Source organism: Anolis carolinensis, unplaced genomic scaffold (assembly GCF_035594765.1).
Source record: "Anolis carolinensis isolate JA03-04 unplaced genomic scaffold, rAnoCar3.1.pri scaffold_10, whole genome shotgun sequence".
NCBI classification, from domain to species: Eukaryota; Metazoa; Chordata; class Lepidosauria; order Squamata; family Dactyloidae; genus Anolis; species Anolis carolinensis.
In genome coordinates, this window is record NW_026943821.1 from 2,331,378 (window position 1) to 2,453,581 (window position 122,204).

Genomic DNA, 122,204 nt, shown 5'->3' on the forward strand with positions numbered 1-122,204 from the left:
GTGTTGTGTTCCAGAACTTTGTCAGTCTGGATTCGGAAGTCCCACAGTATCTTTGCATGCTCATTTTCCAAGACTTTTGCAGGTTTGTGATCCCACCAGTTCTTTGCTGCTGGGAGGTGGTACTTGAGGCATAAGTTCCAATGAATCATTTGGGCCACATAGTTGTGCCTCTGTTTGTAGTCTGTCTGTGCAATTTTCTTACAGCAGCTCAGGATATGATCAATGGTTTCGTCGGTTTCCTTGCACAGTCTGCATTTTGGGTCTTCAGCTGATTTTTCGATCTTGGCCTTAATTGCCTTTGTCCTGATGTCTTGCTCCTGGGCTGCAAGGATCAGGCCTTCTGTCTCCTTCTTCAGGGTCCCATTCGTGAGCCACAGCCAGGTCTTCTCCTTGTCAGCTTTTCCTTCAATCTTGTCAAGGAACTTTCCATGCAATGTTTTGTTGTTCCAGCTGTCAGCTCTAGTTTGTAGTGTGGCTTTCTTGTACTGGATTTTTTGTCTGATGTGCTTTGAGGAGTTTCTGATTTTTGACTTCAGTCAAAGCAGGTTCTTCACTTTGCTTTCCATCTTCTGCCAGGGCATGTTCTTCTTCTTTGACTGCTTGTTTGACTTGCAAGAGTCCTCTGCCCCCCTGATCTTCTCGGCAGATATAGCCGGTCGACATCACTGCGAGGGTGTAGTGAATGATGAATGGTCATGAGTTTTCTTGTTTTTCTGTCCAAATTGTCCAGTTCCGCCTGTGTCCAGTTTATGATGCCAGCAGTATATCTTATGACAGGTATGGCCCAGGTGTTTATGGCCTTGATGGTGTTGCCTCCATTGAGCTTGCTTTTGAGAATTTTTCTGACCCTTTGTGTGTATTCTTTGCCGACCACAGTTTTCACATGTTCATGCTTGATGTTGTCCAGCTGTAGTATGCCCAGATATTTATCATTATTAATTATTGTTGTTGTTGTTGTTGTTGTTGTTGTTGTTATTATTATTATTATTATTGACCAATGGACACATTGCATATAATAATAATAATAATAATAATAATAATAATAATAATAATAATAATAATAGTGTTGTCGGCTTTCATGACCGGAATCACTGGGTTGCTGTGAGTTTTCCAGGCTGTCTGAATCAAGGTGGCCAATGGCTACATTCACACTTGCCTCCAACAGACAAGAGTTCTTTCTTTCTCCCACCCTGAACTTTATTCCACAGATACATAAACCCCACTTGCCTAGTTTCCAACAGACCTCACAACCTCTGAGGATGCCTGCCATAGATGTGGGCGAAACGTCAGGAGAGAATGCTTCTGGAGCCTGGCCATAGAGCCCTGAAAACTTAGAGCCACCCAGTGACTCTGGCCACGAAAGCCTTCAACAACATAATAATAACAACAACAAAAACAACAACAGCAACAACGTTGCCCCTCTTTGCAGTTCAAAGCAGGGTACAACAGGATAATGCCTCTAATTCCCAGTAAAAATTAGATTCTGGAAGTTAAAGCCCCAAATAAACTTGGTAATAGATCATAATGATTATAAATGGTTAGGAGAGCTGGGTTTGTAGGACAGTATCTTGTTCGGATTGCATGTCCCATGATTCCCAGTGCTGGCAGTCTAAATTGTAGTCCATAAAATGGACATTATGGGAGTTGCATTCCGAGGAACTCGTATTATTTGTGGCATGAAACCATCTCAAACCTATCCAAAATCCAACATCCTCAATGGCTTTCCAGCCCTAGATGTCTCCTGCCACCCTGTGGTCATCAATAAAAGAAATCTACAATGTCTCTCCATACTATGGGATACTGGGAGTTGTTGGAATGCAACTCCCATAAATGCTGAAAATAAATAAATAAATGGTAGTTTTCCAAGGCCAAAGAAGGACTGGTGCCTAAACCATACTACAGCTCCCGGGATCCCGTAGCATTGAGCCTTGGCCCTGAAAGTGATGCCAAGCTGCATTCATTCTGCAGCAGAGCTGCGCCCTTCGTAAAACTACAACTCCTAGAATTCTATGGTAATAGTTACTGTAAGCTGCATTTGTTCCGCAGCATAGATGCACTCTTAGTAAAACTACAACTCTCTGAGATTCCATGACAATTAAGTTGCATTCATTCTGTAGCGTAGATGCACCCTTAGTAAAACTACAACTCCTAGAATTCTATGGTAATAGTTACTGTAAGCTGCATTTGTTCCTCAGCATGGACACACCCTTAGTAAAACGACAACTCTCTGAGATTCCATGACAATTAAACTGCATTCATTCTGCAGCGCAGATGCACCCTTAGTAAAACTACAACTCCTAGAATTCTATGGTAATAGTTACCGTAAGCTGCATTTGTTCCGCAGCATAGATGCACTCTTAGTAAAACGACAACTCTCTGAGATTCCATGACAATTAAACTGCATTCATTCTGCAGCGCAGATGCACCCTTAGTAAAACTACAACTCCTAGAATTCTATGGTAATAGTTACTGTAAGCTGCATTTGTTCCTCAGCATGGACGCACCCTTAGTAAAACGACAACTCTCTGAGATTCCATGACAATTAAACTGCATTCATTCTGCAGCGCAGATGCACCCTTAGTAAAACTACAACTCCTAGAATTCTATGGTAATAGTTACCGTAAGCTGCATTTGTTCCGCAGCATAGATGCACTCTTAGTAAAACTACAACTCTCTGAGATTCCACGGCAATTAAGCTGCATTCATTCTGCAGCGCAGGTGCACCCTTAGTAAAACTACAACTCTTAGAATTCTATGGTAATAGTTACCGTAAGCTGAATTTGTTCCCCAGCATAGACGCACCCTTAGCAAAACTACAACTCCCAGGATTCCATGGCAATTAAGCTTCATGCATTCTGCAGCGTAGATGCACCCTTATTAAAACTACAACTCCTGGAATTCCATTGACTTTAAGATGCATTCATTCTGCAGCATGCATGCACCCTTAGAAAAACGACAACTCTCTCAGATTCCATGGCAATTAAGCTTCATGCATTCTGCAGCGTAGATGCACCCATAGTAAAACTACAACTCCTAGAATTCTATGGTAATCGTTACCGTAAGCTGCATTTGTTCTGCAGCATAGATGCACCCTTAGTAAAACCACAACTCTCTGAGACTCCATGGCAATTAAGCTGCATTCATTCTGTAGCGCAGATACACCCTTAGTAAAACTACAACTTCTAGAATTCTATGGTAATAGTTACCATAAGCTGCTTTTGTTCTGCAGCATAGATGCACCCTTAGTAAAACTACAACTCCTAGAATTTTGTGATAATAGTTACCGTAAACTGCATTTGTTCCACGGCATAGATGCACCCTTAGTAAAACTACAACTCCTAGAATTATATGATAATAGTTACCGTAAGCTGCATTTGTTCCACGGCATAGATGTAAACCTTAGTAAAACTACAACTCCTAGAATTCTATGATAATAGTTACCGTAAGTTGCATTTGTTCCACGGCATAGATGCACCCTTAGTAAAACTACAACTCCTAGAATTCTATGATAATAGTTACCGTAAGCTGCATTTGTTCCACGGCATAGATGTACCCTTAGTAAAACTACAACTCCTAGAATTCTATGATAATAGTTACCGTAAGCTGCATTTGTTCCACGGCATAGATGTACCCTTAGTAAAACTACAACTCCTAGAATTCTATGATAATAGTTACCGTAAGCTGCATTTGTTCCACGGCATAGATGTACCCTTAGTAAAACTACAACTCCTAGAATTCTATGATAATAGTTACCGTAAGGTGCATTTGTTCCACGGCATAGATGTACCCTTAGTAAAACTACAACTCCTAGAATTCTATGATAATAGTTACCGTAAGGTGCATTTGTTCCACGGCATAGATGTACCCTTAGTAAAACTACAACCCCTAGAATTCTATGATAATAGTTACCGTAAGCTGCATTTGTTCCACGGCATAGATGCAGCCTTAGTAAAACTACAAATCTCTGAGATTCCATGCAATTAAGCTTCATGCATTCTGCAGCATAGAGGCACTCTTAGTAAAGCTATAACCCCTGAGCACGTGCAGAGTGCACTTATATCTCTTAATGGTCTGGAAGCAAATAATGAGCTAGGGATTCATTTGTGAGTGTGGGTTTTAATTGCTTCCCCGAGGATCACGCAGGCACCTGCTTTGTTTCATCTTTTCGGGATTAACAGACTGGAAACGTGACCCGCTTTTCATTCAGTCGACTAATTGGGGAAAAAAGAATGAGGAATTAATGTCTGGCCGTCTGGCAGGAGGTTTCTTCCGGCCGAACGTCTGACCTACAATGTTGGGAAACAAAGAAAGATGAAAGAAGCTGAGAAAGCATCGACATTTCCTGGGATCCTGGGAGTTGTCCTTTGCACTCTTTGTCACGTTAGCCTTGGAAAACTACAACTCCTAGGATTCCATAGCATAGAGCCATGGCAGGTGGTTCAAGTGGGGCCAAACTGCATTAATTCTATAGTTTGGGTGCAACCTATGACATAGGATGCTTTATGCCACAAGGAGAAGCAGGAAAATTAATGTAATAATAATAACAATAATAATAATAATAATTACAAATTATTATTAACAAATGCAATTAAGGCCAAGATTGAAAAATCAGCTGTTGACCCAAAATGCAGACTCTGCAAGGAAACCGACGAAACCATGGATCATATCCTCAGCTGCTGTAAGAAAATTGCACAGACAGACTACAAACAGAGGCACAACTATGTGGCCCAAATGATTCATTGGAACTTATGCCTCAAGTACCACCTCCCAGCAGCAAAGAACTGGTGGGATCACAAACCTGCAAAAGTACTGGAAAATGAGCACGCAAAGATACTGTGGGACTTCCGAATCCAGACTGACAAAGTTCTAGAACACAACACACCAGACATCACAGTTGTGGAAAAGAAAAAGGTTTGGATCATTGATGTCGCCATCCCAGGTGACAGTCGCATTGACATAAAAACAACAGGAAAAACTCAGCCGCTATCAGGACCTCAAGATTGAACTGCAAAGACTCTGGCAGAAACCAGTGCAGGTGGTCCCGGTGGTGATGGGCACACTGGGTGCCATGCCAAAAGATCTCAGCCGGCATTTGGAAACAATAGACATTGACAAAATTACGATCTGCCAGCTGCAAAAGGCCATCCGACTGGGATCTGCGCGCATCATCCGAAAATACATCACACAGTCCTAGACACTTGGGAAGTGTTCGACTTGTGATTTTGTGAAACGAAATCCAGCATATCTATCTTGTTTGCTGTGTCATAATAATAATAATAATAATAATAATAATAATAATAATAATAATAATAATAATAATAATGGATATGCTGGATTTCGTATCACAAAATCACAGGTCAGAATTATCTTGTTTGCTGTGTCATACAACGTCGTTGTGTCAATAATAATAATAATACAGTAGAGTCTCACTTATCCAACATAAACGGGCCGGCAGAACGTTGGATAAGCGAATATTGGATAATAAAGAGAGATTAAGAAAAAGCCTATTAAACATCAAAATAGGTTATGATTTTACAAATTAAGCACCAAAAAACATCATGTCATACAACAAATTTGACAGAAAAAGTAGTTCATTACACATTAATGCTAGGTAGGAATTACTGTATTTACGAATTTAGCACCAAAATGTCACGATGTATTGAAAACATTGACTACAAAAATGCGTTGGATAATCCAGAAGGTTGGATAAGTGGGACTCTACTGTAACAATAATAATAATAATAATAATAGATACTTGGACCGAATGTGCACGTGTGTGGTTATGTACATGTAAAATAATAATAATAATAATAATAATAATAATAATAATAATAATAATAATAATGCTATTATTTCTCTTCAACTTTCCTGCAAATTGGAAGAATATTTCCAGGCGAACAGCAGGTGGCACCTGAGATTCGCACATTTTTCCAAAGTTATTTTTCTTCTATGGCCATCAAAAACTCCATCTTTGGAGGCTTTTAAACCGAGGCTGTCTGTCGGGAGGGCTTTGATAGTGCTTTTCCTTCCTGAAAGCAGAAAAGGGTTAGACTGGATGACCTTTGGGTGCCCCCTCCAACTCTATTTTTTTTAATTGTGTCAGAAGCGACTTGAGAACATACTGTAGAATTGGCTGTCTACAGAGACGTTGTCCAGGGAATGCCTGAATGTGTTACCATCCTGCTGGGAGGCTTCTCGCATGTCCCCGTAAGCTAGAGCTGACAGACGGGAGCTCACCCCATCTCGCAGATTCGAACTGGCAACCTTCGGGTCAGTAACCCAACCTTCAGGTCAGCAGTCCAGCCAGCACAAGGGTTTAACCCATTGCGCCATCACTGTTCCTTCCAACTCTATGATCTGCAGAAATGTAATTTGGGATGAACATTTCAACAACAACAACAACACAATGTGCCTGCCTGAGCTAAAAGCTGGGCAATATTTATTTATTTATTAGCTACATTTATATCCCGCCCTTCTCACCCCGAACGGGACTCAGAGCGGCTTACAAATTAAATTTACACACAATATATATTATTAGCATAGTACAAGACTGGTAATAAATTACTATTATTGTACTGTATCAATATATTGTAATATTATTAGTAATATTACATGTAAAATTTAATATATAATTAATAATATATTAATAACAACAACAACAATAACCACAGTGCAATGTGCTCATCTACCTGCCTGACCTAAACACTATAATAATAATAATAATAATAATAATAATAATAATAATAATAATAATAATAATAATAATATTTTTTACTCGTCTCTCATTACGGCTTGATAATTTCAAAATATCACATTGCTGTGTCATAATAAAATAATAGTAATGATAATAATAGGGTTGTTGTGTGTCTTTCGGGCTGTGTGGCCATGTTCCAGAAGCATTCTCTCCTGACGTTTCACCCACATCTATGGCAGGCATCCTCAGAGGTTGTGAGGTATGGAGAAAACTAAGCAAAGAGGTTAATATATATCTGTGGAAAGTCTAGGGTGAGAGAGGTCAGTGTGAATGTTGTGTAGTTAATCACTTTAATTAGCATTGAAAAGCTTATCTGCTGTCTTCTTCCTGCCTCTGGGGCATCCTTTGTTTAGAGTCGTTAACTGCCCTAGGTTGATTCATGTCTGGAAATCCTCTGTTTTCAGAGTATTGCTTTTTATTTACTGTTCTGATTTTTGAGTTTTTTAATACTGGTAGCCAGATTTTGTTCATTTTCATGGTTTCTTCCTTTCTGTTGAAGTTGTCCACATGCTTGTGGATTTCAATGGCTTCTCTGTGTAGTCTGACATGATAGTTGTTGGAGTGGTCCAGCATTTTTGTGTTCTCAAATAGTATTCTGTGTCCAGGCTGGTTCATCAAATGCTCTGCTATGGCTGATTTCTCTGGTTGAATTAGTCTGCAGTGCCTTTCATGTTCTTTGACTCTTGTTTGGGCAATGCTGCGTTTGGTGGTCCCTATGTAGACTTGTCCACAGCTGCATGGTATCCGGTAGACTCCTGCAGAAGAGAGAGGATCCCTCTTGTCCTTCGCTGACCGTAGCATTTGTTGGATTTTCTTCGTGGGTTTGTAGATAGTTTGTAGGTTGTGCTTCTTCATCAGCTTCCCTATGCGGTCAGTAGTTCCCTTGATGTCTGGTAAGGACACCTTTCCTCTGGGTGGATCTTTGTCTTGACTCTCATGGCTTGTTCTTGGCCTTGCAGCTCTTCTGATGTCTGTGGTGGAGTCTCCATTGGCCTGTAGAGCCCAGTTTAGGTGGTTGAGTTCACCTTGGAGGAGGTGAGGTTCGCAGATTCTTTGTGCACCGTCTGTCAGGGCTTTGATTGTGCTCCTTTTTTGACTTGGGTGATGGTTGGAGTTTTTATGAAGGTATCTATCTGTATGTGTAGGTTTTCTGTAAACTGTGTGGCCCAATTGTTGATTGGGTTTGCGGATGACCAGAACATCTAGAAATGGCAGTTTTCCTTCCGTTTCTTTTTCCATGGTGAATTGGATGTTTGGGTGGATGCTGTTAAGATGGTCCAGGAACTTGCTGAGTTCTTCCTCTCCATGGCTCCAAATTGTGAAGGTGTCATCTACGTATCTGAACCAAACAGTTGGCTTTTATGGTGCTGTTTCTAGGGCCTGTTTTTCAAAGTATTCCATATAGAAATTTGCTACTACTGGGCTGAGAGGGCTCCCCATGGCCACTCCATCCTTCTGTTCATAGAATCCAGTGTCCCACTGAAAGTAGCTAGTGGTGAGGCAATGGTGAAACAGGGCTGTGATGTCTTCTGGGAAGTTTTGTTTGATTAGTGTGAGGGTGTCAGCTACTGGAAGGTGTCATTCTAATAACTATCATGTCAGACTACACAGAGAAGCCATTGAAATCCACAAGCATGTGGACAACTTCAACAGAAAGGAAGAAACCATGAAAATGAACAAAATCTGGCTACCAGTATTAAAAAACTCAAAAATCAGAACAGTAAATAAAAAGCAATACTCTGAAAACAGAGGATTTCCAGACATGAATCAACCTAGGGCAGTTAACGATTCTAAACAAAGGATGCCCCAGAGGCAGGAAGAAGACAGCAGATAAGCTTTTCAATGCTAATTAAAGTGATTAATTACACAACATTCACACTGACCTCTCTCACCCTAGACTTTCCACAGATATATATTAACCTCTTTGCTTAGTTTTCTCCATACCTCACAACCTCTGAGGATGCCTGCCATAGATGTGGGTGAAACGTCAGGAGAGAATGCTTCTGGAACATGGCCACACAGCCCGAAAGACACACAACAACCCTGTGATCCTGGCCATGAAAGCCTTCGACAACACAATGATAATAATAATAATAATGTCTATCTTGTTTGCTGTGTCATACAATAAAATAAAATAAAATAATAATAAATAATAAAAATAATAAATAATAAAATAAAATAACAATAAATAATAATAAATAATATAAATAATAAATAATAAAATAAAATAATAATAAATAATAATAAATAATATAAATAATAAATAATAAAATAAAATAATAAAACACTTGGGAAGTGTTCGACTTGTGATATGAAATCCAGCATATCTATCTTGTTTGCTGTGTCATAATAAAATAATAGTAATGATAATAATAATAAAGTCTATCTTGTTTGCTGTGTCAAACAATAAAATAAAATAATAAAATAAATTAATAAATAAAATAATAATAAATAATAAAAATAATAAAATAAAATAATAAAACACTTGGAAAGTGTTCGACTTGTGATTTTGTGATATGAAATCCAGCATATCTATCTTGTTTGCTGTGTCATAATAATAATAATAATAATAATAATAATAATAATAATAATAATAAGCCATGTGTCCCTGCCTGCCCACACTGGCATGCAAGGGTTAACGCTCGATTGCTGGGCGACAGAGATTGGCTGCGGTGTCAGCCAATGGGGATGGAGCATTGAGTCTTGAGAGCCCGCCCTCCCTCTCTCTCTCTCCCTTTGGCAAGGATTTGGGTGACGGACAGGCCGGCCTTGTCTCCATGCTCCCGCGCAGCCAATCAGAGGAGACTCCTCGCCCTGCGGCGGCTTCCCATTGGCTGTCCCGGCTGCCAGGGCGGGCGCCAACCCAGGAGTGCCCTGATGCTGCTGATGCTGGAGCTGCTTCTGCCCTCTTGGCGCACTGAGAGTGTGTGTGTGTGTGTTTGTGCAATGGGAAGCAGCATTGCAATGCAGAGAGAGGGGGATGCAGGCATGATTTGGCAAAGCCACATGGATGGGAGCATGGCCTGCAAAAGAAACTGGGAAAACATTGACTCCAGTATAAGCCCAGAGTGGTAAATTTCAGAAATAAAAACAGATACCAATAAAATTACATTCATTGAGGCATCAGTAGGTTAAATGTTTTTGAATATTTACATCAAGCTCAAATTTAAGATAAGATTGTCCAACTCTGATCCAATCATTATTCTCACCTTCAATGTCAATGTGCTTAGGTATCCTTTTAATAATAATAGAGTAAAATAATACATGTAATAATAATAAATACAGGAAAATAATACACGTACTAATAAATAGAGTAAAATAACAAATGCAATAATAATAATAAGATCAGAGTGAAATAATAAATGTATTAATAATCATAATAAAAATAGAGTAAAATAAATGTAATAGTTGCAACAATGATAGGAAAAAAATAAATGTAATAATATCAAAAATAATAGAGAAAAATAATAAATGTAATAATACCAAAAATAATAGAGAAAAATAATAAATGTACCATATATTCTCGAGTATAAGCTGACCCAAATATAAGCCAGCCTACTGAGCCTCTTGCTGTGACTAACCGGTTTACTGCTATGCCGTTTGCTGTGTCTACACTGCGAAATTAATGCAGTTTTGAGCCCACTTCCATGGCTCGTTGCTATGGAATCCTGGGAGTTGTAGTTTGACAAGGTCCTTAGCTTTCTCTGCCGCTCCAAACTACAACTTCAATAGTGGATTTTTAAAATACAGTAGAGTTTCACTTATCCAACGTTCTGGATCATCCAATGCATTTTTGAAGTCAGTGTTTTCAATATATTGTGATATTTTGGTTCTAAATTCGTAATTACTACATAGCATTACTGCGTATTGAACTACTTTTTCTGTCAAATTTGTTGTATAACATGATGTTTTGGTGCTTCATTTGTAAAATCATAACCTAATTTCATGTTTAATAGGCTTCTCCTTAATCTCTCCTTATTATCCAACATATTCGCTTATCCAATTTTCTGCCAGCCCGTTTATGTTGGATAAGTAAGACTCTACTGTATTAATAATAATAAAAATAGAGTAAAATAAATGTAATAGTAACAACAATAATAGAGAAAAATAATAAATGTAATAATACTAATAATAATAGAGAAAAATAATAAATGTAATAATACCAAAAATAATAGAGAAAAATAATAAATGTAATAATACCAAAAATAATAGAGAAAAATAATAAATGTACCATATATTTTCGAGTATAAGCTGACCCAAATATAAACCAACCTACTGATGCGTCAGTTAATGTAATTTTATTGGTATTTATTTTTATTTCTGAAATTTACCACCCTCGGTTTATACTGGAGTCAATGTTTTCCCAGTTGTTTTGGTGGTAAAATTAGGTGCCTCGGCTTATATTTATGTCGGCCTATACTCGAGTATATACGGTAATTAAAAATGGACTTTTTCAAATAACATGGGCAATGCTGGGCACCCAAACTAGTAATAAATATAAACAAAATAATATAAAATGAAATGAAATACTGTACAGTCTTCAGGGGCTGGCCAGGCAGGAGGCAGAATGGCTGTCCATTCATAAGAATAACAAATAATAAAAATAAAAATTATCTCCAAAATATTAATCATAGCCTTCTCTGTCAACGAGTGCAAACTACAGCAGGCAGGATCCCATCGCATTGAGCCATGGCCATCAAAGTGGGGTCAAACTGCATTATTATTATTATTATTATTATTATTATTATTATTATTATTATTATTTGCAATGTAGACGCACCCAAAGAGCATATGCAGAGTGCTATGGCATAATTGCAAGAATCTGGGTTGAAGGGACTTCCGTTCCAAAGGCGCGTATTGGATTCCGGGCAGGTCTGAGCGTAGGATGCGATTAGGCCTTGTTTCTTCCCTAAGGGCTCGTCTCGGAAATATTTCCAAATAATTGCATTGCCTTTAACAAGACAGTGCAAGTTTCCCCACGTCACCTTTGCATGCCCTGCAAACACTGCAATTCCCATAGAACCCAGTCCTGCCATACGGGAAGGCACAATCAAAGGCCTCTTGACAGATGGCCATCCAGCTTTGGCTTATAACTCAGAAAGCTTCTTGCTGTGACTAACCAGTTTACTGCTGTGCTATTTGCCAATCATTGGCTGCGTCTACACTGCGGAATTAATGCAGTTTTGAGCCCACTTCCATGGCTCGTTGCTATGGAATCCTGGGAGTTGTAGTTTGACAAGGTCCTTAGCTTTCTCTGCCTCTCCAAACTACAACTTCAATGGTGGATTTTTAAAATACAGTAGAGTCTCACTTATCCAACATTTTGGATTATCCAATGCATTTTTGTAGTCAATGTTTTCAATACATTGTGATATTTTGGTACTAAATCCGTAAATACAGCAATTACTACATAACATTATTGTGTATTGAACTGCTTTTTCTGTCAATTTGTTGTAAAACGTGATGTTTGGATGCTTAATTTATAGTATCGTAACGTAATTTGATGTTTAGTAGGCTTTTCCTTAATCTCTCCTTATTATCCAACATTTTTGCTTATTCAACATTCTGCCGGCTTGTTTTTGTTGGATAAGTGAGACTCTACTGTAATAATAATAATAGATAGATAGTGATACAAAGCTGCTTTGATTGTCCTGTAGGAGAGATAAAACATTTTATTATTATTATTATTATTATTATTATTAATAATAATAATACAGTAGAGTCTCACTTATCCAACGTAAACAGGCCAGCAGAACGTTGGATAAGCAAATATGTTGGATAATAAGGAGAGATTAAGGCGAAGCCTATTAAACATCAAATTAGGTTATGATTTTACAAATTAAGCACCAAAACATCATGTTATGCAACAAATTTGACAGAAAAAGTAGTTCAGTATGCAGTAATGCTATGTAGTAATTACTGTATTTACGAATTTAGCACCAAATATCATGATATATTGAAAACATTGACTACAAAAATGCCTTGGATAATCCAGAACTTTGGATAAGCGAGGCTTGGATAAGTGAGACTCTACTGTAATACAGTAGAATCTCACTTATCCAACACTCGCTTATCCAACGTTCTGGATTATCCAACACATTTTTGTAGTCAATGTTTTCAATACATTGTGATATTTGGTGCTAAATTCATAATTACTACATAGCATTACTGTGTATTGAACTACTTTTTCTGCCAAATTTGTTGTCTAACATAATGTTTTGGTGCTTCATTTGTAAAATCATAACCTAATTTGATGTTTAATAGGCTTTTCCTTAATGCCTCCTTATTATCCAACATATTCGCTTATCCAACATTCTGCCGGCCCGTTTATGTTGGATAAGTGAGACTCTACTATATTAAAAAATAAAATATATGCTTATGTTCATTGTGAGGAGGAGTTGTTTAAAGCTACGGACAATGCGATTGCTGTTGCCCGCTTTTGGTCCAAAACTATTTAGCTGTTTGTGATTCCTTTATTTTATCACTTTTAAACTTATTTATTATGCAATGCTTTTGACACGAAATAAAATAAATAAATCACTGTGAGTGGCACTTTTGTAACTTCACCGTGTCTGTCCGTTTGCAACCAATAATAAAGTCAAAATAAACATTATTTAATAATAGAAATAAATAATAACAAAAATAACAACATATCTTTTGATGTGTTAGCCTTCTCCACTTACCCAAACTACAAGTCCCATGCAAGAGCACCTCTTTCACTGGGTCCGTTTGTAACCAATAATAAAATCAAAATAAATACTATTTAATAATAGAAACAAATAATAACAAAAATAACAACATATCTTTTGATATTTTAGCCTTCTCCACTTACCCAAACTACAAGTCCCATACAAGAGCATTGAGCCCTGGAAGTGAAAGAGGTGTCAAACTGCATTTATTTTGCAATGTAAATATTTAATTTACATTTACATTTAATGCTGTTGGGCGGAGATGAATCAATCAATGCAGAATTTCATCACATCACATCTTGGAATGTTTTTCTTAATTACAGTTGTATATATCTGCATGAAATCCTTGAGGACTAGCCCAATAACAGGAAAGATATGTATATATATGTGTGTGTATTTGCCACTGGCAAGCCTTCGGAAAGCATTCCAGAGCTACACTGCTCTCTGCCCATGCTCAGGGGCAATCTTCTCATGCTTTCCCACACCGAGGCTGGAAAGAAATGAAAAAGGATATTAAATCAAGAGCAGTTTGCCACTGCAATGCCTCCCAAAGCATGCTCTAAGGCCAAGCTACTTTCATCAACTAGATAGTCTGCCCATGCTCAGGGGCACTCTTGACCTGCTAGGGCTGGAAAGAAAGGGAGAGAGAGAGCAAGGAAATTAAGAAAGTCTGGGGAAGAGTTGCTTTCTCCCACCAAATGCTCTCTAGTCATGCTCAGGGGTGAAAGAAAAGAAGAAAGGAAGGAAGGAAGGAAGGAAGGAAGGAAGGAAGGAAGGAAGGAAGGAAGGAACAAGGAGGAAAGAAAGAAAGAATAGAGAAGGAAGGAAAGCCCATTTCATTGCCTCATCGCTTTCTCCCAAGGCTGGATAGAAAGAAGGAAGGAGAGAAGGAAGGAAGGAGAGAAGGAAGGAAGGAAAAAGGAAGGAAAGAAAAAAGAAAGCACAGCCCCACTTCTTCCCAAGGCCGCCCTCTGCTCATGCTCAGGGGAGCTCTTGCAGGCCCTCTTCCCAGCCAGGGTCTCATAGGAAGAGAGTCAAGGGAGCCCCGCTTTTCCCCCATTCCTTCCTTTTTTCCTTCCTTTTTCCTTTCCTTCCTTCTTTCCTCCCTGCCTCCCTTCCTTCCTTTTTTCCTTCCTTTTTCCTTTCCTTCCTTCTTTTTTCCTTCCTCCCTTCCTTTTTTTCTTCCTTCCTCCCTTCCTTCTTTCCTTCCTCATTCCTTCCTTTTTCCTTCCTTCCTTTCCTCCCTCTCTCTTTCCTTCCTCCCTCCCTTCCTTCTTTTTTTCCTTCTTTTTTTCCTTCCTTCCTTTCCTCCCTCCCTCCCTCTTTCCTTCCTTCCTTTTTGCCTTATTTCCTTCCTTCCTTTCCTCCCTCTCTCTTTCCTTTCTTCCTTTTTCCTTCCTCCTTCCCTCCCTCCCTCCCTTCCTTTTTTCTTTCCTTCTTTTCCTCCCTCCCTCTTTTCCTTCCTTCCTCCCTTCCTTCTTTTTTCCTTCCTTCCTTTCCTCCCTCTCTTTTTCCTTTCTTCCTTCCTTCCTTTTTCCTTCCTCCCTTCCTTCCTCCTTCCCTCCCTCCCTTCCTTTTTTCTTTCCTTCCTTCCTTCCTCCCTCCCTCCCTCCCTTCCTTCCTTCCTCCCTTCCTTCCTCCTTCCCTCCCTCCCTTCCTTTTTTCTTTCCTTCCTTCCTTCCTCCCTCCCTCCCTCCCTCCCTTCCTTCCTTCCTCCCTTCCTTCCTCCTTCCCTCCCTCCCTTCCTTTTTTCTTTCCTTCCTTCCTTCCTCCCTCCCTCCCTCCCTCCCTTCCTTCCTTCCTCCCTTCTTTCCTCCTTCCCTCCCTTCCTTCCTTTTTTCTTTCCTTCTTTTCTCCCTCCCTCCCTCCCTCCCTGGGTCTCTTTTGACCCAAGAGGCGAAGCGGCGCCTTTAAGGGCCGGTCGGGCGGGGCGTGGCGGGGCTCAGCTTGGCTCCCCCTCCCCCTCCGTGCTCGTGGCCCCGCCCCCCCCCCCCTCCCTCCCTCCTTCTCCGCGTCCAGCCTTGGGAGAGGCCGGGCGGGGGGCACCGGAAAGAAGCCTCTCCGGCTCCGAGACCTGTCCTCCGGGGGGGCGCTGCCATGGACCCCCCGCTCCGCAACCGCTTCCTGGGCCGGACCCTTATCCTCGTGTGACCCCCGGTTGGGACGCCCCTTGATCCGGCGCGACAAGGAACGCGGCCTTGGGGATTGTTTTGGGGAGGGGGATTTGGGGGGTCCCATTGGGGGCGGGGTGGGCTCCCCACTCTTTGAGGATCTCTCTCGCCTTGTATCGGCCTAATTCCCCCCACCGTTGCCTTTCTTTTGCCCCCCCAAATCGGACAGAGCCTTATGTGGAGGCAACAGCGAGAAGCGCCTTTGCCTTTCTCTGCGGGAAGAGAAAGGAGACAAAACCGCCTGGAAAGAAGGCAAGAAAAAACCCCATTTCCCGGCCATCGGGAGCCCCCCTCTCTCCCAGCACCCCCTCTTTTTGTGCCCCTTTTTGGAAGGAAGAGAGGAAGGACAAGAGGAGGAGGAAGAAGAAGAGAAGAAGAAGAAGATGTCTTTGCGAACCGGCAATGAGCGCAATGCCGACACCGTGAGTCTCTCTCGATCTCTCTGTCTCGCTTTCCTCTCCTGAGATGTTTGTTTACTTCTTTGTTGATTTCTAGGGGTTTGGTGCCATGTTTAGGCCCCTTTCTCCATATCAGCCCCACCCCAAAGAGGCAAGAATGCGGAATGAATGACACTGCGCTCCATCCCGAGGATTTAAGGATCCAGAGGAAGGAGGATTGGCAGGTCTTGGGCAGGAAAGGATCCAAGATCCTGGGCTATTTCTCTTGCTCTTTCCCATCCGTTGGTTCAATGGAGCTGAGCCTCAAAACAGAGGCCTATTGGAGCCAATGGCACCCCATGTTTCCATGTTTGTACATTTTATTAAAATAATATTATCTTGCTCTTCTCCATCCATTGATGCAATGGAGCTGAGCCTCAAAACAGAGGCCTTTTGGAGCCAATGGCACCCCATGTTTCCATGTTTGTACATTTTATTAAAATAATATTATCTTGCTCTTCTCCATCCATTGATGCAATGGAGCTGAGCCTCAAAACAGAGGCCTTTTGGAGCCAATGGCACCCCATGTTTCCATGTTTGTACATTTTATTAAAATAATATTATCTTGCTCTTCTCCATCTATTGATTCAATGGAGCTGAGCCTCAAAAGAGAGGCCTTTTGGAGCCAATGGCACCCCATGTTTCCATGTTTCTACCTTTTATTAAAATGATATTATCTTGCTCTTCTCCATCCATTGATTCAATGGAGCTGAGCCTCAAAAGAGAGGCCTTTTGGAGCCAATGGCACCCCATGTTTCCATGTTTGTACATTTTATTAAAATGATACCAAAAGGCTTTTAATGGAAGCCACTTTGGGTCTCTCTGTGCAGAGAAAAAGGGGGTATAAACAATATTATTAATTAACATTATTAACATTATTAATTATTAAACATGTTTCCATGTTTGTATGTTTGATTAAAATGATAAAATGAAAGGCTTTTAATGGAAGCCACTTTGGGTCTCTCTGTGGAGAGAAAAAGGGGGTATAAACACCATAATAATAATAATATATTAAAATGCTATTATCTTGCTCTTTCCCATCCGTTGATTCAATGGAGCTGAGCCTCAAAAGAGAGGCCTTTTGGAGCCAATGGCATTCCATGTTTCTACCTTTTATTAAAATGATATTATCTTGCTCTTCTCCATCCATTGATTCAATGGAGCTGAGCCTCAAAAGAGAGGCCTTTTGGAGCCAATGGCATTTCATGTTTCAATGTTTGTACATTGATATCGAAAGGTCTACGTTTTATTAAAATGATATTATCTTGCTCTTCTCCATCCATTGATTGAATGGAGCTGAGTCTCAAAAGAGGCCTTTTGGAGCCAATGGCATCCCATGTTTCAATGTTTGTACGTTTGATTAAAATGATATCGAAATGGAAGCCACTTTGGGTCTCTCTGTGGAGAGAAAAAGGGGGTATAAACACCATAATAATAATAATAATAATAATAATAATAATAATAATAATAATAATAATAATAAATTAAAATAATATTATCTTGCTCTTCTCCATCCATTGATTCAATGGAGCTGAGCCTTAAAAGAGAGGCCTTTTGGAGCCAATGGCATTTTATGTTTGTACATTGATATCAAAAGGCTTTGAATGGAAACCACTTTGGGTCTCTCTGTGGAGAGAAAAAGGGGGTATAAACACCATAATAATAATAATAATAATAATAATAATAATAATAATAATAATAATAATAATAATAATAATACTTTATATTCTGCCCTATCTCCTCAGAGGGACCCAGGGCGGATTCCAAACATAAAACACAGACATTCAATGACTAATAATAATAATAATAATAATAATAATAATATATTAAAATGATATTATCTTGCTCTTTCCCATCCATTGATTCAATGGACCTGAGCCTCAAAAGAGAGGCCTTTCGGAGCCAATGGCACCCCATGTTTCCATGTTTGTACATTGATATCTTTTAATGGAAGCCACTTTGGGTCTCTGTGGAGAGAAAAAGGAGGAATAATAATAATAATAATAATAATAATAATAATAATAATAATACTTTATTTATATTCTGCCCTGTCTCCTCAGAGGGACCCAGGGAGGATTCCAAACATAAAACACAGACATTCAATGAATAATAATAATAATAATAATAATAATAATAATAATATATTAAAATGATATTATCTTGCTCTTTCCCACCATCATAATAATAATAATAATACTTTATATTCTGCCCTATCTCCTCAGAGGGACCCAGGGCGGATTCCAAACATAAAACGCAGACATTCAACAAATAATAATAATAATAATAATAGTAATTTATTTATATTCTGCTCTATCTCCTCGGAGGGACCCAGGCAGATTCCAAAAATAAAATACAGACATTCAATGAATAATAATATTAATCATCATCATCATTATTATTATTATACTTTATTTATATTCTGCCATATCTCCTCAGAGGGACCCAGGGCGGATTCCAAACATAAAACACAGACATTCAATGAATAATAATAATAATAATAATAATATATTAAAATGATATTATCTTGCTCTTTCCCACCATAATAATAATAATAATACTTTATATTCTGCCCTATCTCCTCAGAGGGACCCAGGGCGGATTCCAAACATAAAACGAAGACATTCAACGAATAATAATAATAATAATAATAATAATAATAATAGTAATTTATTTATATTCTGCTCTATCTCCTCGGAGGGACCCAGGCAGATTCCAAAAATAAAATACAGACATTCAATGAATAATAATATTAATCATCATCATTATTATTATTATACTTTATTTATATTCTGCCATATCTCCTCAGAGGGGCCCAGGGCGGATTCCAAACATAAAAAACAGACATTCAATGAATAATAATAATAATAGCATGAAGTAATGGAGCGGACATGATTTAAATGCCACAGAAGCCTTGCTTTTTTCTGCCTCCATTCCCAAACTGCCATAATAATAAGAATAATAAGAATAATAAGAATAATAAGAATAATAATATTTCTCGGTCTATTTCTTGGATGCCTCCTTTCTGCCCTTCCCCATTCATTGGTTCAATGGAGCTGAGCCTCAAAAGAGAGGCCTTTTGGAGATAATGGCACCCCATGTTTCCATGTTTCTATGTTTTATTAAAATGATATTATCTTGCTCTTTCCCATCCGTTGATTCAATGGAGCTGAGCCTCAAAAGAGAGGCCTTTTCGAGCCAATGGCATTTCATGTTTCAGTGTTTGTACATTGATATTGAAAGGTTTTTAATGGAAGCCACTTTGGGTCTCTCTGTGGAGAGAAAAAGGGAGAATAATAATAATAATAATAATAATAATAATAATAATAATAATAATAATAATAATAATTTCTTTATATTCTGCCCTATCTCCTCGGAGGGACCCAGGTCGGATTCCAAACATAAAACACAGGCATTCAATTAATAATAATAATAATAATAATAATAATGGCATGAACTAATGGAGCGGGCATGATTTAAATGCCATAGAAGCCTTGCTTTTCTCCGCCTCCATTCCCAAACCGGCATAATAATAATAATAATAATAATAATAATAATAATAATAATAATAATAATAATAATAATATAATAATGGCATGAACTAATGGAGCGGGCATGATTTAAATGTCACAGAAGCCTTGCTTTTCTCCGCCTCCATTCCCAAACCGGCATAATAATAATAATAATAATAATAATAATAATAATAATAATAATATAATAATAATAGCATGAACTAATGGAGCGGGCATGATTTAAATGTCACAGAAGCCTTGCTTTTCTCCGCCTCCATTCCCAAACCGGCATAATAATAATAATAATAATAATAATAATAATAATAATAATAATAATAATAATAATAGCATGAACTAATGGAGCGGGCATGATTTAAATGTCACAGAAGCCTTGCTTTTCTCCGCCTCCATTCCCAAACCAGCATAATAATAATAATAATAATATTAATAATAATAATGGCATGAACTAATGGAGCGGGCATGATTTAAATGCCATAGAAGCCTTGCTTTTCTCCGCCTCCATTCCCAAACCGGCATAATAATAATAATAATAATAATAATAATAATAATAATAATATAATAATGGCATGAACTAATGGAGCGGGCATGATTTAAATGTCACAGAAGCCTTGCTTTTCTCCGCCTCCATTCCCAAACCGGCATAATAATAATAATAATAATAATAATAATAATAATAATAATAATAATAATAATATAATAATAATAATAATAATAGCATGAACTAATGGAGCGGGCATGATTTAAATGTCACAGAAGCCTTGCTTTTCTCCGCCTCCATTCCCAAACCGGCATAATAATAATAATAATAATAATAATAATAATAATAATAATAATAATAATGGCATGAACTCATGGAGCGGGCATGATTTAAATGTCACAGAAGCCTTGCTTTTCTCCGCCTCCATTCCCAAACCAGCATAATAATAATAATATTAATAATAATAATGGCATGAACTAATGGAGCGGGCATGATTTAAATGTCACAGAAGCCTTGCTTTTCTCCGCCTCCATTCCCAAACCGGCATAATAATAATAATAATAATAATAATAATAATAATAATAATAATAATAATAATAATAATATAATAATGGCATGAACTAATGGAGCGGGCATGATTTAAATGTCACAGAAGCCTTGCTTTTCTCCGCCTCCATTCCCAAACCGGCATAATAATAATAATAATAATAATAATAATAATAATAATAATAATAATAATAATATAATAATAATAGCATGAACTAATGGAGCGGGCATGATTTAAATGTCACAGAAGCCTTGCTTTTCTCCGCCTCCATTCCCAAACCGGCATAATAATAATAATAATAATAATAATATTAATAATAATAATAGCATGAACTAATGGAGCGGGCATGATTTAAATGTCACAGAAGCCTTGCTTTTCTCCGCCTCCATTCCCAAACCGGCATAATAATAATAATAATAATAATAATAATAATAATAATAATAATATAATAATGGCATGAACTAATGGAGCGGGCATGATTTAAATGTCACAGAAGCCTTGCTTTTCTCCGCCTCCATTCCCAAACCGGCATAATAATAATAATAATAATAATAATAATAATAATAATAATAATAATATAATAATAATAATAGCATGAACTAATGGAGCGGGCATGATTTAAATGTCACAGAAGCCTTGCTTTTCTCCGCCTCCATTCCCAAACCAGCATAATAATAATAATATTAATAATAATAATGGCATGAACTAATGGAGCGGGCATGATTTAAATGTCACAGAAGCCTTGCTTTTCTCCGCCTCCATTCCCAAACCGGCATAATAATAATAATAATAATAATAATAATAATAATAATAATAATATAATAATGGCATGAACTAATGGAGCGGGCATGATTTAAATGTCACAGAAGCCTTGCTTTTCTCCGCCTCCATTCCCAAACCGGCATAATAATAATAATAATAATAATAATAATAATAATAATATAATAATAATAGCATGAACTAATGGAGCGGGCATGATTTAAATGTCACAGAAGCCTTGCTTTTCTCCGCCTCCATTCCCAAACCGGCATAATAATAATAATAATAATAATAATATTAATAATAATAATAGCATGAACTAATGGAGCGGGCATGATTTAAATGTCACAGAAGCCTTGCTTTTCTCCGCCTCCATTCCCAAACCAGCATAATAATAATAATATTAATAATAATAATAGCATGAACTAATGGAGCGGGCATGATTTAAATGTCACAGAAGCCTTGCTTTTCTCCGCCTCCATTCCCAAACCAGCATAATAATAATAATATTAATAATAATAATGGCATGAACTAATGGAGCGGGCATGATTTAAATGTCACAGAAGCCTTGCTTTTCTCCGCCTCCATTCCCAAACCAGCATAATAATAATAATATTAATAATAATAATAGCATGAACTAATGGAGCGGGCATGATTTAAATGTCACAGAAGCCTTGCTTTTCTCCGCCTCCATTCCCAAACCAGCATAATAATAATAATATTAATAATAATAATAGCATGAACTAATGGAGCGGGCATGATTTAAATGTCACAGAAGCCTTGCTTTTCTCCGCCTCCATTCCCAAACCAGCATAATAATAATAATATTAATAATAATAATGGCATGAACTCATGGAGCGGGCATGATTTAAATGTCACAGAAGCCTTGCTTTTCTCCGCCTCCATTCCCAAACCAGCATAATAATAATAATATTAATAATAATAATAATAATAGCATGAACTAATGGAGCGGGCATGATTTAAATGTCACAGAAGCCTTGCTTTTCTCCGCCTCCATTCCCAAACCGGCATAATAATAATAATAATAATAATAATAATAATAATAATAATAATAATAATAATAATAATGGCATGAACTAATGGAGCGGGCATGATTTAAATGTCACAGAAGCCTTGCTTTTCTCCGCCTCCATTCCCAAACTGGAATAATAATAATAATAATAATAATAATAATAATAATAATAATAATAATGGCATGAACTAATGGAGCGGGCATGATTTAAATGTCACAGAAGCCTTGCTTTTCTCCGCCTCCAGTCCCAAACAGCCATAATAATAATAATAACAATAGTGATAATAATACTAATGATGATGATGACTGGCATGAACTAAATGGAGACATCATTTAAATGCCACCAATGCCATGTTTTTCACTGCCTCCATCCCCAAACAGTCATAATAATTATGATAATGATGGCTGGCATGAGCTAAAGGGGGGCATCAGTGAAATCCCATCCCCAAACAGCCATAATAATAATAATAATAATAATAATAATAATAATGATGGTGATAGGCATGAACTAAAGGGAGGCATGATTTAAATGCCACAAATGCCTTGCTTTTCACTGCCTCCATTTCCAAACAGTCATGATGATGATGATGATGATGATGATGACTGGCATGAACTAGAGGAAGACATCATTTAAATGCCACCAATCCCTAGCTTTTCTCTTTCTCTATTATGTCACCGATGCCTTGCTTTTCTCTGCCTCCATCCCCAAACAGTATTTTTTATATATATATATATATATATGTGTGTGTGTGTGTGTGTGTGTGTGTGTGTGTGTGTGTGTATATATGTATATTCCTTTTGTAAAGGGACAGGGTCCCTATTAGTCTAGAGAATGGGGTCTTGCATCCTTTCTCTCTTATAATAATAATAATAATAATAATAATAATAATAATAATAATAATAATAATCCTTTCTCTCTTCCCTATTTGTTAAATGCCCCTAAAAGAGGCCTTCGATTCGACTGAAATGGCTGGCATGAACTGGAGGGAGACATCATTACAATAACACCAAAACTCCATTTTTTTTCTCTTTCTCACATTATATTATATTGTTACATTACATTCCTTTTGAAAATAAGAGACATTGCTATAAAGAAGAAAGGGCCACTTATATCCTTTCTCTCTTCCCCCAAAAGTGACCCTAAAAAGATTCTTTTGGATGTGGCTGAAATGCCAATGACCAATATATTATATTATATTCCTTTTGGAAATAAAAGATGTGGCTGAAATGTGGCTGAAATGACCAAGAGGTCTTTGGATGTGGCTGAAATGCCAATGACCAATATATTATATTATATTATATTATATTATATTATATTATATTATATTATATTATATTCCTTTTGGCAATAAGAGATGTGGCTGAAATGTGGCTGAAATGACCAAGAGGCCTTTGGATGTGGTTGAAATGCCAATGACCAATACATTATATTATATGCCTTTTGGAAATAAGTGATGTGGCGAAATGATCAAGAGGCCTTTGGATGTGGATGAAATCCCAGTGACCAATATATTATATTATATTATATTATATTATATTATATTATATTATATTCCTTTTGGCAATAAGAGATGTGGCTGAAATGTGGCTGAAATGACCAAGAGGCCTTTGGATGTGGTTGAAATGCCAATGACCAATACATTATATTATATGCCTTTTGGAAATAAGTGATGTGGCGAAATGATCAAGAGGCCTTTGGATGTGGATGAAATCCCAGTGACCAATATATTATATTATATTATATTATATTATATTATATTATATTATATTATATTATATTATATTCCTTTTGGCAATAAGAGATGTGGCTGAAATGTGGCTGAAATGACCAAGAGGCCTTTGGATGTGGCTGAAATGCCAATGACCAATATATTATATTATACTAGCTGTGCCCGGCCATGCGTTGCTGTGGCGAAGTAAAATGCACACTGAAGTGGATTATATGGCAGTGTGGAGTCAAGATAATCCAGTGCAAAGCAGATAATATAAGATTATAACTGGGTTATATAGCTGTGTGGAAGGGCCTTGAGTCTACACTGCCATATAATCCAGTGCAAATTAGTTTTGCACTGGATTATAATAATCTGTGGAAGAAGCCTAAGTGAGGCCTAAGTCTGCCTGTCCCCTGGGCTGAGTTGGTTGCTAGGAGACCAAGTGGGCAGAGATTAGCCCTCTAAACTGGCAGCAATTGGATAAAAACAATTATTCCTTTCCCTCTAATTAGGACTTTATTTTTCTTTTCTTTTTGTTGTATCAACCTAGAGGCGTGGATTATGGGTTGTGTTGTCAAATTTCGAGGTTGGGGGGCCTGTAGTTTTGTTGTTTTGTGGGTCGCCGTAATGGCATCACTCTTTTATATATATAGATTATACTAGCTGTGCCCAGCCACGCGTTGCTGTGGCGAAGTCTGGTGGTATGGGAAATAAAGTATTGAGGAATTGGTAGTAGTTAAGGTCAAGGGTAAAGGTTTTTCCCTGACATTAAGTCCATTATAAATGGGTTATATAGCTGTGTGGAAGGGCCTTGAGTCTACACTGCCATATAATCCAGTTAAAATCAGATAATCTGTATTTTATAGGCAGTGTGGAAGAGGCCTAAGTGAGGCCTAACTCTGCCTGTCCCCTGGGCTGAGTGGGTTGCTAGGAGACCAAGTGGCCGGAGCTTAGCCTTCTAACTGGCAGCAATTGGATAAAAACGATGATTCCTCTCCCTCTAATTAGGACTTTATTTTTCTTTTCTTTTTGTTGTATGAACGTAGAGGCATGGATGAGGGGTTGTGCTGCCAAGTTTAGTGTTTCTGGGATGTGTAGATTTGTTGTTTTGTCCTAGGCCGAAATTTCATTACCCTTTTATATATATAGATTATATTCCTTTTGGAAATAAGAGATGTGGCTGAAATGACCAAGAGGCCTTTGGATGTGGATGGAATGCCAGTGGCTGGCAGGAACTAAATGTCGCCAAATCCCTAGCCTTTCCTCTATTCTATTCTATTTTAATATTATATTATGGTATATTTCTTTTGGAAAGGAGGGACATTGCTATGAGGAAGGGCTATTTGCATCTTTTCTCTTTTCCCCTGAAACTGACCCTCAAAAGAGGCCTTTGGATGCGGCTAAAAATGCACAAACCGGAGAGAAAACATGACTCGGATGCTGCCGTTGCCTTGCTTTCCTTCCTCGTCCGAGATAAGAAAGAAGGATATAAATATCATCACCATCATCGTAATCATAATATGAAATGTCCCTCCAAACCCCTTGGTTTCGTGAGAAAGGCCCGAGGCATGGTTGGTGGCTGTTGGCACGGTGCCATCCCCAAAGTGCCCAGTTTAGGCCGGCTTGGAAGAACCGGAATCGAGGGATATTTGGGCAAAAAGGAAAAAGAGAACGGTTGGAGATGGGTGAATGGATTTCCTTCTGGGTGGAGCCATAGGGAGGTGGGCAGGATGCCAGGGCTGTGCAGCAAGGAAATGAGGCATGTTCCCCCCCCCCCCCCTGGCCTTGTTTCGGGCACATCCAGAGGGGAAAGGGGCCAATTTAGGGTCATCCGGATGGAAAAGAGGGCACAGAGACCCCCAAAAAGATTTTGTCTTGCCTTTTCACGATACTCGAAGCATTTGGTATTGCCACCGACCAGGATCGGAGGGCAGTAATGTGCTCAAAAGGAGAGTTTTAAGAGGGAAGTGTTATGTGCATGATGGGCTGCCGCTGGCCTTCCATATTGAAGTGGTTCCATTATTATTATTATTATTATTATTATTATTATTATTATTATTATTATTATTATTATTTTATTATGACACAGCAAACAAGAGAGATATGCTGGATTTCGTATCACAAAATCACAAGTCGATTTATTATTATTACTATTTTATTACGACACAGCAAACAAAATAGACATGCTGGATTTCTTATCACAAAATCACAAGTCGAACACTTCCCAAGTGTCTAGGGCTCTGTGATGTATTATTATTATTATTATTATTATTATTATTATTATTATTATTATTATTATTATTATTTTATTATGACACAGCAAACAAGATAGATATGCTGGATTTTGTATCACAAAATCACAAGTCGATTTATTATTATTATTATTACTATTTTAATATGACACAGCAAACAAGATAGACATGCTGGATTTCTTATCACAAAATCACAAGTCGAACACTTCCCAAGTGTCTAGGGCTCTGTGATGTATTATTATTATTATTATTATTACTATTTTATTATGACACAGCAAACAAGATAGATATGCTGGATTTCGTTTCACAAAATCACAAGTCGAACACTTCCCAAGTGTCTAGGGCTCTGTGATGTATTATTATTATTATTATTATTATTATTATTATTATTATTATTATTATTATTATTTTATGACACACCAAACAAGATAGACATGCTGGATTTCGTATCGCAAAATCACAAGTCAAACACTTCCCAAGTGTCTAGGGCTGTGTGATGTATTATTATTATTATTATTATTATTATTATTATTATCATTGCATTTATTATTTCACTCTATTATTATTATTATTATTATTATTTTATGACACAGCAAACAAGATAGATATGCTGGATTTCGTATCACAAAATCACAAGTCAAACACTTCCCAAGTGTCTAGGGCTGTGTGATGTATTATTATTATTATTATTATTGCATTTATTATTTCACTCTATTATTATTATTATTATTATTATTATTATTATTATTATTATTATTATTTTATGACACACCAAACAAGATAGACATGCTGGATTTCGTATCACAAAATCACAAGTCGAACACTTCCCAAGAGTCTAGGACTGTGTGATGTATTTTCGGATGATGTGCACAGATCCCAGTAGGGTGGCCTTTTGCAGTTGGCAGATCGTGATTTTGTCAATGTCTATTGTTTCCAAATGCTGGCTGAGATCTTTTGGCACGGCACCCAGTGTGCCCATCACCACCGGGACCACCTGCACTGGTTTCTTCAATCTTGAGGTCCTGATAGCGGCTGAGTTTTTCCTGTTGTTTTTTGTCAATGCGAGTGTCCCCTGGGATGGCGACATCAATAATCCAAACTTTTTTCTTTTCCACAACTGTGATGTCTGGTGTGTTGTGTTCCAGAACTTTGTCAGTCTGGATTCGGAAGTCCCACAGTATCTTTGCATGCTCATTTTCCAATACTTTTGCAGGTTTGTGATCCCACCAGTTCTTTGCTGCTGGCAGGTGGTACTTGAGGCATAAGTTCCAATGAATCCTTTGGGCCACATAGTTGTGCCTCTGTTTGTAGTCTGTCTGTGCAATTTTCTTACAGCAGCTGAGGATATGATCCATGGTTTCATCAACTTCTTTGCGTTGTTGTTGTTGTTGTTGTTATTATTATTTGAGTTCTCCTTCATACAGAAGGCGAGGCTCTCCAAAATGATCCAAGGGAGTGACACCTTTGCCAATGTACACAACTACAACAGGATTGGATATATATGGTGTATAATATAAAATGACCTGACTGTCTGTCTATGAAACCTCAGTGTAATTCGGTGTTTGGACTTGGATCGCATCTCTCCATGATATCTCATGATTGGTTCCAGGCACAAAATGATTGAAAATGGCCTATGTGTCTATGAGAAATCAATGGATTTAGTGTTTGGGTCTTGTTACCAAGATATCTCATGATGTGTATGCAAATACTCCAAAAAATCCAAAATGCTTCTGGTCTCAGCATTTCTAATAAGGGAGACTCAACCCAGTATTATGATTATTATCATTATGAGTATCATTATTATTATTATGTCTTTTTCTAGGGGTGTTTTGGGCTATTATTACTGTGTCCAAATGGGCACAATGCTCCAAAATCCAACATGCTCCTAGTCTCAGCATTTCTAACAAGGCAGATACAACCCAGTATCATCATCATGATGATGATTATTATCATTATTATTATTACTATTATTTGTATTGTTTTGGGCTGTTATTGCTCAGTTTCCCAATGGGCACAATACTCCAAAATCCAAAATGTTTCTGGTCTCAGCATTTCTAATAAGGGAGACTCAACCCAGTATTATCATCACCATGATGATTATTATTATCATTATTATTACTACTATTATTTGTATTGTATTGTTATTATTACTATTATTTGTATTGTTTTGGGCTATTCTTGCTCAGTTTCCCAATGGGCACAATACTCCAAAATCCAAAACATTTCTGGTCTCAGCATTTCTAACAAAGGAGATTCAACCTAGTATCATTATAATCATGATTATTATTATTATTACTATTATTTGTATTGTTTTGGGCTATTATTGCTCAGTTTCCCAATGGGCACAATACTCCACAATCCAAAATGTTTCTGGTCTCAGCAACAGTTGCATGCTTGCTGTTTGTTTAGGAAACCATTCTTTGTGGATACAATTGTCGGTTCTGTCATAAGGGGATTGTTTTTAAATAAATGCAGTCAGGTGTTAGTCCTTATGAAAGTGCACCTAAGTTTTTCAAGATTGCATCAACAGGAATTAGTGTTTAGATAGAGGGAAGCCATAGTCCCACTCTCTTCTGTTTTGGTCAGGCCTCGTTTTCTGAGTCTCCTTCTCTGGAGGTTTTGAACTAGAGTCTGGATGGCCATCTGTCAGGAGGGATCTAACGGTGTCTTCCTTGATGGCACAAAGAGGGTGGGCTGAATGACCATTGGGGTCCCTTCCAACACTTTGAGTATAAATAATAGTAATAATAATAATAGATAATAATGGATAATAGTATAGTAGTAATTCTATCTTTCTGCCAAGCAGAAGGGGGTTGGACTGGATGACCTTTTGGGGTCCCTTCCAACACTGTGAGTATTAATAATAATAATGGATAATAATGGATAATAATATAGTAGTAATTCTATCTTCCTGCCTGGCAGAAGGGGGTTGGACTGGATGACCTTTGGGGTTCCTTCCAACACTGTGAGTATTATTATTATTATTATTATTATTATTATTATTATTATTATTATTAATAATAATAATAATAATGGATAATAACGGATAATAATATAGTAATAATTCTATCTTCCTGCCTGGCAGAAGGGGGTTGGACTGGATGACCTTTGGGGTTCCTTCCAACACTGTGAGTATTATTATTATTATTATTATTATTATTATTATTAATAATAATAATAATGGATAATAACGGATAATAATATAGTAATAATTCTATCTTCCTGCCTGGCAGAAGGGGGTTGGACTGGATGACCTTTGGGGTTCCTTCCAACACTGTGAGTATTATTATTATTATTATTAATAATAATAATGGATAATAACGGATAATAATATAGTAATAATTCTATCCTGCCTGGCAGAAGGGGGTTGGACTGGATGACCTTTGGGGGTCCCTTCCAACACTGAGTATAAATAATAATAATAATGGATAATATTGAGTATTAATAATAATGTGATAATGTTAATAATGTGAGTATTATTATTAATAATAATAATGGATAATAATATAGTAGTAATTCAATCTTCCTGCCCGGCAGAAGGGGGCTGGACTGGATGACCTTTGGGGTCCCGTCCATCACTGTGAGTAATAATAATAATAATAATAATAATGGATAATAATATAGTAGTAATTCTATCTTCCTACCCGGCAGAAGGGGGTTGGACTGGGGTCCCTTCCAACACTGTAAGTATTAATAATAATAATACTGATGATAATAATAACAATGGATAATAATATAGTAGTAATTCTATCTTCCTGCCTGGCAGAAGGGGGTTGGACTGGATAACCTTTTGGGGTCCCTTCCATCACTGTGAGTATAAATAATAATAATAATAATAATAATAATAATGGATAATATCGAGTATTAATAATAATGTGATAATGTTAATAATGTGAGTATAAATAATAATAATAATAATAATAATAATAATAATAATAATAATAATAATAGATAACAATGGATAATACTATAGTATATTATAGTATAGTATAATACTATGAAATTACTATAGTAGTAATTCTATCTTTCTGCCTGGCAGAAGGGGGGTTGGACTGGATGACCTTTGGGGTCCCTTCCAAATCTAGCATCTTATGGAAGTCTTCAAGCAGAGGCTGGACGGCTATCTGTCAGGAGGGATCAAATGGTGCCTTCCTTTATGGCAGAAGAGGACAGTCTGGATGGCCTTTGGGGTTCCTCCCAACTCTAGCATCCTATGCTTTCAGCATGGCATTTTCCCTGGCAGGTGAGGCTTGTTGTTTCCAGTCTAACTAGCATAAACCCACGCTCCAGCTGTTGGCGTTGGCCATTTCCAGATTTGTGGCCCAACCTGTTGTTGCTGTTGTTGTTGTTGTTTCTGGGGCTGTTGTCAACTGTTGTCATCGGCTGACATGTCTTCCTTGGGAGAGGTTGTGTGTTTCCAACCACAGTGTTGGTTCCCATGGAAGCGATGTGTCGAAAGGATGTCTCTGAGCATAGAATGAATGCTTATGGAGCCAGGGCTGCTCAAGGGATCGCAAGACCTTATAGAACTATAACTCCCAAGACTCTTGTCGTGTGGAGCCATTGCTGTTCAAGGGGTTTCAAGGCCTTGGAAAAATTACAACACCCAGGTCTCTGGTCATATGGAGAACTACATCTCCCAAGACTCCATAGCATGGAGCCATGGCACTTCGAGGGATCTCAAGACCTTATAGAACTACAACTCCCATCACATGGAGCATGGGAATTTCAGAGGGCCTAGAGACCTCATAGAACTACAACTGCCAGGGCTCAGTCGCATGGAGCTATAGCATTTTAAGAGATCCCAAGATCTTGTTGAACTACAACTCCCAACACATGGAGACTGGAAATTTCAGAGGGCTTAGAGATTTGATAGAACTACAACTGCCAGGGCTCAGTCGCATGGAGCTATGGCATTTTAAGAGATCCCAAGATCTTGTTGAACTACAACTCCCAGCACATGGAGACTGGGCAGTTCAAGGGATCTCGAGACCTTCTAGAACTACAACTCCCATCACATGGAGCCTGACAGTTCAGGAGGCTTAGAGACCTTATAGAACTACAACTCCCAGGACTCAGTGAGATGAAGCCGTGTCATTTCAAGGGATCTCAAGACCTTATAGAACTACTACTCCCTGGACTCAATTACATGGAGCCGGGGCATTTCAAGGGATCTCAGAACTACAACTCCTAGGACTCTAGTCACATGGAGAACTACAACTCCCAAGACTCCATAGCATGGAGCCATGGTATTTCGAGGGATCTCAAGACCTTATAGAACTATAACTCCCATCACACGGAGACTGGAAATTTCAGAGGGCTTACGAGATTTCATAGAACTACAACTGCCAGGGCTCAGTCGCATGGAGCTATGGCATTTTAAGAGATCCCAAGATCTTGTTGAACTACAACTCCCAGCACATAGAGACTGGGAATTTCAGAGGGCTTAGAGATTTCATAGAACTACAACTGCCAGGGCTCAGTTGCATGGAGCTATGGCATTTTAAGAGATCCCAAGATCTTGTTGAACTACAACTCCCATCACACGGAGACTGGAAATTTCAGAGGGCTTAAGAGATTTCATAGAACTACAACTGCCAGGGCTCAGTTGCATGGAGCTATAGCATTTTAAGAGATCCCAAGATCTTGTTGAACTACAACTCCCAGCACATGGAGACTGGGAATTTCAGAGGGCTTAGAGATTTGATAGAACTACAACTGCTAGGGCTCAGTCGCATGGAGCTATGGCATTTTAAGAGATCCCAAGATCTTGTTGAACTACAACTCCCAGCACATAGAGACTGGGAATTTCAGAGGGCTTAGAGATTTCATAGAACTACAACTGCCAGGGCTCAGTTGCATGGAGCTATGGCATTTTAAGAGATCCCAAGATCTTGTTGAACTACAACTCCTAACACATGGAGACTGGAAATTTCAGAGGGCTTAGAGATTTGATAGAACTACAACTGCCAGGGCTCAGTTGCATGGAGCTATGGCATTTTAAGAGATCCCAAGATCTTGTTGAACTACAACTCCCAGCACATGGAGACTGGGCAGTTCAAGGGATCTCGAGACCTTCTAGAACTACAACTCCCATCACATGGAGCCTGACAGTTCAGGAGGCTTAGAGACCTTATAGAACTACAACTCCCAGGACTCAGTGAGATGAAGCCGTGTCATTTCAAGGGATCTCAAGACCTTATAGAACTACTACTCCCTGGACTCAATTACATGGAGCCGGGGCATTTCAAGGGATCTCAGAACTACAACTCCCAGGACTCAGTGAGATGAAGCCGTGTCATTTCAAGGGATCTCAAGACCTTATAGAACTACTACTCCTTGGACTCAATCACATGGAGCCAGGGCATTTCAAGGGATCCCAGAACTACAACTCCGAGGACTCAGTGAGATGAAGCTATGTCATTTCAAGGGTTCTCAAGACCTTATAGAACTACTACTCCTTGGACTCAATCACACGGAGCCAGGGCATTTCAAGGGATCCCAGAACTACAACTCCCAGGACTCAGTGAGATGAAGCCGTGTCATTTCAAGGGATCTCAAGACCTTATAGAACTACTACTCCTTGGACTCAATCACACGGAGCCAGGGCATTTCAAGGGATCCCAGAACTACAACTCCGAGGACTCAGTGAGATGAAGCTATGTCATTTCAAGGGATCTCAAGACCTTATAGAACTACTACTCCTTGGACTCAATCACATGGAGCCAGGGCATTTCAAGGGATCCCAGAACTACAACTCCGAGGACTCAGTGAGATGAAGCTATGTCATTTCAAGGGATCTCAAGACCTTATAGAACTACTACTCCTTGGACTCAATCACATGGAGCCAGGGCATTTCAAGGGATCCCAGAACTACAACTCCGAGGACTCAGTGAGATGAAGCCGTGTCATTTCAAGGGATCTCAAGACCTTATAGAACTACTACTCCTTGGACTCAATCACACGGAGCCAGGGCATTTCAAGGGATCCCAGAACTACAACTCCGAGGACTCAGTGAGATGAAGCCGTGTCATTTCAAGGGATCTCAAGACCTTATAGAACTACTACTCCTTGGACTCAATCACATGGAGCCAGGGCATTTCAAGGGATCCCAGAACTACAACTCCGAGGACTCAGTGAGATGAAGCCGTGTCATTTCAAGGGATCTCAAGACCTTATAGAACTACTACTCCTTGGACTCAATCACATGGAGCCAGGGCATTTCAAGGGATCCCAGAACTACAACTCCGAGGACTCAGTGAGATGAAGCCGTGTCATTTCAAGGGATCTCAAGACCTTATAGAACTACTACTCCCTGGACGCAATCACACGGAGCCAGGGCATTTCAAGGGATCCCAGAACTACAACTCCGAGGACTCAGTGAGATGAAGCTATGTCATTTCAAGGGATCTCAAGACCTTATAGAACTACTACTCCTTGGACTCAATCACATGGAGCCAGGGCATTTCAAGGGATCCCAGAACTACAACTCCCAGGACTCAGTGAGATGAAGCTATGTCATTTCAAGGGATCTCAAGACCTTATAGAACTACTACTCCTTGGACTCAATCACACGGAGCCAGGGCATTTCAAGGGATCCCAGAACTACAACTCCGAGGACTCAGTGAGATGAAGCTATGTCATTTCAAGGGATCTCAAGACCTTATAGAACTACTACTCCTTGGACTCAATCACACGGAGCCAGGGCATTTCAAGGGATCCCAGAACTACAACTCCCAGGACTCAGTGAGATGAAGCTATGTCATTTCAAGGGATCTCAAGACCTTATAGAACTACTACTCCTTGGACTCAATCACATGGAGCCAGGGCATTTCAAGGGATCCCAGAACTACAACTCCGAGGACTCAGTGAGATGAAGCCGTGTCATTTCAAGGGATCTCAAGACCTTATAGAACTACTACTCCTTGGACTCAATCACACGGAGCCAGGGCATTTCAAGGGATCCCAGAACTACAACTCCGAGGACTCAGTGAGATGAAGCCGTGTCATTTCAAGGGATCTCAAGACCTTATATAACTACTACTCCTTGGACTCAATCACACGGAGCCAGGGCATTTCAAGGGATCCCAGAACTACAACTCCCAGGACTCAGTGAGATGAAGCCGTGTCATTTCAAGGGATCTCAAGACCTTATAGAACTACTACTCCTTGGACTCAATCACACGGAGCCAGGGCATTTCAAGGGATCCCAGAACTACAACTCCCAGGACTCAGTGAGATGAAGCCATGTCATTTCAAGGGATCTCAAGACCTTATAGAACTACTACTCCTTGGACTCAATCACACGGAGCCAGGGCATTTCAAGGGATCCCAGAACTACAACTCCCAGGACTCAGTGAGATGAAGCCGTGTCATTTCAAGGGATCTCAAGACCTTATAGAACTACTACTCCCTGGACGCAATCACACGGAGCCAGGGCATTTCAAGGGATCTCAGAACTACAACTCCCAGGACTCAGTGAGATGAAGCCGTGTCATTTCAAGGGATCTCAAGACCTTATAGAACTACTACTCCTTGGACTCAATCACACGGAGCCAGGGCATTTCAAGGGATCCCAGAACTACAACTCCCAGGACTCAGTGAGATGAAGCCGTGTCATTTCAAGGGATCTCAAGACCTTATAGAACTACTACTCCTTGGACTCAATCACATGGAGCCAGGGCATTTCAAGGGATCCCAGAACTACAACTCCGAGGACTCAGTGAGATGAAGCCGTGTCATTTCAAGGGATCTCAAGACCTTATAGAACTACTACTCCTTGGACTCAATCACACGGAGCCAGGGCATTTCAAGGGATCCCAGAACTACAACTCCGAGGACTCAGTGAGATGAAGCCGTGTCATTTCAAGGGATCTCAAGACCTTATAGAACTACTACTCCTTGGACTCAATCACACGGAGCCAGGGCATTTCAAGGGATCCCAGAACTACAACTCCCAGGACTCAGTGAGATGAAGCCGTGTCATTTCAAGGGATCTCAAGACCTTATAGAACTACTACTCCTTGGACTCAATCACACGGAGCCAGGGCATTTCAAGGGATCCCAGAACTACAACTCCCAGGACTCAGTGAGATGAAGCCGTGTCATTTCAAGGGATCTCAAGACCTTATAGAACTACTACTCCTTGGACTCAATCACACGGAGCCAGGGCATTTCAAGGGATCCCAGAACTACAACTCCCAGGACTCAGTGAGATGAAGCCGTGTCATTTCAAGGGATCTCAAGACCTTATAGAACTACTACTCCTTGGACTCAATCACACGGAGCCAGGGCATTTCAAGGGATCCCAGAACTACAACTCCCAGGACTCAGTGAGATGAAGCCGTGTCATTTCAAGGGATCTCAAGACCTTATAGAACTACTACTCCTTGGACTCAATCACACGGAGCCAGGGCATTTCAAGGGATCCCAGAACTACAACTCCCAGGACTCAGTGAGATGAAGCCGTGTCATTTCAAGGGATCTCAAGACCTTATAGAACTACTACTCCCTGGACGCAATCACACGGAGCCAGGGCATTTCAAGGGATCTCAGAACTACAACTCCCAGGACTCAGTGAGATGAAGCCGTGTCATTTCAAGGGATCTCAAGACCTTATAGAACTACTACTCCCTGGACGCAATCACACGGAGCCAGGGCATTTCAAGGGATCCCAGAACTACAACTCCCAGGACTCAGTGAGATGAAGCCGTGTCATTTCAAGGGATCTCAAGACCTTATAGAACTACTACTCCCTGGACGCAATCACACGGAGCCAGGGCATTTCAAGGGATCTCAGAACTACAACTCCCAGGACTCAGTGAGATGAAGCCGTGTCATTTCAAGGGATCTCAAGACCTTATAGAACTACTACTCCTTGGACTCAATCACACGGAGCCAGGGCATTTCAAGGGATCCCAGAACTACAACTCCCAGGACTCAGTGAGATGAAGCCGTGTCATTTCAAGGGATCTCAAGACCTTATAGAACTACTACTCCTTGGACTCAATCACATGGAGCCAGGGCATTTCAAGGGATCCCAGAACTACAACTCCGAGGACTCAGTGAGATGAAGCCGTGTCATTTCAAGGGATCTCAAGACCTTATAGAACTACTACTCCTTGGACTCAATCACACGGAGCCAGGGCATTTCAAGGGATCCCAGAACTACAACTCCGAGGACTCAGTGAGATGAAGCCGTGTCATTTCAAGGGATCTCAAGACCTTATAGAACTACTACTCCTTGGACTCAATCACACGGAGCCAGGGCATTTCAAGGGATCCCAGAACTACAACTCCCAGGACTCAGTGAGATGAAGCCGTGTCATTTCAAGGGATCTCAAGACCTTATAGAACTACTACTCCTTGGACTCAATCACACGGAGCCAGGGCATTTCAAGGGATCCCAGAACTACAACTCCCAGGACTCAGTGAGATGAAGCCGTGTCATTTCAAGGGATCTCAAGACCTTATAGAACTACTACTCCTTGGACTCAATCACACGGAGCCAGGGCATTTCAAGGGATCCCAGAACTACAACTCCCAGGACTCAGTGAGATGAAGCCGTGTCATTTCAAGGGATCTCAAGACCTTATAGAACTACTACTCCTTGGACTCAATCACACGGAGCCAGGGCATTTCAAGGGATCCCAGAACTACAACTCCCAGGACTCAGTGAGATGAAGCCGTGTCATTTCAAGGGATCTCAAGACCTTATAGAACTACTACTCCTTGGACTCAATCACACGGAGCCAGGGCATTTCAAGGGATCCCAGAACTACAACTCCCAGGACTCAGTGAGATGAAGCCGTGTCATTTCAAGGGATCTCAAGACCTTATAGAACTACTACTCCCTGGACGCAATCACACGGAGCCAGGGCATTTCAAGGGATCTCAGAACTACAACTCCCAGGACTCAGTGAGATGAAGCCGTGTCATTTCAAGGGATCTCAAGACCTTATAGAACTACTACTCCCTGGACGCAATCACACGGAGCCAGGGCATTTCAAGGGATCTCAGAACTACAACTCCCAGGACTCAGTGAGATGAAGCCGTGTCATTTCAAGGGATCTCAAGACCTTATAGAACTACTACTCCTTGGACTCAATCACACGGAGCCAGGGCATTTCAAGGGATCCCAGAACTACAACTCCCAGGACTCAGTGAGATGAAGCCATGTCATTTCAAGGGATCTCAAGACCTTATAGAACTACTACTCCTTGGACTCAATCACACGGAGCCAGGGCATTTCAAGGGATCCCAGAACTACAACTCCGAGGACTCAGTGAGATGAAGCCGTGTCATTTCAAGGGATCTCAAGACCTTATAGAACTACTACTCCTTGGACTCAATCACACGGAGCCAGGGCATTTCAAGGGATCCCAGAACTACAACTCCGAGGACTCAGTGAGATGAAGCCATGTCATTTCAAGGGATCTCAAGACCTTATAGAACTACTACTCCTTGGACTCAATCACACGGAGCCAGGGCATTTCAAGGGATCCCAGAACTACAACTCCCAGGACTCAGTGAGATGAAGCCGTGTCATTTCAAGGGATCTCAAGACCTTATAGAACTACTACTCCTTGGACTCAATCACACGGAGCCAGGGCATTTCAAGGGATCCCAGAACTACAACTCCCAGGACTCAGTGAGATGAAGCCGTGTCATTTCAAGGGATCTCAAGACCTTATAGAACTACTACTCCTTGGACTCAATCACACGGAGCCAGGGCATTTCAAGGGATCCCAGAACTACAACTCCCAGGACTCAGTGAGATGAAGCCGTGTCATTTCAAGGGATCTCAAGACCTTATAGAACTACTACTCCTTGGACTCAATCACACGGAGCCAGGGCATTTCAAGGGATCCCAGAACTACAACTCCCAGGACTCAGTGAGATGAAGCCGTGTCATTTCAAGGGATCTCAAGACCTTATAGAACTACTACTCCCTGGACGCAATCACACGGAGCCAGGGCATTTCAAGGGATCTCAGAACTACAACTCCCAGGACTCAGTGAGATGAAGCCGTGTCATTTCAAGGGATCTCAAGACCTTATAGAACTACTACTCCTTGGACTCAATCACACGGAGCCAGGGCATTTCAAGGGATCCCAGAACTACAACTCCGAGGACTCAGTGAGATGAAGCCATGTCATTTCAAGGGATCTCAAGACCTTATAGAACTACTACTCCTTGGACTCAATCACACGGAGCCAGGGCATTTCAAGGGATCCCAGAACTACAACTCCCAGGACTCAGTGAGATGAAGCCGTGTCATTTCAAGGGATCTCAAGACCTTATAGAACTACTACTCCTTGGACTCAATCACACGGAGCCAGGGCATTTCAAGGGATCCCAGAACTACAACTCCCAGGACTCAGTGAGATGAAGCCGTGTCATTTCAAGGGATCTCAAGACCTTATAGAACTACTACTCCTTGGACTCAATCACACGGAGCCAGGGCATTTCAAGGGATCCCAGAACTACAACTCCGAGGACTCAGTGAGATGAAGCCGTGTCATTTCAAGGGATCTCAAGACCTTATAGAACTACTACTCCTTGGACTCAATCACACGGAGCCAGGGCATTTCAAGGGATCCCAGAACTACAACTCCGAGGACTCAGTGAGATGAAGCCGTGTCATTTCAAGGGATCTCAAGACCTTATATAACTACTACTCCTTGGACTCAATCACACGGAGCCAGGGCATTTCAAGGGATCCCAGAACTACAACTCCCAGGACTCAGTGAGATGAAGCCGTGTCATTTCAAGGGATCTCAAGACCTTATAGAACTACTACTCCTTGGACTCAATCACACGGAGCCAGGGCATTTCAAGGGATCCCAGAACTACAACTCCCAGGACTCAGTGAGATGAAGCCATGTCATTTCAAGGGATCTCAAGACCTTATAGAACTACTACTCCTTGGACTCAATCACACGGAGCCAGGGCATTTCAAGGGATCCCAGAACTACAACTCCCAGGACTCAGTGAGATGAAGCCGTGTCATTTCAAGGGATCTCAAGACCTTATAGAACTACTACTCCCTGGACGCAATCACACGGAGCCAGGGCATTTCAAGGGATCTCAGAACTACAACTCCCAGGACTCAGTGAGATGAAGCCGTGTCATTTCAAGGGATCTCAAGACCTTATAGAACTACTACTCCTTGGACTCAATCACACGGAGCCAGGGCATTTCAAGGGATCCCAGAACTACAACTCCCAGGACTCAGTGAGATGAAGCCGTGTCATTTCAAGGGATCTCAAGACCTTATAGAACTACTACTCCTTGGACTCAATCACATGGAGCCAGGGCATTTCAAGGGATCCCAGAACTACAACTCCGAGGACTCAGTGAGATGAAGCCGTGTCATTTCAAGGGATCTCAAGACCTTATAGAACTACTACTCCTTGGACTCAATCACACGGAGCCAGGGCATTTCAAGGGATCCCAGAACTACAACTCCGAGGACTCAGTGAGATGAAGCCGTGTCATTTCAAGGGATCTCAAGACCTTATAGAACTACTACTCCTTGGACTCAATCACACGGAGCCAGGGCATTTCAAGGGATCCCAGAACTACAACTCCCAGGACTCAGTGAGATGAAGCCGTGTCATTTCAAGGGATCTCAAGACCTTATAGAACTACTACTCCTTGGACTCAATCACACGGAGCCAGGGCATTTCAAGGGATCCCAGAACTACAACTCCCAGGACTCAGTGAGATGAAGCCGTGTCATTTCAAGGGATCTCAAGACCTTATAGAACTACTACTCCTTGGACTCAATCACACGGAGCCAGGGCATTTCAAGGGATCCCAGAACTACAACTCCCAGGACTCAGTGAGATGAAGCCGTGTCATTTCAAGGGATCTCAAGACCTTATAGAACTACTACTCCTTGGACTCAATCACACGGAGCCAGGGCATTTCAAGGGATCCCAGAACTACAACTCCCAGGACTCAGTGAGATGAAGCCGTGTCATTTCAAGGGATCTCAAGACCTTATAGAACTACTACTCCTTGGACTCAATCACACGGAGCCAGGGCATTTCAAGGGATCCCAGAACTACAACTCCCAGGACTCAGTGAGATGAAGCCGTGTCATTTCAAGGGATCTCAAGACCTTATAGAACTACTACTCCCTGGACGCAATCACACGGAGCCAGGGCATTTCAAGGGATCTCAGAACTACAACTCCCAGGACTCAGTGAGATGAAGCCGTGTCATTTCAAGGGATCTCAAGACCTTATAGAACTACTACTCCCTGGACGCAATCACACGGAGCCAGGGCATTTCAAGGGATCCCAGAACTACAACTCCCAGGACTCAGTGAGATGAAGCCGTGTCATTTCAAGGGATCTCAAGACCTTATAGAACTACTACTCCCTGGACGCAATCACACGGAGCCAGGGCATTTCAAGGGATCTCAGAACTACAACTCCCAGGACTCAGTGAGATGAAGCCGTGTCATTTCAAGGGATCTCAAGACCTTATAGAACTACTACTCCTTGGACTCAATCACACGGAGCCAGGGCATTTCAAGGGATCCCAGAACTACAACTCCCAGGACTCAGTGAGATGAAGCCGTGTCATTTCAAGGGATCTCAAGACCTTATAGAACTACTACTCCTTGGACTCAATCACATGGAGCCAGGGCATTTCAAGGGATCCCAGAACTACAACTCCGAGGACTCAGTGAGATGAAGCCGTGTCATTTCAAGGGATCTCAAGACCTTATAGAACTACTACTCCTTGGACTCAATCACACGGAGCCAGGGCATTTCAAGGGATCCCAGAACTACAACTCCGAGGACTCAGTGAGATGAAGCCGTGTCATTTCAAGGGATCTCAAGACCTTATAGAACTACTACTCCTTGGACTCAATCACACGGAGCCAGGGCATTTCAAGGGATCCCAGAACTACAACTCCCAGGACTCAGTGAGATGAAGCCGTGTCATTTCAAGGGATCTCAAGACCTTATAGAACTACTACTCCTTGGACTCAATCACACGGAGCCAGGGCATTTCAAGGGATCCCAGAACTACAACTCCCAGGACTCAGTGAGATGAAGCCGTGTCATTTCAAGGGATCTCAAGACCTTATAGAACTACTACTCCTTGGACTCAATCACACGGAGCCAGGGCATTTCAAGGGATCCCAGAACTACAACTCCCAGGACTCAGTGAGATGAAGCCGTGTCATTTCAAGGGATCTCAAGACCTTATAGAACTACTACTCCTTGGACTCAATCACACGGAGCCAGGGCATTTCAAGGGATCCCAGAACTACAACTCCCAGGACTCAGTGAGATGAAGCCGTGTCATTTCAAGGGATCTCAAGAGCTTATAGAACTACTACTCCTTGGACTCAATCACACGGAGCCAGGGCATTTCAAGGGATCCCAGAACTACAACTCCCAGGACTCAGTGAGATGAAGCCGTGTCATTTCAAGGGATCTCAAGACCTTATAGAACTACTACTCCCTGGACGCAATCACACGGAGCCAGGGCATTTCAAGGGATCTCAGAACTACAACTCCCAGGACTCAGTGAGATGAAGCCGTGTCATTTCAAGGGATCTCAAGACCTTATAGAACTACTACTCCCTGGACGCAATCACACGGAGCCAGGGCATTTCAAGGGATCTCAGAACTACAACTCCCAGGACTCAGTGAGATGAAGCCGTGTCATTTCAAGGGATCTCAAGACCTTATAGAACTACTACTCCTTGGACTCAATCACACGGAGCCAGGGCATTTCAAGGGATCCCAGAACTACAACTCCCAGGACTCAGTGAGATGAAGCCATGTCATTTCAAGGGATCTCAAGACCTTATAGAACTACTACTCCTTGGACTCAATCACACGGAGCCAGGGCATTTCAAGGGATCCCAGAACTACAACTCCGAGGACTCAGTGAGATGAAGCCGTGTCATTTCAAGGGATCTCAAGACCTTATAGAACTACTACTCCTTGGACTCAATCACACGGAGCCAGGGCATTTCAAGGGATCCCAGAACTACAACTCCGAGGACTCAGTGAGATGAAGCCATGTCATTTCAAGGGATCTCAAGACCTTATAGAACTACTACTCCTTGGACTCAATCACACGGAGCCAGGGCATTTCAAGGGATCCCAGAACTACAACTCCCAGGACTCAGTGTGATGAAGCCGTGTCATTTCAAGGGATCTCAAGACCTTATAGAACTACTACTCCTTGGACTCAATCACACGGAGCCAGGGCATTTCAAGGGATCCCAGAACTACAACTCCCAGGACTCAGTGAGATGAAGCCGTGTCATTTCAAGGGATCTCAAGACCTTATAGAACTACTACTCCTTGGACTCAATCACACGGAGCCAGGGCATTTCAAGGGATCCCAGAACTACAACTCCCAGGACTCAGTGAGATGAAGCCGTGTCATTTCAAGGGATCTCAAGACCTTATAGAACTACTACTCCTTGGACTCAATCACACGGAGCCAGGGCATTTCAAGGGATCCCAGAACTACAACTCCCAGGACTCAGTGAGATGAAGCCGTGTCATTTCAAGGGATCTCAAGACCTTATAGAACTACTACTCCCTGGACGCAATCACACGGAGCCAGGGCATTTCAAGGGATCTCAGAACTACAACTCCCAGGACTCAGTGAGATGAAGCCGTGTCATTTCAAGGGATCTCAAGACCTTATAGAACTACTACTCCTTGGACTCAATCACACGGAGCCAGGGCATTTCAAGGGATCCCAGAACTACAACTCCGAGGACTCAGTGAGATGAAGCCATGTCATTTCAAGGGATCTCAAGACCTTATAGAACTACTACTCCTTGGACTCAATCACACGGAGCCAGGGCATTTCAAGGGATCCCAGAACTACAACTCCCAGGACTCAGTGAGATGAAGCCGTGTCATTTCAAGGGATCTCAAGACCTTATAGAACTACTACTCCTTGGACTCAATCACACGGAGCCAGGGCATTTCAAGGGATCCCAGAACTACAACTCCCAGGACTCAGTGAGATGAAGCCGTGTCATTTCAAGGGATCTCAAGACCTTATAGAACTACTACTCCTTGGACTCAATCACACGGAGCCAGGGCATTTCAAGGGATCCCAGAACTACAACTCCCAGGACTCAGTGAGATGAAGCCGTGTCATTTCAAGGGATCTCAAGACCTTATAGAACTACTACTCCCTGGACGCAATCACACGGAGCCAGGGCATTTCAAGGGATCTCAGAACTACAACTCCCAGGACTCAGTGAGATGAAGCCGTGTCATTTCAAGGGATCTCAAGACCTTATAGAACTACTACTCCCTGGACGCAATCACACGGAGCCAGGGCATTTCAAGGGATCTCAGAACTACAACTCCCAGGACTCAGTGAGATGAAGCCGTGTCATTTCAAGGGATCTCAAGACCTTATAGAACTACTACTCCTTGGACTCAATCACACGGAGCCAGGGCATTTCAAGGGATCCCAGAACTACAACTCCGAGGACTCAGTGAGATGAAGCCATGTCATTTCAAGGGATCTCAAGACCTTATAGAACTACTACTCCTTGGACTCAATCACACGGAGCCAGGGCATTTCAAGGGATCCCAGAACTACAACTCCCAGGACTCAGTGAGATGAAGCCGTGTCATTTCAAGGGATCTCAAGACCTTATAGAACTACTACTCCTTGGACTCAATCACACGGAGCCAGGGCATTTCAAGGGATCCCAGAACTACAACTCCCAGGACTCAGTGAGATGAAGCCGTGTCATTTCAAGGGATCTCAAGACCTTATAGAACTACTACTCCTTGGACTCAATCACACGGAGCCAGGGCATTTCAAGGGATCCCAGAACTACAACTCCCAGGACTCAGTGAGATGAAGCCGTGTCATTTCAAGGGATCTCAAGACCTTATAGAACTACTACTCCCTGGACGCAATCACACGGAGCCAGGGCATTTCAAGGGATCCCAGAACTACAACTCCCAGGACTCAGTGAGATGAAGCCATGTCATTTCAAGGGATCTCAAGACCTTATAGAACTACTACTCCTTGGACTCAATCACACGGAGCCAGGGCATTTCAAGGGATCCCAGAACTACAACTCCGAGGACTCAGTGAGATGAAGCCGTGTCATTTCAAGGGATCTCAAGACCTTATAGAACTACTACTCCTTGGACTCAATCACATGGAGCCAGGGCATTTCAAGGGATCTCAGAACTACAACTCCCAGGACTCAGTGAGATGAAGCCGTGTCATTTCAAGGGATCTCAAGACCTTATAGAACTACTACTCCTTGGACTCAATCACACGGAGCCAGGGCATTTCAAGGGATCCCAGAACTACAACTCCCAGGACTCAGTGAGATGAAGCCGTGTCATTTCAAGGGATCTCAAGACCTTATAGAACTACTACTCCTTGGACTCAATCACACGGAGCCAGGGCATTTCAAGGGATCCCAGAACTACAACTCCCAGGACTCAGTGAGATGAAACTATGTCATTTCAAGGGATCTCAAGACCTTATAGAACTACTACTCCTTGGACTCAATCACACGGAGCCAGGGCATTTCAAGGGATCTCAGAACTACAACTCCCAGGACTCAGTGAGATGAAGCCGTGTCATTTCAAGGGATCTCAAGACCTTATAGAACTACTACTCCCTGGACACAATCACACGGAGCCAGGGCATTTCAAGGGATCCCAGAACTACAACTCCCAGGACTCAGTGAGATGAAGCCGTGTCATTTCAAGGGATCTCAAGACCTTATAGAACTACTACTCCCTGGACACAATCACACGGAGCCAGGGCATTTCAAGGGATCCCAGAACTACAACTCCCAGGACTCAGTGTCACGACCCAGGCAGCAGAGGCACCAATAACCATACACAGAGGCCAGAATCTAACTAATATCTTTATTGAAGGAATATATAAAGTTAATAAAAACAAGTATAGAAAATAGTCCAGAATTAGACCCTTCAGGAAAGGTCAGAATTAGTCCAAAAAAGCAATGTCCAATAAGAAATATTAAGGTCCAAAGTTGTAATCCAATAACCGAAACACTCACTTTGCCAAGCAAAGTGAGGGGAGATGACAAGGTCCTTAGTCCATAAAACTTGAGCGTGGCTAGGAAATAACTTGATACTTGAAACAAGGCTTGAACGTGGAACAAGGTAACTAAGAACAAGAACAAGGTCCGTGGAATAACTTGGTAAAATCCGTGAAACAAGGCAAGGATTAGTCCTGGGAAACAAGGCAAGGTCCGTAGGTAAACAAAGGCTGGGAAGCAAGGCGAAGGCTGGATAGCAAGGCAAGGCTTGAGCTGAAGCGAGGCTTGAATCGGAGCGCGCTGTCCAGACACAACTCGCTCCGTAGGCTGACGAATTGACTCCGCGAAGTTGCTACGCGGGCAAAACACCTATATAGAGTCCAACTTTCTCACCAAAGCGGTTCTCTGGGAATCAGAAACGAAAGCTAAACTCTGAGACCAGATGTTAAACTCCTTAAAGATTCTCACGAGAACCAATGTTAATTGGCAACATTCTTAGCTGCTATCCTCGCACTCCTGCGCGAAGCTGAATCCAAACTTCTCTGTTGTTTACAAAACTCCCGGCGCAAGAACACGGGAGAAGTAGGCTCTGGGGTTGTTTGACATACTTCTGGGGCACAACTTTCTTGCAGGTGCAAGGTTTCCAGATCTGCCTGGGAAAGATCTGGCTGAGAGGAATCCAGTTCAGACTGGGAAGGTAAAAAACCCAAGTTTTCATCTTCATCAGGGATTACAATGTCCTGAGCAGGACTACAAGGCCCATGGTTCATCACACTATCCCCCTCCTCAGGGCCCCTCCCAAACTGGGGTCCTCTCCCCGAGGCGCGAGGTCGCGGTTTGGTGGGATAGGTCAGATGGAAGCGACGGGTTAGATCAGGAGCATGGACTGTGGAGGCGTCTTCCCAAGAGCGTTCCTCAGGCCCAAAACCCACCCAGTCAATGAGATATTGTAGGCGGCGGCGATGAAAGCGAGAATCCAAAATGTCCTCAACCTCGAACTCCTCCTCCCCATTCATCAAAACAGGAGGGGGGGCCGGTTGGTCTGTATCAGGACGCACACCATCCGCCGGAAGGAGCAGGGAACGGTGAAACACTGGGTGAATGCGCATTGAACGCGGAAGTTGGAGTTTGAAAGTCACGGGGTTTAATTGCGCCACCACTGGATAGGGGCCAATGAAGCGGGCATCTAACTTCCGGCAAGGGCGGTGGGAGGGCAGAAAGCGAGTGGACAGGAAAACCCGATCTCCTACCTTGATTTCGGGGCCCGGCTGGCGGTGTTTGTCAGCGTGGCGTTTATAGTCCTCCTTGGCTTGGTCCAGTTGCTGGAGCAAAAGTTGTTGCACCGCTGTGAGTTCCTGCAGCCAATCCTCTGCTGCGGGAACTTCTGAAGTTTCAATGACAGGGGGAAAGAAACGTGGATGGAAACCGTAGTTTGCAAAGAACGGCGTTTCTTTTGTAGAAGCTTGAACTCCATTATTGTAGGCAAACTCAGACAGTGGTAACAGAGAAGCCCAATTGTCCTGTTGGTAGTTTACATAACAGCGAAGATACTGCTCCAAAGTGGCATTGGTGCGTTCCGTTTGCCCATCTGTTTGGGGATGATGAGCTGAAGATAAGCGAGAGTCTATGCCCAGTAGTTTTTGTAGTGCCTTCCAAAAACGAGAGGTGAATTGAGATCCACGGTCTGTGACTAAACTCTTGGGCAATCCATGTAGTCTGAAAACATGCTGAAGAAATAGATCCGCAGTTTCTTTGGCCGTGGGGAGGCCTTCGCAGGGAATGAAATGGGCTAACTTGGTGAATAGGTCCACCACCACTAAGATCGTGGTGAATCCACAGGAAGGTGGTAGGTCAGTGATGAAATCCGCGGAAATTATTTCCCATGGGCGAGATGGGGTAGGAAGGGGGTGCAAAAGCCCTGAGGGCTTCTCCCTTCGTATCTTGGAGCGCTGGCATACTGGGCAGGTGTTGACATATTTTTCTACATCCTTGCGGATCTTGGGCCACCAAAAATCTCTTAGGATCAAATGCATGGTTTTAAATAGTCCGAAGTGTCCTGCTGGTTTGCAGTCATGACACAGACGAAGCGCTTTTTCCCTGCCCGGTCCGGGTGGGATATAAACATGATTTCTATAGCAGAGCAGCCCATCTTTAAGCGAAAAGGGAAAATGCAGACCTTGGCGAAGTTGGTCCTGCGCCCAGGCATCTGCTTGCTGACTAGCCCTGATTTCTTGAGCACAGATGGGTCCTGGAGTAGGGGAAGTTGAACCAATGGGACTGGATTTGGTGTTCCCCACTGTGAGCGTGGCAAAGTTCTCAGGTTGTAGCAGTTGGGATTCAAAGGTCTCCTTGCGTCCTGCAGCGTATTCCGGTTTACGTGACAGGGCGTCTGCTTGCTTGGTTTGAGCTGGGGTCACATAATGAATCTGGAAGTTGAAACGTTCAAAGAATAAAGCCCAACGTTGCTGCCTCTGATTTAGTTTGCGGGCAGTTCTTAGATGTTCTAGATTACGATGATCAGTGTGGACTTCAATGGGGAATTTGGCCCCTTCTAGCCAATGTCTCCAAGTTTCAAAGGCTGCCTTTATGGCCAGTAGTTCTTTTTCCCAAATGGTGTAATTCCTCTCTGGTGTGGTTAGTTGACGAGAATAAAAGGCACAGGGGTGGAGGTGATCTCCCACCGGTTGTAAGAGTACAGCCCCAATTGCCACATCAGAGGCGTCCGCTTGCACCACAAAAGGGGTTCCAGGATTTGGGTGCTGTAGAATTGGCTGGGAGGTGAATAGTTTCTTCAGTTGCTGGAACCCTTTCTCTGCTTGATCAGTCCAGCGGAAAGGCTGCTTTCCACGGATGCAGCTAGTGATGGGGTCGGACCAGCGGGCAAAATCTGGAATGAACTTGCGGTAGTAGTTCGCGAACCCCAAGAAACGCTGCACCTCTTTCTTGTTAGTTGGCGCCCGCCATTCCAATACTGCTGAAACTTTGGCTGGATCCATGGAAAGCCCTAGAGGCGAGATGCGGTAGCCAAGGAAATCTACCTCTTGTAGATCAAAAGCGCATTTTTCTAGCTTGGCATAAAGTCCATGATCCCGCAGTCGTTGCAACACCATTTTGACGTGGTTCTCATGTTCTGATTGTGATCTGGAAAACACCAAAAAATCGTCCAAGTAGATTATCAAGAATCTGTCTAGATAGTCCTGAAAAATATCGTTGACAAAATGCTGGAACGTTGCGGGAGCTCCGCATAAACCGAAATTCATAACTCGGGACTCGAATAATCCGAATTTAGTCTGGAAGGCGGTCTTCCACTCGTCCCCTTCTCTGATGCGAACTAGATTATAAGCCCCCCGAAGATCCAGCTTGGTGTAGACCTTGGCTCCTCGAAGTCGGTCCAGTAGATCCGAGATTAAGGGCAGGGGATAGCTGTTCCGCTTGGTGATATTGTTCAATGCTCTGTAGTCCACCACCAAGCGTAATTCCCCTGACTTCTTCTTCACAAACATCACTGGGGAGGCGGCTGGGGATTGAGAGGGTCTGATGAACCCCTTGCGAAGGTTTGTCTCTAAGAATTCCCTGAGAGCTTCTTGCTCTGGTTCAGTCAGGGAGTAGAGATGCCCTCGCGGGATCGGGGCCCCCTCCACCAAGTCAATGGCACAGTCATAAGGTCTATGTGGGGGTAATTTTTCGGCTTCTTTCTCATTGAATACATCCCAATACTCGGAGTACTTCTTTGGCAAGGTGATGATGGGCTCGGAGTCTGTGGCATGGCATACCTTGGCTACGAGGCAATGGTTTTGGCAGTACGGTGAAGCAAACTGCAGTTCTCTGTTGGACCAGGAGATGTTAGGGTCGTGGAGTGTCAGCCATGGAATTCCCAAAATCACAGGGAAATGGGGAACCTCGGTAACAAAGAAGGAAATCTCTTCCATATGTTCCCTTATCCACATCCTGGTGGGTTCCGACCACTGGCTTACGGGGCCCGTCTTGAGGGGACGGCCGTCTATGGCTTGCACCACACGGGCATTCTTGAAATCATGATATTGTAATCCCAGAGAGTCGGCATACTCTCTATCGATGAAATTGTTGGTAGCTCCAGAGTCTATCATGGCGTGGATCATGACGGGTCCCCTTTTTGCTGACCATAATGTGACCACGAGAAGGAACAGGACCCCGGTTGGCGGCTCTTGGATGGATTTTTTGACCGGGTTGGCGAGCCTCTCTACACCCGGTCGTTGGCTTCCCCCGCCGGCTGTGTGCCAGTCGGCTCAGACGCCTTCGACTCCGTGGAGGACGCCGCCGCAAGACGGGCGGCAGGCTTCCCTTTGGCTGGGCACTCTCTGGCGAAGTGGCCCCCGTTCCCGCAGTACCAGCAGAGGTTCAAGCGTTGACGACGGGCCTTCTCGGCGGCATCTAGTCTGGGACGCACATTGCCCAACTGCATCGGCACCTCCTCGCCTCCTCTAGGGTATGGGGTTGGCGGCGGGGGTCTCCACACCGGACGTGGCTGAACACTGGCGGGAGCGGGGGGTTTTGCCCCGGCTCTACCGCCCTGGCCTCGAACCCATTGTTTCCTGTTGGCAATCATGACTTCAGCCCGTAAACATTGATCAATGAGTGCCTCGAGGGTCTGGGGAGGATCCACCTTGGAGATTTCTTCCAGCATTTCAATGTTGAGACCCTCCCGAAATTGTCCTCTGAGGGCTACATCGTTCCAGCCGGTGTTGTGGGCCAGCACGCGGAACTCGGCTATGTACTGAGACATGGGTCTGTCTCCTTGAAGGAGGCGCCGGAGTTTGTGACCGGCTGCCTCCAAATTGTCCTCGATTCCCCAGGTCTCCTTAAGGTGATCCAAGAAGCGTTGTGCTGAACTTAGGTGGGGGGAGGCTTGATCAAACAGGGCCGTCGCCCAGCTAGCCGCTGGTCCGTCTAGAAGACTGTAGACCCACGCCACCTTGATGTCTTCTTGGGGAAACTCGGCATCACGGGCCTCTAGATAAGCTTGACATTGGCGGCGGAAAACATGAACCTTAGCAGCTTCTCCAGAAAACTTGGTAGGCAACGCCATGGCCGGGAGGCGAACTCCGCGCTCCCTCAACCCTTTTATTTCTCCATCCTGCGCGTTGAGTCTGTCACGGATGCGGTCCACTTCGTCCTTGCTGATGGTGTAGCTGAGCGGCTGTCCAGCCGGCGCGGCTCCGGTAGACATCCTGGCCTCGGTTAGTTGGTGCTTATGGGCGGCGGAGTCAAACTGTCACGACCCAGGCAGCAGAGGCACCAATAACCATACACAGAGGCCAGAATCTAACTAATATCTTTATTGAAGGAATATATAAAGTTAATAAAAACAAGTATAGAAAATAGTCCAGAATTAGACCCTTCAGGAAAGGTCAGAATTAGTCCAAAAAAGCAATGTCCAATAAGAAATATTAAGGTCCAAAGTTGTAATCCAATAACCGAAACACTCACTTTGCCAAGCAAAGTGAGGGGAGATGACAAGGTCCTTAGTCCATAAAACTTGAGCGTGGCTAGGAAATAACTTGATACTTGAAACAAGGCTTGAACGTGGAACAAGGTAACTAAGAACAAGAACAAGGTCCGTGGAATAACTTGGTAAAATCCGTGAAACAAGGCAAGGATTAGTCCTGGGAAACAAGGCAAGGTCCGTAGGTAAACAAAGGCTGGGAAGCAAGGCGAAGGCTGGATAGCAAGGCAAGGCTTGAGCTGAAGCGAGGCTTGAATCGGAGCGCGCTGTCCAGACACAACTCGCTCCGTAGGCTGACGAATTGACTCCGCGAAGTTGCTACGCGGGCAAAACACCTATATAGAGTCCAACTTTCTCACCAAAGCGGTTCTCTGGGAATCAGAAACGAAAGCTAAACTCTGAGACCAGATGTTAAACTCCTTAAAGATTCTCACGAGAACCAATGTTAATTGGCAACATTCTTAGCTGCTATCCTCGCACTCCTGCGCGAAGCTGAATCCAAACTTCTCTGTTGTTTACAAAACTCCCGGCGCAAGAACACGGGAGAAGTAGGCTCTGGGGTTGTTTGACATACTTCTGGGGCACAACTTTCTTGCAGGTGCAAGGTTTCCAGATCTGCCTGGGAAAGATCTGGCTGAGAGGAATCCAGTTCAGACTGGGAAGGTAAAAAACCCAAGTTTTCATCTTCATCAGGGATTACAATGTCCTGAGCAGGACTACAAGGCCCATGGTTCATCACACTCAGTGAGATGAAGCCGTGTCATTTCAAGGGATCTCAAGACCTTATAGAACTACTACTCCCTGGACACAATCACACGGAGCCAGGGCATTTCAAGGGATCCCAGAACTACAACTCCCAGGACTCAGTGAGATGAAGCCGTGTCATTTCAAGGGATCTCAAGACCTTATAGAACTACTACTCCCTGGACACAATCACATGGAGCCAGGGCATTTCAAGGGATCCCAGAACTACAACTCCCAGGACTCAGTGAGATGAAGCCGTATCATTTCAAGGGATTTCAAGACCTTATAGAACTACTACTCCTTGGACTCAATTACATGGAGCCAGGGCATTTCAAGGGATCTGAGAACTACAACTCCCAGGACTCAGTGAGATGAAGCCGTGTCATTTCAAGGGATCCCAGAACTACAACTCCCAGGACTCAGTGAGATGAAGCCGTGTCATTTCAAGGGATCTCAAGACCTTATAGAACTACTACTCCTTGGACACAATCACATGGAGCCAGGGCATTTCAAGGGATCCCAGAACTACAACTCCCAGGACTCAGTGAGATGAAGCCGTGTCATTTCAAGGGATCTCAAGACCTTATAGAACTACTACTCCTTGGACACAATCACATGGAGCCAGGGCATTTCAAGGGATCCCAGAACTACAACTCCCAGGACTCAGTGAGATGAAGCCGTGTCATTTCAAGGGATCTCAGAACTACAACTCCTAGGACTCCATCACATGTTGTAAAAGGGCAGTTCAAGACCTTATAGAACTACTACTCCTTTGACTCAATCACACGGAGCCAGGGCATTTCAAGGGATCCCAGAACTACAACTCCCAGGACTCAGTGAGATGAAGCCGTGTCATTTCAAGGGATCTCAGAACTACAACTCCTAGGACTCAGTGAGATGAAGCCGTGTCATTTCAAGGGATCTCAGAACTACAACTCCTAGGACTCAGTGAGATGAAGCCGTGTCATTTCAAGGGATCTCAGAACTACAACTCCTAGGACTCAGTGAGATGAAGCCGTGTCATTTCAAGGGATCCCAGAACTACAACTCCCAGGACTCAGTGAGATGAAGCCGTGTCATTTCAAGGGATCTCAGAACTACAACTCCTAGGACTCAGTGAGATGAAGCCGTGTCATTTCAAGGGATCTCAGAACTACAACTCCTAGGACTCAGTGAGATGAAGCCGTGTCATTTCAAGGGATCTCAGAACTACAACTCCTAGGACTCAGTGAGATGAAGCCGTGTCATTTCAAGGGATCCCAGAACTACAACTCCTAGGACTCAGTGAGATGAAGCCGTGTCATTTCAAGGGATCTCAGAACTACAACTCCTAGGACTCAGTGAGATGAAGCCGTGTCATTTCAAGGGATCTCAGAACTACAACTCCTAGGACTCAGTGAGATGAAGCCGTGTCATTTCAAGGGATCTCAGAACTACAACTCCTAGGACTCAGTGAGATGAAGCCGTGTCATTTCAAGGGATCTCAGAACTACAACTCCTAGGACTCAGTGAGATGAAGCCGTGTCATTTCAAGGGATCCCAGAACTACAACTCCCAGGACTCAGTGAGATGAAGCCGTGTCATTTCAAGGGATCCCAGAACTACAACTCCCAGGACTCAGTGAGATGAAGCCGTGTCATTTCAAGGGATCCCAGAACTACAACTCCCAGGACTCAGTGAGATGAAGCCGTGTCATTTCAAGGGATCCCAGAACTACAACTCCCAGGACTCAGTGAGATGAAGCCGTGTCATTTCAAGGGATCTCAGAACTACAACTCCTAGGACTCCATCACATGGTGTAAAAGGGCAGTTCAAGACCTTCTAGAACTACACCTCACAGGACTCCTGTCACATGGAGAACTACAACTCCCAAGACTATGGCACTGCAAGAGACCGCAAGACCTTGTAGAACTATAACTCCCAGCACCCCGTCCCATAGAGCAAGGTCAGTTCAAGGGACCTCAAGGCCTTACAGAACAACAACTCCCGGGACCTTGCATGGAGGACCTGGAGACCTTGTAGAACTATATTTCCCAACCTGCACTCACTCTACGGAAGGTAACCGACCAGCACACCTGTGCGCACACCTCCTCCCCGGCACACAAAGCGGCCTTGTTTGGGCGTGTGGCGTCCCTTGTGCGTCTATGGAGTGACTGGCCCGCTTGACCGGTTTCCCTTGAAATGGGAGCCGCCGGCTTTTTGGGGAGGAATCGGGATCCAGAGACGCACCTGTCCATTGGGATCTTCTACGTCAGGGGTCCTCAAACTTTTTAAGCCGAGGGCCGGTTCACAATCCTTCAGACTGTTGAGGGGCCAGATTATCATTAGAAAAAAAAAAATACAAACAAATTCCGATGCACACTGCACATGTCTTATCTGTAGTGCAAAAACAACAACAACAAAAGAAAAATACAATATTTAAAAATGAAAATAATTTTAACCCACATACATTTATCAGGATTTCAATGGGAAGTGTGCTCCTGCTTCTGTCCAATGAGATAGTCAAGTTAATTAGGGTTGTTGTTGTTGTTGTTGTTGTGGTTGGTGTGTGCCTTCAAGTCATTTCAGACTTTGGGCGAGCCTAAGTCTAAAATGTATTTATTTATTTATTATTTATTTATTTACTGCATTTGTATCACACCCTTCTCACCCCAAAGGGGACTCAGAGTGGCTTACAAATTATATGTACATACAATATATTATATTATTAGCATAGCACAATATTAGCATTAGATATTACTTTACTGAACTATACCACTATACTAAAATATTATTAGTAATATTATATGTAATATAGAATATATAATTAATATTATTATATGGTATTATTATTAGTGTTATATTGTATTACATTATAATATTATTATCAATATTATATGTATATACAATATATTATATTATTAGCATAGCACAATATTAGCATTATATATTACTTTACTGAACTATACCACTATACTAAAATATTATTAGTACTATTATATGTAATATAGAATATATAATTAATATTATTATATGGTATTATTATTAGTGTTATATTGTATTACATTATAATATTATTAGCAATATTATATGTATATACAATATATTATATTATTAGCATAGCACAATATTAGCATTAGATATTACTTTACTGAACTATACCACTATACTAAAATATTATTAGTAATATTATATGTAATATAGAATATATAATTAATATTATTATATGGTATTATTATTAGTGTTATATTGTATTACATTATAATATTATTATCAATATTATATGTACATACAATATATTATATTATTAGCATAGCACAATATTAGCATTAGATATTACTTTACTGAACTATACCACTATACTAAAATATTATTAGTAATATTATATGTAATATAGAATATATAATTAATATTATTATATGGTATTATTATTAGTGTTATATTGTATTACATTATAATATTATTATCAATATTATATGTATATACAATATATTATATTATTAGCATAGCACAATATTAGCATTATATATTACTTTACTGAACTATACCACTATACTAAAATATTATTAGTACTATTATATGTAATATAGAATATATAATTAATATTATTATATGGTATTATTATTAGTGTTATATTGTATTACATTATAATATTATTAGCAATATTATATGTATATACAATATATTATATTATTAGCATAGCACAATATTAGCATTAGATATTACTTTACTGAACTATACCACTATACTAAAATATTATTAGTAATATTATATGTAATATAGAATATATAATTAATATTATTAGATGGTATTATTATTAGTGTTATATTGTATTACATTATAATATTATTATCAATATTATATGTATATACAATATATTATATTATTAGCATAGCACAATATTAGCATTAGATATTACTTTACTGAACTATACCACTATACTAAAATATTATTAGTAATATTATATGTAATATAGAATATATAATTAATATTATTAGATGGTATTATTATTAGTGTTATATTGTATTACATTATAATATTATTATCAATATTATATGTATATACAATATATTATATTATTAGCATAGCACAATATTAGCATTAGATATTACTTTACTGAACTATACCACTATACTAAAATATTATTAGTAATATTATATGTAATATAGAATATATAATTAATATTATTAGATGGTATTATTATTAGTGTTATATTGTATTACATTATAATATTATTATCAATATTATATGTATATGCAATATATTATATTATAAAACTGAGGGCGGGGGCCAGGTCAATGACCTCGGAGGGCCGCATTCGGCCCCCGGGCCTTAGTTTGGGGACCCCTGTTCTACGTCATCCAGCATGGCTCTATGGCAGGCATGGGCCAACTTCGGCCCTCCAGCTGTTAGGAATTGTGGGAGTTGCAGTCCAAAACACCTGGAGGGCCGAAGTTGGCCCATACCCGTCCTATCGGCTTCCATTTCCTCGGTGGTCTTCTTTGGGTGGAGATCCTTCATTTCAATAGGACTTGCTGTTGGATTCATTGATCAAGATCCAACGAAGGATGGGCTCCCGACAAAGTACAGTAGAGTCTCACTTATCCAACGTAAACGGGCCGGCAGAACGTTGGATAAGCGAATATGTTGGATAATAAGGAGAGATTAAGAAAAAGCCTATTAAACATCAAAATAGGTTATCTATATATATAAAAGAGTGATGGCATCAGGGCAGCGGACAAAACAACAAAACTACAGGCCCCCAACCTCGAAATTTGACAACACAACCCATCATTCACGGCTCTAGGTTGATACAACAAAAAGAAAGGAAAAATAAAGTCCTAATTACAGGGAGAAGAATAATAGTTTTTATCCAATTGCTGCCAGTTTGAAGGCTAAGCTCCGCCCACTTGGTCTCCTAGCAACCTACTCAGCCCAGGGAACAGGCACAGTTAGGCCTCACTTAGGCCTCTTCCACAGATTTTAACTGGATTATATGGCAGTGTAGACTCAAGGCCCTTCCACACAGCTATATAACCCATTTAGAATCTTATATTATCTACTTTGAACTGGATTATCTTGACTCCACACTGCCATATAATCCATTTCAGTGTGCATACTAAACATAAAGACAACCATACAACAGACATTCAATGCCACCACTACCTCAACAATTTCTCACCAACACCACCAGAAAATGCCACAGCAACGCGTGGCCGGGCACAGCTAGTGATTTTATAAATGAAGCACCAAAACATCATGTTATACAACTAATTTGACAGAAAAAGTAGTTCAATAAGCAGTAATGTTATGTTGTAATTACTGTATTTATGAATTTAGCACCAAAATATCATGATATATTGAAAACATTGACTACAAAAAATGCGTTGGATAATCCAGAACGTTGGATAAGCGAGTGTTGGATAAGTGAGACTCTACTGTATGCCCTTTCTAGGCATTTTCTAGGTCATCGTCGAAGGCTTTCATGACTGGAATCACTGGGTTGCTGTGAGTTTTTCGGACCGTCTGTCCATGTTTCAGCTGCATTCTCTCCTGATGTTTCGTTTGCATCTGTGGCGAGTGGCATCCTCAGAGGATCTGCTGGCAGTGAAGCAAGTGGAATATATATGTGTGTGTGTGTGTGTGTGTGTGTGTGTGGAATATCTGGAACTAGCTGTGCCCGGCCAGGCGTTGCTGTGGCTTAGTCCTAAGTGGGTCTTCTTCGTGGCATTCAAGGTGGCCTAGAAAGGATTCCCCTAGGTATGAAGCAGCCAGGCTTTGAAGCTGCAAGGGTAGTCAGTGGTATGCAAGTTGGCCAACAATGGAGTCCCCTAAGTATGAAGCAGCCAGGCTTTGAAGCTGTGAGGCTATTCAATAGTATTCAAGTTGGGTAATAATGGAATTCCCTAAGTATGAAGCAGCCAGGCTTTGAAGCTGTGAGGCTATTCAATAGTATTCAAGTTGGGCAATAATGGAATTCCCTAAGTATGAAGCAGCCAGGCTTTGAAGCTGTGAGGCTATTCAATAGTATTCAAGTTGGGTAATAATGGAATTCCCCAAGTATGAAGCAGCCAGGCTTTGAAGCTGTGAGGCTATTCAATAGTATTCAAGTTGGGTAATAATGGAATTCCCTAAGTATGAAGCAGCCAGGCTTTGAAGCTGTCAGGCTATTCAATAGTATTCAAGTTGGGTAATAATGGAATTCCCTAAGTATGAAGCAGCCAAGCTTTGAAGCTGTGAGGCTATTCAATAGTATTCAAGTTGGGTAATAATGGAATTCCCTAAGTATGAAGCAGCCAGGCTTTGAAGCTGTGAGGCTATTCAATAGTATTCAAGTTGGGTAATAATGGAATTCCCTAAGTATGAAGCAGCCAAGCGTTGAAGCTGTGAGGCTATTCAATAGTATTCAAGTTGGGTAATAATGGAATTCCCTAAGTATGAAGCAGCCAGGCTTTGAAGCTGTGAGGCTATTCAATAGTATTCAAGTTGGGTAATAATGGAATTCCCTAAGTATGAAGCAGCCAAGCTTTGAAGCTGTGAGGCTATTCAATAGTATTCAAGTTGGGTAATAATGGAATTCCCCAAGTAGGAAGCAGCCAAGCTTTGAAGCTGTGAGGCTATTCAATAGTATTCAAGTTGGGTAATAATGGAATTCCCTAAGTATGAAGCAGCCAGGCTTTGAAGCTGTGAGGCTATTCAATAGTATTCAAGTTGGGTAATAATGGAATTCCCTAAGTATGAAGCAGCCAAGCTTTGAAGCTGTGAGGCTATTCAATAGTATTCAAGTTGGGTAATAATGGAATTCCCTAAGTATGAAGCAGCCAGGCTTTGAAGCTGTGAGGCTATTCAATAGTATTCAAGTTGGGTAATAATGGAATTCCCTAAGTATGAAGCAGCCAGGCTTTGAAGCTGTGAGGCTATTCAATAGTATTCAAGTTGGGTAATAATGGAATTCCCTAAGTATGAAGCAGCCAGGCTTTGAAGCTGTGAGGCTATTCAATAGTATTCAAGTTGGGTAATAATGGAATTCCCTAAGTATGAAGCAGCCAGGCTTTGAAGCTGTGAGGCTATTCAATAGTATTCAAGTTGGGTAATAATGGAATTCCCTAAGTATGAAGCAGCCAGGCTTTGAAGCTGTGAGGCTATTCAATAGTATTCAAGTTGGGTAATAATGGAATTCCCTAAGTATGAAGCAGCCAAGCTTTGAAGCTGTGAGGCTATTCAATAGTATTCAAGTTGGGTAATAATGGAATTCCCTAAGTATGAAGCAGCCAAGCTTTGAAGCTGTGAGGCTATTCAATAGTATTCAAGTTGGGTAATAATGGAATTCCCTAAGTATGAAGCAGCCAAGCTTTGAAGCTGTGAGGCTATTCAATAGTATTCAAGTTGGGTAATAATGGAATTCCCCAAGTATGAAGCAGCCAAGCTTTGAAGCTGTGAGGCTATTCAATAGTATTCAAGTTGGGTAATAATGGAATTCCCTAAGTATGAAGCAGCCAAGCTTTGAAGCTGTGAGGCTATTCAATAGTATTCAAGTTGGGTAATAATGGAATTCCCTAAGTATGAAGCAGCCAGGCTTTGAAGCTGTGAGGCTATTCAATAGTATTCAAGTTGGGTAATAATGGAATTCCCTAAGTATGAAGCAGCCAGGCTTTGAAGCTGTGAGGCTATTCAATAGTATTCAAGTTGGGTAATAATGGAATTCCCTAAGTATGAAGCAGCCAGGCTTTGAAGCTGTGAGGCTATTCAATAGTATTCAAGTTGGGTAATAATGGAATTCCCTAAGTATGAAGCAGCCAGGCTTTGAAGCTGTGAGGCTATTCAATAGTATTCAAGTTGGGTAATAATGGAATTCCCTAAGTATGAAGCAGCCAGGCTTTGAAGCTGTGAGGCTATTCAATAGTATTCAAGTTGGGTAATAATGGAATTCCCTAAGTATGAAGCAGCCAAGCTTTGAAGCTGTGAGGCTATTCAATAGTATTCAAGTTGGGTAATAATGGAATTCCCTAAGTATGAAGCAGCCAAGCTTTGAAGCTGTGAGGCTATTCAATAGTATTCAAGTTGGGTAATAATGGAATTCCCTAAGTATGAAGCAGCCAAGCTTTGAAGCTGTGAGGCTATTCAATAGTATTCAAGTTGGGTAATAATGGAATTCCCCAAGTATGAAGCAGCCAAGCTTTGAAGCTGTGAGGCTATTCAATAGTATTCAAGTTGGGTAATAATGGAATTCCCTAAGTATGAAGCAGCCAAGCTTTGAAGCTGTGAGGCTATTCAATAGTATTCAAGTTGGGTAATAATGGAATTCCCTAAGTATGAAGCAGCCAGGCTTTGAAGCTGTGAGGCTATTCAATAGTATTCAAGTTGGGTAATAATGGAATTCCCTAAGTATGAAGCAGCCAGGCTTTGAAGCTGTGAGGCTATTCAATAGTATTCAAGTTGGGTAATAATGGAATTCCCTAAGTATGAAGCAGCCAGGCTTTGAAGCTGTGAGGCTATTCAATAGTATTCAAGTTGGGTAATAATGGAATTCCCTAAGTATGAAGCAGCCAGGCTTTGAAGCTGTGAGGCTATTCAATAGTATTCAAGTTGGGTAATAATGGAATTCCCTAAGTATGAAGCAGCCAGGCTTTGAAGCTGTGAGGCTATTCAATAGTATTCAAGTTGGGTAATAATGGAATTCCCTAAGTATGAAGCAGCCAAGCTTTGAAGCTGTGAGGCTATTCAATAGTATTCAAGTTGGGTAATAATGGAATTCCCTAAGTATGAAGCAGCCAAGCTTTGAAGCTGTGAGGCTATTCAATAGTATTCAAGTTGGGTAATAATGGAATTCCCTAAGTATGAAGCAGCCAAGCTTTGAAGCTGTGAGGCTATTCAATAGTATTCAAGTTGGGTAATAATGGAATTCCCCAAGTATGAAGCAGCCAAGCTTTGAAGCTGTGAGGCTATTCAATAGTATTCAAGTTGGGTAATAATGGAATTCCCTAAGTATGAAGCAGCCAAGCTTTGAAGCTGTGAGGCTATTCAATAGTATTCAAGTTGGGTAATAATGGAATTCCCTAAGTATGAAGCAGCCAGGCTTTGAAGCTGTGAGGCTATTCAATAGTATTCAAGTTGGGTAATAATGGAATTCCCTAAGTATGAAGCAGCCAGGCTTTGAAGCTGTGAGGCTATTCAATGGTATTCAAGTTTGGTAACAATGGAGTCCCTAGGTATGAGTCAGCCAGGCTCTGAAGATGCAAGGCTGTTCAATTGTATTCAAGTTGGGAAATAATAGGATTTTTTTAACCTTGTCTTTGTTTTCTTTCTTCTTTCTTTCTTTCTTTCTTTCTTTCTTTCTTTCTTTCTTTCTTTCTTTCTTTCTTTTTGATGGTCACTCCTTGGAACGTGATGAGTATTGTGGCCAAATTGGGTGTGATTTGGCCAGTGGTTTTGTTGTTACCTCAGTCCTAATTATGCACATCACACACATATATATATACACACACACACACACACACATACATACACATACACATATACACACACACACAAGCTGTGCCCGGCCATGTGTTGCTGTGGCATCCTAAGTGGGGAGATGGGAGCGGGATATAAAAATAAAGTTGTTGTTGTTGTTATTATTATTATTATTCATTTCCAACAGCTGTCTGAAGATATCATTAGCCACAGATGCAGGTGAAACGTCAGGAGAGAATGCTACTGGAACATGGCCATACAGCCTGGAAAACTCACAGCAACCCAGTGATTCCAGCCAGGAAAGCCTTTGACAAGACATTTTATATCCTGCCCGTTTCTCCTTTCCAGATGCATCCCATGTAAATATACCCAGGCAGATCCTTTTTGCCTCCTTTCATGCAAACCTGGGTTTGCTTTTTCATCCTCCGAAGGAGACAAAAAATATCGGCTGCAATTGCAAAGTGGAATTTGAATTGCATGAAGAAAAACCAACGCTTCCCCAAAAACGTGGAGGAAAAGCGATTCGGAAGCCAACTCTCGGCACATGTGGCATTTCGCTCCGCACTTCACGAACATCACCTTTATTATTTTCCATCTTCAAATTTTAAAAAAGGCCAGCCCCGTTCTTCCGTTTTGCAAAATCTAATCGGGAAAAGGCTCGACCCGGAGAATGAATGGAAGCCGTTGGAACATCCTGGTTCGACTCCCACATTCCTGGCTGACTCCGAAGAGCAGTTTGCAATGTTCCGACCCGCTTCGGAGACAGAAATAATCCCGCTCTCTATTTCGGGATTTTGCCAAGACAACCCTTATTTTTTTCCTCTTCAATGCAAAGGAAAAGTCTGTTGAACAAAAGGTTTCTTAGGGTCCCTTCTCAGTACGAACATCATATTCTCGGGAGGGTATGTCCCCAAATGACACAAAGCCGTGAACCCAATTGAAATAAAGGACACCATGCGCAAGGATGCCTACGGTCGCATGGGAGGACCTAGAACATGCCTAAAGCGGGCACGCTTTAACATACATGGAGAAATACAACCGTGGGAAATGGGGAAATCCTACTGAAATGGAGGACCTAGAAAATGGGTTGCTGTGAGTTCTTCAGGCTCTCTGGCCATGTTCCAGCAGCATTCTCTCCTGACGTTTCCCCTGCATCTGTGGCTAATGTTATCCTCAGAGGTTCTGTGAGAAGTGAGACAAGTGGAGTGCATATATATCTGTGGAATAGTGTTCCACAGATCAATCTTGAGGTCCTGATAGCGGCTGAGTTTTTCCTATTGTTTTTCGTCAATGCAACTGTCACCTGGCATGGCGACATCAATGATCCAAACCTTTTTCTTCTCCACAACTGTGATGTCTGGTGTGTTGTGTTCCAGAACTTTGTCAGTTTGGATTCGGAAGTCCCACAGTATCTTTGCGTTCTCATTTTCCAATACTTTTGCAGGTTTGTGATCCCACCAGTTCATTTCTGCTGGGAGGTGGTACTTGAGGCATAAGTTCCAATGAATCATTTGGGCCACATACTTGTGCCTCTGTTTGTAGTCTGTCTGTGTGATTTTCTTACAGCAGCTCAGGATATGATCCATGGTATCTTCGGTTTCCTTGCACAGTCTGCATTTTGGGTCAACAGCTGATTTTTCGATCTTGACCTTAATTGCCTTTGTCCTGATGTCTTGCTCCTGGGCTGCAAGGATCAGGCCTTCTGTCTCCTTCTTCAGGGTCCCATTTGTGAGCCAGAGCCAGGTCTTCTCTTTATCAGCTTTTCCTTCAATTTTGTCAAGGAACTTTCCATGCAATGTTTTGTTGTGCAGCTGTCAGCTCTAGTTTGTAGTGCGGTTTTCTTTTACTGATTCTTTGTCTGCTGTGCTTTGAGGAGTTTCTGATTTTTGACTTCAATCAAAGCAGGTTCTTCACTTTGCTTTACATATTCTGCCAGGGCATGTTCTTCTTCTTTGACTGCTTGTTTGACTTGTAAGAGTCCTCTGCCCCCTGATCTTCGAGGCAGATAGAGCCGGTCAACATCACTGTGAGGGTGCAGTGAATGATGAATGGTCATGAGTTTTCTTGTTTTTCTGTCCAAATTGTCCAGTTCCGCCTGTGTCCAGTTTATGATGCCAGCAGTATATCTTATGACAGGTATGGCCCAGGTGTTTATGGCCTTGATGGTGTTGTCTCCATTGAGCTTGCTTTTGAGAATTTTCTGACCCTTTGTGTGTATTCTTTGCTGACTACAGTTTTCACAAGTTCATGCTTGATGTTGTGCAGCTGTAGTATGGCCAGATATTTATAGACATACTACATAATAATAATAATAATAATAATAATAATAATAATAATAATAATAATAATAATGCATAACAAAACATTGCATGGAAAGTTCCTTGACAAAATTGAAGGAAAAGCTGATAAGGAGAAGACCTGGCTCTGGCTCACGAATGGGACCCTGAAGAAGGAGACAGAAGGCCTGATCCTTGCAGCCCAGGAGCAAGACATCAGGACAAAGGCAATTAAGGCCAAGATCGAAAAATCAGCTGATGACCCAAAATGCAGACTGTGCAAGGAAGCTGACGAAACCATGGATCATATCCTGAGCTGCTGTAAGAAAATCGCACAGACAGACTACAAACAGAGGCACAACTCTGTGGCCCAAATGATTCATTGGAACTTATGCCTCAAGTACCACCTCCCAGCAGCAAAGAACTGGTGGGATCACAAACCTGCAAAAGTCTTGGAAAATGAGCACGCAAAGATACTGTGGGACTTCCGAATCCAGACTGACAAAGTTCTGGAACACAACACACCAGACATCACAGTTGTGGAAAAGAAAAAGGTTTGGATCATTGATGTCGCCATCCCAGGTGACAGTCGCATTGACGAAAAACAACAGGAAAAACTCAGCCGCTCTCAGGACCTCAAGATTGAACTTCAAAGACTCTGGCAGAAACCAGTGCAGGTGGTCCCAGTGGTGATGGGCACACTGGGTGCCGTGCCAAAAGATCTCAGCCGGCATTTTGAAACAATAGGCATTGACAAAATTACGATCTGCCAACTGCAAAAGGCCACCCGACTGGGATCTGCGCGCATCATCCGAAAATACATCACACAGTCCTAGACACTTGGGAAGTGTTCGACCTGTGATTTTGTGAAAGAAATCCAGCATATCTATCTTGTTTGCTGTGTCATAATAAAATAATAATAATAATAATAATACATCACACAGTCCTAGACACTTGGGAAGTGTTCGACTTGTGGTTTTGTGATATGAAATCCATCATGTCTATCTTGTTTGCTGTGTCAAATAATAATAATAATAATAATAATAATAATAATAATAATAATAATAATAATAATACATCACACAGTCCTAGACACTTGGGAAGTGTTTGACTTGTGGTTTTGTGATATGAAATGCAGCATATCTATCTTGTTTGCTGTTTCATAATAAAATAATAATAATAATATGGATGTTGCCTTTCTGCCTGGCAGAATGGGGTTGGACTGGATGGCCTTTGGGGTTCCCTTCCAGCCATAGGATTGTATGGCTCTTCACCCTGGAAGGAAGGGAAAGAAAGCATCGCCGGCCTTTGTGGGTTTCCGGCCTCTTTGGGAAAGGGAAGCAATGCGCTGGTTGGGAGCCAGGCCTGGCCTTTGCCTTTGATGTTTCCACGGGAGGCGGCTGAGGAATGCTTCCCTCCCTCGGTGCATTGTGGGAGTGTGCCGGCTGTCAGACTGGCGCATCATGGGGGGATGCAAGGGAGGAAGGGCATTGCGCCATGCGCAGGCTCTCCGCCTCTCCAAAGCGCATCAATAATGCCCTGGAGAGGAGCCATGGGGGGTTATGCGCCATTGGTGTGCTGCACCATGACATGCCCGAGAAGAGAGGAAGGATCCTGTTAGGAGACAGAATGATGATGATAATAAGAATGTGTCAATACATCTGCCAATCATCTATATATATAAAAGAGTGATGGCATCACGGCGACCCACAAAACAACAAAACTACAGGCCCCCCAACCTCGAAATTTGACAACACAACCCATCATCCACGGCTCTAGGTTGATACAACAAAAAGAAAAGAAAAATAAAGTCCTAATTAGAGGGAGAGAAATAATTGCTTTTATCCAATTGCTGCCAGTTAGAAGGCTAAGCTCCTCCAACTTGGTCTCCTAGCAACCCAATAAAAAATAATAAAAACACTAAAAAATTAATACAATAAAATACTATAATAACAGAAAATAACTAAAAATAATACAAGAAAATAATAAAATATAATAAATAAAAATATAACTTACAATAAAATTAATTAAAAAATGCAAATAAAGTAAAATAAAAATTACATAACAATTTTTAACCAATACCACCACCACTTTGCCACAGCAACGCGTGGCCGGGCACAGCTAGTTTACTCTATATATGTATGCATTTTATATCAGGGTTGCTCTTTGTATTATAAAGTTTCAATTCATCTGCCAATCAATTAATCTCCGCCCTCTCTCTGTGTATACACAGTCTCACTTATCCAACACTCGCTTATCCAACGTTCTGGATTATCCAACGCATTTTTGTAGTCAATGTTTTCAATATATCGTGATATTTTGGTGCTAAATTCATAAATACAGTAATTACAGTAGAGTCTCACTTATCCAACATTCGCTTATCCAACGTTCTGGATTATCCAACGCATTTCTGTAGTCAATGTTTTCAATATATCGTGATATTTTGGTGCTAAATTCATAAATACAGTAATTACAGTAGAGTCTCACTTATCCAACATTCGCTTATCCAACGTTCTGGATTATCCAACGCATTTTTGTAGTCAATGTTTTCAATATATCATGATATTTTGGTGCTAAATTCATAAATACAGTAATTACAGTAGAGTCTCACTTATCCAACATTCGCTTATCCAACATTCTGGATTATCCAACGCATTTTTGTAGTCAATGTTTTCAATATATTGTGATATTTTGGTGCTAAATTCATAAATACAGTAATTACTACATAGCATTACTGCGTATTAAACTACTTTTTCTGTCAAATTTGTTGTCTAACATGATGTTTGGTGCTTAATTTGTAAAATCATAACCTAATTTGATGTTTAATAGGCTTTTCCTTAATCCCTCCTTATTATCCAACATATTCGCTTATCCAACATTCTGCCAGCCCGTTTATGTTGGATAAGTGAGACTCTACTGGATTTAGATTTGTATGCACATAAAGAGATTAATATATGTACACATATGTATAGAAAGAGATATTGATCAATAGATTGGCATTAAAAAGTTTCAATACATCTGCCAATCAATTAATCTCCCCTCCTCTCTCTGTGTTTGTATGTGTATGTTTGTGTGCATATAAAGAAATTAATATATGTATACATATATTTAGATTTATATGCACATAAAGAGATTAATATATGTACACATATGTATAGAAAGAGATATTGATTAATTGATTGGCATGACAAAGTTTCAATACATCTGCCAATCAATTAATCCCCCCTCTATATATATGCATATAAAGAGATTGATTAATATACAGTACTTATGCATATATATAAAAAGAGAAATTGATTGATTGGCATGATAAAGTTTCAATAGATCTGCCAATCAATTAATCTCTCTCTCTGTGTGTGTATGATGTTTTGGAGCTTAATTTGTAAAATCATAACCTAATTTGATGTTTAATAGGCTTTTCCTTAATCCCTCTTTATTATCCAACATATTCACTTATCCAAGGTTCTGCCGACCCGTTTAGCTTGGATAAGTGAGACTCTACTGTAGTAGGTAAATACAATTAAATAAGAGTAAGTAAAAGTAAATAAAATAAATAAAACTGAATAAATAAATGAATGTTAATAAATAAATCCCTAAACAGACAAATAACGGAGTCCAAATTCCACTAGGGATGGAAGGGGTCCCCAAAGGTCATCTAGACTGACCTCCGTGCTGCCAGGCAGGAATGCGCAACTAAAGCACTCCTTAAAGATGCTCATCCGGCCGCTGTTTAAAGGAGAGCAATCTATTCTGCTCTTATGGTTGGAAAAGTCCTTCTAGTCCTTATCATTCAAATGCAGTTATGTTCCAATAACGTAAACAGCTCGGTCTGTTGAGCGTATTGAAGATTGTGGTTGAAGCAGAAAGCGATAGTCCCCAAAGGACCGAGCTCAGGGTCAGGCTGGATCTGATCTCCAAAGGCACAGCGAGTTCTGCTTCTGCAGAAAAGTTGCCATCTTATCGGACGTTTTGAGCCAAATGTCCAGCAAACAATAAGTCCCTTGGAGTCCCTTTGGGTTTGTTCTCTTTGGAAACAAGTAACGGAAGATTTGGACGGAGCAGCCTTCACCCTTTGAACCAACCTCCTGTCCATTCTCTTAATGCCAAAGGAGAGGAGGGACATAAATATTATCATTATCATCATCATTGTGTTATTGTTGTTATTATTATATTCATTATTATTATTATTTTAAAAAGGGCTGAAAAACCCAGCTTATACTCGAGTATATACAGTATGTATAAGAAGTGCAAAGGAAACATGTCCAAACCTCATTTATACAGCAAAGATCATATGAAACACACACACACACACACACACACATATATATATATATTACACTATTTAAAATTTGGGAACATCCCGGTATACTGTTCCTGGTTTGAAAGTATTATTTCCTGTTTAATTGTGCGGTCCTTCCTTTGAAATGGGTTGTTCTGCTCCAGAAACTTTGCTTTCGTGGCACAAACTAGGTTGAATAGGCTGAGACTCGAGGAGATATTCATTGGAAAAATAATGCAAAATGTGCTGTAGGATATGTGTGTGTGTATCCCCCCCCCCCACAAGAACAAGGTTTTTGCAGTTTAATAAACTTTTCCCATGTTTTTTTTTAATGATAGAACCAATTAGGAAATGACATTGATAGCCAGCCCAGGAACAAAAATATATATTCCCAAAGCCAGGGCTTGAATGGCAAGGCACGGCTTGTTCCCTCTGGCCATTCATTTGCCTTGCAACAGGCCGGTGCTAGCGAATGGGGCCGTTTTCTTCGCTGCGCAAGGAGAAAGCGGCTTCTGAGGCAGAAAAATGCACCTCCCGGCTTTGGCAAAGCAAAGAAATGGGGCAGAAAAGGGCCCTTTTGTGGCAGAGATTGATTGACAATAGCCTTTTCAATGCCCAGGGAAGCACTGTGCCTTTCTGAGTTAGAACAGGAGCAGTCAGGCTTTCAAAAGTAATAATAATAATAATAATAGTAGTAATACGAAAATACATCACACAGTCCTAGACACTTGGGAAGAGTTCGACTTGTGATTTTGTGAAACGAAATCCAGCATATCTTTCTTGTTTGCTGTGTCATACAATAAAATAATAATATGCAATGTGTCCATCAGCCTGCCTGACCTAATGGCAATAATAATAATAATAATAATAATAATAATAATAATAATAATAATATGTAAAGCAAGGTGAAGAACCTGCTTTGATTGAAGTCAAAAATCAGAAACTCCTCAAAACACAGCAAATAATCAGTACAAGAAAACCGCACTACAAACTAGAGCTGACAGCTGGCACAACAAAACATTGCATGGAAAGTTCCTTGACAAAATTGAAGGAAAAGCTGAGAAGGAGAAAACCTGGCTCTGGCTCACGAATGGGACCCTGAAGAAGGAGACAGAAGGCCTGACCCTTGCAGCCCAGGAGCAAGACATCAGGACAAAGGCAATTAATAATAATAATAATAATAATAATAATAATAATAATAATAATAATAGAAGACCTGGCTCTGGCTCATAAATGGGACCCTGAAGAAGGAGACAGAAGGCCTGACCCTTGCAGCCCAGGAGCAAGACATCAGGACAAAGGCAATTAATAATAATAATAATAATAATAATAATAATAATAATAATAATAATAGAAGACCTGGCTCTGGCTCATAAATGGGACCCTGAAGAAGGAGACAGAAGGCCTGATCCTTGCAGCCCAGGAGCAAGACATCAGGACAAATGCAATTAAGGCCAAGATCGAAAAATCAGCTGATGACCCAAAATGCAGACTGTGCAAGGAAGCTGACGAAACCATGGATCATATCCTCAGCTGCTGTAAGAAAATGGCACAGACAGACTACAAACAGAGGCACAACTATGTGGCCCAAATGACTCATTGGAACTTATGCCTCGAGTACCACCTCCCTGCAGCAAAGAACTGGTGGGATCACAAACCTGCAAAAGTATTGGAAAATGAGCACGCAAAGATACTGTGGGACTTCCGAATCCAGACTGACAAAGTTCTGGAACACAACACACCAGACATCACAGTTGTGGAAAAGAACAAGGTTTGGATCATTGATGTTGCCATCCCAGGTGACAGTCGCATTGACGAAAAACAACAGGAAAAACTCAGCCGCTATCAGGACCTCAAGATTGAACTGCAAAGACTCTGGCAGAAACCAGTGCAGGTGGTCCCAGTGGTGATGGGCACACTGGGTACCGTGCCAAAAGATCTCAGCCGGCATTTGGAAACAATAAGACAGTGACAAAATTACGATCTGCCAACTGCAAAAGGCCACCCGACTGGGATCTGGGCGCATCATCCGAAAATACATCACACAGTCCTAGACACTTGGGAAGTGTTCGACTTGTGATTTTGTGATATGAAATACAGCATGTCTATCTTGTTTGCTGTGTCATACAATAATAATAATAATAATAATCCATTATTATTAATATTATTATTAATATTATTAATAATAATATGCAATGTGTCCATCAGCCTGTCTAACCTAATGGCAATAATAATAATAATAATAATAATAATAATAATAATAATAATAATAATATGCAATGTGTCCATCAGCCAGACTGACCTAATGGCAATAATAATAATAATAATAATAATAATAATAATAATAATAATAGTATGCAATGCTTCTGGAACATGGCCATAAAGCCTGAAAAACTCTTGGGAAGTGTCCGATGTGTGATCCAATAAAACTACCAGCATAGTGATCTTGTTAGCTGTGTACTCATCTTATGTATATAATAATAATAATATAATAATAATAATACAAATTATGATCTTCTTGGGTAGGAGACCTTCATTTCAATAGGGTTGGCTGAATCTTCCAGTTTATGCTATTCCTGAGCTGGGAGTCCTTTGTCTCAACAGGGATGATGATGATGATGATGATGATGATAATGATAATAATTGGTGGATTGGGCAGATGGATTGAAGGTTTATATAATGTAGGTGAAGCACCTGAAATCCTCGAATGCTCCCCTCTTGTCTACATGATAGTGCGATGTAGACAATAGTAAAATGCAACTTAATGCATATTATTAATACATATACATCAAATGTATTAATAATATGCATTGTTGCATTTGAAATTCCATAGGTACATTTCCTGTTTTGACTCAGGGGCCGTATTGCCAAGATATCCCGTTCTGCAGATGCCGTATTCCAAGGGATTTGCCTCAGGGACACCCAACCTATAATATAATATAATCGAGTGGACTTTCAGGTTGGTTTTCATGCCCAACCTACTCTTTTCCCTTTTAGGATTAATCCGTCCCGTCAACTGACCAACCGGTTCTTTGAGATTTGCTTTCTCTTCCTAGAACGAGTCCAAAGATGCCCGGCTCAGGGTGCATCTACACTGTAGAATTAATGCAGTTCAAACATCACTTGCCTCAAGCCGATGGGATCCTGGCAGTTGTAGTTTGCACACTTTTTGGCAGAGAATTCTATGGACCTTGTAAAATTACAACTTCCAGAATTTCATAGCATTGAGAAATGATAGTGTTGCCAAGCATTATTTTTATCTGGGTCACTCTTGAGACTGCCATAGCTGTCATAGGGGAGGCAGGTTAATAATAATAATAATAATAATAATAATAATAATAATAATAATAATAATAATAATACTGTATATTGAAAACATTGACTACAAAAATGGCTTGGATAAGTGAGACTCTACTGTATCTATTTTTATTTCTGAAATTTACCACCCTCGGTTTATACTGGATTCAATGTTTTCCTAGTTTTTTTGTGGTAAAATTAGGTGCCTCGGCTTATATTCGGGTCAGCTTATACTCGAGTATATACGGTATTTTTCTCCCTTTTTTCTCTTCTCTTTTTGCTTGTCTCTGTTTTGACTTTTTGCACCTTTTCTCTTTTTTTCTTTTTCTTTTAGTCTTATCTTTTCACCCTTCTTTCCTATAAACAATTTTGTTCTCACACTGTCACTGTATAGTAAAGGTAAAGGTTTTCTCCTGACGTTAAGTCCAGTCATGTCTGACTCTGGGGGTTGGTGCTCATCTCCATTTCTAAGCCGAAGAGCTGGTGTTGTCCGTAGACACCTCCAAGGTCATGTGGCCGGCATGACTGCATGGAGCGCCGTTACCTTTCCGCTGGAGCGGTACCTATTGATCTACTCACATTGGCATGTTTTCGAACTGCTAGGTTGGCAGAAGCTGGGGTTAACAGCGGGCGGTCACTCTGCTCCTGGGGTTTGAGCCTGGGACCTTTCAGTCTCCAGCTCAGTTCTTTAAAACACTTTGCCACCGGGGCTCCTTATCACTGTATATACTATCTGAAATTTTTAATAAAAATTTATTATGATAAACATTGTGGTGGCCGCAAAAATGAAGTTTCTGGAGCAGAACAACTCCTTTCTAAGTAAGGGCCGCGCAATGAAACAGGAAATCTCACTTTGGAACCAGGATCAGGGCTGTTTTGGGCCATGCCTCTGGCCTATGTATAGGTTGTCTCGTTGAACTAACTCCTTTTGCTTTGCTCCCTCCGGCACAGGCTCATCCTCGCTGCCCGGTGGTGACGCTGGAGGCGGCCCCGCTCCCGGCGACCCCTCCGCCCCCGCCGCTGTCCCCGCAGCCGCCCTCGGGCCCGGCGCTATCCGGCAGCCGCTCGGAGAAGGGCTCCTCCTCGTCCTGGTCCAGCCGCTCGCTGGGCGCCCGCTGCCGCAACTCCATCGCCTCCTGTGCCGACGAGCAGCCCCACATCGGGAACTACCGCCTGCTCAAGACCATCGGGAAGGGCAACTTCGCCAAGGTCAAGCTGGCCAGGCACATCCTCACCGGCAGAGAGGTCAGCACGGGACCCGAGTGGGGGGAGGGACACTCATTAGCTTTGGGTTGCTGTGCATTTGCCATCTGGACATGCTCCAGCACCATTCTCTCCTGACGTTTCGCCTGCATTTCGCCGACACAAAACTGGGAGGGACGACACAAAACTGGGAGGGATAGCTAACACTCCAGAAGACAGGAGCAGAATTCAAAACGATCTTGACAGACTAGAGAGATGATTGGCCAAAACTAACAAAATGAAGTTCAACAGGGACAAATGCAAGATACTTCACTTCGGCAGAAAAAATGGAAATCAAAGATACAGAATGGGGGACGATGCCTGGCTTGACAGCAGTGTGTGCGAAAAAGACCTTGGAGTCCTCGTGGGGAGGAAGTTAAACATGAGCCAACAATGTGATGCGGCTGCTAAAAAAGCCAATGGGATTCTGTCCTGCATCAATAGGGGAATAGCGTCTAGATCCAGGGAAGTTATGCTCCCCTCTATTCTGCCTTGGTCAGACCACACCTGGAATACTGTGTCCAATTCTGGGCACCACAGTTGAAGGGAGATGTTGACAAGCTGGAAAGCGTCCAGAGGAGGGCGACTAAAATGATGAAGGGTCTGGAGAACAAGCCCTATGAGGAGCGGCTTAAAGAGCTGGGCATGTTTAGCCTGCAGAAGAGAAGGCTGAGAGGAGACATGATAGCCATGGACAAATACGTGAAGGGAAGAGGGAGAAAGCTTGTTTTCTGCTGCCCTGGAGACTAGGACACGGAACAATGGCTTCAAACTACAGGAAAGGAGATTCCACCTGAACATCAGGAAGAACTTCCTCACTGTGAGAAAGGCTGTTCGACAGTGGAACTCTCTCCCCGGGGCCGTGGTGGAGGCTCCTTCCTTGGAGGCTTTTAAGCAGAGGCTGGATGGCCATCTGTCGGGGGTGCTTTGAATGCGATTTCCTGCTTCTTAGCAGGGGGTTGGACTAGATGGCCCATGTGGTCTCTTCCAACTCTACTATTCTATGATTCTATGATTCTATGATCTATGGCTCATGGCATCTTCAGAGGTCTGTGGAAGTGAGGCCTGTGGAATAATGTTGCAATGAGCAAGCTTGAACAGCATTGAGTAGCTGTGCTGCTGTAAAGTCAATCAGTGAGGTGACGGAAGTTTATATATATACCCTGTTTCCCCGAAAATAAGACATCCCCAGAAAATAAGACCTAGTAGAGGTTTTGCTGAATTGCTAAATATAAGGCCTCCCCCGAAAGTAAGACCTAGCAAAGTTTTTGTTTGGAAGCATGCCCAACGAACAGAACACCAGAGCATGCAGTAAATGTACGTACCATAGAGTGTTGTACATAGAAAAATTGGTAGCAATAAGAAATTCTTGGTAGGATTCACAGTTTGTCTGGTTATGCTGATTTGTGATGACAACTACTGTACAGTATATAACGAATGTTCATTTTTTTGTTCAACAATAAATGTGAATTCTTCTTCATGGAAAAATAAGACATCCTCTGAAAATAAGATCTAGAGCATCTTTGGGAGCAAAAATTAATATAAGACACTGTCTTATTTTCAGGGAAACACGGTATCCCTGTGGAATAATGTCCGGTCTGGGAGAAAGAACCCTTGTCTGTTTCAAGCAAGTGTGAATGTTGCAATGAGCAAGCTTGAATAGCATTGAGTAGCCGTGTAGCTGCAAGGTCAATCAGTGAGGGTCTCTGCATAGAAGTAGCCAGGCGTCTGTTGCCTGGAGGCACCCTCTCTTTGGAAAGTGTTCACTATCCCTTGATTGACTGCTATCTGGAGTTTCACTGTTCCAACATCATTAATAATAATAATAATAATAATAATAATAATAATAATAATAATAATGTATTATTACATTATATTATTATATTATTATGCATTTCTGAGTTGGCACAGGAGTAGACATTATTATTATTATACTATATTATCATATTTTAATTTTACTTTCCAATAATATATTTTTATTTCATTTTACTTAGTAGTTTATTTGAATTTTTTCATTATTTCATTACAGTATATCATAATTTTAGCATAATATTATATTGTATTTTTATATTATATTGAATTCAATTTGAGTGTTGTATTATTATGCATTTCTGAGTTGTCAGAGGAGCAGGCAGGGCTTAAGACATTATTATTATGATTATACTATATCATTATATTTTATTACATTTTATTATGATGGTAGGTATATTATTTTTATTATCTTTCATCATTTTATTATGTCATTATTATCCTTGATAAGGCCAACTGGCTAAGCAATAAACTGTTGTTGTTGTTGTATGTAATTATTATTGCATCATCATCATCATTATTATAATATTACACTATTTTTATGAATTTCTGAGTTGACGTAGGATCAGGCAGGGCTTAATATGCGATGGTGATGGTGATACAGGAGTAGATACAGGAGTAAGCTTAGGACATCATCATCATCATCATCATCATCATTATTATTTACACTAAGATTTATAGTTCATAACTTTGACCATATTCTTATTTGTTTACTTTCTGTAGGTGGCAATCAAAATAATCGACAAAACCCAGCTGAACCCAACAAGCCTCCAAAAGGTGAGAATCTGGAGTAAATAGGCATTTGTTCGGACTTAAATCCGGACACAACAAAGGATTTTCTTTGTGCACTGAATTGGAAATGTTGGCCCCATTTTAGGAGGCAACCCCTGACAATGAGGGATTATGGGATTCAGGTTCAAAATCAGGTTCAAAATGTCCCTGTTGTAGAAGATGAGGAACAAAGAGTGCAAGTTCATTTTCCCACAGCAAGGAATGATGTTGCTGATACTGAAACTAGCCAGGTGCAAATTGACTTAGAAAAGGAGGACAGTTCTCAGTCTGATAGCAAGCAGGCTGATGCTAACAAGCAGTCTGACCTTGATGAAATGGAATCTTGGTCAGAGGCCAAAGAAATGCTTTCATGCTTTGCAAAGGGTATTAAAGCAATGTGTTTGGAGACAAACCTTTGTCAAAGCAACTTTTTGTTCTACCAAGAAGCCAGCTCTCGTTTTCCCGAATTACCTTGCAGCCTTTGTGTTCACGTTATTGGGACTTTTGCCCTGTTCTAATGGGACTTCATTATTCCTTGTGATTTCTTGATTTATCCTCGAAGGCTTTATTTTGTGATGATCTTTTGGAACTTTACTTTGGCTTTTAAAGAACTTTGTATCTTCTATTTTCTAATAAATTAAAAAGACATCAGCTTATGTGCAGTTTGGTGTATTCAGCAAGGTGAAGAGGTGCGACACATGGCCCATTAAGAGGGCTGGGCTGGCGATTCCAGATCCCAGAGAAACAAAACATCATGTATTAATACAATCATGCAAAAATGACAGAGGATGGGTTTGACTGTAGACATGCAGATTTCCTTCCGATGCGAGAGGTCCCGTTCATCAAAGGTGCAGGTAGTGAAATTGGTTCTTCCCCAAGGGGCAAGGGAGATGAGTCGCAATGTCCAGGTAAAGTCCAGCAATATAGGTGAAACTGGGAACTTGATGACGAAGTTCCCAGCTTAGTTTCTTTCCCCCAGGATATACAATTGTGTGGGATGCAAGACATCTTTGGGTTCAGGAACACGGAAGGAATGGGGATCTCAGGAGCATAAAACATTAGGTTAACACAACATATAGGTGAAATAGGATCACAAAGGAAAAAAACATGGAGCGTTTGGGGCAAATTATATACATGAGAGACACGGTTTTCCAAAGTACCTTTAACAAGCCAGGCTTCCCAGAGGAAAAAGGGGAAGAAAGGCAGACAGAGTGGAAGAAAAAGCGAAAGAAAGGAAAAGAGGAAGGAAAGGACGGGGAAGGAGGAAGAAAACAGAGAAAAAGAGACTTCAGTGAGTGGGGACCTCGCCCAGGTAAACTAGACATCCCAAGGACCCGGGGCTGGTTTTCTCATGCAACACATCTGCACTGTTGAATTAATGCAGTTTGAAACCACTTGGTAACGGTTGTGTTCTCAGTGCAATGGGATCTTTGCAGAGAAGGAATGCTGCAACTTCCATAGCATGGATTTCATAGCATTGCACCATTGCAGTCAAAGTGGGGCTAAACCACATTAATTCCACAGTGTAGATGCACCTTAACATGGAGGAAGATATGCCGTTCCTTAATTAGCAATTCCTGGAGTCTTTGTTGGTTGCCATGGCATTTTTGCTAATTAATGGCAAGTTTAGCGAAGAATTGCTTGTTTGTATGGTTGCCCTTTTTCGCTTCCTTGGATGATTATAGGCTTTATTATCTTGCTTTATTTGCAGCTTTTCCGTGAAGTCAGGATCATGAAGGGCCTCAACCACCCCAATATTGGTATGTTGGCTTGTGGATGATGGGAGTTGTCATGCAAATCATTTGGAAGCAGGCAAAAGGTGTAATTGCACCAACATGACATTCTGGAGAACAGCCAAAAACTCACAAATCCGTTGCAATATAATATACTGTGTTCCAACTCATGCTTCTTTGGGCTGGTGGATGATGGGGTTTGTAGTCCATGCCCCTGAAAAGGCACCAGATTTGGGAAAGAAGGATATATTTGCACTAAGGAGGCATACATTGTGATAAAATTTACTCCAGTCCAATGAATATAGGATTAAATTGGTGGGTGATGGGAGTTGTATTCCATACAGTAGCCCAATCAATATAGAATTAGGTTGGTGGATGATGGGAGTTGTACTTCATACTGTAGCCCAGTGAATGCAGAATTAAGTTGGTGGATGATGGGGTTTGTAGTCCATTCTGTAGCCCAATGACTCTAGGATTAGGTTGCTAGATGATGGGAGTTGTAACCATACAGCTGGAAAGACACCAGATTTGGGAAAGAAGGGCATAGTTGCACCGATGAGAAATTCTGGTTATTGTTGTCACAATATAATTTACAGCTTTATATTAGTGGATGATGGGAGTTGTTATACAACATATTTGAAAGTAGCCAGATTTGGGAATAAAGGGATATACTTGCACCAAGGAGACATTCTGGTTATTATTGTGATGTAATGTACCATGGTCCTATGCCGTCACACCCAGGCACCTTTTAGAGCTTTAAGATGTGCTTCTTTCTTTGCCCGGGTGAACTGCGGTGGCCTTACTTTGAAGCTCAGGAATCCCAGTAACCAGAGTCACTTCAAGTTGAACAATCAAACAAGATTTTATTTTCTCAAAGTCCTTGGCAGACTTGGTACACGTAGTTAAGGTTACAAATACAAATAGTCAACTTATAAAACCTTGGAGATGTTCCTTTCTTGCCTTTCCCCTTAGTTGCTGGGTTAACTTCCTCCAAAGGTGAAGAGATCCTGGGATCCTCTCTACCCTAGGCCTGAGCTGCTATACTTAGAAAGAGCAGATCTTTCCCTATCTAAGCTCAGAGCTAGCTTGGAGACGAAGTATTGGAGCTTCTTCCAATGGCTGAGAAATCCTGAGATATTCTCTGCCCCAGTGCTGAGTTACTATTTTTAGAAAGAGCAGGTCTTTCCCTATCCACGCTCAGCACCAGTTTCAAAGGCAGGTCAGTACTTACGATGGCTTGTCTGAGCTGGCCTGGCTTTGACCACACAAGCACATCTGAGTTCTGTCTAGAAGGCAAAAGGCTTCTCAAAATGGAGCCTTTTTCCCCAGTAAAAGGGGCAGTCTCCAGAACAAAAAGGTACATTTGCAAGCTGAAAGCAACAAAGGCCTGCAGGCTGGTTGCAAACCTCTGTTAATGGCAAAACTATCAGGTTGCTGCAGAATCTGCAACAGCCCTGGAAGAAATGCAAACAGGTGCTATTCCTGCAACTATGGGCAACTTGTAAAATCAAACCCCTGGGAGACTGAACAGATCCAATGAATGCAAAATTATGCTGGTGGATGATGGCAGTTGTCATACCAAAGATTTGGATCAACCTAAAGGACCAAGATAAGTCACTTAATGCAATGTCAATGCCACAATGCATGAAATCTGGGCATGTTGATGGCAATTGTGTTTGGGTGGAGCAGGGTTTGAAAATATAATCTAACAATATCTCTCAATTTCAGTGAAACTTTTCGAAGTTATAGAGACGGAAAAAACCCTCTACTTAGTGATGGAATATGCCAGCGCTGGTAAGTGGTATGGGACCCCCATCCTGTTGTTACCATTTTGTCCAGTTGCCCACTTTCCCCTTTGGATGGCGCTATGTCTCCCGCCTCCTTGCTAGTTATAGTGCAACAAGTACCGAGAGTTGTAATTTCATAAGGTACCGTATATACTCGAGTATAAGCCGACCTGAATATAAGCTGAGGCACCTAATTTTACCACAAAAAAACTGGGGAAACATTGATTCCAGTATAAGCCGAGGATGGTAAATTTCAGAAATAAAAATTCTTATATAAAATAATGTATACACACAGATACAGATATACAGGTACATTGAAATCTCTAAATATCTATATGTTTATAGGACTTGCAAACATATGAGGGGGAAATTCATACATAAAATTAATGTATATAGATAGATAATTAGATACAAATATAAAGGTACATAGAGGGATTGCAAAGGCTTGCAGGGGGAAATGCCTATATATCTGTAGCAGAGATTAACAAATATTTCAGGGGAAAATGCTTCTATAAGATTAATGGGTATATCTGTATTTTTCTTCCTGACTTGCAAGGGCTTCTTTCCCTTTTCAAAACATTCCCTTGGTTAAGAGCGAGGGAGGCTTTGGAAAAGAAAACACTGATAAGGGAGGGGAAGATGAGAGATAAATATATCATCTCCAGACTCCGCTGGGGCTGAAAAACTCGGCTTATCTTCAAGTATATACGGTATTTTCCTTGGGCTGCAAAACCTTACTGAATGCACCCCCTTTCCCCTTTTATTTTGCAGGCGAAGTCTTCGATTACTTAGTCTCTCATGGCCGGATGAAAGAGAAAGAAGCCCGGGCCAAGTTCAGACAGGTAGGGAAGCATGGGATATAGGCTGTATATGGGGTTTCAGTCTCTTCCCCAGCCCCAAACCCATTGCAAAGGGTTCTGGGCTTTGCAAGCAATAATCTCTGAGAATTCTTGGAGAGCAGGAGAAGTCCCAAGAGGCTGGAGGAAGAGGACTAATGTTGTCCCGAACTTTAAGAAGGGGAAAAAGAGGACCCAAACAATGACCAATGTCCAGTTGGCCTGACATCTGAGAAATATGCACCACGATAAAGGTTCAAAGCATAGAACACAATATGTATATTAGAGCATCATATACATAATAATGTTAACAATAATACAAATAATACAACTGATGACCAAATTCAGTCAGCTGTAGTGGCACACAGTCGTAACTTACAGAGTAGTAACTTACAGAGTATAAAGATTTTTAGACTGCAATCATCCAGATCCCAGAAGGGCAGTTGGTTCTCGCAGAAGCAGAGGAAGCAGGAGGACATTTTTGCTCCCTGGCTTCAGGTAGGATTTGGCTAAGATTTGGCTAAGATTTTAAACTGAGTTTGGGCTTGGCTCCTGTGGTCAAAGTCTAACTGTTGTGTGACTGTTGTGTTGAAAGAGAGCCAGGTACTTAAGTTGATTGACAGCAGGCATTGTCCCCTGTTAATTGAGTTTCTGGGAAAGCTTTATTTGCCAGTGTGAGTTTCTGCCAGAGCCTGATCCCAGAAGGGCAGTTGGTTCTCGCAGAAGCAGAGGAAGCAGGAGGACATTTTTGCTCCCTGGCTTCAGGTAGGATTTGGCTAAGATTTGGCTAAGATTTTAAACTGAGTTTGGGCTTGGCTCCTGTGGTCAAAGTCTAACTGTGTGTGACTGTTGTGTTGAAAGAGAGCCAGGTACTTAAGTTGATTGACAGCAGGCATTGTCCCCTGTTAATTGAGTTTCTGGGAAAGCTTTATTTGCCAGTGTGAGTTTCTGCCAGAGCCTGATCCCAGAAGGGCAGTTGGTTCTCGCAGAAGCAGAGGAAGCAGGAGGACATTTTTGCTCCCTGGCTTCAGGTAGGATTTGGCTAAGATTTGGCTAAGATTTTAAACTGAGTTTGGGCTTGGCTCCTGTGGTCAAAGTCTAACTGTGTGTGACTGTTGTGTTGAAAGAGAGCCAGGTACTTAAGTTGATTGACAGCAGGCATTGTCCCCTGTTAATTGAGTTTCTGGGAAAGCTTTATTTGCCAGTGTGAGTTTCTGCCAGAGCCTGATCCCAGAAGGGCAGTTGGTTCTCGCAGAAGCAGAGGAAGCAGGAGGACATTTTTGCTCCCTGGCTTCAGGTAGGATTTGGCTAAGATTTGGCTAAGATTTTAAACTGAGTTTGGGCTTGGCTCCTGTGGTCAAAGTCTAACTGTTGTGTGACTGTTGTGTTGAAAGAGAGCCAGGTACTTAAGTTGATTGACAGCAGGCATTGTCCCCTGTTAATTGAGTTTCTGGGAAAGCTTTATTTGCCAGTGTGAGTTTCTGCCAGAGCCTGATCCCAGAAGGGCAGTTGGTTCTCGCAGAAGCAGAGGAAGCAGGAGGACATTTTTGCTCCCTGGCTTCAGGTAGGATTTGGCTAAGATTTGGCTAAGATTTTAAACTGAGTTTGGGCTTGGCTCCTGTGGTCAAAGTCTAACTGTGTGTGACTGTTGTGTTGAAAGAGAGCCAGGTACTTAAGTTGATTGACAGCAGGCATTGTCCCCTGTTAATTGAGTTTCTGGGAAAGCTTTATTTGCCAGTGTGAGTTTCTGCCAGAGCCTGATCCCAGAAGGGCAGTTGGTTCTCGCAGAAGCAGAGGAAGCAGGAGGACATTTTTGCTCCCTGGCTTCAGGTAGGATTTGGCTAAGATTTGGCTAAGATTTTAAACTGAGTTTGGGCTTGGCTCCTGTGGTCAAAGTCTAACTGTTGTGTGACTGTTGTGTTGAAAGAGAGCCAGGTACTTAAGTTGATTGACAGCAGGCATTGTCCCCTGTTAATTGAGTTTCTGGGAAAGCTTTATTTGCCAGTGTGAGTTTCTGCCAGAGCCTGATCCCAGAAGGGCAGTTGGTTCTCGCAGAAGCAGAGGAAGCAGGAGGACATTTTTGCTCCCTGGCTTCAGGTAGGATTTGGCTAAGATTTGGCTAAGATTTTAAACTGAGTTTGGGCTTGGCTCCTGTGGTCAAAGTCTAACTGTGTGTGACTGTTGTGTTGAAAGAGAGCCAGGTACTTAAGTTGATTGACAGCAGGCATTGTCCCCTGTTAATTGAGTTTCTGGGAAAGCTTTATTTGCCAGTGTGAGTTTCTGCCAGAGCCTGATCCCAGAAGGGCAGTTGGTTCTCGCAGAAGCAGAGGAAGCAGGAGGACATTTTTGCTCCCTGGCTTCAGGTAGGATTTGGCTAAGATTTGGCTAAGATTTTAAACTGAGTTTGGGCTTGGCTCCTGTGGCACCTTTACTAACTATCCTTTGCAGTACATACAGGAAACAAAGCAACATAAACAAATACACAAAGACGTGGTTTGTTGCAGTCTGCACATAAAGTGCGTGCATATTACTTAACTGTACAAAGATCCCACTTGGCCACCACGCTCACCAAGAGATGCAACAAAAGCAAAACATTCCCATCACATGCACCAGCTGTGGCATGTTCCGCTTTTTCACACAAAAACTAGACAACTACATCTGCTCCAAATGCAAACAGATGACTCTGATGGAGCAGAGGATCCAACAGCTCGAGCACCGTATTAAGACCCTTAAGGACATTCAGGCACTCGAGCTCTTCTTGGACACTGCACAACACGCTGCTGTAGATCAGCAGCCTGCATCACACCAACACCACCAAGACCATGATCAGGAACCTTATGGGGAGATCAACTCAAAGGTAGACAACCCTCAGGCTTGGAAGGAGGTCACCCATAGAAGGAGACGCAGGACCAGGCAGCCTCCGCAGAACTCCTCTGCTCAGCTGCATTTACACAACAGATTTGAAATTCTTACATCATTAACATACAATCAGGAAACACATCTTGTGGAGGACCACAGTTTCTTAGATACCACTCAGTGGACCATCCTGGATCAATGCGCAGGGGATAGCCCTGACAGGGACAGTGCATCACCACAGTCACACTTATGTAATCATGCAAATGCTCCATCCCCAATCATAGACCAGGAGCAACAGGAACATCCTTGGGAGAGTAATGGGCTCTCGGATGTATCTCAATGGATTGTCATTGATGAATGCACTGGGGATGTTGAGGAGGAGGACAACACTTTACACCTACATGATTCACTTCAACAGGAACACTCTTCAGGGGACATACACACTGTCTTGCACAAAAGGGACCCTGTCAATCCTCAAAGGAAACAGGTCTTGGTAGTAGGTGACTCCCTCCTTAGAGGAACGGAAGCCATCATTTCCAGACCGGATGGGATGGCTCGAGAAACATGCTGCCTCCCGGGGGCAAAAATACACCATATCACTCAGAGGCTCAGCAGGCTCCTAAAGCCCCATCACCCTCCCCACCTTATGTTGATTCATGTAGGTACCAATGACACCGCTAGGCATACTTTTCAAAAGATCACAAATGATTTTCGAGCTCTGGGAACAAAGCTAAAACTGTATAATGTACAAGTGATCTTTTCATCCCTCCTCCCCGTTGTAGGACATGGCTCTACAAGGGCCGGAAAAATAGTACAGGTCAATAACTGGCTCAGAAAATGGTGTCAAGAGGAGCATTTTGGCTTCCTTGACCATGGTCTACTCTTCCAAGAGGATGGACTACTGGCAAGCGATGGGGTGCATCTCACACAAGTAGGAAAACATCTTTTTGCACACAGACTCACAAACCTCATCAGGCGCACTTTAAACTAAATCCACTGGGGGAGGGGAACAACAGCCTGGCGAACACTATATTACCCACGACCACAGGGAACCGCCGTAAGGCTAAACGGAGGGCTGCACAAACACAGCAAGGACCAAGTACAGAGAGCACAATAATCCCAAAAAAACAGCTCGAGGGGAGGTCACAGGGGCTTACATGTCTTTACACTAATGCTCAGAGCATGGGAAATAAGCAAGACGAACTCCAACTCCTAGCACAGCACCACACATACGATGTCATAGGCATCACTGAAACCTGGTGGGATGACTCCCATCACTGGAATTTAACCATTGAGGGCTATAACCTCTTTCACATAAATAGAACAAAGGGGAGAGGAGGGGGAGTAGCTTTATATGTCAAAAACAGTTACGTTGCAGAAGAAATGCAAGACTGTAATCCGGGAAACCAGCTTGAAAGCATCTGGATAAGAATCAAGGGAACCGGGACTCAAAAAGATCTTGTCGTGGGTGTCTACTACAGACCTCCGAGTCAGGATGAAGGACTTGATGAAGCCTTCTGTCAACAGCTGACCAAACAGGCACAAAGAAGAGATATAGTAGTCATGGGCGATTTCAATTATCCCGATATCTGCTGGAAAACAAACTCAGCCAAGAGTACAAAGTCCAACAAATTCCTCACTTGCCTTGCAGATAATTTTATGGTCCAGAAGGTAGAAGAGGCAACAAGGGGATCAGCAACTCTTGATCTAATCTTAACAAATGTGGAAGACCTGATCAATACAGTTGAAGTGGTTGGATCCTTAGGGGCAAGTGACCATGTGCTCCTGCAGTTTGCAATACAAAGGAATGCTGAAACTAAGACAAGTCAAACACGCATTCTGGACTTTAAGAGAGCTGACTTCCAAAAAATGAAGGAATTACTGAGCGGCATTCCATGGACGCCGATATTAAAAAACAAGGGAGTTAAGGATGGATGGGAGTTTTTCAAAAGTGAAATACTCAAAGCGCAAATGCAAACAGTGCCAACAAAGAAGAAAAATAAGACAAGTGCAAAGAAGCCAGAATGGATGTCCAAAGAACTTCTAACTGAGCTAAAGCTCAAAAGTGACATGCACAAGAAGTGGAAAAGGGGAGAAATCACCAAAGAAGAATTCAAACGTATAGCCAACTCCTGTAGGGAAAAGGTTCGCAAGGCTAAAGCGCAAAATGAGCTCAGGCTTGCCAGGGACATAAAAAACAACAAAAAAGGTTTTTTTGCTTATGTTGGTAGAAAAAGGAGGAAAAAGGAGGCGATAGGGCCACTGCAAGGAGTAGATGGGGTGATGGTGACAGGGGATAGGGAAAAGGCAGAACTGCTTAATGCCTTCTTTGCCTTGGTCTTCTCACAAAAAGAAAGCCATCTTCAACCTCAGCAACATGGAATGGACGAAGGATTGGGGGAAATCCAACCCCAAATAGGGAAACAAGTTGTCCAGGAACACCTGGCCACTCTAAACGAATTCAAGTCCCCAGGGCCAGATCAGCTACATCCAAGAGTATTGAAGGAACTAGCGGAAGTTATTTCAGAACCACTGGCAATCATCTTCGAGAGTTCTTGGAGAACAGGAGAAGTCCCAGCAGATTGGAGGAGGGCGAATGTGGTCCCTATCTTCAAGAAGGGAAAAAAGAACGACCCAAACAATTACCGTCCGGTCAGCCTCACATCAATACCAGGCAAGATTCTGGAAAAGATCATTAAGGAAGTGGTCTGCAAACACTTAGAAACAAATGCGGTCATTGCTAATAGTCAACACGGATTTACCAAAAACAAGTCATGCCAGACTAATCTGATCTCTTTTTTCGATAGAGTTACGAGTTGGGTCGATACAGGGAATGCCGTGGATGTAGCATATCTAGATTTCAGTAAGGCCTTCGACAAAGTCCCCCACGACCTTCTGGCAAACAAACTAGTAAAATGTGGGCTAGACAAAACTACGGTTAGGTGGATCTGTAATTGGCTAAGCGAACGAACCCAAAGGGTGCTCACCAATGCGTCGTCTTCATCATGGAAAGAAGTGACAAGTGGAGTGCCGCAGGGCTCCGTCCTGGGCCCGGTTCTGTTCAACATCTTTATTAACGACTTAGACGAAGGGTTAGAAGGCACGATCATCAAGTTTGCAGATGACACCAAACTCGGAGGGATAGCTAACACTCCAGAAGACAGGAGCAGAATTCAAAACGATCTTGACAGACTAGAGAGATGGGCCGAAACTAACAAAATGAAGTTCAACAGGGACAAATGCAAGATACTTCACTTCGGCAGAAAAAATGGAAATCAAAGATACAGAATGGGGGACGCCTGGCTTGACAGCAGTGTGTGCGAAAAAGATCTTGGAGTCCTCGTGGACAACAAGTTAAACATGAGCCTACAATGTGATGCGGCAGCTAAAAAAGCCAATGGGATTTTGGCCTGCATCAATAGGGGAATAACGTCTAGATCCAGGGAAGTCATGCTCCCCCTCTATTCTGCCTTGGTCAGACCACACCTGGAATACTGTGTCCAGTTTTGGGCACCGCAGATGAAGGGAGATGTTGACAAGCTGGAAAGCGTCCAGAGGAGGGCAACTAAAATGATTAAGGGTCTGGAGAACAAGCCCTATGAGGAGAGGCTTAAAGAGCTGGGCATGTTTAGCCTGCAGAAGAGAAGGCTGAGAGGAGACATGATAGCCATGTACAAATATGTGAGGGGAAGTCATAGGGAGGAGGGAGCAAGCTTATTTTCTGCTGCCCTGCAGACTAGGACACAAGGGAACAATGGCTTCAAACTACAGGAAAGGAGATTCCACCTGAACATCAGGAAGAACTTCCTCACTGTGAGGGCTGTTCGGCAGTGGAACTCTCTCCCCCGGGCCGTGGTGGAGGCTCCTTCTTTGGAGGCTTTTAAGCAGAGGCTGGATGGCCATCTGTCGGGGGTGCTTTGAATGCGATTTCCTGCTTCTTAGCGGGGGGTTGGACTAGATGGCCCTTGAGGTCTCTTCCAACTCTACTATTCTATGATTCTATGATTCTATGAAATGCTACATAGAGCAGTTTTCAGTATAAAACATATATCAAACATATATCAAACATATATCAACCAGGCTCCAACTGAAATTTGTTAGCGACACAATATGTTTACATTCAGTCTCGCCAAAATGGTATGTAATATGCTGTGAAACTAAATATATCAGTGTACAAATCAATTATATATCTATATATATATAAATGAGTGATGGCATCACGGCAACCCACAAAACAACAAAACTACAGGCCCCCCAACATCGAAATTTGACAACACAACCCATCATCCATGCCTCTAGGTTGATACAACAAAAAGAAAAGAAAAATAAAGTCCTACTTAGAGGGAGAGCAATAAATGTTTTTATCCAATTGCTGCCACTTAGAAGGCTAAGCTCCGCCCACTTGGTCTCCTAGCAACCCACTCAGCCCAGTGTTAATAAAAGAATAAAAAATAAAATAAATACAAATAATACAATAAAAATAATTAAAAACACTAAAAAATAATACAATAAAATACTATAACAAAATAACTAAAAATAATACAACAAAATAATAAAACATAATAAATAAAAAAAATAACTTACAATAAAATTAATTAAAAAAATACAAATAACGTCAAATAAAAATTCCACAACTACTTTTAACCAATACCACCACCACTTTGCCACAGCAACGCGTGGCTGGGCACAGCTAGTGTGTGTATATATATATATATATATGTTTGATATATGTTTTATACTGAAAACTGCTCTGTGTAGCATTTAAATCTGGATGATTGCAGTCTAATTATTGACATTACATTATCATTATATCATTCTATTATTATTCTATTATTATTGTAGTATATTATCATATTATTACTATTATATTATTATTATAGTATTCATTATTCATGACTACATTGAAACTAGAATAGAGAGAAATCAGTGTGGAAACTGCAAGAAGTACCATAGATTGTTGTACATGGAAATAAGGGTAGTAAATAGTTTTTGATTTATTAAATACAGTTATATATTACAATTATACATTTTTGTTATTTAAACTATACATATTGAGAAATTATGTTTTTTTTTCTCGAAGTGACACATCACCCAAGTCATGCTAGGGTTTTTTTCTTGGTGAATTTTGACACACCAAGCGCAAAAGGTTGCCCATCATTGTTCTAAAGCAGGGGTCCCCAAACATTTTAAGCAGAGGGCCAGTCCACAATCCTTCAGACTGTTGAAGGGCCGGATTATCATTTGAAAAAAAAATACAAACAAATTCCTAAGCATACTGCACATGTCTTATTTGTAGTGTAACAACAACAACAACAATAACAACGAAAGAATACAATATTTAAAAATGAAAACAATTTTAACCAATATAAACCTACTAGGATTTCAATGGAAAGTGTGGGCCTGCTACTGGCCAATGAGATAGTCAAGTTAATTAGGATTGTTGTTGTTGTTGTTGTTGTTGTTGTGTGCCTTCAAGTCATGTCAGACTTTGGCTGAGCCAAAGTCTAAAATTAATTATTTATTTACTGCATTTATTTACTACATTTATATCCCACCCTTCTCACCCCAAAGGGGACTCAGAGCAGCTGTATGTACATACAATATATTATATTATTAGCATAGCACAGTATTAGCATTATATATTACTATCTTGAACTATACCACTATACTATTATATAATACTAGCTGTGCCCGGCCATGCGTTGCTGTGGCGAAGTATGGTGGTATGGGAAATAAAGTATTGAGGAATAACCCATCTTCACAACTGTATAAAATGCACACTGAAGTGGATTATATGGCAGTGTAGAGTCAAGATAATTCAATTCTAAATGGGTTATATAGCTGTGTGGAAGGGCCTTGAGTCTACACTGCCATATAATCCAGTGCAAATTAGATAATCTGTGGAAGAGGCCTAAGTGAAGCCTAATTCTGCCTGTCCCCTGGGCTGAATCGATTGCTAGGAGACCAAGTGGGCGGAGATTCGCCTTCTAACTGGCAGCAATTGGATAAAAACAATTATTCCCCTCCCTCTAATTAGGACTTTATTTTTCTTTTCTTTTTGTTGTATCAACCTAGAGGCGTGGATGATGGGTTGTGTTGTCAAATTTCGAGGTTGGGGGGCCTGTAGTTTTGTTGTTTTGTCCGCTGCCCTGATGCCATCACTCTTTTATATATATAGATGTAATATATACCATATCATTAATATTATTATATGGTATTGTTATTAGTATTATATTGTATAACATAAGATTATTATCAATATTATATGTATATACAATATATTATATTATTAAAACTGATATAAAAATATTATATTATAAAACTGAGGGCGGGGGCCAGGTAAATGACCTTGGAGGGCCGCGTCCGGCCCCCGGGCCTTAGTTTGGGGACCCCTGTTCTAAAGGAACCATACGAGTCGGAGAGGCTTTGGCCATATGGGCCACTCACGTGACCAGCTATCGATTCCTCAATTCCGGCTTCGGGGCTGAAATATTGATCGTGGTCTGCTTTAAAAGGGTGGGAAAGACGTCACGTCTCGGCAGGAAGGAAAGGCGCATGGGGAGTTCTGCACATGCCCATTAATTCCTTGTTTTCCCTTTCTAGATTGTCTCTGCTGTGCACTATTGCCACCAAAAGAACATTGTCCATAGGGATCTCAAGGTAAACAAAGCGCCCGTTGGGTGACTTTCCTCTTTTCCTTATGACAACACTTATGTTCCTGGGTTATCACATCATCATGGTGTTATTGTTATTATTATTATTATTATTATTATTATTATTATTATTATTATTATTATTTTGTATGACACAGCAAACAAGATAGATATGCTGGATTTCGTATCACAAAATCACAAGTCGAACACTTCCCAAGTGTCTAGGACTGTGTGATGTATTTTCGGATGATGTGCACAGATCCCGGTCGGGTGGCCTTTTGCAGTTGGCAGATCGTGATTTTGTCAATGTCTATTGTTTCCAAATGCCGGCTGAGATCTTTTGGCATGGCACCCAGTGTGCCCATCACCACCGGGACCACCTGCACTGGTTTCTGCCAGAGTCTTTGAAGTTCAATCTTGAGGTCCTGATAGCGGCTGAGTTTTTCCTGCTGTTTTTAGTCACCTGGGATGGCGACATCAATGATCCAAACCTTTTTCTTTTCCACAACCGTGATGTCTGGTGTGTTGTGTTCCAGAACTTTGTCAGTCTGGATTCGGAAGTCCCACAGTATCTTTGCGTGCTCATTTTCCAATACTTTTGCAGGTTTGTGATCCCACCAGTTCTTTGCTGCTGGGAGGTGGTACTTGAGGCATAAGTTCCAATGAATCATTTGGGCCACACAGTTGTGCCTCTGTTTATAGTCTGTCTGTGCAATTTTCTTACAGCAGCTGAGGAGATGATCCATGGTTTCGTCGGTTTCCTTGCACAGTCTGCATTTTGGGTCATCAGCTGATTTTTCGATCTTGGCCTGAATTGCATTTGTTCTGATGGCTTGCTCCTGGGCTGCAAGGATCAGGCCTTCCATCTCCTTCTTCATTATTATTATTATTAAAATACAATTTTGGTGTTCATTTGATGAACATATTGATTATTATCATATTTATCATCATCATCATTATTATTCTACAACTCCTATGGTTCTATCCTAAAAATGTGGGAAAAGTTTAGTTTTACAGTAGAGTCTCGCTTAACCAACACTCGCTCATCCAACGTTCTGGATTATCCAATGCATTTTTGCAGTCAATGTTTTCAATACATATTTGATATCTAATAGTCCTAATAAATAATATTTTTGGAGCCCCCGGTGGTGCAGTGGGTTAAAGCCTTGTGACTTGAAGGTTGGGTTGCTGACCTGAAAGCTGCCAGGTTCGAATCCCACCCGGGGGGAGCGTGGATGAGCTCCCTCTCTCAGCTCCAGCTCCATGCGGGGACATGAGAGAAGCCTCCCACAAGGATGGTAAAAACATCAAAACATCTGGGCAACGTCCCCTGGGCAACGTCCTTGCAGATGGCCAATTCTCTCACTCCAGAAGTGACTTGCAGTTTCTTAAGTTGCTCCTGACACGAATAATAATAATAATAATATTTTTATAATAATAATAATAATATAATATTTTAAAATAATAATAATAATAATAATAATAGTAATATTTTAAAGTTATTTTATTGTATTGTTGGTTCTTTCCACCCAGGCCGAGAACCTCTTGCTGGACGCCGACGCCAACATCAAGATCGCGGACTTTGGGTTCAGCAACGAGTTCACGCTGGGTTCCAAGCTGGACACCTTCTGCGGAAGCCCTCCTTACGCCGCTCCGGAGCTCTTCCAGGGCAAGAAGTACGACGGGCCCGAAGTGGACATCTGGAGCCTTGGGGTCATCCTCTACACGCTGGTCAGCGGCTCACTGCCCTTCGATGGGCAGAATCTCAAGGTGAGGCCGGAGAGAGAGAAGATCTCTTTTTTCGATAGAGTTACGAGTTGGGTTGATACAGGGAATGCTGTGGATGTAGCGTATCTGGATTTCAGTCAGGCCTTCGACAAGGTCCCCCACGACCTTCTGGCAAACAAACTAGTAAAATGTGGGCTAGACAAAACTACGGTTAGGTGGATCTGCAATTGGCTAAGCGAACAAACCCAAAGGGTGATTCTCACCAATGCGTCGTCTTCATCATGGAAAGAAGTGACAAGTGGAGTGCCACAAGCAGGGCTCCGTCCTGGGCCCGGTTCTGTTCAACATCTTTATTAACGACTTAGACGAAGGGTTAGAAGGCACGATCATCAAGTTTGCAGACGACACCAAACTGGGAGGGAGAGCCAACACTCCAGAAGACAGGAGCAGAATTCAAAACGATCTTGACAGACTAGAGAGATGGGCCGAAACTAACAAAAATGAAGTTCAACAGGGACAAATGCAAGATACTTCACTTCGGCAGAAAAAATGGAAAACAAAGATACAGAATGGGGGACGATGCCTGGCTTGACAGCAGTGTGTGCGAAAAAGACCTTGGAGTCCTCGTGGGGAGGAAGGTGAATGTAAAGATGTCATGATCATTGTGTTTTATTCATGATTGCTATGTTTAGGTTGACTGTTTAAGGTTATATATTTCAGCTATTCTTATACAGAAGCTGGGAGCCTCTAAGGCATGGCCAGGAAAAGGGGCGTGGCTTCATCTTGCTGGTGGAAGCTTTAGAATTCAAAATTTAGCAGTTGGAATTTGGCAGTTGGAGTTTGTCGGTTGAGCAGAGCAGTTGGTTCTGTTCAGTGAGAAAGGAGTGTGATCGAAAAAAAAGAGATTGTGGGAGGAAGTTGAGCAGCTAGAGAGTTTTAGCGGAGAAGGGCTAAAATTAAAGTTGCTGAGCCTTTAGTAGGAATAACTAAAGAGCTGAGGCTATATCCCTAAGTCAAGGAAGACTAGGGTTGACCAGTTAAACTCCCCAGTCCAAGTTTGATCGGGTACAGATCAACTAAGTTCAAGAAGGACAGTATTCCTAACTGAAAGAAACAAGTGATATAAAGCTGATACCATACTAAACCCAGTGAAACTATTGAGAAATCTTGCAACACTTACTGTACAGAAGTAACATCGTTCACCTCAAGATATAACATTCTTGCAACTATCAAGTTTTGTGCTATAAATAAACAAGTTACTGTTTCTTCAAATGTTGCTTATTATTTGAGCAAAGCATCTTTCAAAGGTGGTGGCAGCGACAACATTGAAAAGTGGAATACATAGAGGTAGAAGGTGAATCCTTCGCAATTTGGTGGCAGCGGTGGGATCCAAAAAGATTCCATCCCTGTCATCACACTTCTTTACAGTGAACATGAGCCAGGAATGTGATGCGGCGGCAAAAAAAGCCAACGGGATTCTGTCCTGCATCAATAGGGGAATAGTGTCTAGATCCAGGGAAGTCCTGCTCCCCCTTATTCTATTCTGCCTTGGTCAGACCACTTTACCTGGAATCACACTGTGTCCAATTTTGGGCACCGCAGTTGAAGGGAGATGTTGACAAGCTGGAAAGTGTCCAGAGGAGGGCGACTAAAATGATCAAAGGTCTGGAGAACAAGCCCTATGAGGAGCGGCTTAAAGAGCTGGGCATGTTTAGCCTGCAGAAGAGAAGGCTGAGAGGAGACATGATAGCCATGGACAAATACGTGAAGGGAAGTCATAGGGAGGAGGGAGCAGGCTTGTTTTCTGCTGCCCTGCAGACTAGGACACGGAACAATGGCTTCAAACTACAGGAAAGGAAGGAGAACCTGAACATCAGGAAGAACTTCCTCACTGTGAGGGCTGTTCGGCAGTGGAACTCCCTGCTGCGGAGTGTGGTGGAGGCTCCTTCTTTGGAGGCTTTGAAGCAGAGGCTGGATGGCCATCTGTCGGGGGTGCTTTGAATGCGATTTCCTGCTTCTTGGCAGAATGGGGTTGGACTGGATGGCCCGTGAGGTCTCTTCCAACTCTACTATTCTATGATTCTAGGATGGCCAAGGGTACGTTTACACTGCTGAAGGAAGGCGGTTCGACACCACTTTTACTGCCGTGGGATCATAGAAATACAGACTTGGAAGGGGCCCCCAAAAGGCCATCTACTCCAACCCATTTGTCCATGCAAGAAGGCACCATCCCAGCCCTCCCGACAGATGGCCATTTAACCTCTACTTAAAGACTTCTAGTGTTTAATATTTGTATGCTAGCTTGGGGACACGGTGGTGCCCGGGTTATTTGAAAAAGGCATTATTTGTATTTGAATGTTAGGTATCCTCAGTTTGGAGTGGGTGAACTACAATTCCCAGAATCGTGGTTCAATCCTCCCCAAACCCTGATGATGATGATGATGATGATGATGACCTCCATTGAAAGAGACTCCATTGGACTCCCAGTCTATATTTCGCTAGAATTGGAAGGGAACCCCGAAGGCCATCCAATCCACCCCCTTTTGCTATGCAAGACCTCCTGACAGATGACCATCCAGACACTATTTAAGTGAAGGAGATTCCATTGGACTCTCAGTCTGTTTTCTGCCTGAACTGGGACCCCAACAGCTATTCAGTCCAACCCATTTGGCCATGCATGAAGATTCCATCCAAACCCTCCCAACAGATGACCATTTAGCCTCCGTTCAAAGACCTCTTGTATATTTGTAGATTTTAAATGGATTGAAATGCTTTTTTTATATAAGCTGCGTTGAGTCTCCTAATGGAGAGAAAAAGAGGGGTATAATAATAATAATAATAATAATAATAATAATAATAATAATAATAATAATAATAATAATTTTATTTATATCCCGCCACCATCTCCCCTGGAGTTGACCCGGGGCGGCTCACAGAAATATCAAATACAAAACAACAATATACAATACATCAATAAACAATAATATTTATAACATGTATAAATAAACATAGTGAGCATAATAAACAATGATGATGATGATGATGATGATGATGATGATGATTTTAACCTCCATTGAAAGAGACTCCATTGGACTCCCAGTCTATATTTCGCTAGAATTGGAAGGGAACCCCAAAGGCCATCCAGTCCACCCCCTTTTGCCACGCAAGCCCTCCTGACAGATGACCATCCAGACACTATTTAAAGACCTCCAGTGAAGGAAGCTCCATTGGACTCCCAGTCTGTGTTCTGCCTGAACTGGGACCCCCAAAGGCTATTCAGTCCAACCCATTTGGCCATGCATGAAGATTCCATCCAAACCCTCCCAACAGATGACCATTTAGCCTCCGTTTAAAGACCTCTTGTATATTTGTAGATTTTAAATGGATTGAAATGCTTTTTTATATAAGCTGCGTTGAGTCTCCTAATGGAGAGAAAAAGAGGGGTATAATAATAATAATAATAATAATAATAATAATAATAATAATAATAATAATAATTTTATTTATATCCCGCCACCATCTCCCCTGGAGGTGACCCGGGGCGGCTCACAGAAATATCAAATACAAAACAACAATATACAATACATCAATAAACAATAATATTTATAACATGTATAAATAAACATAGTGAGCATAATAAACAATGATGATGATGATGATGATGATGATGATTTTAACCTCCATTGAAAGAGACTCCATTGGACTCCCAGTCTATATTTCGCTAGAATTGGAAGGGGACCCCAAAGGCCATCCAGTCCACCCCCTTTTGCCACGCAAGCCCTCCTGACAGATGACCATCCAGACACTATTTAAAGACCCCCAGTGAAGGAAGCTCCATTGGACTCCCAGTCTGTGTTCTGCCTGAACTGGGACCCCCAAAGGCTATTCAGTCCAACCCATTTGGCCATGCATTAAGATTCCATCCAAACCCTCCCAACAGATGACCATTTAGCCTCTGTTTAAAGACCTCCAGCAAAGGAGGCAATCAGATTCCTAAGTCTGTATTTCACTAGGATTGGAAGGGACCCCCAGAGGCTATGTAGTCAAGCTGCCACCTAAACCCTCTCGACAGATGCCCATTTAGCCTCTATTTATTAAAGAAGATAAATAAGACCCAAGAGTGGGAAGTGGGGATGATGGGCTGCCTGGTGGCAAGGGGGTTGTGGGGAGATCCGCGTGGTGATGCCCGTGTCCCTTCTTGCTCTCCGTAGGAGCTGCGGGAGCGAGTGCTGCGGGGCAAGTACCGCGTCCCCTTCTACATGTCCACCGACTGCGAAAACATCCTCAGGCGCTTCTTGGTGCTCAACCCGGCCAAGCGCTGCACCTTGGAGGTGAGATACCTGGGCGGAAAAATATATATGAAAATGTCATGAAAGGTAGAGGAAAACAAAGCCTTTTTCTACTCTTTCCCCTCTGCACATGACGCTCCACCATTCCTAATTTATTTTTTCTTTGTTACAAAATTGGAAGGGATCCCCAAAGGCCATCCAGTCCAACCCCATTCTTTGAAGGAAGGCACCATCAAAGCCCTCCCAACAGATGGTCATCCAGCTTCTATGTAAAACTTCTATAGAATCCTGCAGTTGGAAGACAGCCGAATTGCCTTTTATTCCAATCCTTTCTGACGGGCAGAAAGACACCATCCAATCACTCTCAACAGATGACCATACAGCCATCAATAAATGGCTATAGATATAATTGAGAGGGAAAGCAAGGAGATTTATATTTGTGTGTGTGTGTGTGTATATATACAGTAGAGTCTCACTTATCCAACACTCGCTTATCCAACGTTCTGGATTATCCAACGCATTTTTGTAGTCAATGTTTTCAATTAATTGTGATATTTTGGTGCTAAATTCGTAAATATAGTAATTACTATGTAGCATTACTGCATATTGAACTGCTTTTTCTATCAAATTTGTCGCATAAAATGATGTTTTTGGTGCTTAATTTGTAAAATCATAACCTAATTTAATGTTTAATAGGCTTCTCCTTAATCTCTCCTTGTTATCCAACGTATTCACTTATCCAACGTTCTGCCGGCCCGTTTATGTTGGATAAGTGAGACTCTACTGTATATATATATATACACACACACACACACACGCACACACACATATATACATATACAGACCATCAAGCCATTGACAGATGTCCATAGATTTAATAGAGAGAGAGATAAGATATATCTATTGTGCATGTATGTGTGTATGGATATATGTGTGTGTGTGTGTGTGTATATATATATATATGAATATATATGTGTGTGTGTATGTGTGCGTGTATGTGTATATATGAGTGTATACAGTAGAGTCTCACTTATCCAACACTCACTTATCCAACATTCTAGATTATCCAACGCATTTTTGTAGTCAATGTTATCAATATATCGTGATATTTTGGTGCTAAATTCATAAATACAGTAATTACAACATAACATTACTGCGTATTGAACTACTTTTTCTGTCAAATTTGTTGTATAACATGATGTTTTGATGCTTAATTTGTAAAATCATAACCTAATTTGATGTTTAATAGGTTTTTCCTTCATCCCTCCTCATTATCCAACATATTCGCTTATCCAACGTTCTGCCAGCCCGTTTATGTTGAATAAGTGAGACTCTACTGTAGTTGAGAGATACGTGATACACACATGCATGATGGGCACTGGGTTCCTCCTGATGCAGCCCAGAATGGCATTGTTATTTTTCCCTTTGCAGAAAGTGTCTGTCTTTAATTAGCCAATGTCTTGGTCTGATTGGGCTCTTCCCACCGCCTTCCCCTCCTCCCCAATCTATGACTGTAATTAGCCTAATTGACTCAAGGATAATGATACGTTGCAAGGGGAAGAGGGTGGCTTGCAGCTGTGGCATTGTCGTTGTTCTCTTCCTAAACAATGCTCATCCCATGCACGAAGCACCAAGAGTGCCTCTGAGCATGTCTGGAGGGCTTGAGCAACATTCGAGAGAAGGGCCATTTTATGGACTTCTTTTTTCCCCCATTCCCTGTAGCAAATCATGAAGGACAAATGGATCAACATTGGCTACGAAGGGGATGAGCTGAAGCCCTACAAGGAGCCCGAGGAGGACTTTGCAGACGCTAAACGGATCGGTAATGGATCACATTGTGGTGTAGTTACTTGTAACTAGTTACCATATATACTCGAAGATGAGCTGAGTTTTTCAGCCCTTATTTATGAGCTGAAAAAGCCTCCCCGGCTTATAATTGGGTCAAGATCAAGGCCAGCAACAGAGCCTGCAGGCTATTGCTTGCAATATGTGATCTATTTCTCTCTTCTCCCTTATCAGTGTGTTTTCTTTTGCAAAGCCTGCAGGCTAATGCTTGCAATATGTGATCTATTTCTCTCTTCTCCTCCCTTATCAGTGTGTTTTCTTTTGCAAAGCCTGCAGGCTAATGCTTGCAATATGTGATCTATTTCTCTCTTCTCCTCCCTTATCAGTGTGTTTTCTTTTGCAAAGCCTGCAGGCTATTGCTTGCAATATGTGATCTATTTCTCTCTTCTCCTCCCTTATCAGTGTGTTTTCTTTTGCAAAGCCTGCAGGCTAATGCTTGCAATATGTGATCTATTTCTCTCTTCTCCTCCCTTATCAGTGTGTTTTCTTTTGCAAAGCCTGCAGGCTATTGCTTGCAATATGTGATCTATTTCTCTCTTCTCCTCCCTTATCAGTGTGTTTTCTTTTGCAAAGCCTCCCTCGCTCTTAATCAAGGGAATGTTTTGAAAAGAGAAAGACACCCTTGCAAGTCAGAAAGAAGAAAAATATATATTCATGAATCTTATGAAATAATTTAATGTAATCATAAATAAATCTCGCGAAGGCTGAGCGCGGACATGGGGAATAATGGTCTTTTGGGGTTTTTTTCTTTTTCTATTTCTGCAGAAGTGATGGTCGGCATGGGCTACACAAGGGAAGAGATCAAGGAAGCCTTGACCAACCAAAAATACAACGAAGTCACAGCCACCTACCTCCTGCTGGGCAGGAAAAATGAGGTAAGGGGACCATCTAGATGCCCTTGTGGGAACCCATATGAGACTATATATATAAGACTGAAAAAGCGCCCCTTGGCTTATACTCGGGTGAGGGTCCTGGTTGGCTTATATTAGGGTCAGTTTATACTCGAGAATATATTGTACATTTATTATTTTTCTCTATTATTATTGGTATTATTACATGTATTATTTTTCTCTATTATTGTTGCTACTATTACATTTATTTTACTCTATTTTTATAATAATTATTATTATTAATACATTTATTATTTCACCCTGATCTTATTATTATTGCATTTATTATTTTACTCTATTTATTATTACATGTATTATTTTACTCTATTGTTATTAAAAGGATACATAAGCATATTTACATTGAAGAAGATGAGAATAATGATTTAATCAGAATTGGAGAGTCTTAAATTAGAGCTTTATGTAAATATTCAAAAACATTTAACCTACTGATGCCTCGATTAATGTAATTTTATTGGTATCTATTTTTATTTCTTAAATTTACCACTCTTGGCTTATACTGGAGTCAACGATTTTTCCCAGTTTTTTGTGGTAAAATAAGCCTCAGCTTATATTCGGGTCGACTTATACTTGAGTATATACGGTATGGATATACGAAAGGGTTAGCACAAGGCAGGGTCTATATTTATTTTTTTATTATTTATTTATTTACTACATTTATATTCTGCTCTTCTCACCCCGGAGGGGACTCAGAGCAGCTTACAAATCAAATGAACATACAATATATTATTAGCATAGCACAATATAAGCATTAAATTACTATATTGTACTATATCATTATATGGTAATATTATTCGTAATATTACATTTAATATATAATATACCATATATTAATATATAATATAATATACGTGGGACTCATCCATAAAGAAAACCCCCTAATCTTTTCCCACGAAATATGGGGACCGTCTAGATGCCCTTATGGTTACCCATATGAAACTAAATGTATATACGAAAGGGTGGGCACGAGGCAGGGTCGATTTGTGGGAGTCATCCATGTATAAGACCCTGCTCATCTTTTGCCACCAAGTGTGGTCTAGATGTGGTCTAGATGCCCTTATGGGTCCCCGTAGGAGACCATGTTTGTATCTAATGCCCTTCCCGCCCTGGCAGCAGGTGGAAGGGGGCGAGTCCCGCACGGGCAGCAGCCTGTCCTTGGCCCGGGTGCGGGCGCCCAGCGAGGCTTCCAACGGGACCAGCAAGTCCTCCTCCTCCTCGTCCTCCTCGCACTCCAAGAGCCAACGGGGGTCTTCTACTTACCACCGGCAGCGGCGGCACAGCGACTTCTGTAAGCCCCCCCGCCCCCCGCGTTTTGAACCCGCTCCCCTATGTGTGGCCCAGGGACGCATCCCCATTCTCTGTCTCTCGTTTCCAGGCGGACCCTCTCCGGTGCCCGTGCACCCCAAGCGCAGCCCCACCAGCACCGGGGACGGCGAGCTGAAGGAGGAGCCGCGCATGCCCTCGCGCAAGGCCAGCTGCAGCGTGGTGGGCAGTGGCCGCGGCATCCCCCCCTCCAGCCCCATGGTCAGCAGCGCCAACAACCCCAACAAGTCGGAGATCCCCGACCGGCGCAAGGACAGTGCCGTCAACACGGTGAGCAGGAGCAGATCTTACTGGCCTAGGCAGCCAATGCCCATTTAGAGCCCTGTGACTTGTGCAGCCATAGCCCTCTAATTCATGCAGACATTGCCCATCCATAGTCCTGGTTTATGGAGCCATTGCCCATCCACAGCCTTGTGCCTTAAGCAGCTATAGCCCACCTGTAATCCGTTTTATGTGGCTAGATTTATGCAGCCATAGCCCTACTGTAGTCCTCCAGTTTATGCAGCCATTTCCCATCCATAGCCCTGTGACTCATGCAGTCGTAGCCCATCTGTAGCCCTCCAGTTTATCCAGCCATTGCCCACCCATGGCCTCCTGGTTTATGCATCCATAGCCCATACATAGTCCTCTAGTTTTATGCAGCCATTGCCCATCCACAGCCTTGTGCCTTAAGCAGCTATAGCCCATCTGTCATCCATTTTATGTGGCTAGATTTATGCAGCCATAGCCCTACTGTAGCCCTCCAGTTTATGCAGCCATTGTCCATCTGTAACCCTCCACTTTATGCAGCCATTGCCCACCCATGGCCTCCTGGTTTACGCAGCCAGAGCATATACATAGTCCTCTAGTTTTATGCAGCTGTTGCCCATCCATAGTCTTGCAGTTTATGGAGCCATTGCCCATCCACAGCCTTGTGCCTTAAGCAGCTATAGCCCATCTGTCCTCCGTTTTATGTGGCTATAGCCCTCAGATTTATGCAGCCATAGGCCTGAGAACCCCAGGGGAGAAGGACGGGGTAGAAATACCAGAAATAAATACTGTAGTCCTCCAGTTTATGCAGCCATTTCCCATCCATAGCCCTGTGACTCATGCAGCCATAGCCCATCTGTAGCCCTCCAGTTTATGCAGCCATTGCCCACCCATGGCCTCCTGGTTTATGCAGCCCTAGCCCATCCATAGTCCTGCAGTTTATGGAGACATTGTCCATCCACAGCCTTGTGCCTTAAGCAGCTATAGCCCATCTGTAATCTGTTTTATGTGACTATAGATTTATGCAGCCATAGCCCTACTGTAGTCCTCCAGTTTATGCAGCCATTTCCAATCCAAAGCCCTGTGACTCATGCAGTCGTAGCCCATCTGTAGCCCTCCAGTTTATCCAGCCATTGCTCACCCATGGCCTCTTGGTTTACGCAGCCTTAGCCCATACATAGTCCTCCAGTTTTATGCAGCCGTTGCCCATCCACAGCCTTGTGCCTTAAGCAGCTATAGCTCATCTGTCCTCCGTTTTATGTGGCTAGACTTATGCAGCCATAGCCCTATTGTAGTCCTCCAGTTTATGCAGCCATTTCCCATCCATAGCCCTGTAACTCATGCAGTCATAGCCCATCTGTCGCCCTCCAGTTTATGCAGCCATTGTCCATCTGTAACCCTCCATCTTATACAGCCATTGCCCACCCGTGGCGTCCTGGTTTATGCAGCCTTAGCCCATACATAGTCTTCTAGTTTTATGCAGCCATTGCCCATCCACAGCCTTGTGCCTTAAGCAGCTATAGTTCATCTGTCATCTGTTTATGTGGCTAGATTTATGCAGCCATAGCCCTACTGTAGTCCTCCAGTTTATGCAGCCATTTCCCATCCATAGCCCTGTGACTCATGCAGCCATAGCCCTACTGTAGCCCTCCAGTTTATGCAGCCATTGTCCATCTGTAACCCTCCATTTATGCAGCCAGAGCCCCCCACTTTATGCAGCCATTGCCCACCCATGGCCTCCTGGTTTATGCATCCATAGCCCATACATAGTCCTCTAGTTTTATGCAGCCATTTCCCATCCATAGCCCTGTGACTCATGCAGTCGTAGCCCATCTGTAGCCCTCCAGTTTATCCAGCCATTGCCCACCCATGGCCTCCTGGTTTATGCAGCCCTAGCCCATACATAGTCTTCTAGTTTTATGCAGCCATTGCCCATCCACAGCCTTGTGCCTTAAGCAGCTATAGTTCATCTGTCATCTGTTTATGTGGCTAGATTTATGCAGCCATAGCCCTACTGTAGTCCTCCAGTTTATGCAGCCATTTCCCATCCATAGCCCTGTGACTCATGCAGCCATAGCCCTACTGTAGCCCTCCAGTTTATGCAGCCATTGTCCATCTGTAACCCTCCATTTATGCAGCCAGAGCCCCCCACTTTATGCAGCCATTGCCCACCCATGGCCTCCTGGTTTATGCATCCATAGCCCATACATAGTCCTCTAGTTTTATGCAGCCATTTCCCATCCATAGCCCTGTGACTCATGCAGTCGTAGCCCATCTGTAGCCCTCCAGTTTATCCAGCCATTGCCCACCCATGGCCTCCTGGTTTATGCAGCCCTAGCCCATACATAGTCTTCTAGTTTTATGCAGCCATTGCCCATCCACAGCCTTGTGCCTTAAGCAGCTATAGTTCATCTGTCATCTGTTTATGTGGCTAGATTTATGCAGCCATAGCCCTATTGTAGTCCTCCACTTTATGCAGCAATTTCCCATCCATAGCCCTGTGACTCATGCAGTCATAGCCCATCTGTCACCCTCCAGTTTATGCAGCCATTGTCCATCTCTAGCCCTCCATCTTATGCAGCCAGAGCCCCCCACTTTATGCAGCCATTGCCCACCCATGGCCACCTGGTTTAATGACTCATGCAGTCATAGCCCATCTGTCGCCCTCCAGTTTATGCAGCCATTGTCCATCTGTAACCCTCCATCTTATGCAGCCATTGCCCACCCGTGGTGTCCTGGTTTGCGCAGCCCTAGCCCATACATAGCCCTCCAGTTTTATGCAGCCATTGCCCATCCATAGAACTCCAGTTTGTGCAGCCATTGTCCAATAAGAACTCTGTGACTTGTGCAGCCATAGCCCAACTGCAACCCTGCAGTTTATGCAGCCATAGCCCCCTGCTCCATGCAGCCATTGCCCATCCTTAGTCCTGTGCCTTATGCAGTTGTCGGCATCCTCTAACCCTCAATGTATACAGCCATAGCCCACCGGCATCCCTCCCTCTTCTACAGCCATTGACCACCCGTGCTTTGACTGATGCAGCCAGAGCCTGGAAAGGCTGGTGAAGTCTTTGCACCGGACCTTGATTCCGTGCCTTGTTCTTTCTCTCTCCTTGCAGAATAACATTCCCTCGAGCATGATGACCCGGAGGAACACCTACGTCTGCACGGACCGGCCAGGCGGGGAGCGGCACTCCTTGCTCCAGAACGGCAAGGAGAACAGGTACGAGCCAGCGGCCTTGGGGGCAGATTTCCATCCCAGGCCGTCCCCGAGTTACAAACATCCGACTTGGAAACGACACCTAGTTAAGAACGGGACTGGGACAACAGGGAGAGAGAGGAACCTTCCCTTTGGAAAGGAAATCCACTCCTGGAAGAGTGATTATCAGTGGGAAAAGGATTATCAGTGGGGAAAGGGGTCTCCACTAAAGTTTTATCCCCAGTCCTTGTTTCTATCGCAGTCCACATTTTGCAAAATCCAATTTTCACAAAATTTTCTGAATAGGGGCACAGGCAACAAAGGAAACACCACAGGGGTATTAACCCTTCCCTATGCTAGCCAAAGGAAGGAAGGAAGAAAGGAAGAAGGAAGAAGGAAGAAGGAAGGAAGAAGAAGGAAAGGAAGGAAGGAATGAACGGAAAGAAGGAAAGGAATGAAGGAAAGGAAGGAAGGAAGGAAGGAAGGAAGGAAGGAAAGAAAGAAGGAAGAAGAAGGAAAGAAAGGAAGGAAGGAAGGAAAGAAAGAAAGGAAGGAAGGAAAGAAGGAAGGAAAGAAAGTAAGGAAGAAGGAAAGGAAGGAAAGAAAGAAGGAAGGAAAGAAGGAAAGAAAGAGAAAGAAGGAAGGAGGAAAGAAGAAGGAAGGAAAGAAAGAAAGAAGGAAGAAGGAAAGAAAGGAAGGAAGGAAGGAAGAAGGAAAGGAAGGAAGGAAGGAACGGAAAGGAAGGAAGGAAGGAAGGAAGGAAAGAAAGAAAGTTAGGAAGAAGGAAAGGAAGGGAAGAAGGAAGGAAGGAAGGAAGGAGAGAAGGAAGGAAGGAAGGAGTGAAGGAAGGAAGGAAGGAAGGAAAGAAGGAAAGAAAGAGAAAGAAGGAAGGAGGAAAGAAGAAGGAAAGAAAGAAGGAAGGAAGAAGGAAAGAAAGGACGGAAGGAAGAAGAAGGAAAGGAAGGAAGGAAGGAAAGAAAGTAAGGAAGAAGGAAAGGAAGGAAAGAAGGAAAGAAAGAGAAAGAAGGAAGGAGGAAAGAAGGAAGGAAGGAAGGAGTGAAGGAAGGAAGGAAAGAAGGAAAGAAAGAGAAAGAAGGAAGGAGGAAAGAAGAAGGAAAGAAAGAAAGAAAGAAGGAAGGAAGGAAGAAGGAAAGAAAGGAAGGAAGGAAGAAGAAGGAAAGGAAGGAAGGAACGGGAAGGAAGGAAGGAAGGAAGAAAAGAAAGTAAGGAAGAAGGAAAGGAAGAAAAGAAGGAAAGAAAGAGAAAGAAGGAAGGAAGGAAGGAAGGAAGGAAGAAGGAAGTAAAGAAAGGAAGGAAGGAAGGAAGGAAGAAGGAAAGAAAGAGAAAGAAAGGAAAGAAGGAAGGAAGGAAGGAAGGAAAGGAGAGGGGAGGGAGCGAGGGAAGGACGAACGGACGGAGTGATGGAGATATTTGGCTGGAGTTTAACTTAAGAATGTCCCTGTTCCAATGTTCATACAAATTCAACTTAACTGATCTTGTTCTTAACTTGGGGACTGCCTGTACCTCAATCATATCTATGGCTGGATGGCCCTCTGTTGGGAGGAATCAGTAGAAAGAAGGGGGCTGGACTGGTTGGCCTTTGTGGGTCCCTTCCATATATTTGTGTGTGTGTGTATACACATATATAAACATACTAGCTGTGCCCGGCCACGCGTTGCTGTGGCAAAGTGGTGGTGGTATCGGTTAAAAATTGTTGTGTAATTTTTATTTGACGTTATTTGTATTTTTAAATTATTTTTATTGTAAGTTATCTTTTTATTTATTACATGTTATTATTTTCTTGTATTATTTTTATTTATTTTCTGTTATTATAGTATTTTATTGTATTAATTTTTTAGTGTTTTTAATTATTTTTAGTGTTTTTTATTATTTTTATTGGGTTGCTAGGAGACCAAGTGGGCGGAGCTTAGCCTTCTAACTGGCAGCAATTGGATAAAAGCAATTATTCATCTCCCTCTAATTAGGACTTTCTTTTTCTTTTCTTTTTGTTGTATCAACCTAGAGGCGTGGATGATGGGTTGTGTTGTCAAATTTTGAGGTTGGGGGGCCTGTAGTTTTGTTGTTTTGTGGGTCGCCATGATGCCATCACTCTTTTATATATATAGATATATACACACATATATGAGATGGATGCTATCTCTGTCTCAGACATGCATGCACACACACATACAATCCTTGGGAACGGCTTGTCCCTTGGGAACAGCCTGCAGAGTGTTTTGGGTTTGATGTTTCCCGGAGCGGCGCCCTCTGTAGGAGGCGGCCTGCCTTCGATTTCCCGGAGCGGCCCGTGTCCCTGCCTCCGCTTTGGCCGTCTGCCCGGTTTCCACTCGCTGGCCTTGGCCCCGGGGAGGTGCCGGCATCCTGGCCGTCCATGTGACTCCCGAGAAGAGAATCAAGGACAGGCCCAGGGACAGGGATGCGAACTCCGCCACTGCCGCCGCCATAGAGCGAATGCCGTGCCCCCTTTCCAGGATGAGAAGACCTTCCACACTGTCCACACCTGCTGCTCACTTTTAAAAATGACTTTCTTTTCTAAAGACAGGAGCTTAAATGCAGAAAGAAACAAAATAGCTGCAAGGATCAGGCCTTCTGTCTCCTTCTTCAGGGTCCCATTAGTGTCCCAGAGCCAGGTCTTCTCCTTGTCAGCTTTTCCTTCAGTTTTGTCAAGGAACTTTCCATGCAATGTTTTGTGGTGCCAGCTGTCAGCTCTAGTTTGTAGTGCGGTTTTCTTGTACTGGTTTTTTTGTCTGCTGTGCTTTGAGGAGTTTCCAATTCTGGTTCATCACTTTGCTTTACATATTCTGCCAGGGCATGTTGTTCTTCTTTGACTGCTTGTTTTACATGTAAGAGTCCTCTGCCCCCTGATCTATTATTATTATTATTATTATTATTATTATTATTATTATTATTATTATTATTATTATTATATGACACAGCAAACAAGATAGATATGCTGGATTTCATATCACAAAACCACAAGTCGAACACTTCCCGAGCGTCTAGGACTGTGTGATATATTATTATTATTATTATTATTATTATTATTATTATTATTATTATTATTATTATTTTCTTGTATGACACAGCAAACAAGATAGATATGCTGGATTTCATATCACAAAACCACAAGTCGAACACTTCCCGAGCGTCTAGGACTGTGTGATATATTATTATTATTATTATTATTATTATTATTATTATTATTATTATTATTATTATTATTATATGACACAGCAAACAAGATAGACATGCTGGATTTCGTATCACAAAACCACAAGTCGAACACTTCCCAAGTGTCTAGGACTGTGTGATGTATTTTCGGATGATGCGTGCAGATCCCAGTAGGGTGGCCTTTTGCAGTTGACAGATCGTAATTTTGTCAATGTCTATTGTTTCCAAATGCCGGCTGAGATCTTTTGGCACGGCACCCAGTGTGCCCATCACCACCGGGACCACCTGCACTGGTTTCTGCCAGAGTCTTTGAAGTTCAATCTTGAGGTCCTGATAGCGGCTTAGTTTTTCCTGTTGTTTTTCGTCAATGCGACTGTTACCTGGGATGGCAACATCAATGATCCAAACCTTGTTCTTTTCCACAACTGTGATGTCTGGTGTGTTGTGTTCCAGAACTTTGTCAGTCTGGATTCGGAAGTCCCACAGTATCTTTACGTGCTCATTTTCCAAGACTTTTGCAGGTTTGTGATCCCACCAGTTCTTTGCTGCTGGGAGGTGGGACTTGAGGCATAAGTTCCAATGAATCATTTAGGCCACATAGTTGTGCCTCTGTTTGTAGTCTGTCTGTGCGATTTTCTTACAGCAGCTGAGGATATGATCAATGGTTTTGTCGGTTTCCTTGCACAGTCTGCATTTTGGGTCATCAGCTGATTTTTCGATCTTGGCCTTAATGGCCTTTGTTCTGATGTCTTGCTCCTGGGCTGCAAAGATCAGGCCTTCTGTCTCCTTCTTCAGGGTCCCATTCGTGAGCCAGAGCCAGGTCTTCTCCTTATCAGCTTTTCCTTCAATTTTGTCAAGGAACTTTCCATGCAATGTTTTGTTGTGCAGCTTTCAGCTCTAGTTTGTAGTGCAGTTTTCTTTTACTGATTCTTTGTCTGCTGTGCTTTGAGGAGTTTCTGATTTTTGACTTCAATCAAAGCAGGTTCTTCACTTTGCTTTCCATATTCTGCCAGGGCATGTTCTTCTTCTTTGACTGCTTGTTTTACTTGCAAGAGTCCTCTGCCCCCTGATCTTCTAGGCAGATATAGCCGGTCAACATCACTGCGAGGGTGCAGTGAATGATGAATGGTCATGAGTTTTCTTGTTTTTCTGTCCAAATTGTCCAGTTCCACCTGTGTCCAATTTATAATGCCAGCAGTATATCTTATGACAGGTATGGACCAGATGTTTATGGCCTTGATGGTGTTGCCTCCATTGAGCCTGCTTTGGAGAATTTTTCTGACCCTTTGTGTGTATTCTTTGCTGACCACAGTTTTCACATGTTCATGCTTGATGTTGTCCAGCTGTAATATGCCCAGATATTTATAGGCCTCTGGCTGGTGACACTTTATTGTTTGGCCATTAGGCATATTTATGCCCTCACTTTCAATGATTTTTCCCTTCTTCAATGCCACTGTCGAACATTTGTCCAAACCAAACTCCATGCTAAACATCAGTGTTAAAAATTCAGGCAGTGTTGATCAGAGACTGGATTTCAGTTTCCGTCTTCCCATACAGCTTCAGGTCATCCATGTACATCAGATGCGAAATTTTGTGAGATTTCTTAGATTATTATTATTATTATACAGCTTGGAAAACTCACCGCAACTCAATTATATATATGGTTGTCAATCCACCTGCTGGGAGTGATTGGGTGGTGCCTTCCTGCCTGGATGAAGGGGGTTGGACTGGATGGCCTTTGGGGATCCCTTCCGGATCTAAGATCCTGTGCTCTCCTCTCTCCCTGCCTCCCCATCATAGCTCTGCCACCAGCCGCGTGCCGCCGGCCTCGCCCTCCAGCCACAGCATCGCCGCCAGCTCCTCGTCCTCGGAGCGCACCCGCCTCTCGCGTGGCACCAACATCCGCAGCACCTTCCACGGGGGGCAAGTGCGGGACCGGCGCGGGACCGGGGTGCAGAACGGGCCGCCCACCTCGCCCACGCTCTCCCACGAGGCCAGCCCCTTGCCCCAGAGCCGCAGCCGGGCCACCTCCAACCTCTTCAGCAAACTCACCTCCAAACTCACACGAAGGTGAGTGTCTATGTGTATGCGGGTGCAGTATCTCCACGGGCATCAATAGGAAGAGATGCATCTACACCAGATATTGCTCTTATTTTATTGATATGGGGGTCCCACATCCCTAGAATGCACCCCTAAAGTGAGACTTGCCTTTATCGAGAAATAGCTCGTATTTTATTGATATGGGATCCCACATCCCTAGAATGCACCCCTAAAGTGAGACTTGCCTTTATCGAGAAATAGCTCGTATTTTATTGATATGGGATCCCACATCCCTAGAATGCACCCCTAAAGTGAGACTTGCCTTTATCGAGAAATAGCTCGTATTTTATTGATATGGGATCCCACATCCCTAGAATGCACCCCTAAAGTGAGACTTGCCTTTATCGAGAAATAGCTCGTATTTTATTGATATGGGATCCCACATCCCTAGAATGCACCCCTAAAGTGAGACTTGCCTTTATCGAGAAATAGCTTGTATTTTATTGATATGGGATCCCACATCCCTAGAATGCACCCCTAAAGTGAGCCTTGCCTTTATCGAGAAATAGCTCGTATTTTATTGATATGGGATCCCACATCCCTAGAATGCACCCCTAAAGTGAGACTTGCCTTTATCGAAAAATAGCTCGTATTTTATTGATATGGGATCCCACATCCCTAGAATGCACCCCCAAAGTGAGACTTGCCTTTATCGAGGCATTGCTCTTATTTTATTGATATGGGGGTCCCACATCCCTACAGTGCACCCCCAAAGTGAGCCTTGCCTTTATTGAGACACCCTAAAAGTGAATATAGTCTTCACTGGAGCATTGCCTTTTGTTTTATTTATTTGGGCACCCCAATTCCTTTTGTCCATCCATTGCAATGGTGGACCTAAACAGTGCACCCCAAAAGTGAGCATTGTCTTTGTTGGGGCTTTGCTCTTCCTTTGCCTATATTTGTTCAGATTGCACCCCAAACATGGTGCAGTTTTGCACCATTTGCAGAGTTTGACCTTAAAAAAACACCCCAAAAGTGAGCCTTGTCTTGGTCGGGGCTTTTGCTCTTGCTTTGCCTAGATTTGTCCAGATTGCACCCCAGAAGTGGTGCAGTTTTGCACCATTTGCAGAGTTTGACCTTAAACAACACCCCAAAAGGGAGCATTGACTTGGTTGGGTCTTTGCTCTTGCTTTGCCGATATGTGTCCAGATTGTACCCCAAAAGTGGTGCCATTTTGCATCATTTGCAGAGTTTGACCTTAAAAAAGCACCCCAAAAGTGAGCATTGTCTTGGTTGGGGCTTTGCTCTTTCTTTGCTGATATGTGTCCAAATTGCACCCCAAAAGTGAGCCTTGTCTTGGTTGGGGCTTTGCTCTTTCTTTGCTGATATGTGTCCAAATTGCACCCCAAAAGTGAGCCTTGTCTTGGTTGGGGCTTTGCTCTTGGTTTGCTGATATGTGTCCAAATTGCACCCCAAAAGTGAGCTTTACCGATTTGGGACCCCAATTTCCTTTGTCCATGTGTTGCAGTGGTTGACCACAAAAGCACCCCCAAAAGTGAACATTGCCTTCATGGGGTGATTGGGGGTCCCTGTTTCCATTTGGCCTCCTGGGGGTCGCTTTGGGGTCCCGGGGTCCCCTTTGCCCCCCTCGGCTTCCTTGCGCACTAACCCCCTCGGCTTCCTCCCTCCTCCTCCTCCTCCTCCTCCTCCCCGCGCCTGTTTCACTCTGGCTTTTCTCTGTTTTCAGGGTCACTCTTGACCCCTCTAAGCGGCAGAATTCTAACAGGTGCGTCTCGGGCGCTTCCATGCCTCAAGGATCTAAAATCAGTAAGTCCAGCTGCTTTTCCTTCCCTTGTTTTGCTCGCCTGGTGGCTGCCTTCTCCTTCGGCTGCGCCCTCCCCCTCCCCACCCTTTTCTTTCTCCCCTTCCCGTCCGGGGGGGCCCTCCACCTCTCCCCAAGAAAAAGGGAAGAAGAAGAAGCCACATCACCTTGGAAGCCCACGCCTTGCCATCTCGGGCACTCTGCACATGCTCAGAGGCACTCTCGTCCTTGCATTCTAAGCTCCGGGTTTTATGCCCTAAAGCTACTCTCCAGGTAGCCATATGGCAACTTCCCAGCCATAAGTCTACAAGATCTATAAGAGTCAGGCGTCGAACACCTCCAAGTGTCTAGGACTGTGTGATGTATTATTATTATTATTATTATTATTATTATTATTATTATTATTATTTTATTATGACACAGCAAACAAGATAGATATGCTGGATTTCATATCACAAAATCACAAGTCAAACACTTCCAAGTCTCTAGGACTGTGTGATGTATTATTATTATTATTATTTTATTATTATTATTTTATTATGACACAGCAAACAAGATAGATATGCTGGATTTCATATCACAAAATCACAAGTTGAACACGTCCAAGTGTCTAGGACTGTGTGATGTATTATTATTATTATTATTAATTATTATTTTATTGTATGACACAGCAAACAAAATAGACATGCTGGATTTCGAACACTTCCCAAGTGTCTAGGACTGTGTGATGTATTTTCAGATGATGTGCGCAGATCGCAGTAGGGTGGCCTTTTGCAGTTGGCAGATCATGATTTTGTCAATGTCTATTGTTTCAAATACCGGCTGAGATCTTTTGGCACGGCACCCAATGTGCCGATCACCACCGGGACCACCTGCACTGGTTTCTGCCAGAGTCTTTGAAGTTCAGTCTTGAGGTCCTGATAGCGGCTGAGTTTTTCCTGTTGTTTTTCATCAATGCGACTGTCACCTGGGATGGCAACATCTATTATTATTATTATTATTATTATTATTATTATTATTATTATTATTATTATGTTAATTGTGTTAATTATAAAATAACAGCTTGAGAGATTGAGGGGGAAAAGGAAGGGGCCTGAGGCTGTTAGGAATTATGGGAGTTGGAGTCCAAAACACCTGGAATTCCAAAGTTTTCCCATGCCTGCTCTAGAGCTTCCTGGGGATAATATATATTTATTGTATCCCACAAATGTCAATGGCCAATGGGGTTTGATGGGATTCCTTGGATGGCCGGACGCTGGCCTTTCCCCTTTTGCGCTTTGCCCTGACCTCTTGGCCACGGCTTGGACTTGACCGTTGCTTTTCTCTTTCTCTCTGTTTAGGGTCGCAGACGAACCTGAGAGAATCAGGGGACCTACGCTCACAAGGTACATTTCTGGACCCTGTCTTTCGGCAGCATATATTGTATCGTATATTTAGGTAGCATTGCACATTGGGCAGGTATCCTGCCTTGAGATTTCCCATTGCCACTTGATGGTCACTCCCAGTGGAAACTGAGTTGCTCTGGGGGACCTAGAAAATTCCTAGAGAGGACCTTTTTCGGGGGGGATACAGGTGGGTAAAACTGTATTCAGGTAGTGTTTGGGGTTTGATGTTTCCTAGGCATCCTCTCTAGGAATTTCCCAGTATAACATGATTGCCACTTCCAGTGAAAGCACATCATAGAGTTGCCCTGGAAGACCTAGAAAATTCCTAGAGAGGACATATATTTTTTGGGATACGGGTATGTAAAACTGTATCCAGGTAGTGTTTGGAGTTTTATGTTTCCTAGGTATCCTCTCAAGGAATTACACAGTACAACTTGATAGTTATATGCTGTAGACTTGCCCTAGAGGACCTGGAATATTCCTAGAAAGGATGTATTTTTTGGCAAAACGATTCTCTAGGCAGTGTACTGGATTTGACAGGGATCCTGTCTAGGAATTTCCCAGTGCAAGTTGGTGGCGGAAGCATCAAGGGATCCAGCAAATTCCTAGAGGGGAAGGCTATATAGAGAGGGGGGGCAATGTGTGATACCAGGGTTATCCAGAAGGTAGATTACGTTTTGGAATTAAAAATGAACAAAGTATAGGAGAAAACATTTACCATATGCCACACCCAAGTACCACTTCTCAACATAGTCGCCATTCAAATCTAGGCAGTTATCATAGCGATGAATGCTTGGCAACTCCTTCCCCACAAAACTCTGCCGCTTGCGTCCTCAACGCAGTGTTTTGGCGACGATGTGCAGCTGCGAAAAGGGGTGACCGGCTGGTTGAGGACGCAAGCGGCAGAGCTTTGTGGGGAAGGAGTTGGCAAGCTCATTCATCGCTATGATAAATGCCTAGATTTGAATGGTGACTATGTTGAGAAGTGGCATTTGGGTCTGGCTTTCAACCGCAAAATTAGCTTTAAAGTTTAAAAGCATTTACGGAGGTAAAAAGAAACCATTGATGGATAGAAAAGGTTTGGAGCTAACTATCTAATCTAATCCTGTTCTAATACACATAGACGGATCAAAATAACAAAGATCTGGATAGCTACATCTTGGAAAAGAGGAGCGGACAGAGTGCGGACAAAGCAGGAAACAGGAATGGCGACCAAGCCTCGTGGGTCGCTTCTTCTCTAGGGCCATAAACATTCCAAAGGGCAAATTGGGGAAGTTACATCAAAGCCCTAGGAGAGATCACATTTCTAAAGCATCAAAGGGTGGGGTTGACCTAAACAGGACATGAGGGAGGAAACAATAGTGAAGCCTAATCAAAGCATGCATGGAACTGGGGAAGGTGTCCTTAACTGTTTTTCTAGGCTTCCTATCTAACCATAGAGACTTAAGCAGTACAGGATGACATTTTTCCAACAATAAAAAAGTGAAAGGTTTATTGAACTGCACAAACCCTCAGAGGGACACCCAGGCCGCGTTCTGCATTGGGCGGGGGTCCTGCCTTGGGGTTTCCCATGGTAACGTCAGGTGGAAGTAAGGTAGAGTCCCGGTTATTCGACATAAACGGGCGGGCTGAATGTCGAATAACTGGATCTGACGGATAATAGGGAGGCCCTATTATCCAGCAAGCCGGTTGAAAAAGGTGTCCTGTGCACGTTGCTAGGTAGATAGCAAGCTACCTAGCAACATGAAGGAGCGCTTCTGCTCCTCCTCTTGGGAGGTGCCCTGCACGTTGCTAGGTAGATAACAAGCTACCTAGCAACGCGCACAAGCGCTTCGCTAAGCCGAGTGCTCACTGCTCCGCCCCTTGGGAAGCGCCTGTGCGCGTTGCTAGGTAGCTTGCTATCTACCTAGCAACGTGCACGGGCGCTTCTCTGCTCGCCGCCCTGACTTTTGGGAGGTGCCTGTGCGCGTTGCTAGGTAGATAACAAGCTACCTAGCAACGCGCACAGGCGCTTTGCTAAGCCGAGTGCTCACCGCTCCGCCCCTTGGGAAGCTCCTGTGCGCGTTGCTAGGTAGCTTGCTATCTACTTAGCAACGCGCACGGGAGCTTCTCTGCTCGCCGCCCTGCCTCTTGGGAGGTGCCTGTGCGCGTTGCTAGGTAGATAGCAAGCTACCTAGCAACGTGCAGGAGCGCCTCCCAAGGGGCCTGGGACGTCGGATAATATGGAGTGTCGGCAGGGCCGTAGCCAGAAAAAAATTTCGGGAGGGGTTTTGAAAATTTCGGGGGGGGGGGGGGGTTGAACCCCTAGCACACACCTCTCCCCGCTACAAACCTGTCAATATCTGCTTGAAATAGTGCCTGGAGGGACTCTTAATGTTTTGCGTCTCATAGACTTAGCATGGGGATTTGATTAACCAGTTAAAATTCATGAGTAAACCAGGGTTTTTTTATAACCTGAAAAATTTTGGAGGGGGTTTGAACCCCTAAAACCGCCCCCTCGCTACAGGCCGGAGTGTCGGTTAACCGGAAGTCGGTTAACCGGAACTCTACTGTATTCCCGGCTGAGCCGTGTGTGGGTCTTCCGTTTCCCCTTGCAGTGGCAATCTACCTTGGCATCAAAAGGAAGCAGAACCCCGGCTGCTCCGATTTACCTGGAATGTGAAGCTGACCAGCCCCCGCTCGGCCGAGGCCCTGCTGGCCGCCCTCCGCCAGGCCACGGACTCTGCCCACTGCTTCTGCCGCCAGACGGAGCCCTTCGTCCTCTCCTGCTCCTTCGAGAAGGCCCCCAGCGAGCACTTCTGCGCCTTCGAGGTGGAGGTCTGCCGGCTCCAGCGCCTGGGCGGACTCCACGGGGTGCTCTTCCGCCGCCAGGCCGGCACCTCCCTGGCCTTCCGCAACCTGGTGGGACGGATCTCCGACCAGCTGCAGCTCTAGCCGGCCGGACCCTCGCCGGAGACCCCCGACCCCTCCGCTCGCGCCAGAAACACACCCGGTGCCGCCCTGCACGCTTCCAACGTTTCAGGGTCCGGCGCGCCGAGGAGCTGCTCTGGGGACGGGGTCGCCTTGCAATTTGGGGGGCATTTGATGCAATTTTGGGGTGCAAAACAGGTGGGACTCTTCTGGATGAAAGTATCCAAAGGAAGGAGCGAAAACAGGCTGCGGACAAGATCCTCCACCCCGTAGTTTCAGGGATGGGTCTGATCCAGTATTGTGGTGCATTGAGGAGCTGCTCTGGGGATGGGGTCACCTTGCAATTTGGGGGGCATTTGATGCATTTTTGGGGTGCAAAACAGGTGGGACTCTTCTGGATGAAAATATCCAAAGCAAGGAGCGAGAACAGGCTGCGGACAAGATCCTCCACCCCGTAGTTTCAGGGATGGGTCTGATCCAGTTTTGTGGTACATTGAGGAGCTGCTCTGGGGATGGGGTCACCTTGCAATTGTGAGGGGATTTTGGGGAGCTTGATGCAGATTTTGGGGTGCAAAAGAGGGAGATGCCATTAGAACTCTATCCCAAGGAGGTCCCTCTATGGTTCCAACGTTTCAGGGTCTGATGCATCGAGGAGCTGCTATGGGGAGGGGGTCGCCTTGCACTTGTGGGGGGCATTTGATGCAGATTTGGGGTGCAAAAGCTGGGGGTGTCGTTAGGGCTCTTCTGGACAAAAAGTATCCAAAGGAAGGACAAGATCCTCAACCCCATACTTTCAGGGATGGGTCTGATCCTGTATTGCAATGCGTCAAGGAGCTGCTCTGGGGAGGGGTCACCTTGCACTTGTGGGGGGTTCGGGGGCGTTTGATGTGGATTTTGGGGTGCAAAAGGTGGGGGTGACATTAGGACTCTCCTGGGAGCCAAATATCCCAAGGAAGGAGGGATAACAGGCTGCAGACACCAACATTTCAGGGACTGATGCATCGAGGAGCTTGCAATTTTGGGGGGCATTCGATGCAGATTTAGGGTGCAAAAGGTGGTGATGTCATTATAGCTCTTCTGGGTGAAAAGTATCCAAAAGAAGGAGTGATAAGAACAGGCTGCAGACAAAATCCCTGTATGGTTCCAAGTTTCAGGGTCTGGTGCAGTGATTCCCAAAGTGGGCGCTACTGCCCCCTGGTGGGCGCTGCAGTGATCCAGGGGGGCGGTGATGGCACCTATTAGGACACGGGGGCGGAGCTAGAAGAGTGGGTGTGGCTTCTTCCCAAGAGCCCGAGACAGGGCTGAGAATCTATACCTCTCCTGAGGCACTTGTAGGAACACAGAGGGCGGAGCTAGGGAAGGGGGCGGGGCCTCTTTCCAAGAGCCTGAGACAGGGCTGAGCATCTATACCTCTCCTGAGAGGCCTTTTAGGACTAAAGGGCGGGGCCTCTTCCCAGGAGCAGGAGACAGGGCTGAGCATCTATACTTCTCCTGAGAGGCCTTTTAGGACTAAAGGGCGGGGCCTCTTCCCAGGAGCATGAGACAGGGCTGAGCATCTATACTTCTCCTGAGAGGCCTTTTAGGACTAAAGGGCGGGGCCTCTTCCCAAGAGTGTGAGACAGGGCTGAGCATCTATACTTCTCCTGAGAGGTCTTTTAGGACTAAAGGGCGGGGCCTCTTCCCAAGAGCATGAGACAGGGCTGAGCATCTATACCTCTCCTGAGAGGCCTTTTAGGACTAAAGGGCGGGGCCTCTTCCCAGGAGCAGGAGACAGGGCTGAGCATCTATACTTCTCCTGAGAGGCCTTTTAGGACTAAAGGGCGGGGCCTCTTCCCAAGAGCACGAGACAGGGCTGAGCCTCTATACTTCTCCTGAGAGGCCTTTTAGGACTAAAGGGCGGGGCCTCTTCCCAGGAGCAGGAGACAGGGCTGAGCATCTATACTTCTCCTGAGAGGTCTTTTAGGACTAAAGGGCGGGGCCTCTTCCCAAGAGCATGAGACAGGGCTGAGCATCTATACCTCTCCTGAGAGGCCTTTTAGGACTAAAGGGCGGGGCCTCTTCCCAGGAGCAGGAGACAGGGCTGAGCATCTATACTTCTCCTGAGAGGCCTTTTAGGACTAAAGGGCGGGGCCTCTTCCCAAGAGCTCGAGACAGGGCTGAGCCTCTGTATACCTCCCATGAGTCGCTTGTTCGAACACGGGGGTGGGGTATAAAGGTTCATCCCCATCAGGCACTTGGGAAGAGGCCCCGCCCCCTGTGTCCTGGCAGGTGCCGCAGGACAGGGATAGAAGCTCAGCCCTGTCTCAGAGCTCATAACTCCGCCCATCTGTCCTGACCGCCCATTTGTAGCCCCGCCCACCTCCCCCTCCCAGCCCTGCATCTTGGACTAGGGGAGAGGCTCAGCCCCGCCCTCTTGAGCAGGAGCCACGCCCACCCCTCTAAGCCACACTCCCTTTCCAGGGGCGCCGAGTAATATTTTTTCTGGAAAGGCAGCGGCAGGCCAAATAGTTTGGGAACCACTGGTCTGGTTTATCAAGGAGCTGTTCTCGGGATGGGGTAACCTTGCACTTGTGGAGCTGATCTGGGGGGATTCCGGGGGCATTTGATGTGGATTTTGGGGTGCAAAAGGTTGAAGGACCCTTCTGGGCAGAAAATATCCAAAGGAAGTAGGAGGGATAACAGGCTGCAGACAATGTCCTCAACCTGCAATGTTTCAGGGATGAGTCTGCTCCTGTATTGCGATGCATCAAGGAGCTGCTCTGAGGAGGGGTCACCTGGCAATTTGGGGGGTGGGTGGGGCATTTGATGCATATTTGAGGTGCAAAAGGGGGGGAGTGCCATTAGGACTCAGCACCTCAGAGCCCAAAACTATCTGGTTTTGTGGTATCCTCCTCTGCCCCGAATTAGCCCAAAAGCCAGAAGGAGTCAAGCAAATATTCCACAATTTGGGGAATTTCCAAGTCGGGAGTGGCATTATTCCAAGGGGAAGTTCTTTGGCTTATGGAGAAATTTGGAGGCAATGGAAACGGGAAGGGTCATTGGGGTAATATTCTAGTTCTGGTTCCCAGTAGTCATCCAGTGGTCATGATGGGAGGCTAAAGCCAACTCTTGCATTTCCGGAAAGAAAGAGATCCTTGGCATGGAAATGGAATGGATCATTGGGCTGCTGGGCTACTTCTGTGTTCCCAGTGGCCACCTCGCTGGTGGATGTTGTGGTTGAGATGAGAGGCTAAGTTTTGGCATTATATCAACTCTGAGCAGCTTCCCATTGCCGTTCCAGCAAGAAAGAGATTGATCCCTGGTATGGAAATGGGATTAGTCACGGGGTTGGTATCCTAGTTATGTGTTCTCCGCGGTCATCTTGTTGTCCGTAGCGGTCAAAATATAATATTACGCCGCTTGGCATGACCTCTATTCCTTTTCAATTACAAACAAGAAGGATATTGTGTTGTCAAAGGCTTTTATGGCTGGATTCACTGGGTTGCTGTGAGTTTTCCAAGCTGTCTGGCTATGTTCCAGAAGCATTCTCTCCTGACGTTTCGCCCACATCTGTAGCAGGCATCCACAGAGCTGTTGGAAACTAGGAAAGTGGGATTTATATATCTCTGGAAAGTCCAGGGAAAGTCCAACTCTTGTCTGTTGGAGGCAAGTGTGAATGTTGCAATTGGCCTTGCCTATGCAAAGCCTGGTTGCTTCCTGCCTGAATCCTTTGTTGGGGAGTGTTAGCTGGCCCTGATAGTTTCACTTCTGGAATTTATTTTATTTATTATTTATTTATTATTTCCAATATTTCTATCCCACCCTTCTCACCCGAAGGAACTCATGGAGGCGTACAATTGACAACAATTCGATGCTGACACATCATTAAAAACAACCAGCATATAAACTCTGTTACAAATAGTTAAATACAGTATAAAATATAAAACACTATCTGTGCCCAGCCACGCGTTGCTGTGGCGAAGTCTGGTGGTATGGGAAATAAAGTATTGAGGAATTGGTAGTAGTTAAGGTAAAGGTTTTACCTTACATTAAGTCCATTATAAATGGGTTATATAGCTGTGTGGAAGGGCCTTGAGTCTGCACTGCCATATAATCCAGTTAAAATAAGATAATCTGTGGAAGAGGCCTAAGTGAGGCCTAACTCTGCCTGTCCCCTGGGCTGAGTGGGTTGCAAGGAGACCAAGTGGGCGGAGCTTAGCCTTCTAACTGGCAGCAATTGGATAAAAACAATTATTCCTCTCCCTCTAATTAGGACTTTATTTTTCTTTTTGTTGTATGAACGTAGAGGCATGGATGCGGGGTTGTGCTGCCAAGTTTAGTGTTTCTGGGATGTGTAGTTTTGTTGTTTTGTCCTAGGCCGAAATTTCATTACCCATTTATATATAGATATGGTTAAAATCTGTTCATCCGAATTCCCCAGAGTGTTGTTCTTTATTTACTGTCCTGATTTTAGTGGGTTTTTTAAAAACACTGCAAGGCCATTAAATGCTAATCAATGTGATTAGTTGCAACATTCACACTTGCCTCCAATGAAGTTCTTTCTCCCACCCTGGACATTATTCCACAGATATATAAATCTCACTTGTCTAGTTTCCAACAGACTTCACAACCCCAGTGGATGCCTGCCATAGATGTGGGAGAAACGTCAGAAGACAATGCTTCTGGAACATAGCCATACAGCCCAGAAAACTCACAGCAACCCAAGAAGGAGATTATTCGGCAATGAAATTGGGTTGGTTCATATTGGGCAGCTAGTCTCGTTCTGTGGTTGCAAGTGATCTTTTGGCGTCCGTGGGCGGCTTGACGTTGTGGTCATTCTGAGTAGCTTTCCATTGTAAATTTCAGGCAGGAAAAAGATGGAAATGGGGTAGAGCAGTGATTCCCAAAGTGGGCGCTACCGCCCCCTGGTGGACGCCGCAGTGATCCAGGGGGGCGGTGATGGCACCTATTAGGACACGGGGGCGGGGCCAGGATAGGGGCGGGGCCTCTTCCCAAGAGCCTGAGACAGGGCTGAAAATTCTATACCTCTCCTGAGGCTCTTGTTGGGAAACAGTGGGCGGAGCTAGAGAAGGGGGCGGGGTCTCCTTCCAAGAGCCTGAGACAGGGCTGAGCCTCTATACCTCTACCTTTTAGGACTAGGGGCGGGGCCTCTTCCCAAGAGGAGGAGTAGGAGGATGGCAGAGGGGACCATGCACTACCCCATGGATTGAATAAGAGCAGGTCTTGAGGCGCTGCACCCAGTGTGACCACCTTCCCTGGCTTGTGCTGGAATCTTTGTAGCCTGATCTTCAGAGTCTTCATTATGGCTTTGTTTGCACTCTCTACTTCTCTGAGGTGCTTGTTAGAACACAGGGTGGGGTAAAGAGGTCCAGTCCTGTCAGACACTTGGGAAGAGGCCCCGCCCCCTCCTCTAGCCCCGCCCACTGTGTCCTCACAGGTGCCGCAGGACAGGGATAGAAGCTCAGCCCTGCCTCAGAGCTCGTAACTCCACCCATCCAGTCCTGGCCGCCCATTTGTGGCCCCGCCCACCTTCCCTCAGCCCCGCCCTCTTGAGCAGGAGCCACGCCCACCCCCTCTAAGCCCCGCCCCCTTTCCAGGCGGTACCGAGTAATATTTTTTCTGGAAAGTGGTCGGCAGGCCAAATTAGTTTGGGAACCACTGGGGTAGACTTTGGTACCAATATTGTTGTCATCTGATGTCAGTCACGGTTAAGGCCAAAGCACCGCTTGGCATTGTGGTCACTCTGGTCAGCTTTCCATTGCAATTCCAGACAAGAAAGAGAGACTTGGCATAGAAATGAGATGGGTCATTGGGAAGTTCTGGTGGTCATCCGGCAACCATAACGGTCAAAGAGAAAGCCGCTCGATGTTAACAGTGACTCCGGGCAGATACTTGGCATGGAAATGGGAAATGGTCATTGGGATGATAGATGGGTGATGTGGTCCATAACGGTCAAAGCGGCTCAAGTCAACGGCAATCCCGGGCAGCTTTCTGCCGTAGTTCCCTTCGTTGCGGTCACTTCGAGACCCCATATATTGCTGGACTTTTTTTTTTTAAAAAAAGGGAAAAAACAATCATCCCCAATGAAACCACCGGTGCTGTGACTGACCGCTCGCTCTCTGGCGGAGGCTGGCCTTCGCAAGGGCCGGGTCAAGGGCTTGCTCGGACCATTCGCCCCAAAGAAACCGGACATCTCCCCGCCGGAGCTGGACACATCCAATGGATGCCGTGGACTGGGCTGCTTGACACTTTAGAAGCCTTGGACTGGCCGTTGGGGGCTGAGGATTGGTCTGGACGATGGGCCGGTCAGTGGAGTGAGTCAGGGCAGGAGGGGAGGGGTCTTGGTCCTTGTTTGGGGGGCGCATGGGGGTCCTCATTGGGGGGACACTGGTGTTTGGCAGCTCTTTCGTGGGGGACAAATATAAGTGGGTTCCTTCCTCGTTTCCCTTCTCCTATTCTATACACTGGTCTCTCCCACCTCCCCTGCCCCAAACCTTGCCCCCTCCCCACCTGTACAGACCCCTCCCCTGTAAATACGAGTCCCATTATCCCCCCTGTATCCTCGGATAGAGATATTCATGAGCCAGCCCAGTAGCCTTGGGACGATTGTAAGTTATTCCGGCCCCGGAGCAAACGGTCTGTACCCAAACCCTTAATAAACGTAGAAAGCCTCCTCCTGGGTTTCTTGCGTGGTCCTTCCTGTGATGCTCTGCACATGCTCCAGGGACGTGAATTATTATTATTATTGTTATTGTTATTACTATTCCTGGGTCTCTTGCGTGGTCCTTCTCGTGATGCTCTGCACATGCTCCAGGGATGTGAATTATTATTATTATTATTATTATTATTACTATTCCTGGGTCTCTCGCGTGGTCCTTCCCGTGATGCTCTGCGCATGCTCCAGGGATGTGAATTATTATTATTATTATTATTATTATTATTATTATTATTATTATTATTATTATTATTATTACTATTCCTGGGTCTCTTGCGTGGTCCCTCCCGTGATGCTCTGCACATGCTCCAGGGATGTGAATTATTATTATTATTATTATTACTATTCCTGGGTCTCTTGCGTGGTCCCTCCCGTGATGCTCTGCACATGCTCCAGGGATGTGAATTATTATTATTATTGTTATTGTTATTACTATTCCTGGGTCTCTTGCGTGGTCCTTCTCGTGATGCTCTGCACATGCTCCAGAGATGTGAATTATTATTATTATTATTATTATTATTACTATTCCTGGGTCTCTCGCGTGGTCCTTCCCGTGATGCTCTGCGCATGCTCCAGGGATGTGAATAATAATAATAATAATAATAATAATTATTATTATTATTATTATTATTATTATTATTACTATTCCTGGGTCTCTCACGTGGTCCTTCCCGTGATGCTCTGCGCATGCTCCAGGAATGTGAATTATTATTATTATTATTACTATTCCTGGGTCTCTTGCGTGGTCTTTCTCATGATGCTCTGCACATGCTCCAGGGACGTGAATAATAATAATAATAATAATAATTATTATTATTATTATTATTATTATTATTATTGTATGACACAGCAAACAAGATAGATATGCTGGATTTCGTATCCCAAAATCACAAGTCGAACACGTCTCAAGTGTCTAGGACTGTTGTTGTTGTTGTTGTTGTTGTTGTTATTATTATGTGTATTTATATCCCACTTTTTCTCTCCATATGGGACTCAAGAACATCTGGAATCACTTTTTGAAAGTCCTTCTCCCGGCACTTTGCATATGCTCCAGGGATGTGAATAATAATAATAATAATAATAATAATAATAATAATAATAATAATAATTATTATTATTATTATTATTATTATTATTATTATTATTATTATTATTTATGACACAGCAAACAAGATAGATATGCTGGATTTCGTGTGTGTGTGTATATCTATCTATCTATCTATCTATATATATATATATATATATATATCCATTAATCTTATAAAAGTATTTTCCCCTGAAATATATATTAATCTCTGATACAGATACATAGGCATTTCCCTCTGCAAGCCTTTGCAATCCCTATGTATCTTTTTATTTGTATCTAATCTATCTATATACATTAATTTTATATATGAATTTCCCCCTCATATTTTATATATGAATATTTTATATATGAATTTCCAAGTACCTGTATATCTGTATCTATGTGTATACATTATTTTATATATGACTTTTCACCTCACATGTTTGCAAGTCTTTGCAAATCCTATACAGATATAATTATCTATATATAGAGAGGTGTCTAGTTAGATAGATATGAGCATAGGGCTTGCAAATATTGCAGGGATTTCATTGGGATCTACAGTAGAGTCTCACTTATCCAAGCCTCGCTTATCCAAGCCTCTGGATTATCCAACACATTTTTGTAGTCAATGTTTTCAATATAGCGTGATAATTTGGTGCTAAATTCGTAAATACAGTAATTACAACATAACATTACTGCGAATTGAACTACTTTTTTCTGTCAAATTTGTTGTATAACATGATGTTTTGGTGCTTAATTTGTAAAATCATAACCTAATTTGATGTTTAATAGGCTTTTCCTTAATCCCTCCATATTCGCTTATCCAAGCTTCTGCTGGCCCATTTAGCTTGGATAAGTGAGACTCTACTGTATTTTTATTTTGAAATTGACCCGTAGCTGCTGCATTTTCCACCCTTGGCTTATACTCG

General features: G+C 42.7%; 1 protein-coding gene across 2 annotated transcripts; it reads left to right on the forward strand.

Annotated features, from left to right (window-relative positions):
- Positions 1-15,687: 15,687 nt before the first annotated feature.
- Positions 15,688-119,751, forward strand: mark4 (microtubule affinity regulating kinase 4). Of its 2 annotated transcripts, XM_062962900.1 has the most exons (18): positions 15,689-16,036; positions 71,872-72,165; positions 74,695-74,748; positions 76,454-76,502; positions 78,204-78,269; positions 79,034-79,104; positions 88,558-88,614; positions 90,141-90,377; positions 94,547-94,666; positions 96,347-96,446; positions 97,235-97,344; positions 98,491-98,665; positions 98,753-98,970; positions 102,066-102,169; positions 107,138-107,407; positions 109,125-109,204; positions 110,540-110,584; positions 113,182-113,382. In XM_062962900.1, exons 1-18 carry the CDS (start codon positions 15,998-16,000, stop codon positions 113,244-113,246), a joined length of 2,154 nt encoding a protein of 717 aa, XP_062818970.1. In that variant the 5' UTR covers positions 15,689-15,997; the 3' UTR covers positions 113,247-113,382. The 2 variants fall into 2 exon arrangements, with proteins under 2 accessions (XP_062818969.1, XP_062818970.1); XM_062962899.1 differs by lacking the exon at positions 109,125-109,204 and having other exon boundaries at positions 15,688-16,036; positions 113,182-119,751.
- The last annotated feature ends 2,453 nt before the right edge of the window (positions 119,752-122,204 follow it).

Bases quoted from the DNA above. Each gene is read 5' to 3' on its own strand.
- mark4 (XM_062962899.1), top strand. From the start codon at position 15,998: ATGTCTTTGCGAACCGGCAATGAGCGCAATGCCGACACC. The intron at 78,270-79,033 runs GTAAGTGGTATG...TTTATTTTGCAG, and splicing joins GATGGAATATGCCAGCGCTG to GCGAAGTCTTCGATTACTTA. The intron at 90,378-94,546 runs GTGAGGCCGGAG...TGCTCTCCGTAG, and splicing joins TCGATGGGCAGAATCTCAAG to GAGCTGCGGGAGCGAGTGCT.